The sequence below is a fragment of the Polypterus senegalus genome, chromosome 6 (genome assembly GCF_016835505.1).
Source record: "Polypterus senegalus isolate Bchr_013 chromosome 6, ASM1683550v1, whole genome shotgun sequence".
NCBI lineage: Eukaryota > Metazoa > Chordata > Cladistia > Polypteriformes > Polypteridae > Polypterus > Polypterus senegalus.
The window spans coordinates 116,271,655-116,378,313 of NC_053159.1; the positions used below are offsets into that span (position 1 = coordinate 116,271,655).

Consider the following 106,659-nt stretch of genomic DNA (forward strand, 5'->3'; position numbering starts at 1 on the left):
TTGTGGTGGGTGCGGCAGTGCTTGCTCCTAACCTTTACCAATGGAGATATGTTAGACTAACACCATGGATCATTTTAAGAACTCTTGTCAATCAATCAATCAACATTTATTTATATAGCACATATTCATACAAAAAAAATGTAGCTCAAAGTGCTTTACAAAATGAATAGAAAAATAGAAGACACAATAAAAAATATAAATAAGTCAACATTAATTAACACAGAATAAGAGTAAGGTCCGATGGCCAGGGTGGACAGAAAAAACAAAAAAAAACTCCAAAGGCTGGAGAAAAAATAAAATCTGTAGGGATTCTAGACCAAGAGACCGCCCAGTCCCCTCTGGGCAATCTACCTAACATTAGTCAAACAGTCCTCTTTGTATTTAGGGTTTTCATGGAAGGACCTGATGATGATGGTCACGTAGACTTCTGGCTTTCAGTCCATCAATGTTGGTGCATCATGATGCTTTGAGTAGGTGGTGGTGGCGCAGCCGCCACCACAAAGAAACGGAAAAAGCGGAAGAGAGAGTAGGGGTCAGTATGGATTTTGGAGCCACTGTGAATAGTTATTATGAAGAATTGAACATACAGAGTATCAGTATTAAGTTAAAGTGAAGTTATAAAAAGGCCATGTTAAAGTAATGTGTTTTCAGCAGTGTTTTAAAGTGCTCTACTGTATTTGCCTGGCGAATTCCTATTGGCAGGCTATTCCAGATTTTAGGTGCATAACAGCAGAAGGCCGTCTCACCACTTCTTTTAAGTTTAGCTTTTGGAATTATAAGGAGACACTCATTTGAAGATCTAAGGCTACGATTTGGAATATAACGCGTCAGGCATTCCGATATATAAGATGGAGCGAGATTATTTAAGGCTTTATAAACCATAAGCAGTATTTTAAAGTCAATCCTGAATGACACAGGCAACCAGTGTAGTGACATCAAAACTGGAGAAATGTGTTCGGATTTTCTTTTCCCAGTTAGGATTCTAGCAGCTGCATTCTGCACTCGTTGCAAGTGATTTATGTCTTTTTTGGGTAGTCCTGAGAGGAGTGCGTTACAGTAATCTAGTCTACTGAAAACAAAAGCGTGAACTAATTTCTCAGCATCTTTCAATGATATAAGAGGTCTAACTTTAGCTATGTTTCTTAAGTGAAAAAATGCTGTCCTAGTGGTCTGATGAATATGCGATTTAAAATTCAGATTACAGTCAACAGTTACCCTAAATTTTTACTTCCGTCTTAACTTTTAATCCTAGTGCATCAAGTTTATTTCTGATAACCTCATTGAATCCATTATTGCCAATTACTAAAATTTCAGTTTTCTCTTTATTTAGTTTGAGAAAATTACTATTTATCCATTCAGAAATACCAGTAAGACATTGTGCTAGTGTATCGAAAGAGTAGACCATTGTGGTAGACCATCAGGACCCACTTCATTTTGCCTATTGGAAAAAGTTTAGAGTGTAGGATTCAATTATCTATTTGCTCCATAAAGCTTATTCTCTCCTGGATGAAGCTGGCAGCAATGTTAGGTTTAATGTTTTTTTGATTTCTCTAGTGCCTTCAGTGCTCTCCAGCCACCCTCATTAAGGGGTAACGTCAGAAATATGAAGGTGGATGAGCCTATGGCGTCTTGGATAATGGTTTGCAGTTTGTGAGACTCAAGGATGTGAGCAACACTGGAGCACCACAAGGAACAGTCCAGTCTCTTTTTCTTTTTACTGTATTCACATCAGACTATAAATATAACACCAGCGGCCTCATGTATAAACAGCGTGTACGCACAGAAATGTTGCGTAAGAATGTTTCCACGTTCAAATTGCGATGTATAAAACCTACATTTGGCGTAAAGTCACGCACACGTACCTCATACCCTGTCGTACGCAAGTTCTCCGCTCGGTTTTGCAGACTGCCGGCACCCAGCGTCAAAGCAGTGCTACTGTTCCTGTGTGGTTACCCTTTATTTCTTAGAACCACATTTCTGACACGGCTTTATAAATACACTGAAACTAACCGCATATTGTTTATTAGTGTAATGCATCTGATTGTAGATTACCTGTATTCCAAATACCATAACTGCTTTAGCGTTGTTACTCTCACTGCACCATCATCTTCTTTTTCTTCTTTCAGCTGCTCCCTTTAAGGGTTGCCACAGCGGATCATCTTTTTCCATATCACTCTCACTGCACCACTCGGAGTATTTATTTATTTTTTGAAATTTTATTAATTTTATTGCAATCATTCCATACAAATCAATCAATTTTTAAAAAAAGTAGGATTGAGAGCAAATCGACCCCCACCCCTGAGAGAGAGAGAGCAAGGCCAACGGAGTAAAACTTAAGGCTTGTAAACATACCTAAATTGATGAGTTTGGTAAGCCAATAAAGATGAATGGAGAAGAAAAAGAAATACAGAAATAATTGCTTCTTCTGTGCTTTAAGAGCTTATTCTAAAATATTACTGATTAGATCCTGCCATGTTTTGAAAAAAATCTGTACGGATCCTCTAACTGAGTATTTGATTTTTCCAATTTCAAATAATATAACACATCGGTTTCCCACTGACTTAAAAAAGGAGAGTTAGGATTCTTCCAGTTTAGCAAAATAAGTCTGCGTGCCAAAAGTGTAGTGAATGCAATCACAGTTTGTTTGTCCTTCTCCACTTTAAACCCATCTGGAAGAACCCAAACACAGCTGTTAATGGTTAGGAGGGATTGTGACACCAAGGCTGTCTGAAAGGTAATTAAAAATTTTGGTCCAGAATGATGTTAATTTGGTGCAGGCCCAAAACATGTGACCCAGTGAGGCTGGGACTTGATTGCAGCGTTCGCAGGTTGGATCTTGCCCTGGAAACATTTTGAAGAGTTTTAGGTGAGACAGATGTGCTCGATATATAATTTTGAGTTGAATAATTGTATGCTTTGTGCATATGGAGCTCGAGTGAATTCTCTGCATTGCTACTTTCCACTCCTTTTCTGATATATTAATTGAGAGATCTTTTTCCCAGTGTCCTCTTGGATCTTTGAAAGGGAGGGACTGTAAAATAATTTTATATATTGCAGAGATGGTGTCTGAGTCCTTGAAATTGAGCAATATTTTTCCAGCATGGATGAGGGTGCAAGATGAGGAAAATCGGAGGTTCTGTTTAACAAAGTTCCTAATTTGAAGATAGTGAAAGAAATGTGTAGCTGGAATGTTAAATTTGGAATGTAATTGTTCATAGGATGCAAAGACGTCTATATAAAGATCTCTAAGCAAGTTAATCCCAAATTTTTTCCAGATATTAAAAACTGCATATGTTTGCGAAGGTTGAAAGAGGTGGTTCTCTTGCAGAGGTGCCACAGATAAAAGCTTCTCCATCTTAAAATGCTTTCTACATTGGTTCCATATTCTGAGTGAGTGAAGCACAATTGGGTTATTAGTATATTGCGATAACTTGCATTTATTGGGGCACAGAGCAGGGAATATAAAGAAGTACTGCAGGATTTTACTTCTATTGCGGGACCAGCCTGTGTATGTTCATCTATTTGTGTCCAGGTTTTATAGCTTGTATGTTTGCTGCCCAGTAATAAAACTGGAAGTTAGGTAGAGCCATGCCACCTTCTGCCTTTTGTCTTTGTAGGGTCGCTCTTTGGATACATGGATGTTTTGAGTTCCAAATAAATGAGGTTATTGTTGAATCTAATTGCTTAAAAAATGATTTATTGATGTATATTGGAATGTTTTGAAATAAAAAGGAGCTTAGGAAGAATATTCATCTTAACAGTGTTAATTCTTCCAGCTAGAGTGAGATGAAGGGTTGACCATCTATGCAAGTTTTGCTTAATTTTTTTCATGCAGACGGCAACATTTTGTTGATAAAGAGCTTTATGTTTACTTGTGATGTTTACCCCGAGGTATTTAAACTGATCTGCAATGATAAAAGTTAGGGTGTCTAATCTAATATTATATGCTTGAGAATTCACTGGAAAGAGTACACTTTTATTCAGATTAATTCTGAGACCAGAGATCTTTTGAAATTCTGTGAGTGCTGTTAAGACTGCAGGCACAGAATTTTGTGGGTCTGATATATACAGTACCATATCATCTGCATAGAGAGAAATTTTCTGTTCCAGTCCCTCTCTGATAATCCCCTTTATCTGATCAGCATTTTGACAGTGTATTGCCAGTGGTTCAATGGCGATTGCTAATAGCAGCGGTGACAAGGGGCATCCTTGTCTAGTACCATGTTCTAGTTTAAAGTAGTCTGAACAAATGTTGTTGATACAAACAGAAGCTTCTGAATTGGTATACAGTAGTTTGATCCATGCACAAATGTTCGGGCCAAACCCAAATTTCTCTAATGTAGTAAAAAGGTATTTCCATTCAATCATGTCAAATGCTTTTTCTGCATCCAATGATAATAATATTTCTGGGGTGTTTGACTTAGTTGGTGAGTATATTACATTAAATAGGAGTCAAAGATTTGAAGATAAGTGTCGCCCCTTGATAAATCTAGTTTGATCTTGTGATATTACCAAAGGGAGCACTTTCTCCATCCTTCTAGCTGTGATTTTTGAGAGTATTTAACATCATTATTCAAAATTGAAATTGGTCTGTATGATGCACATTGTAATAAGTCCTTATTTTGTTTAGGAAAAACTGTGATTAATGCTTGGCGAAAAGTTTGAGGAAGAGTTTGATTGTCTCTGCCTTCTGTAAATGTTGCTAATAGGAGGGGAGCTAGCTGAGGGGAGAATTTCTTATAAAATTCTGCGGGGTAGCCATCAGGCCTGCTGCTTTTTTGCCTTGAAGTGACTTTATAGCATCTAGTAATTCTGATAACGCCAGAGGTTTATCAAGTTTCCTCCGCACTAAAAGTGTCTATTTGTGGTATCTGTAATGTATCCAGAAATGCATTAGATTGTGTGTTGTCTTCTTTAAACTCAGTAGAATATAAGGATTTATAGTAGTCTCTAAATGTGTGCATTATATTTCTGTGCTCAATGATTTTGTCTCTGTTCATGTTGGTGATTACAGGGATTGCGTTGCGGACTTCTTGCTTGTGAATTTCTTTAGTTGTCAAGAGGTTTAGTTCTGAATGCAGAGCCTGCCTTTTCCTATGTAGAGCCTCTCTTGGAAGTCTGGCATGTTCTTCATCTATTCTAGTAATTTTGCTTCTTAGCTCTGATACTTTCTTGGTTTCTAATTTATTTCTGTATGAAATAATCTGTCCTCCTAAGAAGGCCTTAAGAGTTTCCCAGAGTATTCCTGCAGAAATCTCTGAGGATGTATTTGTCTCTAGGAAGATACTGATTTGTTTGGATATAAATTCTGCACAATTCTCATCTGCTAATAGAAGCAGGTTGAGACGCCATCTGTGAGGTGAGTGTGTGAGGCATAATGACTTTAGCTCCAAGATCTGAATTGTGACCAAGATTGTGAATTTTCCCTTGGATTAATAAAGTATCTATCTATCTATCTATCTATCTATCTATCTATCTATCAGAGGGGCTTAGTCAGAAATAACAATAGCATCGTATTTGCAAGATTTAATCATAGGCAAGAAATTATTATCTATAAAGAAATAATCAATTCTTGAGTTGCAATGATGTACTGGTGAGTAGAAAGAATATGTTCTTGAGTTTGGGTTTAAAAACCTCCAGGGGTCTGATAAGTTGTGATCAGTTATAAACTTTGTAATTATCTTTGCAGTGTTAGATGTCACCCCGTGATAGAAGTCCTATCTAAGAGTGGATTTAAAACACAGTTAAAGTCCCCAGCCATTATAATTTTATGAGTGTTCACATTGGGTATGGATGCAAATTAATTTTGTATAAATTTCTTATCATCGACATTAGGTGCATAAGCATTTATCAAAATCATTTTACATTTAGATAAGTTACCCATGACCATCACATATCTCCCTTCAGGATCCAATACTACATCTGATGCTACAAATGAGACTGTTCTGTGTATGAGAATTCCCACACCTCTAGTTTTCTTTGTAAAGCTAGAATGGAACATTTGGCCAGTCCAGTCCTTTTGCAGCCGGAACTGATCCTTGCTTAGTAAGTGGGTCTCCTGTAAAAATTTTAGGGTTTAAACCTGTTAGGTGAAAGAGTACTTTCTTTCTCTTTATTTCGTGATTCAGGCCTTTAACATTCCAGCTCACAAAGTTAACTAACCCATCATGGAGACATTGATTCTGAATTTTTGATATCATTTTATAGTCTTAACTGGAAGTGAGACAGCTTTAACCTTAATTTCCTATTTCCCCAAGAGTTATTGCCATGCAGCCTATTGTTGCGTTGGTAGTTATAATTATAAAGATTAAAAGGATAGATTAGATATACTGTAGATATAGCCTGCTCTCTTTCTCTCCCCTCCCGTATATAATATATATCATATATAATCTCTTGCTTGTGTCTGAGGAGTGCCATCACCTCTACCTTAAATAATAATCTCTCGAAGCTAATAATAAAAGATCTAGGTATAACGGTATTTGATCTGCGTACGTGATAAGCTGCTGTTATCTCAGAATCTGCTTTAAAGTCCTCTCCAATTATTTTAGAAAATAGTTCAGCTGTGAATTTTACTGGGTTTGGACTTTCTCGATTCTCAGGTAGACCTTCGATTCTAATATTATTCCTTCTACTTCCATCTTCCAAAGCAGCAAGTCTGTCTCCGAGTTTTTTTGCATTCGGAGCAGGCAGTTGCTTTTTCTTCAGCACTGGTAGCTAGATTTTCGGCTGATTCAATCCGAGTCGTGAATGTCTCCTTGACATCCTCCAGTTGATCAGCAAGTGTGCTCAGTTTAGACGAGGTTTCCTGAATGTGCGCTTCAATTTTACCCACCATATCTTTAAAGACTGCCTCAAAGCGAATACATATGCGTTCCTTCAAGTCTTTATTATCCTGCTGCCGCATCTGTCTCAGCTCCTGTCGCAGCTTCTCATTTGCTTTTTCCCTTGCCTTCTCATTTGCCTTCTCGCGTTTATTTATATTTTTCTTTATCTCTTGCTTGAGCTCTGCTTGAGCTCAGCGATCATCACCTTCAGTTCAAACAGATCATTTCTGCTTTCGTGCACCGTAGGTGAGGCTGTGGGCTCTATTGCAGCCGGTGTTTCCGGCTCGCATGAAGTAGTTGAGAGCGCGGACTGCAAGGCCTTTTCCAGTTTCAGATGATCTTCTCCAATCGGCGAGCTATCGTGACCTGCGTCACTTTCGCTTTCGTACATTTGCTCCCCATTTCGCTCTCAGCCGGAGACGATGTAGCAGACCGTGGTCCCGAGGAGTCTGGGTTTTCGCACATCTGATCCAGGTCAGCCTCTGAAAGGCCGTATCTTGAGCTTGAACTTGGGCTTGCCGATCTGGGCTTGGATGTAGCTTTGGTTTTCGTTTCTTTCTGAACACCTTTCTTGTTGGCCATGTTTATATATGCTTGCATATACTGTAGTAGTGCCCCTCAGATTGGATAAATACAGGATATCTCAGGATAATAAGAAGATAATATAAAAAATAACAGACGTCCATCTCTTGCAACGGACAAGAGCAAAAAAAAACACTCTGAGTATTTATATCACTGTATCTGAGTGGGGAATCACAGCAGCAGCTGATTGGAAAGAGAATCATCATTATACAGCATCAAGCACAAGCTGCCAAAGCCATGGCAAAACATTTCAAAGCCTTTCCTGTACAGACTTCGCGGTTCAGAAACAGTTTCATCTCAAGAACTTTAAATGCACTCAATCAATTGTTCCTTGTAGAACTTTGTACTTATAAGTACAATCACCCCACTTTAAACTTGCACTACAGTTATAATATTGCACAACCAGCGCCACTTTATAAAGCGCGTATTTACATATGATGACAATATAATTTTTAAGATGAAATGCAGCAAAATATGTTGATTATATTATACAGATAAAACTTTAACTTCATTTAAATAATCTGTATTGTTAATAATTAAACGTGAGGACATGGTGCCGCAGCGCTAGCAAGTTCACGTATTGTTCCTGCCTTGCGTGCTGTATATTTGCTGAGGCTGGTGCGACACTGGAAGGATAGATTTATAGAATAATAAAATACGTACTATGAAAATATTTCAATGTTCCTTAAAAGCTTTGAAGAATCGTCGTTGTAAGCTTACAGATGGCTTAACGTCTATTACAGAGCTGATTGTGTGGCGATTAGGTATTTGGGGAAAGAAAAGTAAGGACAGGAATTGCAGGTTAGTATGTTTGAAAGAGACAGTACTGCTACAATAAATTATTTCATCGAAAGTCGCGCATGACGCAGTAGCATCTTGTGTGAGACATGAACAATCACTGCGCCATTGTGTTCCCAAGTTTAATAATATGCTTTCATTCCAGTCATCATGAAAATGATATCACGTATACATCTCAGTATTTTAATTATTCAGAGAGCTGTAATATCACGAATGTAATGGATTCTGTGTCCTGTCGGACAAAGAGAAAGAACGGAAGCACATAGTGATTAACACACACAGACCACATAGAAGAACAAATACAAAACAGCATTTAACTTGCTACTTTAGTTACAATGGTATTTGAGAAACTAGTAAATTAAATGAATTTAAGATGACGTTTATGATGTTCTACTTTAATGACAAAATTAACTACATGATTAAAGTGGAAATTTCGAGATTAAAGTTGACATTTTGTGCTTTTTTCCCACTATGTGCCTATTTTTTTTTTTTGCCTGTACCCTAATAAGCTCAGACAGTGGGCTACAACTCGCCTTTTCACGGCGACTTTGATATGTGACTTCTTTTTTATTTTGGCACTGTGTGACTTTGTGAACTTGAGCTTTCGAGTTTCTCCGACATGCTATGTCACTTGATCAACTTCCTTTTATTGATTACTAGCAGAATACCCGCGCTTCGCAGCGGAGAAGTAGTGTGTTAAAGAAGGTATGAAAAAGAAAAGGAAAAATTTTAAAAATAACGTAACATGATTGTTAATGTAATTGTTTTGTCATTGATATGAGTGTTGTTCTCATATACGTATATATATATATATATATAGCAAAATACCTGCGCTTGGCAGCGGAGAAGTAGTGTGTTAAAGAAGGAAAAAGAAACAAAAGGAAACATTTTGAAAATAACGTAACATGATTGTCAATGTAATAGTTTTGTCACTGTTATGAGTGTCGCTGTGATATATATATATATATATATATATATATATATATATATATATATAAAAATACCAGCGCTTGTGATGTGTGTGTTAAAGAAGTTATTAAAAAGAAAAGGAAACATTTTAAAAATAATGTAACATGATTGTCAAAGTAATTGTTTTGTGTATTTGGCGGAAGCGTCACAAAGTTTTTTTCATCTAGCTGCATCAGAAAATGTACCACGACGTCTGACACGCCTCCTTTTACTGTTTTCTCACAGCTTGGATTGCTGCTGTAATAATGGGTTTGAGTCTATATATATATATATATATATATATATATATATATATATATATATATATATATATATATATATATATATATATATATATATAATAATATATTATATATATATATATATATACACACATACATATCTTCATATCTATATACAGTACATATCTACATATACACATATATATATATATACATACCTATCTACATCATATATACACACACATACATACTTACACACACACAAATTATATATGTGTGTGTGTGTGTGTGTATATATATATATATATATATATATATATAAAAATAAAAAATGTAGATAGGTGTGTGTGTGTATATATACAAACAAACATATATACAAACATACACACAGGTATATATGTGTATATATATGTATGTGTCTATGTGTGTGTGTATAGCTTTGGTCACTGAGTGCAAGGGAAAAATAAAATATAGTCTATAAGTTATTAAACAGTAAAACATTAACGTTTTAAGAAGTACAGGTACATTGAGCACTACTGGAGTGGTTGCGGGTAAACTACATTTTAAAGACTGTGTAACACAACAGGTAAGTAGTACTAACAGCAGCTAAAATGTATACGGATCATCTCTCGGTAGTAGATCCCTTTTGAAAGGCGCTACATGACGGCTGTGGTATAGAAATTACATTTTCTATGTGAACGTTCAAATTTTTGCCTCTGGTAATGTGCCTTACAGGCATTACCAGCAATTAAAGAAAATTAGTTTTGTGTCCTCTGCAGTGTTAAGAGAGAAAGGCTTTGGTTTGGGATAAAAGGAAAAAAGGTGTAAAGAAAGGAAAGTTGCCTTTTTCTTTTATATAGTATAGAGAGATGTGTTCGCTGACGTTATGATTGCCTTTTGGGGACAGTCGCGGTGGGTCTTGTGTAGACTGGTGAGACGTCCCTGCTATTAATAGGCTGTGATGGCACTGTCAGTCCTCCACTCGTGTGTGTGTCTTCATAATCCGAGCTGACGACCTCATAATCGTATACGTGCAAAAGAAAGTGTGAATCGCCAATATATTAGTTTGCCGCGGTGTAGAAAAGGGGTCCCGTGTTTGCACTAGTCTGGGCTATAGCTCAGGGGAAGGATGAAAAAAATAAAAGTGCTCACTTAAGGCAGAAGCGCAGTCAGCGTCTCAAATCCTGGCACAGCTATGCACGCGCTATATATATAGCAAAATACCCACGCCTCGCAGGGGAGAAGTAGTGTGTTAAAGAAGTAATGAAAAAGAAGAGGAAACATTTTAATAATAACGTAACATGATTGACATTGTCATGAGTGTTGCTGTCATATATATGCCTGCCTAAATAAGTGACCCTCGCTTTGCTCTTACTTTTTTACCGTTTATTTAATCATGGCTAGTGGCGGAAAAATTATAAAATGGAAGGAGTAATTCACTGAGTATGGTTTTACCAAAACAATTATTGATGGCAAATCGATTATTCATAAAGCTTGAATTGGTGATCTGTTTTTCTGTGTTAACCTCATATTTTTTCATACTTCTTCTCAAACTAAGGTGGTGCGAGGGTAAAATGAATCGGGATGCGCTGATCAATGTAATCGGTGTACCAGGAAATCATGCATTGACAAAAGTTCCCCTTTGCTTGTAATGCAAAGTGTGAATAAATGCATTATCTTTTAACGCGTTATGGAGCACATGCATCGAAGCTTCTCAGCTGTGCTTGTGCTAAGAAAAGGAAAGATTTTAAAAATAACGTAACACGATTGTCAATGTAACCTTTTGTAAGTACTGCCTGGAGGATTCAGTGTGGAGAAACTCTAGAGACAGCGTGTGTATTAACTTGTGGATTTTTCTGTGAGTATTTGGTGGCAGTGTGACGAAGTTGCTTCGAAAGACGGCGTTAGCCGCGGAGCTCACCTCAGAGCGAAATGAGGTAAATGGGTGGGGAGATGATGATGTCAATCCCCCACAAACACAGTCTCTCGGAATTTGCATAAGCACACCCCTTCACCTGCAATTTTAACTTAGTTACAAAGTGATCAAAACTCGTTTATATCCTGCGTCCTCTCATTAAACTTGTATCCCGCATTACCCGTGGGCATGAGAAACGCCAGCGGCAGCCTGTCTATGAACTTAATTTAAAGTTTAGGTTTACACCTTGCTTTCTTTCCGAAGTAGCAGCACTCATGAATATGGTAGTATATGTCACTTGCTCGCTTCCTATTGTTTCGCTGCCTTCTCAATTATATAATGCATGTTTTCTTCAGCGCTTTTTGGAGGTCTTCCTGGTTTTCTACGCACTGCGTTGACAGTCAGTTCACGTGATTACGTGGGAGGCGTGATGATGTCACACGAAACTCCGCCCCCCCATGTCATTGCAGCTCAACTCCATTACAGTAAATGGAGAAAAATACCTTTCAGTTATGACCATTACGCATAGAATTTCGAAATGAAACCTGCCCAACTTTTGTAAGTAAGCTGTAAGGAATGAGCCTGCCAAATTTCAGCCTTCTACCCACACGGGAACTTGGAGAATTAGTGATGAGTCAGTCAGTCAGTGAGTCAGTCAGTCAGTCAGTGAGGGCTTTGCCTTTTATTAGTATAGATACCACTGTTTAAACCAACAAATAGTATGTTTTTCCTTTGCCTCCACTTGGTATTCGCTGAAATTCTTATATTTTCCCCCGTGCTTTTCCCATTGTCTTTTCACAGAACGCTGAGGTTTAGGGCTATTTATATTGATTTACATATTTAAAGAGGCATAATTCTGGGAAGAGATGGGGCGGGACAGCAGGCACGTGCACAAGCGTTACTTTTCATGCTGACCGGGATTTATGGAGCGGAAGTTGGAGTACGCACATATTTCTGCATCTGGATTTTTCTGTGCGTAAGCACATTTCGCTTTTGTGCTTACGTCATGTTATAGTATGAATTCTACGCACAACGTTATGCATGAGGCCCCAGGTCATTTCACTTGAAGAAATTCTCAGATGATTCTGCATTTATGGGGTGGATTGATAAAACGGATGAGACAGAGTATACAAGCCAGGTGGAGGACTTTGTTTCTTGGGGCAAAAAGAATTGCCTGCAAATTAACATTAACAAAAACAAGGAACTGGTTATTGACTTTTGCCTTACGAAAGAGCCTCTATGTCTGGTCACTATTCAGGGAGAGGATATAGAGGGGGTCCACATTAACGACAGGTTGAACAGGTCTCACTACACAAAGGAACTATTTAAGAAAGGGCAGAGCAGGCTGTTTTTCCTTAGGAGACTGTGTTACTTTAATGTAAGAAGTGACATCCTTCACATCCTCTGTAACTTTGTGGTGGCCAGTGTGATTTTCTTCTATGCTGTGGTGTGCTGGGCTGTGAACATCACTTCAAGAGAGGCCCACTGAATCAACAAGCTGATTAAAAGGGCAAGCTTATTTATGGGACACATTCTGGACCCCCTGGAGGCATCAAAGGAGAGGATTAAAACAAAACTGAGTGCCATTATGAACAAAGCTGCACATCCTCTCTCTGACACACTAACACTGAGAACTTTCAGGCAATGGACTATTCATCATAATTGTGCTAAGAAACACAACTTCTGCTCCTTTATACCAACAGCAATATGTCTACATAAAGCCTCACTATGACTGAGACAGCCAAGTCAGAACTTTTTTCTTTTAAATTTTTTTTTTGCTTTTTATTATTTTTGGTGTATTTTCAGACCATAGTGTATGTGTTTATTTATCTACCTGTTTATGTACGTATGTATTTATTTAAAAGGCTTCTGTAAAAAGCCAAATTTCCCTCTTGGGAAATGTAAAAATCTATCTATCTTCTAAAAGCTCACTTTTTAATCTACCTTTTTGTAGTCACATTTTAGTTCTATTACTAACAAACTATACATGCATTGAACAATATTCTTTGTGTATTTGAAATCATTATACTTTCCTTTGCTTTCTATTCTTTTCTGTGCCATCACTGCTTGATCAAAGTACTGTGCAGCCACCTGTGGTGATTGAATAAAAGTGGATGCCCCAACTGTTCACAATACCCTCTTCATCAAATCCACTACAATGAACCTTAAAAAATGTAGAACATTAATGCTCAGTAGAATGCCCAGTGGTGTGCTGGGACCTTTTTGGCCTTGGAACCCCTGTAGATGTTGATTTTTTTTCTGTCCTCCAGGCAGTCTGACCTTATCATCGGATTCATCTTTAGAGACATAAAAAAAATGTTCTATATACTGTATAAGGACTCTACTTTTCAGTTACTTATGTATCTTTCATTAAAATGCATTTTTTAATTTTTCTGTGGTTTGTGTTCTTTATTATTCTTATTTGCTTTTCTTTTCTTGCAACTATTCATTGACCTCTTATAAAGCACTTCGATCTACACAAATAAATGCTGTTTTTGTTAATACAGGTATACATATCAGCATTTTAGTTAAATTATATATACTGGAAACAGTGGTTTATTTGCACAAAACTCAATGTATAATACAGGTTAGCACAGGTTATTAATCCAAAACCAGATCAAAAGAATCAGGTCTAGAATGGTGCTAGGTTAAGGCCATAGTTTTTTAAAAAAAAGGAACACTAACTGTCACAATAGGCAAATAGTTGTTAAAAGTCAGTGTTGGGAACCCCATGTGGCTAAAAGTGTTTCCTTTCATCCATCTTTTGTTTTTAAATTAGAATCCTGGTGTTAATAAGCAAGCTGCTTTGGGGTAATGTGGAAATGACAAAATTAAGTTTGGTACAGTTAGACTATACCAAGCATTTATGAATATGTATGTATAATTTTGAATTTAACTTGATTTTTATGATTATCATCATCATCACCATTTCCATTCTGCTTTTGCAGGGGATCTGGTTATTTAATCCATTATTTACTAATAGGGACAATTGTGGATCTGACACTAAAGTATTTGCAACTTTTCAGCATTCATTGTTGTTTGTCTGGGTGTCTGCTCTGCTCGTTGTAAATATTAAGGTAAAAATAAGTGAAAATGGATAAATACAAATATTTGTAAATGTCTTATAAATGTAAAAATCACATTTTTATGCAGACTGAAAAAGGGAAAATAAAGCCAGCTAATTAAATGAGGTGAGTTAGAGGCTAAATGAATCACTGTTTATGGAGTAAAAACATGAACACCGGTGGTTTAGACAGATAAACATAATACAATGTAATTCATCCTACTAGGATGGGTTCTGGGCCACCACCACCATCATGAAGTGGATTAAAGTAGGTCTGAAAATGAGTGGATGAATAACATCATTTCTAGTCTAAACCAGGTGTTTAGGTGTATTTTAAAATGCATATATAATATGAAACAAAAGGTTAGAAACAAAACCGGACAGGTTCTAGTGAGAATTGTCATGTTTCTCATGTGAACATATTCAGCATATTTCCTGATCAAGACATGTGTAATTTGATAACATGGTCATATTGTCACACCTCTGTGTTAACCCTACAACCATCATGTGAACAGGACACCGATTCTCTTTTCTGAGCAGGGTCTTTTACACATATTGCTGCTTCAGCTTGGAGAATGGCTAAGTTGTTAAACATTTGCAAGCATTAGTATAAACAGAAAGACATACAGTATTCAACATCTGTAAAGTATTTTTTCTTTTTGGACAAAAACTCCTATCAGCTTTATAATTCACTTGTCCCCCTCATGGTCTCTTTTGGTTAACAGATAAAACACCCAAAAAGGGGTACTATGTAAGTTGCCAAAACCATACAAACAACAATCCAAAGGCTGGTGGCTCAAATTCTCTCTTTCATACGAGAGTAAGGAATGGCAAATAATATGTAATTAAGTACATGTCAAAACATATTTAGAAAATAAGGTGTTGGCTGGAAGTAAGTTGTCTTGGTTACACTTCTTTTTAGACTTGCGTATTTCATTTTCTAGAGAGGATTTGTCCTCTGGCTAATCTGTTTCACCACCGAGATTTGGCCAGTACAATCAGTATAATGGCACATGCGATCTATCATCTTGCACTGCATGAAAGAATGCTCAGTACCTCTCCCAGTAATTATGGGCTGAATTGTTGCATGGGTTAATTAATAATGCATCCATTTACAGCTACTTTCCCCTGCACTTTATCAATACGGAGTTGTGTTCATGATTACAGTCTCCCGGCAGTTCCAGTATGTTTAACAGCAATTCTGCAATGACCATACCACAAAATCTTCACTTCTGTTTATTACATAAACTTGGATTCAGAATAAAGTTTATATATAAAAATACACAGGCAAAATTGAGCATAGATAGATTCCATTTAAAAATATGTATATACTTTGATTGCACATATTTATTTTGTAAAAGCAGTTTTAAAATATACCAAAAAGCATTGATTTTTTAAAAACAAAGATTATTTGCATTGTTATTCAATAGATTTGTCTTTTTATTTTTGTAAATATAAAGAAATGTACATTTTTTACCCCAGACACCTCATTCATGGTGGTAACAAGATGTTTAGGTGAGTTTCCTATACAGTACAGTCTTTTTGCATTTACAGTACATTCTTTTTGGATTTTACTTTAGCTAGGTTTACTTTTAAGTCAGCTATTGCTGTAATTTGTAGAGTTTTTCTGTATATTTTATATATAGAGTTTAGCCTGGAGCCTATCATTTCTGTTCTGTTTTGCCAGGTCACTTTTTCAAAGTAAAAATAAAAGTTCATTACAAGTAACTTGCATCAGAAGTATTTTCCTGTTTCTGCCTTTCACTTAAAATAATCAAGAGTTGTGGTCACTAAATTATGTGACTAATTTGAATTATAGTGGTAAAAAATAAACATTGTTGCACAGTTTAAGATCTGAATTGTACATTCAATTTGAAATGGTGCACTTTGCCCCCAAGAACAAATTTACAAGATAAATAAAGAGTGGACTTTAGCCGGGAATATATAGTAACGATTTTTCAAACTATCAATACAGTACTCGTCTCAGGTCATGGACAACCCTGCTCAGTTTCAGGCTATAAACATGCAGACTCTGCAGTTCATTTTCAGCTTCCTTCTATGATAACCCTATTATTGGTAAGAAAAAATATTTGTATTTTTGGTTTTAGTGAGCAGCATATTAAAAATTCCCATGTATCAGTCAACAAAAAAATGTATTACAATAGAAATTTACATTGCATAGCATCTTTATAAAGCAAATAGAACTCTCTTGTGAATCGTACTGTCTATTTCTAGATTCAGAAATTAAATCTTTCTAGTAGATTGTTAAAATGGTGAAAAAACATTCCCATTATTCATAATTACAGTCCTATATTTCTAGATCATTAACACTCCATTCTTCTTTAACTTTATACCTCAAATGTTCTTTAAAGTTAAAACAAAGAACCATGTAGCTATGCGAGAATAAAATTACAAAATCATTTTTTTTTTTTTATATTTTGAACAGATCCTATTCATTATAGTATTTAAAATGAACAAGTGCCTAACATAGGCTTCAAAAATGTTTCTGGGTAATCCCTTATCTATGAAAGTACTGGAAGTCGTGCACTGATGTTGTAGGTTTAGTTTTCCAATTATGGGTAGCACTGTATTTCCATGTTACAGTTCACAATAAAGGGTCTACTTTTCCAGCACATATAAACAAAGTGTACAATTCTAATAAGTGACAAATTGCATTACCAGTGTGTGATAAAATATAAAACTATCAAATTTTTTAACCTTCTTATAAAAGTAGTTGCAGAAAAGAGGAAAAAATATCAATTTATCAAAATGTAATAATGAATTAAAAAATATGCCCAGCAGATAAAGAAGGCCCCAAGTTTTAGGTCTGCCATTATATTGCACACTTAAAGCAATTAGCATAAAATAACAGAATATCACATCAACTGCAACAGCACACATAAAAGAAGGTTTACAGGTTTATAAAAAAGCAAAAATATTTCAATACATGTATTTTACATACATCTCTTAAAAACATTAGTTAAAACAAAAATAAACTCATGCAGGCGCACACACTTGGTTTAAAAAGTAAAAGGTGCATTAGTGAAAATGCTGTAAATTGCTATAAGATGTCGCAATTCTTTCTTTCAGCTTTCAGTCAACAGTAACTTTAAAATGCCCACCAGGGACAAATAAATAAAAATAAAAGTCCAAAAAGAGTTTAGTTTGTTTCACTGAAACTTGTGTTGAAAGTGTTGCAAGACCGTATCAAAGGTGGGGGACTTCTAGGAAGAGCCATCTGTAAAAAAAATAAAATAAATAAATAAATAAAAAAGGTGCAGAAAATTAGGTGACTGACTTATTTTTTTAAAGCAAGGATCTAGAGATACAACAGTTCATTCCATGAGGTAGAAAAAACTGTACTTACAAAGCAAGTCAAATAAGTTATGGTGCACAGGTCAACAGCATGCAATACTAAAAAACCATATGTTTAAAATAAAAAAGTTCCATGTTAAAAAAAAGTCAGCTTTCGAATTGTATCCTTTAAATTGGATTTTTTAAATTTGAACATGGAAATCTATCTTTATGTTTATTTATAAACCAACTACTTAATATGTTTGTAAAATTTTACTTTTATTTATGGCAGGTTAAAAAAAACACAACAACACACAACATACAGTAAGCAGGAGGTGTGTCTAGATCTACCTGATCAACTATACATGATTTCTCTACATGAAAGTCACTAGGATTGGAGCCACTCCTGGCAACACTAGGCAAAAAGTGGGAACCAATCCTTTGAAAGGGGAATTAACCCATCATAGGAAACATTCACATCCATATTCACCTTCATTTACACAGTCATTGGGGGTGTCTTATTAAACTATTGCACACATCTTTGTGATGTGGAAGGAAAAGTGGAGTGCTCAGAGGGAAAAAAAAACCCTTGTAGATTTTTGGGGATTGTACATTTCTACACAGACAGGAACTCAAATCCAGTCTCATGGAGCTGTGAGGCAGTGCATTAACCACTACATCACTACTGCTCTGTGTCTCAAATGAAAATACTTAATTCACCAATATTTTCATTAAAACTCTTAATGACAGATTCTCTTTTCTGAAAACCTGTTTTTTGAGTGCATATGTTTGAAAAACGAGCCTTTTGACCTAATTCGTTAAAAGGTAGATAATGATGCCCCTTATTCTAGTGGTAATCACTTCTTTAACTGGAAATGTGCAATACCAGCAAAGGAAAGTGATCAAATGCACGAGTGCACTTGAACTAAATTGACTTGCTTCACTTGGCATGATTTGTAGATGTTCAGTAAATTATAATAATAAAAACAATCTCTTTAGTTTTTATACCATAACTAGGTGGATACATCATGAAGCTCCATTTAATGCTGTTTGCTAAGACTTGGGCGAACAAAATAAGGAAATAACCCACAGTAGGGACGGCCAGAAGGGAGGGTATAAGGTGTGGAAGAGAACTCCATAGCACAGGACTGCACCAATAGTGGTATTTAGTAATGTTATAAAGGAAATTTAAAGCCGATTGACTCAAAGCAAAAACACCCAAATCTTGGCATCAAAGCCTAAAAATTCGAAGGTGTACCAATTGAAGTAATTATTTTTACTTTTTTTATCACATTCTAAAATGAAAAAAAAAAAAAAAAAACACAGCAAGCCCATGAGCAATAGAAAAAATTGTGATGAATCCTCTACCATCCTGGTTTTTTTACTTTCAAAAGCAGTTAATGTTGGTTGTTGATTCATATTGCAGGCATTGTGTAATGCATTTCACAGGGATCATTTCTGATTGTGGCTGTTAGGACACACACAAACCCAGGTCACACTGTGGAGGGTGCCATCTCCTTGGTAATAAGTGGAAGGTGATAAGGATTGTGTTAGGTCTGACTCATGTGAGCAATGAAGAGGATCAGCTTATCTATGTAATGGAGGTTTTTAAAACTACCTATCAAAGTGTTTCTTATCCCATCTGGTATGTGGCCTGAACAAAATGTCAAAGCAGGTGGTGCATGCACCGCTCAGGAAAGCAACCACTCCCAGTCACTCTGCAAGGTTATTGTAGGGTCTTCAGTTGGTGAAGTTTTTTTCATGTCAAACCTGCCATATGCTAAATGTCAGGTTTGGTCATTCATTTTTTAAAACAAAGAATAGCACTGGGCTTTCCTGGTAGTGATATGCACAGCTGTGTTCAATTTGTGGACATGCACCTATTCCGTTTGTGCTTGGCCATGCATTTCCTGTCAGCGGGATACATGCTGATGTGTCTTCAGTGGTTGTGAAAAGGAGTCAAAGACAAATTTTCAGGGTCACTGCGAGTTGATCTCTGAAATCATGGGCTGTGTTGCCGGTGTTACAGAATAAGCTGTCAACTGAGACAAAGATCAAGCTTCAAAGGCCACGAGCGTGCAGGTTTTTGCATGGTAGATGGACAGAAAGACAACCCTTACAATTTATATACAGTATATCAAATATATATTTATACACACACACAGACATTTTGTTTACACAAGATAGAAAAAAACCTTCCACCTTGATTTAATTCAAAGTGTTCATTTAATTGATATTTCTGAAAATTATAAGCTAATAAACACTATTACGGTCTCCAGTAACAGAACAAACAATCCCAAAAATAAATGACTTACAACAAAAACACAGTAATGTTAGTGCTAATACTTCTAAACATATCAAACACATATTTTACAGAAAACAGCACCTATTGTTACACAGTTATGTTATAAATCAAATTCAGTTTCCTCACTTCTGTGTATTTTAGAATACAGGAAACTTAAGACAAATGGTCCATGTTCAGGCCCAGTGTAATTACTTAACATATTGCTAATAGTCTACCCAATATGCAAATTTTAGTTCAGTGGATGACTTCAAAGGCCATCATCAGTTCAGTTTTATGGCTAGTTTCCAGGACACCCTGCGACAGCGGCTTTACCCAAAATTTATCTTCTCCACCAACTTTTACCCTGTGCATCAGCATGTTTAAGCTGCATTTTCTTCATATCTCTTCTCATTTCATCAATCCAACATTTCTTCAGTCTGCCTCTAGGTATCTTAACATTAATCAATAGATTAAGACTTTGCTTCACTCAGCCATCTTTATCCTTTTGTGTCACACGCCCATACCATCTAAGGCAGCACTTCTGCAAGACGATGCTTATAGATTCACCTTTTGAATTAGTCACGTAGATGAGTTTATTAAGACTTATTGCCAACTAGCTGTGCAACCCTCGTGCTACTTGGAATAACTGAAGAGAAATTCAGCAACTAAAGGAAAATACATTTCATGCACTGTACCTGAAACTTTCTACGTAAAGCTTGAGTCATGATGGGCGTGAGGCCACTGCCAGATTCTTTGTTTTCCTTTTCGTATAACGGGGTACCTCCTGGGCTCCTTAAAGGAAATAAAAATGTGCAGCACATGTTCACTTTCAGAGTGAATAGAGCACTTTGCAAAAATTTAAGAAACAAGGTTAATTTTCTGTTTGTTCCTTTGTAGGACATGAAATGGATTAACACGTGTCTAAACGTTTTTCAGGCTTCCCACATTTTTTCCTAAATTATTACCAGTGGCAGACATCAAAGTGCATTGAACTACTGAATACTATACACATTTATGTTTCGAAGAAAACTACATTTGTTTTTCTCAGTTTAATATACTTGCCTGATTGCCCTGTCAAGTGCACAACACATTCAAATCTATACTGAAATAATGAACAAATTCTATCTGCCGACAGTGCTCAACCTTTTGAATCAAATAAAACTCAACAATACATATTATATTGCAGTTTCTGTAAGACAGACTAACACCTGTAAGGAAAATAAAGGCCCACAAGAAATTCAAGAGCCTTAGGAACCTTCAAGTTTTCAGTTTTCAGATAGCTGGTAGGATTTTACTTTTCATAGCCTTTTCTTTCAATATTCTTCTCATACAGAATTAGGACTGCGAAATCTCCAGCTAGCTAAAACCTAACTACAGTTAAAGTCATTAACACTAACTGGATTAACCCTCATATACACAGTGGTGAGAGTCTGTGAGCTGCAAGAGGTAAAAACAGAGCAGAATTATCAAACTAAAACATCACTTACCTGAACTAACTCATATTAAAGCAAATCTGTAATAGTCTAAATTGGTACTTTAAACTACAGAGATTTATTAAATGGAATGATAGACAGCTAGTTACAACCAGGACTGAAGTGCCAGTATAACGTGTTTGAGATAGTGACTCAAGAATTCCATATGGAGATCAACATTCTAACTTTCATGATGTTGTCATGCTGTGGGAATGCACGCTGCAAATGAATGCTTGCTTCATCAACTAACTGAAAAATATGTTTTTTGTCTGTGCAAAGCCTGTTTAGTCAAAATTCCTACTCCATTATACTGACCTCTGAACATCAACTCTCTTTAACTGCCGTCGTAAATTTACTGGACTAGGGCAGGTGTTCCTACTAGAAAGAAGAAAGGATACATAATTAAGCACATGTATTGTTCTTTTTACAGTGGTTAAATTACATTTGATTCCTGTCTACAGCATAAACAATCAAGAATTTGTTACCAGTTTAGACTACGTGCCTGGTCGTATTTATTTAATACATTTAAGTGCTAAAACAAACCTATTGGTGGCAAACATTGCTGTTATCCTCTAAAATGTTTTTAAATATATAAGTTGATTAAAAATAATGGTTATTATATTAAAAAATCCTGAAAATGAATTTTCACTTCAGACAACTACATTACTTGAAACAATGGAAGATCATTACTAAAGGAAAAAAAACACATAGAAATGCACAGAATGTAGTACATTTGCCATCTCCACTTACTTTAAATGAGTTTTTCCAAATTTATTAGGTATATCAGACTGAGATGATCGCAATGTGACTTTCTGAAGATCTGACATGGTTATCAAAGGAATACGCCTTTTGGATGGAGAAAATGCCTGTTTTTTGGGGAGAAAAAACACATGAGCCATAAAGGATAAATCTGATACTTTTCAAGCCAAAGTTCTTTTTTCACAATTGTGGAATATGTTAATTTGACAAAGAAACCTCGATTGTTAAGTAACCCATAACTTAAGTATCATTTGTATGTTCCCCTAGCTGCTTACAATGACAGTCAATTGACTACGAACTTACCAAACTAAGTTTTTTAAACGATACATTGTATGACATGGAAAACTCAGTACTTAATTGATTTTTCTCTTACCTTCACTTTGGTAGTAGGGGAATCTGTTTTCCTCAATTTTACATTCAGCAAGTCTTGGAGAGTCACAGAAACGGGAGCATCCTTCTTAACTAAAGGATTCTGCAGAAAATGAAATAGAAAAATACATTCACTGCTTTTTTTTTTTATTAAATAACATGTAGTACCATAGCCGTAAGAGCACATGACAACAATGCAGGTTCTGTAATAAAACCTGGCAGAGGGCAAATGTTCAGTTCTACTATGCCAAAAAAGTCCCATTCTACACTAATTTTTCTGGTCTAACCTATTTTAGCAGTATGATGTTTAATGTCATTGTTGCATTAAAATATAATGAAAAAAATCTAGTATAGAATATTATAGACAATACTGAAAAACTTGTAGTAGTGCAATTATATTAGTTTTACAATAATGTACACATTTGAAGTTTACAAATTCTTTAATCATCAAAACAGAATCTGAGCTCAGGGTATTTACAGGTGAAGTTTGCCCTTTTTAAAACATAGGCTTATCATAATTTCTACCAGAGATTGTGTTAATACCTCAAGACTACTGTATTGTTGGATTTCTAATAATCTGTATCACTGATCATCATTATCATCTTTGAAATGAAAAGAAAAAAAAAAAAGATGCATTCATATTCTCACAGATGAACTAAGATGTGTGTCTGTGGTCTAAATAAAATTTCAAAAAGAATGTTTTCTTTTATATTCACTGGAGACGAGATAAAGCCCTGTCTTTTACTATTACTACTTCCAGAAATCACACTTGGCATTAGAAGAAGCACATTGATGTATAATTTCAAAATGCAAACTGAAAATGAGAGTGAATTTGTAACTACTTAAATAATTTATGATAAAATGCAGGCTGACAAGTACTACTACAGCCTGAGGAAAAAGTGTAATGCATTGACAAGGTATGTAAGATTAACTTTATCATTGAATGGGTGTCTAAGAGAAGTACGACAGAGTTTAAATTTATTAATGTATTATCTTTTTGTTCAAAGAACAGATTTAAAGAAAAGTTGGATTCACTGCAAAGTCTCTAGTAAATGTCCTATAACCACCATCCTTAATTGTGCTCTCTAACATATAAAATACTGCCTAAACTATACATACCTATCTAAACTAGCTCCTTATAATTAAGGCCATTTTACATGATACATTGTGCTATGCTGCAACCCATGAGCAAGCATCTGATATCAGTGTTTAAGCTGGATTTGGTATTAAGTAGCAAAGCTACTCTCCAAAAGAAAGCACAATGTGCTGTCCTGGGGTTTAAAAATTCAGAGAATGTTAGTGTTGCAGAGATTTACTGACTTACGTCTGCCTAATATAGGGAATAGCAGGGCAATAATGAATTAATTAAATAGTTAAATATACTTAGATATCTTTGCATACCTGTTGCAGCTTGCAGTTTTCTGGGTGCCTCTTGACCATGTTTTTCTTCTCTGTAAATACAGACGTTTGTGGAGGAGGTGGCACTGGAGGTGGAGGGGGGGGAGGTGGTGGCACAGGAGGTGGTGGCACAGGAGGTAGTGCTGGAACAACTGGAACATTTGTTGATGCTGAATTCAGCTGTATTACTGGGGAAGGATTTAATGGCGCAGTGGGTGTTTGGCATGAGCTGTTCATAGCTTCAGACAACTGAAAGAAAAGATGTCCATCCATCAATAAACAAGAGAACAATGACACACAATTTTCACATCATTCAGAAACTGAACAATTCTTCTGCTTTTCATTAGTATTGTGCATGCTTGAGACACTATTCAATATGCATCACTTACAACCCACACAAAACACTTAATTGCAGTTTGGTACTGTGAGAAAAGAATGTAAAAATAAAGTGTCACATAGCCTTGATCTAAATGTGTGGGAGACCTAATCAATTTATCTTTTAATCTACTTTAATCAATATTTTCTTTATTGCTTTGAAAAGCAGCTTGTTATAATACCATGAAAGTAACAAAAACTTTATGCTTTTAAACTTGCTTTGTCAAATTCAGACCCTATCCTGAAAATGCTAAACACAGCCCAGTTTGGAACAGCCAATTAGCTTAACGCACACATCTTTAGAGGTGTGGGAATGTACACATGGATATTGAGCATGGATGGGAACTGACCTCAGTATACTGGATATCTGTGAAGCAGCAGTGCTAATGATTGTGCCACTGGGCTGCCCTGCTATGATGATATCCATAGAAACTAAAAATTGGTTTTATTTAATAATAATAAGAAAAAAATTATTCAAGAAAATATTTCAACCACTTATAGGCCTTACAAGACTCACCCTGATGGCACAGCGTAATGCTGCCATTTCCATTTGTAACTGGTCCACCTGCTCGCGAACAGCATGCAGTTGCTTCAGGTATATAGAAGGAAAAAATGCATTCCAAACACAGGAATATACCTACAAGTATACAGAAAATCAATCATCTACTGTAACAGTTTACAATATTAAAGTAACGTACAATGATGTCGCACAAAAATGTGAAAGTGCATAGAAACATATAGGGGTAGCACAAAATGTCACAAAAATATGGACAATCTCCAAAATGGTGCAAAACGATTTGAATTTGCAGAGTTCTACAGAGAAAGAAAAGGAACAATCGTTATAAATTTAAGACAGGCAAATACTCAAAGAAGTTTAATGCACTGAATGGTCTTTTCCACTTTGCAAATTTTCTTCTATCGCTTGTTTTGATAAGGGTCAACCACACAAAACAACAACTCACACAAGCAAGGGTACTAACTCTCTAATAACAGTCTTTAGGTACTTCTGGGAAGTTCTCAGGTGACCCAAGGTCAGGTGGGATATAATTCCCCTATATTAATTCTGTGCCTAGGATTTCTCGCTTTGAACCATGGCTGGTACACATACCATCAGGAATGTGAGCTTGGCATGATGGATGAATACTTGTGTGTCATAGATCCTAAGATAAATGTTGTTATTGTCTATACTGCTGGCAAGATTAAAAATAGCAAACTGGCCTATGAACCGGAGCCAAAAACAACATTCCCATAAGAGTTCTCAGTAAATCTTATTATGACCTGTTATTGGAAATGGTTCTCAGCAAGTTCCTGATGAGGTAAAGAAGCCACAAGGCATCACAATATTAGTTTACCACCTAAGCCTGATGCAATGATGACTCTTCGACAGGTATAGGTGGGAAATGTTTTGTCGAAATAAATACACTATTGATTGCTGCAAATTTCTTAAATAAATAAACTCTTATGAATTAACATTTTTTTTTTATTTTTACGAGTGAACAAAAGTAAATTCAGACAGTGAAGAAAAGAATGAAAATTTCAGTAACAGACTGCGAGAGCTGTCCATGTTATCTGCCTTAATATCTTTAATACCCTTAAAGAGAAAAAACGACAGAGTATATTAAACTCAAAAAAGTGATAAATACTTTTATGCTGACCCGTGAAAGTGTGTTCCTGAGGCTACAGTACACAGAAGCCATAACTAGAAGAAGAGGGCTTAAGAAATTCCTCTCTGCAACTGCAGGGACCTGGACAATCAGAGACCTCTCAGTAGGAGTTTCCACAGGACTGAAAGAAAGATAGAGAGAATAGTTATGTAAAGCCTCTGTAGGAGTTATTAAAAAAAAAAATCATTACCAATGTAGTAACACTTATTTCAAGATCATCAGGTACAGAACATTTTTCTAGCCTTGCAGAACAGAGAATAATAAATTTTTAACTTAACTGAAATGCCATTTGTACTTGCTATTAGAGAATTGCCTCACAAGTGGATGGTTCAAATCCTAGAATCAATGCCTGTTCTCTACTGCAACCTGAAACCAAATTAAAGTTTGTTTATTTCCACTATTGTCCTGGCTTCTTCCTCAAAGTTTTCCTGCCTCATTTTATCCCTGCTGGCAGCCTGTCTCTACATGGAATCACTGGCAATGAGGCTCTGTTGATGTCATTCTCATTGACTGGTTTCAATCTGTGCCATCATGTTGCAACTGTGGTTGAGGTGTTGTTTCTCCTGTTGTCATTTTGAAACACTAATTTTAATTATTTAGATCCATTCAGTTCTCATGGGTTTCTGCAAAATGCAGTCACTTATTCCTGTCTAGAGTGAGGAAAATACTCAGTTTAATGGAAAATGTTTATATTTACAGTATGCATGTATTTTCTGGGGATCAGGGAAATACTGTATAAGAAAATGTATAACAAAAAATGGAACACAGTATAAGAATACATTTTTTTCTCTAGGTTCTCCAATTCTCCTTCCATATCACAAAGGTGTGCATCTCTGAGTGTACGGTCATGACCTTGTGTCCAGAGTTCCCAGAATAAGCACTGACTCCCTGTAACTGTGAACTACACAATGGGTTCAGAAAATGGATGAATGTCTATATCATTAATGCTTATCTTGCCAGGTTGTTTATCGGAAGACTACTACATGAGTGAGTATAAGAATAAAATCAAGCCCAAATGCAGAAAACAGTATATATAATCAATTATCAATACATCACTGTGATTTGTGCTTTAAATGGCTTTGCAAACACATATGCTCTATATTTGAGAGAATTTCCATAGTTATATATTGGCTCCACAGACTAATGAGAACAGTATAGCAGAAACAATGAATACAACTAGACAATATGCATAAAAACATACATCAAATATGCTCATGTGGTGGTCAGAACAAGTGGCCGCGGAATATCCTTATGACCCAAAGGTAAAAACTGTCTTTTTCAAGTGCAAGTATTTAGACAGAGGCACACTCCAGGAAAACAGAGAAAGCAGAAGGTCATGTATAGGACTATCTTATATAACAATTTTTTTTTTTAGCAAAAATCTACCAATTTATAAAAAGAGTCAAAAACTGGAAAGGCACTCACAATAACATTACAATTTTTTTTTTAATTATTTGATTAAAATTCCATATTTTATATAATCCACCTTAATAAACGGATTTGGATGTCTGTGTCCTTCCAGTTGCTATGTCTCTGTTATCCAACACATGGCGCATCACAAACACTAGAACTGTTCCTACAAATCTTGTACCAGCACTTTTCCTACAAATCTTGTACCAAATGGCATGCAACAGAGACATAGCAACTGTGTGGATACGCTACACTGCAAACATTGATTCTGAATACACCCAACAGACAGAAATCAGCTTATCCACCTTAATAAAAGGACAAGTATCTCTGTCTTTCCAACAAAATGGCCCATCACAAACATTTGTACTAAAATGCATTGCATTTGTCATTCTAACAGATGATGCATAAAAAACACCTGCATTTTATTACTACAACAATTTGTGATGTGCCATGTGTTGGAATGATAAATGCAATGCATTTTATTACTACAGCATTGCAAAATACATTCTAATGGATAGGGCACTGCAAATTTTAACGCTGAGATGTACATTGATTACCTAGATTTCAACCTGTCTTAGAGAGACAGCACTGCTAATGTTAAAAGACGTTTACAAAGCGATTAAGATAAGGTGTGCCTTTTTCACGTAATTCCACTGTGCAATTTGGTCTTTAAAAACTATAATATGATTAACCATGATACTTTTGGAAACCTAAAAAAAAACCAGGTGGTAAGGAAGAAGTATTTTTTAATGAACCAAGCATAATACTTTTTAAATAAAATTACAGCTTTGTTGCAATTGTGACATAACTAAAAATTAATCAGATTAAAGCTCATCAGTGATGTCAGATGCATTTTATGGTTAGTGGTAATGTGTATAATTGTGACAAATTCGCAATTCACAATTGTCGTTGTCTAATACTGGTGGGATAGACTTAAGCTTATGTAAATGTCTTACGTTTGTTAGTTAATATACTTATGAGGAATGTAAAGGGAATTCATAAAACCACACTGTACTTATTCAGCAGTCAGGAAATTCAAAACTGTTTTATATTATAATAATACATTGTAGAAGTACGTTATGCAAACAATGCTCCATTTCAAACAAGTCATTTATTTTAAATAACAATTTTCAAAAAACATGTATCAGTAAATATTAGTATACTGTATACAGTATGTTTCAGTAAATGCTTTGCTGTTTAGTATTCTGGCACTTGAGACTGGTAAGAGGAAGAAAGATATTCAATGACAAGAATAGCATACAGCTGAGCTAGATGTAAAACCTACCATTTGTGTTTCCCAATTTGCCTTTGCATGATTTACTTCACTTCACGGACACTGTAATTTCCGGACTGTTATGCAAGTATTTACTATAACTTGCAAGAAGTACTCCTTACTGTTAAGCAATACCACAACTTGGAGACACAAATTTAAACAGTTTATATTATAAAAACTCTGTATCAGCAGACTAATGCAATACAGTACATTACCCTCCAACTTTCATAGCTTCATAACAGGTTAAGTCTGAAGCGGCATTGTGTGGCAGTGGTGTGCCTTTGCTGCCTGATCTGCCAGAGACTCAAGTTTCAGTCTAAGCCCAATAACATTCAACTGCAGAACCCAGAGCACAATATGTCACTGCGGGTCTATGCCAGCAGCTAGAAGATGGAACTTAAGGTTAGGGGTTAGTATGGTTAACAACTAGGATAAATTATTACGGTTAGTGTTTGGTGTGGTTAGCATGACAATCAATTTGATTTGTGACAACCTATAAATTCCAGCTTTTGGAGTTTTTTTTTGTTTTTTCTGTCCACCCTGGCCATCGGACCTTACTCTTATTCTATGTTAATTAATGTTGACTTATGTTTATCTTTTATTGTGTCTTCTATTACTCTATTCATTTTGTAAAGCACTTTGAGCTACATTTTTTTTGTATGAATATGTGCTATATAAATAAATGTTGATTGATTGATTGATATAAATGTATTTTACCAAACTGCTGGTCTAGACGTGGGGATGTCACTTCCGCCCTGAAACTGCTCCTTAACTTAATTAGGTAAAGAATTCCATAGATGAGGTTTCCCTTAGTTTTACACTTAGTACAAGGGACCACAAGAGACAACTGACTAGAAGATCTAAGAGCTGGATGGCTGGTGTATAACACACAATTCAGATAAACGGACAGGAGTATACCCATGTAGTGATTTAAAAACCAGCTGTAAATTTTTTAAATCAATTCTAAAACTAACAGGCAGCCAGTGCAAAGAGGCTAGAATTGGAGATACAGAGGCAAACTCATTTGCCCCAACCAAAAAATAGCAGTAGCATTCTAAATTAACTGCAACCTGCGTATCAGGAATTTACTGATACAATGAGTTACAGTAATCAAGTCGAGAAAAAGATACAAATCACGAGTATGTTTCTCAAGATCCTTAGTAGATAAAAAGTGGCTTAACCTTGGTGAAAAGCCGAAAGTGGAAAAAACAACAATTGACCACAGAATGAATCTGTTTCTCAAAAGATTCTGAACTTGAGGTTTGCAAAAGTCCACGAAAGAGCCAAAAAGTTCAAAACCAATTTATAAGTACTAACGTTTTACTTTGCATTAGATTGAGGTTCTTAATTCTACAAAGCAATTGTGCAGCCGCCTAGACACGCAGTTATACAGTATAGACATTTTAAAAGGAAAACTCCAGATTACAGTACTGCACTCTCTCACCAATAATCAGAGGTAACCGAAACGTTTTCTGCTTTCCTGCGTTGTTCCCTGGCACGCCGCCTGCTGTTGGATTTCCATCGTCTACGGTGTTCTTTCGGTTTTCCCATGGTGAAAAAGCAACTAAAGATAAGAAAACACTGAGCTACTGTGGTCCTTTGCTGCACTCCGTTACACTCCCACAGCTTGCCACGATGGAATGACCACACACGATATTTGCAGTTTCAGCCTTAGGCAGCACACCCACACAAATAAAAACAGTTACAAACAGAAGGTAGAAAATAATAAAGTAACGAACAAACATGCAACCAGCATTACGGAAAGCCACAATTTCCCATAATGGCCACGCCTGTTAAGCATCCTGCTTCGATCTCGGCTTCAACATACACCGATCATATTTAATATAGTTAAAGCGAGCAAAAACCACGACCTGCGCGTTCAAAATTAAAGTGTAAATTTCTTTAGCCAATCCCACAACGTCTGCGATGGCGGCAAAGCAGTTTTAAACTTCAATTGGGCAAGAGCAACGTCTGTCAGAGAATCCTCCAATAACCATTTCAATCCCAAATACATACACACAATGGTATAGTATTCTAGCCAATCAGTAGGAAGCGGGAGGTAAAATCAACGAATGACCTTTCAATAATTGCACGCCCCTGTCTTTAGTCGACGGCGTTTCGAGAATTACTGAGCCAATCAAAATTTGATGCACCTCTAGTAGCGCTGTAACCAATAAGAGCCTGTCTCTCTCGTTTGGAAAAGTAACAACAAACCAATTAACACAGTTTGCTTTGTAAGAATTGACCAATCAAAAAAAAAGTACGTGATTCGCCAATCGTTTTCCCAAGATATTTCTTTTAGGGGTCTGCAGTCTTTAGCAAATACCACCTACATCACCCATTGGCACCCAATCAAATCCTGCCAATTCTGACAGCTACCCAATCACTATCCACGTTACAAGAGGTTTGTTCTTTATATTTACGGGTCTGCCTGAGGAATGTAAACTATTCAACATGGAGCCAGCAGTCAATAAGCTTGAGGCCATGGTAAGCGGCTATTTTATTTTACAAAACGGCCGTGAAGGCGACAGTGCGTCTTGCGTATATTAAAATGTATGTGGTTAACCCCCAAATGTTTCCACCACTCTTTGATTATAAATGGCAGAGCGAGACGGGCAAATCCAACTAGCATAGGCGGGATTACAGTTGGGCCGAGAAGTTTGGATAGCAATTCGACTACTCGCTGCATCTGGGATATCTTTCGTGTTGTCTGTGAGAAAAGAAATAAGCAGCATGCTGCGCATCGAAAAGGCCGTTAAACGTGAATCCCATCACCCGCCTTCCTCCTCAAGTGTGACCGTTAGCGTTTTTAAAGTAAGACGAAAAAAAAAATAGTCGCATCTCGCTTTGCGTTGTGATTGGTGAGCTAATGGACCTGAGTTGTTAGTGGGCGGGAAGACGTGGCTGGAAAGCAGGGTTCAAACCGCGAGCGAATTCGACCCTGGGCACATTGGTTCGTTTGCTGTATCGTGCAACGAAACAAATCTGCGTGCATCCAATCAGTCATGCAGTACACCTTACTCAGTTGTTTTATAGTCGTAGTGCAGCTGTTTCACCGGTTGTGCCCGACACTTTGAGCTTTTTAGCCTCCCAAAGTGTTTAGAGTGCAGTTTAGAGTTTCAGAAAAGAACCCTGCATTTCACTGGCTTACATCTTCAGAGATCTGGGTTCGAATCCAAGAGAAAACATTATTGGATTTTGAACTTTGTTTTTCCATATATGCATTTTTTTCTCGCTCATTGCAAAGACATACCTGTTAGGTTAATAAGCGACTCAGATTTGGTATATTGTGTGTGAAACTGTGCGTTGCGATTCAGTGTCCCACTCACCAGAGTTCGGTTCCTGCTGCCTAGTACAGATGTCTGGATGGACTTAGTCAGTTTGATATTTTCAATGTTGTGGTGATTGTATAATGAAGACCTAGATATGTCGTGAAAATGTATGTGATGCTCCATTATCCAGTTCAAAGCATTACCTAAATCTATTGGGCTATTCAGTGAACTGAACATTTTAACTGTACTGTTTTGTCATTTTGCACTGTAGTGCTCAAGTTTATGGGGTTTTAATGCATGTGTCTGTGCTGAGGATCTGCTGTTCTACTGTTAATCACTCACACTGTCCAGATATTGTTCAAAATCACCGTATGGGGTGGGTTGTTTTTTTTAGCTATCTTCAACTGTGGAAGGTTAAGGTGGGTGTCGGTGACTTTTGGACAAGGCAATGAATGTGGCTTTTTATAAAAGCAATGTATCATGGTGTTGATTCCTTCCTGTGAGTGTGATATGAGAGGATTGTGTTCAGTACAGAGCACTTGCACGACTATATAACATGCAAAACACTACCACTCTGGTGCCATGACAAACAACAATGTATTATAAGAAGTAACTACATTTTATTTCATGGGAATACAAATTGGTTTACTTCAGGAGATACCACAATAGATTTTTTTTTTTTCCTTTCAAAATGTTAAGCCAGGATTTTTTTTTAATACAGATATTGTGTTTAAGAAGTGATAACAGATATGTTGCTCTGTGAAATATTCAAAAATGTTAAACCAAAATGGACTTTGTGTAGGGCATTCCCAGAACATATGACATAGACAGGCACCTGTTGATGTTACTGTTTAGACTAGTGTTGCTTTGATTCTATGCTTATTATCTATATTTGTTATACTGATGCTCAAGGTTCAGTACTGATATGCACCTACGCAGTGCTAGTATTGTAGTTTTCCAGAACTTTTGTTAACTGGTTGCATTAAATATTTGGAGCCCTGAGATATGCATCTGTGCATTTTTCTGTACATTTGATCTGGATTTGGTGTTAGAGGTTTACTTGATTGCCAGGCCTGTTATTTGTATCCTATGGTCTAATAGTCACCTGGGTATTTTCCAGCATTTGTAGTTTCATGAGATTTTTTTTTTTTTTTTTTAAGTGGCTATTCATATTAAACTTAAAGAATTGTGAGTATGTCACCATTTATATCTCTTAAGAATAATCCTGGATAATTGAAATCATTTCCAATTTACTTTATTTTTGTTATGATTCATGTTCTATTAAAAATTAAAAAGGCAGCTGACAAAACACTACAAAGTACTGGCAGAATAAGTAAAATATTTCTTGGAATGGATTGTAAAGATGCTTACATTCATGTAACTGAAAAGCAAAAAGGCGAAAGGTAGAACTTCAGTAATAAGTGAATGCAATTCAACTACCACGTGCTTCTACACAGGCAAAATTTTGCAGTTCAAATAGGCAGTTTAAAGACATCCGCTTTTCTAACAACATTTTATCTGTACTGAGATGAACCCTGAAAATAACTGATCTGCCAAAGTACCAGAACTAAATAAAGGTCTGAAAGAGGCCCACAACATTCTTGTACAGCTTCAGTAACTACATGTTGTGCAGTCACAGTAAGCATGAATAGCAAGTGACAGAAATGCACTTCTATCTTTCTTACCCCACATTCCAAGAATTCAGGAATAAGTATTTTTGGCAACTTTTTACATACCCTATTCAGTAGTTCTTCAACTTAAATTATACCAAGACTAAAAGTAAACAAAGGGCGGCACGGTGGCGCAGTGGTAGCGCTGCTGCCTCGCAGTTAGGAGACCCGGGTTCGCTTCCGGGTCCTCCCTGCGTGGAGTTTGCATGTTCTCCCCGTGTCTGCGTGGGTTTCCTCCGGGTGCTCCGGTTTCCTCCCGCATTCCAAAGACATGCAGGTTAGGTGGATTGGCGATTCTAAATTGGCCCTAGTGTGTGCTTGGTGTTTGTGTGTGTCCTGCGGTGGGTTGGCACCCTGCCCAGGGTTGGTTCCTGCCTTGAGCCCTGTGTTGGCTGGGATTGGCTCCAGCAGACCCCCGTGACCCTGTATTCGGATTCAGCGGGTTAGAAAATGGATGGATAAAAGTAAACAAAACACTGAACCAACTACCCATTATGTGCATGCTTGCCAAATACTGATGAGAAATGGTCATTTATTATAACTTAATTCAGACTCTGTATCAAGAGGACAGTGATTTGATAGCAAAGTGGGGAAAAAACAGGAAAAGGGTTTCACATAAATGACTACTGATTAAACTCAAACATTATCAAACTGTAGTTATGAACTAGAATAAAATGTCCAACTCCAGTCCTGGAGTGATGCATCATCTGCAGGTTTTCCTTCCTGCCACTTTCTTAATCGTTGACCATATTCTGCTGTTAATTGACTTATTTTTCCCTTAGTTTTAATTACCTTGTTGTGTTTTTTTTTTTGCTTTTGTTTTTAAGACTCTCTGTACTAGTCTGAATTGCTTATTTTTCCCTTAAATGACAGCCAAACAAAAATTAGATGTGAAGTGAGCTAGTAGATGACAAGCTAAGTTTGGACGTGAAACTCAAAGCACTTTCACTTCAACTAGTTTCTTAATTAGAAGTGGATTATTATTGTTAATTAAATCCATTAATTGATTCCATGGCTTGGTGGTGCTTTCAGTCTACCACAGCAGACATTTCCAAAACTGTTATTTTGACTGTGTTCTCAGAAAAATGAAAAATTGTTTTGTGGACCACCTGAGCAGACCAACATTCCTTAGACTGTCACCTCTCTATTTTTAGATTATTATATGATGAACACAAGTTAGCTGGTCATGTGTTAACTTTTTTGGCCACTAATTAAGGAAAAAATAAACAATTAAGGGGCCTGAGTCTTAAACAGCAGATCAAGTATAATTAAGGCAAAAGAATTTAATTTCCAGCAAAAACCAGTCACTAATTAAGAAAAGAGTGAGAATGAAAACCTGCAGCCACTGTGGCACTCCTGGCTTGGAGTTGGACACCCCTGAACTAGGGCATATTCAGTCTGACACAGTATCAGTCTTTTCCTATAGTAACCAGGGTTAAAAAAAAAAAAAAATCACACACCTAATGATTATTAGAAATCGATTGTATTGAAACTATGAGAAATTGGGCTATTATAAAATCTAAAAATATTGCCAGATGTGCATTTGAAATAATGGCTAAACTGCTTACTTTATTGTTGGAATAAGAACATGCAGTTTTTCAACAAGGAAAACAACCTTTCAGCTCAACACAGTTCATCATTTCTATGATATAGTTTGTCATACACTAGCTGTACAGGTAAAATGTTTTTTCGTTTTTATCCAGTTGATCACTTGCAATTTTGAGTAACAGAAGTTTAATTCTTTGTACAATAAGAGAGTCCTAGCCAAAAACCAAAGCAACTTTATGATAACCAATAAGTCCTTTAAAAATATTAAATAATTTGTAAGTGCAGAAGCCAGAGACACTTAACCAATAATTTTTATTAGCAAAGCTACAAGAACCTTGCAAGGTGGTTGGTTGAACTACTGCAGGACTTTTGTGGGTCACCTGACTAAACATAAAACTGGTGTGTATTCCATTTTTGCAGGTAGAAGACAATTGCTATTGTGCCTAAAGCAATTTGTGGGCAGACAAGAAAACCAAAAGTAGAAAGATATAAAGTAAACCCATGTTATTGTTTCCTCTTCGGATGGTGTGAACTTTGTAGTTTCCAAACTAATGCAAAGTCCAAACGAATAAATTTTCTGAGAAACATAGTAGGTATGTGTGGTCGTCTTCACTTTTTCCATCCAGAGCCCCCGTTCCATAAAGTTCACTCCATCGTTTTATTTTTCTTAAAACAAGGCAGTTTTTCCTCGCCTTTTTCCTTCTATAGCGATGTCTCCAGCCCCCAGGAATGCTAAGCATAATGTGAAAAGATTCAATTGCTTAAGTATTTCTTCATAGGTAATAGTTTGCAGACCTTGAATTAGTTTAGTAGTTGTTCTGTAGGCTTAGCCTGTAATTAAAAAAAAAAAAAACCTACATAGATTAATATTACACATGATATTCCAGATAACCTGACAAGTGCATTATCAAGCTTTAGTGTAAATCATAACTTGTGGTATATAAGGCTATTAGCCTTTAATTGATGAGTCTTTGTTAAAAAATTAGTCTGTTGGGACCTTCAAGCCTTTCTAATAATGCATTCTCTCCACACCCCACCGACCATACTTCAGGTGTGTAATTGTGTTCAGTATTTTACATTACGTTCAATTCATTTCATGTTTACTTTAAACTTGCTTATCTCTTGCCTATTCAAATTTGTAATTTTTCCAGTATGAGGAAACTGAATGTATTTTGTTATTTAAATATAATGGGGTTGTGGGGTTCCATCCATTAGGCTTAAATCAAAGTTGCATAACAATTCTTTTTCAGGAAATTGTATAATACAATTTTTAATAAGAATAAGAGTTCAAGAAAGATATCTTTGTATTGGCCATATCTCCTTGAAATGGGAACGAGCATAATAAAAATGAATACTTGTTTAAACATGGCACAGAAAGGTGGGGTTGTTGATTAAATGCATGAAGAGCTGGGAATATGGTACAGACCCACCAATACAGATACTATTGTTCATATGTTACAGTTTGTTAATAAGATAGATGTTAAACCACCTAGAACATGCTTTGTTTAGGTTTCAAGTTGGAGCATTTGATTGCCCTAAATTATTTTTGATTTTTGAAAATCGCCATACAGTTAACGATTATGTGAGCGAATGGAGATTCTTCCAAAAGTTTCTATAATTTTTGTGACATTTTAAGTTGAAGAAATTAACTTCTCATAAACATTTTTTTCCAGTTCTTGGCTGCAGGAGGGGTGGTATCCTGACTTGGTAACATTGGAGCCAATGTAGGAAAAGAACCAGGAATTCTGGTCATGCTCTGCCATGCATCCAAATGCTGTTGTTTTTGGGCAATTGAAGAATTGTCAGTTAATCTAACTTGTAATGTGGGAGGAATCCAGAGAACACTGAAAAATCCAAAATCCACAGAGCTGTGACCCATCAGTGTTAATCGCTGTGCTGTCAAGCTACTCTTGAAAATATTAATCATGTCCATTTTACTAAGCAAGTTAATTTAGTGTTTACCATTGAAGATAAATGTGTTCCAAACATTTTTGGAGGAAGATTAAAAAAAAATGACAGACTTCACTGTTTAACTTGGTGTTTCTGATGTAAGTGGATATAGACACAACCTCTATGTCAATTTTACATTTTTACTTTATTAAAAAATGCAATAAAAGGCATTTGAATTTGAGCAGCACTTTTTTTTAAAATACAGGCTACTTTCACTTTAATTGCAACAAATCATAGAATTTAGGTTTGCCACTGCTCATGGCAGGTCCAAAATTATTTAAAACTCGCTAGATTGACATTGAAAGTGCTGGTCTAATCAACTATTTGAATTCGCTCCAAGTTGCCTGATTAGAAAATGAATTAAATATCTCTGCAATATATATCAATCTCATTTATTCAGTATATCGCACATTTGCAATGTTAAATATTTTATCTTAAAAGAGAAAAGGTGTGTGTTTTTGAAATACACAGCTGAAAAATAAAATATATACAGTGGTGTGAAAAACTATTTGCCCCCTTCCTGATTTCTTATTCTTTTGCATGTTTGTCACACAATGTTTCTGATCACCAAACACAGTTAACCATTAGTCAAATATAACACAAGTAAACACAAAATGCAGTTTTTAAATGATGATTTTTATTATTTAGGGAGAAAGAAAAACCAAACCTACATGGCCCTGTGTGGAAAAAGTAATTGCCCCCTGAACCTAATAACTGGTTAGGCCACCCTTAGCAGCAATAACTGCAATCAAGCGTTTGATCAAACATTTTGTGTGACAAACATGCAAAAGAATAAGAAATCAGGAAGGGGGCAAATAGTTTTTCACACCACTGTAAACTATCAAGTGACCACAATCCTTTTGTGTTGTCCACAAAAGACAGATATGTAAATCAGGTTTTACATTTTTAAGCAGACACTTAAGGCTAGATTTAAAGTAATGGATTAGATGAAAATATACAGTAGATTTGTAGCAATTCCTATCACATTAAGAAAGAAGTAAACAACTGAAAATCTGCCTTATTTTGAATATAACAATAAAATGTGAAGCCAAGCTTTGCCTTTTAAAAGGTTTTGCAGAAGATATATTCTCACTGTTGTTACCTGAGTGTAACCAAAAAAGTTGCTTTTCACTATTTCATGTAAATTAAACCGCAAGATTAAATAATATGAAGATCATCATAGTAAACATTTGATATGTAATATACAGTAGAAGGTTTAACATTTAAAGCAGCCATTTTAGGTTTGGAGTAACTTCATTCTAATACATAACATTCAAAATCAGTTCCTTGATAAAATAAAACATAACAGTCATACCATTTTGACTTTTAAGAAGCAAGTGAAGCGTAATGCAGCTGTTTACTTTTGTCATGAAATCAACTATTTTTTTTTTCTTTGTGCAGATAAACTGGAGCTGCTCTTTTCTATATCCTTAACATTTACATTACTCTTAGATATGCAACTAAATCACAATAGTTTTGAAAAATTAATGGCATGATGTAATTTCATATAGATTTAGATCACACTACCTAATAATATTAGGATGCTATTCTTGTCTCTAATGGTGCCCAGAACTTATATTTTGGTTTGTACCAGCTAACCTACCAAACTTCAACCAATTGGAAGATATACAGTAAATATGTGATCAGACCCAGCACTAGCTGGTTTCATCTATAATGCAGGTGAAGCACAGTTGATATTAAACAGACACATTGCAAAATAGATGTTTCCCATACATTGAGCTATGTATGGAAAACTAATTTGTTCTATTTTAGCAATATAATCTTCTATAGCTACAATAGCCTGAAAGATTGAGGAAGCTGATAAATGGTTATGAAATTGTATAACCATAAATCGCCATGGAAGACTATTTAAAGAATGAAGTTTTCTTCATTTCCCCCCTTATTTTCAAACAAGTTAAAACAAGAAGAATTATAAGGTAAATTGTGATGCTATGAGAATGAAATAACATTATTACTAAACAGAGGAGCAGCCAGGCTGAAATGGTTTTGGGAGTCTGAAACTTCATGCACCAAATAAGTAATCTATCAAAAGTAGAAATCCTTTTTGGAATTGTTGAATCAAGTAAGTTTCACTGTATTGCCTGTTCTTTCTTAAATCGCAGTATACTGTAACTGCAAGGCTAAACAAATCTAGGTAACTAATGCTGAATGTATGTAAAATATGGTTCAGTTCAAAAGTGAGAACAGAACTATTTTTTAACTGCATATTTTTTTTTAAGATATGCAGTACTTTAGCCTGGATAAGCTCACTTTTGAGCGTGTTACTCATAGTTTGCTTAGAGTGGAAAAGGTTGAAATTTGTTAGAATGGGGCTGTGTGACAAATACACAGGATATTGTAGTAACTCTTTCAAATGTATCAATATGTTATCGACATCTGCAAATATTGTCAAACTTTTGTTTATTGTTATTTCTCTGAATTTTTTTTCATTTCAGTCCCTAAAACTAATTGGCACAGATACATTAATAAAGTTCATGGCCTGATTTGAGTAGTTTAAGTGGTCAATAAATTAAGTCTGATGTACCTACTGTCTGTCTGTCTGTCCAGTGCCCCTTTTAGGTTGTACTACTGGTAAAACTGTAATAAAAGCAGTGCAATGTTAAAAGGGCATTGGCCAGGGATTTTGCTATTTCTGTAGGTCCTAGAAATGTAGCAGATGCAATGATTGTTTCCTTCTGGAAAGGAGTAAGCATCCTGTGTGCAGTTGCTCTGACTTTATTGCACTACTGTAGTAGACAGCTAGCAGTGCAATAGTATTGTCAAAGCGTCTGCGAGCAGGTAGTGACACAGTGGTGTGTTTTATTTAAAAAAAAAAGTTTGGAAGTGGCCATGAGAGGCAGCTGTTGGGGTTGTGAAGTTAGACAACTAAAATTTTTAAGCTGTTTAATTGGTGAACTATTTTTGTGTGTTAGTACTAGCTATGTGCCTCCTTTATTGCTTTTTAAATGTAAAATTTGTCAAAGTAACATGTTTTATATTCTATACAGAGTGCCTCTGTCTTTTGAACCACAGAAGAAGCAAATTGCTGTTTGTTTATGAAAAAATTGTTACAAGTAATGGAACTCCAAGAGTAAACATCCATAAACACTTGACTCTTTGATTTTTACAAGCATTTGATTTCCCACATACTCAAAATTGTCAAAGACTAATTTCATACTTTTAGACTTCTTTGTATATTTTGATATAAAAGGATCATGTTTTTTCTTTAACCCATGCTACGCGTGTGGTATTTTTTAATTCTCTGTTACAATGATTAACATTATTTTGCAGAAAATGTTTTTTTGATTTGGTTAGGAATACTAATACATACAGAATTTTCAGTTAAATCCCATTATATTGTCTAACAGTTTAAGAATTTTCAGTCAAGAATTTAACTTTTTCAGCTTAAAAAAAAAAAAAAGCCTTCTGAGCCTTTTCTTTCTTTGACTGTCATTAATCACTTGTGGTCCTGGACTCGGAGCCTGGTATCCTGAATGATCCTATGCCCTGGAACCCTATCGATATTGTCTCTGCTGTCTTTATTGCTCTGAGTAGTGCAATATTGCTTATAGGGTTTCAGTGTTTGGGGAGCATACATTTGTTGGAAACATAGATCTGGGTAGTTTTGATCAAAAACATTGAAGTCTTTCAAAGAGTTGACTACCTCCTATGCTCCATTAAAATTGAACATTTTCAAGTGACTATTTTGAGAACTAAATAAGATAGTAAACATAGTTCAATTTTAAACATGGTTGGGGTTCTTTTCTTTTATATACTCCCTCTTGGCCAATTGAATTTTGATCTGCTTACTGGGTGTTATTGGCATTGAAAAGTAAGTGGCAAGAATATGACAGGCATGACAATCTTGGTCGATGCCATTATCCATTCAGTGAGCTTTAAATAGTTTTATTTTTTTAAGTATTCAGATACCATGAGGGGATATCAGAATTGAAAATCAACCATAAATGCTCATCACTAATTGCCACATACTATAATGAAGGCATATCTTTGGAACACCTTGAGTACTTGTATGTGTTGTGGATCGTGTAAATTACATTTATGGGTTCACTTTGAATTGGCTTTGACTTAGTGTCCTATAAATTTAACTAGTATGTGGGAGAATTCCATCAGCACCACAACATTGCTGTACTCTATGGTAAGAAATTCTGTTTCATGGCTTTCTTTTTATTCTTGGAATTTCTATCTACAGGTGGTATAGATGACTGTGGTGTGTTTCTTGCTGTATGTTGCTCAATGCATGCCCTAATTAAAATGAAAATTGGCATTAGTTGCACATTAAGGCAGAACACTGTGTGTAGTGGTTGTAATACTAACCATTTTATGTTGCAGCACGTCCGGTATCTTGGAAAATCTTGTATATGAATAATAGTTATTTTCATCACTTTCTTAGGCAGCATCCTTGTTTTTTACAGCATACACGTGGTATCATTGGGCCCCATTCAGGGTACTCTTCTTGGTTCTTCTGGTATTTCTTTGTTCCCAAATTCTTTTAACAAACGCTGTATAACTTAAATAGAGTAGTGGAATGAGGTGGGTTTCTCAAAAGGCTTTGTTTTTCACTAATTTATTCTCACAGTTCCAGAAGGCTGAGGCAGATCTTCAGTATGTGGAGAAGAAACTAGAATCTGACTTCATGGTCATGTTGCCAGAGAATGCAACAGCTGAGGTAAGAAACCAGAGTTACAGTAGGTGTGAATGCTAATTCACTGAAAAATAGCCAAAATACATTTCATTTTCTTGAATGCAAGTACTTGTGTTAATATTTCTCCCCTCTTTTTATGTACATTTCATGACAGTATGCTTAAATAAGTAATTAAGTTTGTTTATTTATATTCAGGAAAACCCAGTGAAGCTTCTTGAAAAATTGTCTGCGGTGAAGTCGAGACATAAAGCCCTGTGTGCCCAAATGCAGGAGATAGCACTGGAGCAGAAGAACTCTATTAGTGCAATGCAGTCCCACCTGAATACAGCCATCCATATCCTACAGAAACTAGAACAGAGCACCAGTGTGGAGGTAAGATAATTCATAGGATGAACCACTCTCTGATTATGACCTTTATTTCTGTACTTAAAGAAGAAGAATAAGTGTTTTGGTAACTGGCTGCTGTTTTATGAGTCTGCTATGCTTGCTAGATCCCTCCTCTGACTGAGCAGGAGAAGCAGGCAGCTGTCCATCTTAAATGTGATGCATTGCTGAGTGGGAGCACTGATACGGTATGTTAAGACACTTATTCCATCGTGAATCTTTTTTTTTTTTTTTTTTTTTTTTTTCTTTGTAGACTACCTTTTAATTATTCAACTGTATTTCATGTAACACATTTTCTTTTTCTGTTAAGTTATTAGTTTGTGGTAACACAGTGTATTGGATATGGGCCATTGTCGTCAGTGGTATCAAAATTCAGGAAACCCAGAAGTGTTTTGAACTGCTTTGTTATAACTTTTGAGACAATGATCTGTCATTCGCCTGAGGGTACCTAAATACAAATTTGTGGCAAACCCTGTAGAGGTCCTAATGACCACAAGCCAACATCGCTGTGCTAGAAAAATAGAGGTAGAATGCACAAAAAGATTAAATGGCGCAAAAACAATGCGCAAAATGTTCATCCAAACAAGAAACGGATGTAAGCGATTTCTTTGAATAAATTACGTCAAAGTGATGCAATCTTTTTCTATCAAGTCGCACTTAACTGTCTTAAATTATTGGACATTACATGGCCATGTCCGCTGTTTAATATCAATGTCATAGCTATCTACAATCCTGTGAAACCCTTGAGCGATCCCCAGCCAGACAGAAAAATTTAAAGAAACTTGCACATAAACAGCACAGAAATAAGAGTGTACTGGACTTTAATCCACAAGGTTGTTAGTTTACTTCTTGTCACTGGTGAACTGAGCACAGGAAGATAAGACTGGTTTCAAATTCTAAAATGGATTATTTCAAAGTATTTATCGTCTGGATTGGTCTGAAGAAGAAATATAAACCTAATTAAAGCATTATATTTCTAAATGTATGGTTTACTTGTATTTCCTTGGTTTCTTATTGTCTGCAGCATGGGGTCACTTTGAGACACCCGAGAGTGTGTGCTGTGTTTTTATATATTGTAAGGATAAAAATGTAAGCAATTTGCTTTCTATTTTTTAAAGCAAATTTGCTTTCTATTTTTAAAGCAAATTTTTGCACATTTTTAATGTGTGGCTACACTTCATTTTTTAAAATGATTAGTATAATTAACTGGAAACTTTTTTTTTTCAGGTTTGTATTCCCTTTTTTCCATGAAGTGTTTTGTTTCTGTTTAATAGTAATCAGAGGTTCTTTAATTGTCTGTCTAGTTTTCTGACTTAAAAATAGATTATAAATTTAAAAATACAGTGTGAGGATTGTTGTGACTGCCTCAGGATATACAGTAGGTTTGAACTTTAAGTGAGTTTGAATGAAGTTTTATGCATAAGGATAGTTACAAATGATGATGCCCTTTTATGTGACCAGTAAATGCCGAACATACAGCTTAATGTTAGTCTACAAAGAATTATGGCAGATTTTGATAGATATATATATTATGTGTGTATATATTTGATTACTTCAGAATTGCAGTTTAGAACCTCCTTTTTTTTTTTTTTTTTTTTATAATGTGAGAGACAATAAAAATAACAGTCCTACTATTGGATATTAAATTCAAACTGTATAGGAGTGTAATTCAAAATTATAACTTTTAGAGGAAACCCTGCACTTGGTCCAGCAGTAATGTGCCAGTTTGCCAGATTCCGGTCACCAGCACTTTCAAAACTTTTAGCATCTGATTTGGTTGGGTGATCTGATCATTCAACATCTATGTGGCCATTCTGAATCTTTTCACTTCTAGACGATTCACTGAGGAAAAATTATATTCCATTTCTCGGAATTTGCATAAGCACAGTCCTTCACCAGCAATTTTAACTTAGTTACAAAGTGATTAAAACTCTCTTTTTTATACCCTGCGTCCTCTCATTAAACTTGTATCTCGCGAATATTGTATTAGTTGTGGGCATGACAAACGCTAGCGGCAGCCTGTCTATGAACTTAATTTAAACTTTAGGTTTACACCGTGCTTTGTTTCCGAAGTAGCTGCACTCATGAATATGCTTGTATGCGTCACTCCCTTCATATTCTTTTCCTACCTTCTTAATTGTGTAATGCGGTTTTTGAACAGGTTTCATTCATCGAAGTGATCACTCGTACTGCGTTCAGTCATTTCACGTGAGCCGCTCTCTTGTGTGATGTTGCGATGTCCATGGCTTTATTTAATGTTAGCTAAGACCCAGCACTTAAAAGTTTCTCGCTACAGCAATTTTAACTCCGTTACAAAGTGATCCAAAGTCTAGTTTATACCCCGTGTCTTCTCATTAAACTTGTATCTCGCGAATATGGTATTCGTTGTAGGCATGACAAACGGCAGCGGGAGCGTGTGTATAAACTTAATTTAAACTTTCCGCAGTAGCTGCACTTATGAATACTGTATGTTTGTATGCGTTTTTTCTTCAGCGCTCTTTGCAGCTCTTCCTTGTTTTCTACGTACTGCGTTCACAGTCCGTTCACGTGATTACGTGGGAGGCGTGATGATGCGACACGCAACTCTGCCTCCCACGGCCATCAAGCTGCAGTCTATTACAGTATATGGATAAAAATAGGTTCCAGTTATGACCATTACGTATAGAATTTCGAAATGAAACCTGCCCAACTTTTGTAAGTAAGCTGTAAGGAATGAGCCTGCCAAATTTCACCCTTCTACTTACACAGGAAGTTGGAGAAATTAATGAGTCAGTCAGTGAGGGCTTTGCCTTTTATTAGTATAAATTATGGAAAAAAATCAATTGGTAATTGATGCAAATCTTTCTAAATCTGTCAGTGTTCTACTGTTAATTCTGAAGTTAACATTACATTAAGAAAAAATACTTTATTCTACATAGGTGTTTTTTGTAAGTTGTTGTTGGTTTTTGTTATTTTAATTTATATAAATAAGGCATGCACATTTGTTTAGACACACTATAACATTTAACTTTTGTTGTAGACAAACACTTCTGCTGAACCTCAAAACACAATCCAAGAGCTATATGGTGAGTATACTGGATACATTATTATTTTAAGAATATCAGACCTGGCCCTATTTCCCTTCTTGTGTACTTCCCCTCTCATTGCTTTGAATATCTATTTCTGATTGATTTCATTTTAGATTTATATTGACCTTTCTGAGTAAAGCTAGTGTTTCTACAGCCACTGTGGAACCAGAATTTGAACCAATCCGTGAAGAGGCCCTTAGGTCAGTGCCACGCAGCATTCGCTCCAGTATCCAGATCAGTGAACTTAATACCTTTTACAGACAGCTTTATGAGCACTTCAGAGCAACAGAGAATAGGTAAGTATCCCACTTGCATAACACAGATAAAAGTAAAGCTGTTCAAATTATTGGAGGTGTCCTCTGAACAGATAAATAAAACTAATTTTATTTTGAAGAGGGTATCCATTTTAGTATGATTTAGTATTGTGGCTACATGTGTTTCTCATACAAAGTATTTATTAAATTTTCATACATTGTTGTACTGTTGTATTGCTATTGAGAATCAAGTGGTGTTTTACAAGTTCCATACAATTTCAACTTAACATGATATTTCCAAAATGTATGAATCTAGCTCAGAATCACAGGGGCACTGAGGCTATCACTGCAGTATTTTCAAGCAAGATAGGTAGCTAGTACTATGTTTGTCCCAAGGGGAAATGTAGCTTTTACAGGAGCTCAATAAATGTAGTAATATTATAGCAAACATCCACAATAACCCCTCCTAAACACACAGAAAAAATACAAAAAGAGAAGAAACTTATTTCTTGGGTAATAAGAGTAGTCACAGTGATGTATTATAAAGATGTATTGCCATAGGTATGGAGGAACCCCAGTAACAGTTCTTGACACAAGCCCATTGCCTAAAAGTACTTAATGTTAGTCACAGAGAGAGAATGTGCAGCATTGTTCGAAATGGCCATCGAATTTTGTGATCATTCTCTCTCCTTCCTTAGTACCTCCAGCAGGTTTAGTGTATGTGTCATAACTGAGCCTGCCTTTTTAAATAGCCTGTTATATATAGATAGAAGGTGGTTATGGCAATGGTTATCACATAGTTGAAAATATGCAAAGGCTGTCGCTACCCATATTAAAGCAACTCGCTGAAAATGGTCTTGTGTAAGTATTTGCAGCAGTGCACCACCTCCCCATTCACTCCCTGAATAGTGACAGTCCATTATCGAGGACAGCATAGGCTCATGCTCATCTACCTGTAATATCCTTGAGTCTATGACCAACTCTATTCAAGCTGCCATCCCATCTCAGAGCCCATTTACATTCACCCATGGCAAATCTGGAATGTCCATTAAAACTATTGTGCATGTCTTTTATTAAACTAGTAAGCCAACACAGGCTCTTTTGTAAGTGGTGCACAAAAATAATCATAGCTAAAATGGTAAACAAATTGTACAGTGTCTGATAGTGTGATTGTAGCTACAGCATTTAAAAAGTAGATCTTACTTTAATAAAATGCTCAAAACTAATAAGCCTAATTTTATTTTTCTATTGACAATCAGTGGAGGAATACTTAAATCTAATAGCTTACATACAAAAAAAATCTAAAGCCTCGTACAGTATTTAAAGTGCCAGATACTGAATAAAAATAACCAAAATACAGCGATTTACTAATTAAAGAATTACAAATCTAACTTATTGTGTTTTCCTAAATATATATAATGGTTAATAAAATTTATTAGGATTGCTATGACACACACACACATTTGATTCAATTAGTGTCTGCTTGGATGGTTCAGGTCTGTTTGATACTTTTGCATAATTTATGATGCATGGCAATGTATGATATTTGACCTTCGTTGAAATGTGGTTTAAGTCCAATTTCAAACTAATGTTGAGTATGCATTTTCATTTACAGTATTTGATTTACATAGGTAGTTAATGTTGAAGACTAATTTTTATATACATATTCTACATCAGTCATCTACAACATTAAAACCACTGACAAGTGGAGTGCTTTGATTATTTTGCTATGGCACCTCTCAAGAGGTGGGATGTATTAGGCAGGAAATGAGCAGTCAGTTCTTGAAGGTGATAAGTTGGAAGCAGAAAAAAATGGGTGACCATAAGGATCTGAACCACTTTAACAAAGACTAAATTGTGATGGCTAGATGACTGGGTCAGAGCATATCTATGGTAGGTCTAGTGGGTGTTCCTGGTATGCAGTGGTTACTAACTACCATAGGTGGTCCAAGGGAAGGTCAACTACTGATTTGGCGAAAGGGTTGTGGGCATCCAAGTCTCATTCGTGTGCAAGGGGAGCGAAGGTCAGCCCATTTGGTCCGATCTCGCAGAAGAGCTATTGTAGCACAAATTTCTGAAGAACTTGATGCAGGCCATGAGAGAAAGACATAACGCAATGCATTGCACTATGCTGTGTTTTGGGGCTTCATAGCCTAAGACTGGTAAAGTGCCCATGCAGACCCCTGTCTACCACCTGAGGGCCCGGAGGGGAGGGAAGCGTGGTTGAAGGGGTTATTTATACATGAATCCAATCTTGCACAGCCAGGAAGTATAAATTGCTGACTTTTATACCATTGCAAAGCTGTTGTGCGTCACACACTTCAAAGACATATCTACTATCAACAAAACTATTACAGTATACTGTCCCCGTAAGAGAAGCAAAATAATGCCACAACAGAACTTCAAAGCCCAAGGAACTAAACATAATTTTTAAAGGGCACAGGGCAGTTGGGGTTGAATAACTGTTAGTCTAACGTTTTTTTTTTGTTTTTGTTTTTTTTTGGTAGATACAAAAAAAGCAATATTAAATACAGTAGGTTCCGCTTGAAAATGTGCAGTCTGTTACTTGTCCTTGTGATACTGTTTGAAATGGCAATATTATTTACACCCTCAAGGGGGAGTAAGGAGTCACATGAAAAATGCAACTTTTATTTCAAGTTTTTTTTTTTTTTTCTCCAATGCTTTGTGGTAAGAAAATCAAAGCATTCATATTACACAAAACCTATCCCTACCCCTCCAATTTTACTGGCCAAAGATGTACAGTACTTGAAAGTTGAACAGAATAGGATTCAAATGTTCAAATGCTGCAATACCCAAGTTTCTAATACTATTTGTGCAAATATATGATCCCTTTTTATATGCTTATAAAATTGGAGGATTTTTTTTTTTCTTGTGTTTGTTAATTGAATGTTTATTAAATGTGATTGTTTAAACTATATTTTAAGATAATAGCAAATTGGGAAAGATCATACAGATACTTTATTAATCCCAAGGGGACATTCACATACTCCAGCAGCAGCATACTGCTAAAAAACAATATTAAATTAAAGAGTGATAAAAATGCAGGTAAAACAGACAATAACTTTGTATAATGTTAACATTTAACCCCCGGGTGAAATTGAAGAGTCGCATAGAGTGGGGGAGGAACGATCTCCTCAGTATGTCGATGGAGCAGCACAGTAACAGCAGTCTGATGATACTGTTCAGTGGATTCTCCATGATTGACAGGAGCCTGCTCGGCGCCCATTGCTCTGCCACGGATGTCAAACTGTCCAGCTCCGTGCCTACAATCCATCCTGCCTTCCTCACTAGTTTGTCCAGGCATAAGGCGTCCTTTGTGCTGCCTCCCCAGCACACCACCGCTACAATTACAAGTTTGGATAAGAAATTAATACTTCCTTGAAATAGTTCAGTCACTGTTTTCTTATTAGATATGAAATCAATTACACAGATTATCACTTTGCCTTATTTTGGATGTAGTGCATTTTAGTATAGTTTTTACAATTGGAGCAGTGGTAGGTTAAGTGACTTGCAGAAGTCTGCAAAGTGAGTCAACTATGCCTTGGAGTTCAGAATTACCAAAAGTTGTGTGATGATAGAGAGGACAGGTAATATATCTTTTATATATATATATATATATATATATATATATATATATATATATATATATATATATATATATATATATATATATATATATATATATATATATATATATATATATATATATATATATATATATATATATATATATATATATATATAGTTGTCTCTGGCCAAATATTTATGGACCCAACTGTACAATACAATACAATTTATTTTTTGTATAGCTCAAAATCGCACAAGTGCTGCAATGGGCATTAACAAGCCCTGCCTCCTGACAGCCCCCCAGCCTTGACCCTCTAAGAAGACCAGAAAAAACTCCCCCAAAAAAAACCCTTGTAGGGAAAAAATGAAGAAACCTTGGGAAAGTCCGTTCAAAGAGACCCCTTTCCAGGTAGGTTGGGTGTGCAGTGGGTGTCAAAGAAGGGGGTCAATACAATACAGTACAATACATAGAACAGAATAAATCCTCAATACAGTATAAAAATAAAAATTCTAGAAGTACGGAGTGGAATTTCACATGAGATGATATCACATAATATGATTTGGATTTGTTTTAAGTCCTGGAGACCTTATTCATCAAACTGCCTCCCCTATTTTGCCATTCCACATATGAAATAGTGCTAATCCGATGAAAGGACCCCTCTTTCCCATGATTCCTGCGATCCTCCATCAGGTATGACTTTACTTTAGGCAGGCAATATACAATTTAAAGAGATTGTTATTTTCTTGGGCATTGTTACATATGCATTATTTTTAATTTTCCTTTAAAAACTTTTGTAAAAACAATACTTGTCCTTTATTTCCAGTCCCATGCATGGTTACATCTTTCTTGCCAGACATATAATGCTGCTCATGTTGTGAGGGGGGTGTGTGGGGGCTGAATGCACGCTAAGGATATGCCTTTGGATTACTTGCTGTCTTTTTGCTGCTTGCAAGCTGCTCTTGTTTTGCTCTTGGATTTTTTTTTTTTTAATAAAAAAGCCTGTCCAGCTGCTGTCCTTTTTGCTACTTTGTGTCTTTGCTGTTCGAGTTGTGATTGCTTCTCCATGATCATAAATATACACCTGACGGAATTGTTTTCTTTGAAATTACACGTGTCGTTGCTGTAACTGTTGTGGATCCACAGATTGTCATAGCGTGTGTTCCATTATTGTGTAAATCTACGTTTTGTGCATTGAATGATGTGAAAAGACTTTTTTTCTGATCTTTTCCTTTTATTTCTGACCTCGCTTTGTCCTATTTTTTTCAGTTACACCTGGTCCTGATTATTGATTTCCTTTTGTTTGCGCTAATGCAATCTTTTTTTATTCATCGACGTTTCATTTATAACGTATTGTCCTTTTATATGCACTGAGACACCTGTATCTGTGTGTGCTGCTTCCCTTTTTTTTTTTTTTTTTTTGCGCCTATTCTCTTTCATCTCGTGGTTCTTTTATTTGTCTTTTGTGATCTTAACGTGAAGATCACGTATCTTCTAGTCATTCATTCTACAGGATTTTTTTTTTTTTTTATATATAATAGAGAGAACTGTTGGCATCAAATAGATATACATGTTGCGTTTATGTACTTTGCCTTGTGCATCACACTATCCTTATGTGAGACTAGACTATATAGCACCAAAGCCAAAATGTGTTATGGGCTGTCTTCCTCATCTAAGTTAAAGTACTAAAATCCCTATTTTAAAGTAAAGTGATATTTAAACTCTTTAGTCAGAACTTTTATCATTTCCAAAAAGACACAAGCAGCTACAAACAGAGAGCCTCCAGCAAACCGAATCAGTTTTTTATTGGACAAGGTTACAAATGAAAGCACTGATATTTTCTTTTCTGTGGTAGTTAATCTTCTAGGTCAATATAAATCCAACATTTTCAGCAATAATTGGTGTAAAAGTTTGTCTATTAAATTTTGTAATGGTAACATTTTAATTGACTTCTACTGTATAGTCAAGAGTACTAGCCAGACACTTTCCAGTGTCCGAGCAGCTAGAAAAATGTCACTTCATATTGATTAGCTCTGCTGCTGTTGGATAGGGAGAGCAGTTTGGTATGCATTAATTAAAAGCAGACTAGTATATGGCAACAGAGGCCCACAGTACAGTACCGCACACCTGTATTATGACCAGATAAATAACAAACATTAACTGGAAGAGAAAAAAATGTATATTAAACAAATATGGTGTTTTTCTTTTTTTAAAAAAATTGTGCTCAGTTTCAAAAAAGAGAAAGCAATCGCACAGCTTTCAAACATACCAATGGATCAATGAGGAGAATAAGATCCCAAGCATTGAAAAGTGGGACCATGTTTATTTTTTTAAACATGAGAAGCAGCAAGGGGCCAGTTGTGAAACTTTATCTGTAGGTAGGAATGCATAGTCCAGAGCAGAAGAGATTAGAACCATGCTGCCTTTTTACTGTAGGTGGTGTGCTCCAACTCCTCATTACCAAACCCCTTTGTGTTCTTTCCAAAAAAAAGCCATTATAAAACAAACCTCCCTCCTTTTTGAAATTTTTTTTTTTTCTTTAACATAATGAGAAGATATGAACACTGTGATATACATTAACAAATTTTGATATGAGTTTTTTTTTTAGCTGCTTATTTAAAAGTGTGTGTTTTTTGTTTTTTATTTTATTTATTTATTTTTTAATTCCAACAGCATTAAATTATCTGTGCTTTATTTCTGGTCTATCATTGCATATTTAACTAGTAATATTGCATGATACTTGTTCAAGGAATATGCAGCATATGATAAAATGGGCATGTTTTGTGTAGGAAATTACAGCAAAAAGGATCAGAAGGACTTAAATTTTTGCATGCCACATCAGCCAACCACAGGGGTTCATCCTCTAACTTGATACAAGGGGTCAAAGTTACTCCTTTTCAAAAAACTTTTTGTAAAAAATGGAGATGTGTAATATAGGCATAATGTTACTGTTTTTATACTACTTCAAGGTTGCCAATCAGGAATATGGTCATTTTTTTTTTTTGGCGATTCCTTACCAGTGGTCCTAACCCTCTAGGAGATAACCCCAAAAGATTAAAAAAGACAAACATCAAACCTAAGCATGCTGGGTATTGTTTTAGACCATTTTAGGGTGAATTATTATGATTATGATATTTTTAATCCTTAAGATCTTCTTCTCCTTCATGGACCTCTGTTTTCTAGGCATTACCATCAAGAATATTTAGACTTTAAACATTTACATTGAGCCACACATTTTAATATTTCAAATATTTAATGCAACTATTATGTATTTCTACCTCATGAAGTAAATCATTACATTTGTTTTGAACACCCCAATTAAGAGAGGTTATGCTAATGTTGATTTTTTTTTTTTTACGACAAAGGAGTGTTGGCGAACTTGAATCTAATCTCTTTTTCCTACCCGACAGTCCTGTAAACATGATGCAGATGAAGAAACTGAAGATGAGTGTGAATGATGCAAAACTGAAGATTCTCAAATATCTTTCTGTTATTGAGATGGACACAAAGGGGCTTGTCCAGCTTCCTTCACAGGAATAAGGGTGGACTGAGTAGCTGTTCTCTTCCAACACTTAAGATGAATGATGTAACAGCAATCTATTTCTCTTTGGTGCCAGAGATGTCCACAATATGGGAACCAAGTACAAGAGTGCTGCTTTACATTGGCCCAGATATTTTTGGTGTTTTAGCTGTGCAATTTAGTGTTTTGAATGATTTAAATGTTTGCTGTATTGTAAATAAAGCCAATTTTAAGATAATTTGGTGTTTAATTTTAAGTTGTTCCTTTTTAACTATGCCACAGTTAACAGTTTGGAGCCAATTCTGCATTGGGAGCTGGAACACTGTTGCTAAAAGTTGTAATGCAAGAGGTAAAAATTAGGCTTTAGTCCAATTGCTTATTTAAAATGTATCCCCACATTCTTCCAGAAGGACATGACCTCCCTTAATATAGGAACCTTTTCATTTAATGTATTAGTGTTGGAACATGGTAGAATGGTGTTTAAACATGCCAAAATTGAGCTCTGGAGCAGTGTAAACAAATTCTTTGAAGTGATGAATCATGCTTCACTATCTGGCAGTCCGGATCAATCCGGGTTTGGTGGAGAACACTACCTTCTGAACTGCTTGGTGCCTTCTGTAAAATTTAGTGGAGGATGGGTAATACTTTGGGGATGTTTTTCAGGGTTTGGGTTAGCTTAATACTTTGTAAATTAGAGACTTGTTGGGATGTAACTATCCCGGGTTGGAAAACACAAAACAGATACAATACTCTTGACAAGATGTTTTGCATATACTTTAATAATTTTAATAATTAAATCTTTTGAGCAAAGTTACTAATCATTAGAGTGATTAGCCAGTTACCAATGAGAAACATCACAGGCTCATACATCCCACCTGGTGATATTGTCATAAAGGACAGACTGCCCAAGGACCAGAGAGAGATATTATGACAAGCCATCCTCAGATACACATTATCCGTTGCAAAGCTTTTGTTCTGCTTTTGCTATTTTTTAATTTTTACTAATATTTGTTTAAAACATATGCTTTATCTATACATTCTTAAATGATGAAGGTAAATTACCGTTGTCAATAATAATATATTTTTGAGATGGGCAAGGGATGTGGTGACCTCTGTGGATTGGCTGTGATGATGATGATGATGATGATGATACCAGCTGGTGTAATGACTATGTGGAATATGTTTAATGTATGCTAGCACCAGTTTCTCACAGCACTTTCAGGAATGGAGCGAGTGCCACCAGTCTGGAATCATTTAAGCAATTCACTTTTACTTTCTTAGGCATAGGTATAATGTGCGTAAAGGGTGAGTGTGGAAACTAGTTCAGGGTGTTCCCTTTAAAGGCAATGTAGAAACCAACCCTGAACAGGCTGCCAGCTCTTACAAAAACCACTTAGCATCATGATTTTTACATTTATAGGACATTTGGAAGTATTTTTTCTTTTGTTGATTTTATTATATTTTGCCCTTTCTCTGTGCAGTTTTTCCTCTTCGTTGTATCTTATTAATGACAATTTAAAACGAGCAGAGCAGACACGCTGGCAAACACTGAATAATCAAAGGCTGCAACTACTTTAGCATCAGACCCACTAATTAGTAACTAATGGATTAATTAAACAATTAGAGCTCCTTAAAAAGTAGAATGAAAATCAAGATGAAAATACTGTTAAAAAGAAAAAAAAATACATTATTCCCATATAACTGCTTGGTACATTTATTTATTTATTTATATATATATATATATATATATATATATATATATATATATATATATATATATATATATATAAAAATTATAAACTTGGTTTTCTAATTTCTATATTGTTCCCAAAACACAGAACTTGGGAAATATCAGTTCACTTAAGTAGCCCAAGGGTTCAATTAAAAGCAGAAGCTGGCTGGAACAAAAACCTGCAGCCACAGGGGTCCCCCAGGACCGAGGTTGGGAAACACTGCCCCAAGCTATTATATTTGAGATGGTCTCACTACAGTGTCTTACCACTAGGAGTCCAATGCGAGAAAGACTGCAGCGGTTCATTAAATATCGAGTCTACGGAAACGCAAAAGCTGCATTCAGCAGTTGCACTGATTTCCGAATTTATATTTTTTGTATAACAAATATCCGAAGACCTGAAACTAAAGACAAACCCCCTAACAACGGCATTTTCGTTTTTTATTTAATCAACCTAACATTGTAAGAACGTTCGCCACTGGCTCTTTTACCAAGAATCACGCGCGTACCACGTGGTGTTCGTTCGCGCTATTTAAACCTCCTCCAGCTGTTGTGCCGTAGTTTGTGTTTGTAGACTGAGATGAGCGAAGTTGTAATAATGAACGGCGCTACGGCTAGGGTGCAACAGTTTTTGACTCCTCGGGATGACGGGTGGAGATGCTCTATGATGGTGAGAACAGTTCGGTGTGGGGGGTGTCACAGTGTGCTTTTAGTCCGCATCTGACGTTGATAACTTTGTTGTCTTTCGACCACTCGACGCGCTAAAATGCCATCATAATTTTAGTAGTATGACCGAGGCTTGAGCACTGAAACGATTTTTTGATAATGTAATGTAAAACGCAATGCCTCGCCTACGGTAATCCCCAATATTATTTGGAGCTAAAACGCAAAATAGACCTTTGCAAGGCAACGAAAACGTGGCGTAGAGGCGGCCGGCAAATCAAATTTCACACCGTCATAACATGCGCCGGTTGCCTTCACGAAATCCAGTACAGAAGTGGCAGGGAAGCCGTACTTTCGCCGAGTTTACGCATGGTCGCAGGCCATCAGAGAGCAAAGCTGAGGCTTCGGCCATTACACGTCGTGAGGACCCTTAACTGATAGAGAATGGATATTAAATATTTTAATGTACGAGATAGTTTTCTTTTTCTGTACATTGTATGGCAGTAATACTTTTTAACTATATACCTTCAGGTTCTGTCTCTTCTAGTTCGTATATTGTAGTGTATAAATGTACCACACGCTTCAAAAATTGTAATGATGTCATCACAAAACTGTAATGATTGGATAATTTATATGACTGTCTGTAAAATAAGTTACCTCAAAAATATATTTTTTATCCTCCCAGGCGAGGTAGAAAAATCTATGCCTTATTTCTGTACATTTCTGTATTTCTGTACATGTCAATTTATTATTTCAATCCCCACCCAGAGGATATGACCAAAGGTGGCAAACCTCTGCCCCTTCACTGAAATCTGTTGCTTATATAACGTCCCTTGTAAATAATACCCACACATTCTACACACCATACCTGTTGGGGAGGGAAAACCCTTAAACATGACTTCAAACTTCGACGTGCTGATACCTGAAACCTGCTGTGCAACACTCCACTCAGAACCATTCCAGTCTGTGCTGGCAATCACGTTGGTGAGAAAAGCCTTATCTGCAAATGATGTAGATCTAAGCCAAATTGGATTCTCCAGATCCCTTGGTTATACCTTGATACCCTGTCCTTGAAAATCATGTGAAGGAGAGAAGGCTAGATTTCAACTTGGTCTAATCCAACACCCATATTAAATGAAGGGACTGGATGGCACACACTTGTACAATATGATACAATACAATTTATTTTTGTAACAGTAAAATAAAAATATTACAAGAACGGAGCAGAATTTAACAGTAGATGATATCACATAATATGATTTGGATTTGTTTAGAGTTCTGAAGACCTCACCCATCAAGCTGCCCCCAAGTTGGCCATTCAACAGCTGAGATCGCATTGGGCCAGCCAATCCGATGAAAGGACCCCTCTACCTGACGATTCCTGTGATCCCCAATCACAGATGACTTTACCTTAGGCAGGCAAACAATTTATGAAGTGTCTGCCACAAGATATTAAAGTTTGCATATTACTAAACTTTTTCCAAGTATACAAAGCAAATATTCCAATGACTCCTCAAATGTCAGTGCTTGAACAATAAGTTAGTCTGCTGTTCCCCAGTCAGTAAGCAAAGGGCATTGCTCCACCTGAATCAAATATCCACCCAGGAGGAACAATGTTGATTCCAACCTGACTGTGGAAAAGTGGACTATTGCTTTGCTCTAGTACAGGTACTAGAGGGGTTTTTGGAATTTCTATTATGTCTACATTTGCTTTGCATACTTGGACCGACTAAATTTTATATACCTTACCAATTGTTAATTAACAATATCGCTCCTAAACCAAAATTTGATTTTTCCATTTATTATTCTTTCTAATTTATGTATGGATCTTCTGTAGTCACTAATAGACCGCAAAGCTAATTAAATAGTACTTGTTTGGCCAAACCTGCTGTTTAATTCTTTTGTATGTGTGTCTGAATTGGATAATGCCATGCTTTATTGTAATTCACTTTTCTCTGTAAATTGCTCAGAATTCAGCAAACATACCAAAGGTTTCTCAATGCTGATCTGTTCTTGGTGATGCTTACAGGTTTAGATTATTTCACAAGATATCTTGTCACCTGAATTGAAGACATTTTACATAATTTTAATATTCTGTTAAGAATGACTAGATTGTACAACTGGTCATACATTTTAACTCCATTTAAAAGGACAATTCTGTGGAATGATTCTTATTTTATACAGTTGGCCTCTAATGAACTTTGGTGCTGTTATTTGCACGAGTGCAGTATATTGTATCGAAGACATTTGAGAAGCCTTAACAACTGATAACACTTTGGTTAAATGTATTTTACGGTACTTAGTTTCACTTACCAGCAAAAGAAAAGCACCTTTGAGTGTGTGATGGCCAGAAAACTACTTTAGTGCAAAGGGATACTCTGTAAACCTCCCAGTAGTGCAGGGCGGTATGACCAAAATTCTATACAAGTATCACGGTATTTTTGAAAATTATACCGGTTTCATGGTATTGGACAGTTTTTTTTTCCCCATACATGAGTGGATGTTAACCACATTTAAACTGCAATTACTGGCTAAGAAGAACCTATTCCACTGTCATGAGAATTGTACATTGTACAAAAAAACATTTTAATGTGCACACATGCATAAATACAGGTTTACATGGCCCCATAAAGTGATAGTTTTCAAGGGGGTGGCACTAATGAAGAGAAGGAATCACATTGCATGACAGTTGCAGTCAAAATATACAGACTTTTTATTGAACAATATTTGCAAACAACTTGAACTAAAATTTTGACAACATATTTTCAACCATCTAAAGAGGCATTTAGACTTAGTAAAATATCCAGTGGTGCTTGTCAAAAGTTGTATTGGACTAAATAATGTCTTAGAAAAGGAATAAATAGTAAATATTTTTTGTAAACCAACTACACTTTGTTAATGTTAACAATCTCTGTACACTGACATGTTAAAGTGACTTTTTAAACAACTTTACCATCATTAAACTGCGTAATATTTAAACTAATAAATAATAACAAAATAAATAGTGCAACTTTCAGTAATAATACTATTCCAAGACTTCAAGCCCAGGTGCATTACACATTATTCACCAAATAAAACAAGTGCAACTTGGTGATGACATCTTTACCAACTGAACCATCATTAAGGCAAACTACATTAATATGGACCTTGCTTCAAGCTAAGCTATATACATAAATAATAAAACTGCAACTTGCACTTATAATGCTATTTGTGGTATAGCCTACAGAATCGTATTAGGGCCACAGTGAAGAAAAAAAAAAGCTATATGTCGAGATTAAAGTCGACATTTCCACTTTATTCTCGTAGTTTTATTTTGTCATTAAAGTAGAATGTCATAAACTAAATTTCATCCTAAAATCTATGTTTAATTCACTCGATTTTCTCAGACCCCGTTATAAGTAATGTAGCACATTAAATGCTTTAAGTGTTCCCCGAACCAGTTGTTAATCGCTACGCTCTTCTAAAATTGACTTCTTGCACTAAGAGGCAGCGATCGCTGCACAGAATACATTCACTTCATTATATTCCTGCTCTCTGAAAATGTAGAATGCTAAGATAATTTTTCATGATGAAATGCATTTAAACAGGTATTAAACATGCACAGTAGTGAGGCAGTAGTGCTGCTCCCTCGCAGTAAGAGGTCCCCAGGTGTATGTTCAGTGTAGAGAACCTAATTGCAGATGTGATGAGGTTCCAAAAAACTGGATGTATGGATGCACAGGTTTATCTTAAATATTGTGTAACTGTTGGGTTCATGATCTGGTGGTCGAAGACATGAACACATAATTCAATGGATGTTCTTCTGAGTGGGCTTTCTTTATTGCATGCGTGCTGTCCCTTTCTGATGTATTAAACCCCCATTTCCTATCCTTCCTTTTTCTTTCTCCATATAACCGACACACGATAAACGTCCTTTTGAAATTAGAACTAGTTATAAACTTAGACAACGGAGTGTTCAGAACTTTTAAATATAAAAAAAAAAAAAGAAATCTTTGCTATACATGTTTTAATTATGCCGTCCATTTAGGATTATACCCATCCCAGCCAGCATTGGGTGCAAGGTAACAGGAAATCCTGAACGTGGCGCCAGCACATCGCAGGGTTAATACGAGCAATAAATACAACTAGCAGGGTTAATTTAGCATGACGAAACCCGCCATCCTACATGACTTTGAAAGGAAACTGAAGCACGCTGAGTAAACCCACCAGAAAAACATGCAAATTCAAATTGGGAACACCCGGGACGCAGTGCAACCTCCATGCCACCGTGCCCCCAACATGATTAATACATGCTTTAATTCATTTTATCATGAAAATTATATCAAATATTTATCTTGGCATTCTTAATGTTCAGGGAACAGGAATATCATGAAATTAATGTATTTTGTGTGCTGTCTGCACCTCCTCTTAGGGGAAGAGGAAGTCAGTTTAAGAAGCAGTAGCGATTAACACAGCTCCAGGAACACAACACAAAGCATTTAATGTGCTACATAACTTATGACGGGGTTTGAGAAAATCTAGTACATGAAATATTCATTTTAAGATGAAGTATAGTTTACGATGTTCTACTTTTAATAACAAATTATAATAATAAAGTCAACATGTCAACTTTAATCTCGATGCTTATGACGAGGATAAAGTTGACATTTCTACTTTATTCTCTTCATAAACATCGAGATTAAAGTCGAAATGTCGAGAATAAAGTCAACATGTCGTCAAACTATTACACAGTACCCAGGTACATTGCACAGTATTGAAAAAAATACAACTTGGCTTGCAGTATTATCCAGCAGTATAGAAACAGTATTCACGCATTTGAACATAATGGTCCACATCCGACGTTTAAATCCAAAGTATCTCCAGACAACAGACGTGACTCCTTTATCCAGCAAAAGTTCTTCTGTGTCATCATGTTCAACTTTATCGTCTGCTACAGTTTCAGTATGTTCTCTGTCCATTTTCACTGCGCAATACCTCTACTAGCGCATGTATTGTACTCCATTGTGTGCTTGTTTAGCAGTGTAGCAGTGAAAAATGTCCCCCTTAAACAGTTTCCCAGTGCGCCACTTTCCAAATGTTGTTTTGTCAATTTAAACCGTGTTGCTGTGTAAGAAAAATCCATATGATAACAAAAATTTAAAAAACGGTTTTCGGTATGAACCGGTATACTGCCCAGCACACTTTCAAAGATTGTATGTGTTGTTTATACCTTACAAAAAAAGGTAAGCAAATTGATGTTAACAGTTTGCACACTGGGAATGTATTTACTATAGAGGTTTGACTTTACAATGTATTGTTCATCTCATTGCATAAAAATGTGTGTGTTCTTTTTTTTTTTTTTTTTCTTCAAATTTGTAGCCAGGAAATGCTGAAGCATCTATGCTATCCTTTAAAAAATTCTATATGGTCATTGATTGTGTTTTCAAGGAACAGGCATGTCATGGATGATCCTGCACATTTGCTAAAAGCAAACCGATCTTAAATGCATTTAATCTAACTTTAGACCTCTGTATGGAAATCGGCATGAGTACCATATTCGCCAGTTTTCATATTGAATGCTTCTATTTTAACTAGGTGATTCTCGGTTATAAAACACTTTTGCATTTTTAATATATCACTGGAAGAAAAAAGAACAATGTTGGCTATTGTAAGAATAATAAAGAGTTTGAATGCAGTTCATTTCTAATGAATTGTATCTATTTACATTAATCTACTTGGTTAGTCTATGTACAGATATTGTCTATACACATATTAAATAAGGACAATGGACCTTCTCTCTATTCATTATTTGTGCTGGTGGTTTAAAAACTGCACAGTATGTGAACTCCCACTTTAAGATTTTCAACTAAAGAAGCACATCATGGATTGTTCTAACAATTTAGAATTTTTGGCATCTTTTCTTAGATTAATATGAACATCTATGTGCTACTTTGGTTTAAAGGATTACTGATTTAGAATGTGTACTTTCTTTAATAACCTTAATTTCATGGAATACACATTTACAACCTTTATTATTTAGGTTCCTTTTACCTCTCGTTTGTATAAGAGCAATGGAAACAAATATGATTTAAAGGTGATATACTCTTGGTTTTGTAATGAACGTTTATAGATTTTTTAATGTTTTACCACTTTATACAGAATATATCAAGTTAACTTAAATAATGTTTTAGTTAAGAATGCAGTTACATTAAATATAGAAACAATCCTCTTATTGAGAAAAAAGTAAAATTGTGACAAAAGGGCAGTTTAAATATTGTATATTAATTCTTGGGAGTTTAGCTAATAGTTTACTGTAGGTCAGTGGTTTCTTTTGTTCTTTTGTCCTGGATACCAATAGTGGCTGCAGATTTTTGTTGCAACCAATGAAACAATCCAGGACACCACGACTAAGTATGGTTAATCCAACAGAAGGCAGACAGACAGGTACACGGAACACACAGCTTGCAAAAAAAAAAACCTCTTTTTTCTTTTGATGCCCGCCCTCCTTTTCAGAGCCACTCTGACCACCCTTGACCCCAACAGCCCCTGCACCCCACACAGAAGACCAATCGGAGCCTTTGCAGGGACTGCTGGGAGATCCAGTTTTAACTTATAATAGCACTGCTACAACTGTATTGATCAATCTAAATATTTATCTCAATATAGATCTTAATATTAAAAACTAAATAAACAAGATGTTTGTTATAGTTTAAAATTATAATTATATAAAGTTGTGTATATGTGTGTATATGTGTGTATATGTATATGTGTATATATATATATATATATATATATATATATATATATATATATATATATATATATATATATATATATATATATATATATATACTAGCAAAATACCCGCGCTTCTCAGCGGTGAAGTACTGCATTAAAATTTTTATTAAGAAGAAAATTAAACCTTTTTAAACTGAGGGAAAATATGGCAATAATTATTTGTTAAGGATCTCTTTGTATACCATGTTGTCAGTTCAGCCCTCCGGTTGTAACATGACCAAGCTGTGCGCTGAGCTTACTCTTGAGCATGCAACCTACAGTTGGCCATGTGAACAGTAATCTTGTCTCAAATCTCACAGCTTGGATTGCTGCTGTCATAATCGGTTTGAGTTTCATGGTTTGTTTCAATTATGACAGTATTTGCAGGATTTGTTGTATTGAAGTGACATTCGGCATCTGTCAAGCGTTGTAAGCACACAACCGGTTTCAGCGATAAAATCACATCCAGCTTTTGAGAGTTTAAACATTCATAAACATCAAAGTGACCACTACTGAAATCGTCACCTGTGAATCTAAGATGTTTAAGAGGCATTGGTGGTTGTCAAAGTGTAAAATATTTGGCCACTTCGGTACACTTGAAAGCGACAACCGAACAATTCAGCGGCAGCCATCAACTCACATGCAGAACCATAGGTGAAGGGCTTAAGCATTTCACTCTTATAGTGCTCCTGTGTAGTATAATTATCTCCTGTACCGTCATCAGTCCACACCTTGAACCTGTCCCAGTCATTCAATTAATAAGACACAATGTTCCTCCGGATATCAAGAGTGCACCTGATATGGCCGTGCAATATGTAACAAAGAGAATGGAAAAGGTAGGTGGTATCTCCGGGCATGGAAACCACTAGGTAAGTGATAGTTCTTTGATCGATAGTGATCATCTCGATAGACATAGTAATGGGGGTTGGAATGATAAAGGAAATGGGTACCTGAGCAATGTAAAGTAAGTGTAAAATACCTATACAATAACTATAATTGTAATAAACAAACAATAAAACAGCGGAGAAGCCGTGGATTAAACAAAAAGGCTGTAGTTATCAGTAGGGAGACGTGAATCCTGTGGCGAAGCAAGGAAGGGAATGTAGAGACTGGTGCGACGGACGGCCTTATATAGGCAGGCAGCCAACAACGTGGGGGGGCGTTGGGATGGAGGACCCAACGCCGCCTCACACGGTGACCGAGCTGCAAGCTATGGATGTATATATGTATGTAAGTAGGATTCAGTTAGCGTTGGGAACCCGTGTACCAAATTTCTTGAAGATGGGCCCATAAATAACAAAGACTGTTGAAAAGTTCAATATGGCGGCCGACAGTGGCATCATACCACCGAAATAAGTATGTACATTAGTTTCAGTTAGCGCAGGGAAGCCGCCTACCAAATTTCGTGAAGATGGGGCCATGAATAAGAAAGTTCAATATGGCGGACGTTGTTGATCGTTATGAGCGTTACACGTAGAATTTCGAAATGAAACCTGCTTAACTTTTCTAAGTAAGCTGTAAGGAATGGGCCTGCCAAATTTCAACATTCTACCTACACGGGAAGTTGTAGAATTAGTGACGTAAATTTCGTGAAGATGGGGCCATAAATAAGAAAGTTCAACGTGGCTGACATTGTCGACCGTTGCGTGTAGAATTTCGAAATGAAACCTGCTTAACTTTTGTAAGTAAGCTGTAAGGAATAAGCCTGCCAAATTTCAGCTTTCTACCTACATTGGAAGTTGGAGAATTAGTGATGAGTCAGTCAGTCAGTGAAGGCTTTGCCTTTTATTATTATATGTGTGTGTGTGTGTGTGTGTGTATATAATATATATATATATATATATATATATATATATATATATAACTGCTCAAAAAAATTAAAGGAACACTTTGAAAACACATCCGATCTCAATGGGAAAAAGAAATCCTCCTGGATATCTATACTGATATAGACTGGATAATGTGTTAGGAACGAAAGGATGCCACATCGTTTGATGGAAATGAAAATGATCAACCTACAGAGCCCTGAATTCAAAGACACACCAAAAATCAGAGTGAAAAAATTATGTGGCAGGCTAGTCCATTTTGCCAAAATTTAATTGCAGCAACTCAAAATTGTACACAGCACTTTGTATGGCCCCTGTGTTCTTGTATACATGCCTGACAACATCGGTGCATGCTTCTAATGGGATGACAGATGGTGTTGTGGGGGATCTCTTCCCAGATCTGGACCAGGGCATCACTGAGCTCCTGGACAGTCTGAGGTGCAACCTGGTGGCACTGGATGGACCAAAACATAATGTCCCAGAGGTGTTCTATTGGATTTAGGACAGGAAAGTGTGGTGGCCAGTCAATGGTATCAATTCCTTCATCCTCCAGGAACTGCCTGCATACTCTCACCGCATGAGGCCAGGAATTGTCGTACACCAGGAGCCACTGTACCAGCATAGGGTCTGACAATGGGTCCAAGGATTTCATCCTGATACCTAATGGCAGCCAAGGTGCCTTTGTCAAGCCTGTAGCGGTCTGTGTGACCCTCCATGGATATGCCTCCCCAGACAATCATTAACCCACCACCAAACTGCTCATGCTGAATGATGTTACATGCAGCATAATGTTCTCCATTGCTTCTCCAGACCCTTTCACTTCTGTCAGTCGTGCTCAGGGTGAACCTGCTCTCATCTGTAAAAAGCACAGGGCACCAGTGGTGCATCTGCCAATTCTGGTATTCTATAGCAAATGCCAATCGAGCTGCATGCTGCTGGGCAGTGAGCTCAGGGCCCATTAGAGGACATGGGGCCCTTGGGTCACCCTCATGAAGTCTTTCTGGTTGTTTGGTCAGAGACATTCACATCAGTGGCCTGCTGGAGGTCATTTTGTAGGGCTCTGGCAGTGCTCATCCTGTTCCTCCTTGCCCAAAGGAGCAGATACTGGTCCTGCTGATGGGTTATGGACCTTCTATGGCCCTCTCCAGCTCTCCTAGAGTTACTGCTTGTCTCCTAGAATCTCCTCCATGCCCTTGAGACTGTGCAGGGAAACACAGCAAACCTTCTGGCAATGACACGTATTGATGTGCCATCCTGGAGAAGTTGGACTACCTGTGCAACCTCTGTAGGGTCCAGGTATCGCCTCATGCTACCAGTAGTGATACTGACTGTAGCCAAATGCAAAACTAGTGAAGAAACAGTCAGAAAAGATGAGGAGGGAAAATGTCAGTGGCTTCCACCTGCTAAACCATTCCTGTTTTGGGGGTCATCTCATTGTTGCCCCTCTAGTGCATCTGTTGTTAATTTCATTAACACCACAGCAGCTGAAACTGATTACAACCCCCTCTGCTATTTAACTGACCAGATTAATATCCCATAAGGTTCATTGACTTTATGCTATACTCTGATTAAAAAGTGTTCCTTTAATTCTTTTGAGATATATATATATATATATATATATATATATATATATATATATATAATATACATACAGTGGGATGCAAAAGTTTGGGCAACCTTGTTAATAGTCATTATTTTCCTGTATAAATCATTGGTTGTTACGATAAAAATGTCAGTTAAATATATCATATAGGAGACACACACAGTGATATTTGAGAAGTGAAATGAAGTTTATTGGATTTACAGAAAGTGTGCAATAATTGTTCAAACAAAATCAGGCAGGTGCATAAATTTGGGCACCGTTGTCATTTTATTGATTCCAAAACTTTTAGAACTAATTATTGCAACTCAAATTGGCTTGATAAGCTCAGTGACCCCTGACCTACATACACAGGTGAATCCTATAATGAGAGAGAGTATTTAAGGGGGTCAATTGTAAGTTTCCTCCTCCTTTAATTTTCTCTGAAGAGTAGCAACATGGGGGTCACAAAACAACTCTCAAATGACCTGAAGACAAAGATTGTTCACCATCATGGTTTAGGGAAGGATACAGAAAGCTGTCCCAGAGATTTAAGCTGTCTGTTTCCACAGTTAGGAACATATTGAGGAAATGGAAGACCACAGGCTCAGTTCAAGTTAAGGCTCAAGTGGCAGACCAAGAAAGATTTCGGATAGACAGAAGCGAATGGTGAGAACAGTCAGAGTCAACCCACAGACCAGCACCAAAGACCTACAACATCATCTTGCAGCAGATGGAGTCACTGTGCATCGCTCAACCATTCGGCGCACTTTACACAAGGAGATGCTGTATGCGAGAGTGATGCAGAGGAAGTCTTTTCTCCCCCCACAGCACAAACAGAGCTGCTTGAGGTATGCTCAAGCACATTTGGACAAGCCAGCTTCATTTTGGAATAAGGTGCTGTGGACTGATGAAACTAAAATTGAGTTATTTGGGCATAACAAGGGGCGTTATGCATGGAGGAAAAAGAACACAGCATTCCAAGAAAAACACCTGCTACCTACAGTAAAATATGGTGGTGGTTCCATCATGCTGTGTGGCCAGTGCAGGGACTGGGAATCTTGTCAAAGTTGAGGGACGCATGGATTCCACTCAGTATCAGCAGATTCTGGAGACCAATGTCCAGGAATCAGTGACAAAGCTGAAGCTGCGCCGGGGCTGGATCTTTCAACAAGACAACGACCTGAAACACTGCTCAAAATCCACTAAGGCATTCATGCAGAGGAACAAGTACAACATTCTGGAATGGCCATCTCAGTCCCCAGACCTGAATATAATTGAAAATCTGTGGTGTGAGTTAAAGAGAGCTGTCCATGCTCGGAAGCCATCAAACCTGAATGAACTAGAGATGTTTTGTAAAGAGGAATGGTCCAAAATACCTTCAACCACAATCCAGACTCTCATTGGAACCTACAGGAAGCGTTTAGAGGCTGTAATTTCTGCAAAAGGCGGATCTACTAAATATTGATTTCATTTCTTTTTGTGGTGCCCAAATTTATGCACCTGCCTGATTTTGTTTGAACAATTATTGCACACTTTCTGTAAATCCAATAAACTTCATTTCACTTCTAAAATATCAGTGTGTGTGTCTCCTATATGATATATTTAACTGACAGTTTTTCACACCACTGTGTGATATATATGTGTGTGTGTATACAATGGGATGCAAAAGTTTGGGCAACCTTGTTAATAGTCATTATTTCCTGTATAAATCATTGGTTGTTACGATAAAAAATATTTGCCCCCTTCCTGATTTCTTATTCTTTTGCATGTTTGTCGCACAAGATGTTTCTGATCATCAAACACATTTAACCATTATTCAGATATAACACAAGTAAACACAAAATGCAGTTTTTAAATGATGGTTTTATTATTTAGGAGAAAAAATCCAAACCTACATGGCCCTGTGTGAAAAGTAATTGCCCCTTGTTAAAAAATAACCTAACTGTGGTGTATCACACCTGAGTTCAATTTCCGTAGCCACCCCCAGGCCTGATTACTGTCACACCTGTTTCAATCAAGAAATCACTTAAATAGGAGCTGCCTGACACAGAGAAGTAGACCAAAAGCACCTCAAAAGCTAGACATCATGCCAAGATCCAAAGAAATTCAGGAACAAATGAGAACAGAAGTAATTGAGATCTATCAGTCTGGTAAAGGTTATAAAGCCATTTCTAAAGCTTTGGGACTCCAGCGAACCACAGTGAGAGCCATTATCCACAAATGGCAAAAACATGGAACAGTGGTGAACCTTCCCAGGAGTGGCCGGCCGACCAAAATTACCCCAAGAGCGCAGAGACGACTCATCCGAGAGGTCACAAAAGACCCCAGGACAACGTCTAAAGAACTGCAGGCCTCACTTGCCTCAATTAAGGTCAGTGTTCACGACTCCACCATAAGAAAGAGACTGGGCAAAAACGGCCTACATGGCAGATTTCCAAGACGCAAACCACTGTTAAGCAAAAGAACATTAGGGCTCGTCTCAATTTTGCTAAGAAACATCTCAATGATTGCCAAGACTTTTGGGAAAATACCTTGTGGACTGATGAGACAAAAGTTGAACTTCTTGGAAGGCAAATGTCCCGTTACATCTGGCGTAAAAGGAACACAGCATTTCAGAAAAAGAACATCATACCAACAGTAAAATATGGTGGTGGTAGTGTGATGGTCTGGGGTTGCTTTGCTGCTTCAGGACTTGGAAGGCTTGCTGTGATAGATGGAACCATGAATTCTACTGTCTACCAAAAAATCCTGAAGGAGAATGTCCAGCCATCTGTTCTTCAACTCAAGCTGAAGCGATCTTGGGTGCTGCAACAGGACAATGACCCAAAACACACCAGCAAATCCACCTCTGAATGGCTGAAGAAAAACAAAATGAAGACTTTGGAGTAGCCTAGTCAAAGTCCTGACCTGAATCCAATTGAGATGCTATGGCATGACCTTAAAAAGGCGGTTCATGCTAGAAAACCATCAAATAAAGCTGAATTACAACAATTCTGCAAAGATGAGTGGGCCAAAATTCCTCCAGAGCGCTGTAAAAGACTCATTGCAAGTTATCGCAAACGCTTGATTGCAGTTATTGCTGCTAAGGGTGGACCAAATAGTTAGAAGGTTCAGGGTGCAATTACTTTTTCACACAGGGCCATGTAGGTTTGGATTTTTTTTCTCCCTAAATAATAAAAACCATCATATAGAAACTGCTTTTTGTGTTTACTTATGTTATATTTGACTAATGGTTAAATGTGTTTGATGATCAGAAACATTTTGTGTGACAAACATGCAAAAGAATAAGAAATCAGGAAGGGGGCAAATAGTTTTTCACACCACTGTATATGTGTATATATATGTGTGTATATGTGTATATATAGTGGAACGAGCCCCGGACACAGACAAGAAGACGTGGTAAATTCACCACCACACATTTATTTACAACTATATTTACAATGATAAGTGCCACACAACCCACAGAATCTCCCAAAGTCCAGTCCAACACCACACTATGCCTCTTCTTCAGGCCGCCTCCTTCTCTCTCCTCCAGACCTTGTCCTCTTCCACCCGACTCCAGCCTTGAATGAAGGTAGGTGGCCCCTTTTATAGTCCCCCGGATGTACTCCATGTGTGTTTCGGCAATCTTCCACTGACACGCCCCAGTGTGGCAAAAGTGTTGGCTGCATCCCAGGAAGCACTCCGGGTGTCCCTGCTTCTCTTCCCCCCCAAACCAGGCACTTCCTGGTGTGGCAGAAGTGCTGAGGTCCAGGGCTCTCCAGGCATTGGGGCCTTCAAAGCTCTGTACCCGTGGTCCCCACAGCTACCAGGGCGGTCGCCCCCTCGTGGTCTGCTCCGGTGCTTTTGGGTGTCCTGGCCCCCTAGCCGCGTGCCACTGTTTTTATATATATATATATATATATATATATATATATATATATATATATATATATATATATATATATATATAGTGAGTGTGTGTGTGTATATATATGAAAGTATTCACAGCACATCACTTTTTCCAAATTTAGTTATGTTACAGCCTTATTCCAAATTGGATTAAATTCATTTTTTTCCTCAGAATTCTACACACAACACCCCATAATGACAACGTGAAAAAAGTTTACTTGAGGTTTTTTCAAATTTATTAAAAATAAAAAAAACCGAGAAAGCACATGTACATAAGTATTCACAGCCTTTGCCATGAAGCTCAAAATTGAGCTCAGGTGCATCCTGTTTCCCCTGATCATCCTTGTGATGTTTCTGCAGCTTAATTGGAGTCCACCTTTGGTAAATTCAGTTGATTGGACATGATTTGGAAAGGCACACACCTGTCTATATAAGGTCCCACAGTTGACAGTTCATCTCAGAGCACAAACCAAGCATGAAGTCAAAGGAATTGTCTGTAGACCTCCGAGACAGGATTGTCTCGAGGCACAAATCAGGGGAAGGTTACAGAAACACTTCTGCTGCTTTGAAGGTCCCAGTGAGCACAGTGGCCTCCATCATCCATAAGTGGAAGAAACCACCAGGACTCTTCCTGGAGCTGGCCGGCCATCTAAACTGAAAGATTGGGGGAGAAGGGCCTTAGTCAGGGAGGTGACCAAGAACCCGATGGTCACTCTGTCAGAGCTCCAGAGGTCCTCTGTGGAAAGAGGAGAACCTTCCAGAAGGACAACCATCTCTGCAGCAAACCATCAATCAGGCCTGTATGGTAGAGTGGCCAGACGGAAGCCACTCCTTAGTAAAAGGCACATGGCAGCCCGCCTGGAGTTTGCCAAAAGGTGCCTGAAGGACTCTCAGACCATGAGAAATAAAATTCTCTGGTCTGATGAGACCAAAGATTGAACTCTTTTTGTGTGAATGCCAGGTGTCATGTTTGGAGGAAACCAGGCACCGCTCATCACCAGGCCAATACCATCCCTACAGTGAAGCATGGTGGTGGCAGCATCGTGCTGTGGTGATGTTTTTCAGTGGTAGGAACTGGGAGTCTAGTCAGGATAAAGGGAAAGATGACTGAAGCAATGTACAGAGACATCCTGGATGAAAACCTGCTTCAGAGCGCTCTTGACCTCAGACTGGGGCAACAGTTCATCTTTCAGCAGGACAACGACCCTAAGGACAACTCTGTGACTGTCCTTGAGTGAGCCATTCAGAGCCCAGAATTGAATTTGATTAAACATCTCTGGAGAGATCTTAAAATGGCTGCGCACCAACGCTTCCCATCCAACCTGATGGAGCTTGAGTGGTGCTGCAAATAGGAATGGGTGAAACTGGCCAAAGATAGGTGTGCCAAGCTTGTGGCATCATATTCAGAAAGACTTGAGGCTGTAATTGCTGCCAAAGGAGCATTGACAAAGTATTGAGCAAAGGCTCTGAATACTTATGTACATGTGATTTCTCAGTTTTTTCATTTTTAATAAATTTGCAAAAACCTTTTTTCACGTTGTCATTATGGGGTGTTGTGTAGAATTCTGAGGAAAAAAACTGAATTTAATCCATTTTGGAATAAGGCTGTAACATAACAAAATGTGGAAAAAGTGATGCGCTTTGAATACTTTCCGGATGTACTGTATATATACACTAAATTTCATTAACAAAATCTGAAAAGTTTTCAGTGACTGTACTTATAGTAGCTCAAATTAACAAGGTATGTGATAGTGCAAATATATTTAGAATCACATAATAGTAATAAAGTTGTATAATAGTGTAATTATGTATATATGAGTATTAATAATACATATATCTGTTATGGTTGAAACAGCAGATCTGAAAGCCTTGGGTGTGTGTATAACAAAGTGGTCAGCACTTTCTTTCTCTTGGAAGAATCTGAGGTTTCTAGCAGCAGTAGTTCTTAGAATAAATAGTAATGTAGACCACATAGGAGTACACGGCTTATAGGCAAGTTTGCCGTCTGTACTGTGTTGAGGTAAAGTCTTTTAAGATCAGATCCAGAGATAGTGTGTTCATACTTTGCTTAGAAGAGGATACCTCCAGTCAAGGACTTTCAAATTTCCTGAAGCCGCCTTTTAAGACAACATTCACTGGCATTCTGTCTTTTGCCTTAAAGTTAGCTGATTGGATTTTTTTAGACCGAGAACAATACAACATTAAGTAGTACCATATACAATAGTCAAGTGAAGTGACATCCATGCACAATATTGCAGCATACAGTAGCACAAAATGTTTTCCTAGAACTGTGGTGCAATATATACATAAATGCAAGACAATTGAAAAACTATACCATAAGTAAGTGTTTTTTTACTTTTTCAATTCATTATAATAAATATAACTAAAATTAACATCTGTAACAGTTGTACTGCATATAAATAAACTGCTAGGAGCATAAGAGCGTATCTGAGGCGAGAGGGGCAACGCAGAGTTCAGATTCTGGCCAGCTAAGCAATAGAAGCTGATGAAAAACCTGGTGAAACTGATTTGGATCCTAAAAGATAATCTGCTAATTAGAAGTGAGACAAAGAGACTGTGGAAGGGGTGGGAGCAACCCTCCGTAATGCTGTAGGCTTTGAAGGTGCAGTGCTTAATAAAGATGTCTGAAATGGAAGACAGAGAGACCCCAATGATCTTTTTCTGCTGTTTGCACTATGCCCTGTAGGACCTTGTGAGCAGAGACGCATCAGTTCCCAAACCAGACAGTGATGCAGCTGGTCAGAACTCTGTTGATACCCCTGTAGATTGTGGTGAGAATAAGGAAAGGTAGTCTTGCTTTCCTCGGCCGCCAAAGAATGTGGAGATGCAGCAGTGCCTTGGCTATAGAGGTGGTGTTAATTGACCAAGTGAGGTCAACTGCCAGGTGCATGCCAAGGAATTTGGTGCTCTTTACAAATTTACTGCAGAGCTGTTGAGAGATATTGTAGTGTGTTCAGCATGGGCCTTCCTGAAGTCAATAGTCAAGTTGTGTAATGAAATGGAAGGAAAAAGAAGACGAATGACTGCCGGAGGACATAGTCTTCAATGGCCTAACATAACTATTAAAAAGGTTTAGGAAGAGGTGTTAAACAGAGTAAAGTTGTGAAGTTGAGCCACTGAAAGAGAAGGTGTGTTTTTTTGGGAAGGTGGAGAAACTTTTATCACATGTCTCATCCAGTCAGAAAGGGCAGGTGCAACAGGTAACTTGCAGTGTAACAGAAACTGATAAAGTAGTAGTTTGAGGAACACAAAAAGTAGCTACATTTAAATGTTGATCTCTAAAATTGGACTATTTCTGAACAGAATAATGAAATTTAGGGTAGCTAGGCATTGACTAACATTTATTGACCACTATTGCATTCTGCAGAAAGTTTATTTGCCCTTCCAGAATTTATTTTCACTTTGCAATGCAGATTACAGAAAGGAGTAAATTTAATAAGGTAATCTCCCTTTTGCTAAAGGGTGTTCTTTAGACTTCGTTCAGTTGCTTCAATTTGGGAGGCCTTGTGTTATGGGCAACAGGACCGTGTCCACATAGCCATGCAGTGCAGTATGTTTACTTATTTTATAAGGACATCTTAATGGCTCTGCAGTATGTTTGAATTCATTTGAGTGATAAATTCTGCAATAATGGGACAGTAAAAGAACAGTATTTTTGACTTGATACTGTATATATAGTAATATGATACCATGAAACTCAGCAGATATGCAGTATTGCATCAGTATGGAGTTACTGTGTTGTGAAGCTAAATAATCAAATGCTGAAATGTACTGATTAAGAATTCGAGCCAGTATTCTATGGGAGCATCTTTGCCAGCAGGTCTACCTCTTGAGTTATTCTTGCTTTTGCAAGTATTTTTTTCCTTCTCTCCCCACAATGGGCACAGTAAGTTGGTTAAATATTCACTTAATTTTAAACTTTTTTTCTTTTTATATCACATCTACAAGTTGGGAGCTAGGTAAGTGTTAGGCTTCTGCAACTCAGATTAGTCTAATTGAAAGAAATGGATAAAAGTAACAACTTGTGATTTTTATTTAAGTACCCGGATTCAGAGTGTGACTGGTATTTAACTATATTTAGTTACTCTTGATATTTTAATCCTAGAGTCCATACCAGCGCCTTGCTTGCCAGATGCAAGACATTAGTGGTGATGGTGGGGTCTTGAAAAAGCTTCTAAAAGATGGCACAGGGGAGATGGTTCCAAGAAATGCATCTGTGTCGGGTGAGCAGAGTTCTGGGCTTAAATATGATTTTACTGCTATTTGTTGGCTCATGATAATGGTGATTTCCTCAAGAAAGGCCTTTTTTTTTTTTTTCTTTCTGAAATTTTGATTTGAATATTGAATCTTTCCTTTTCTTTTTATATCTAGAAAACTGAGTGATACAGCATCTTACAGTATTTGGTGCTTAATTTTATGATAATTTGTTAGTTTCATAAAAATCAAGATTTTATTAACATCTCAAACTTTGACTGCTACTTTTAGCACTCTAACAATACTTGTGAAATTCTTTCAGACTCCATTTCAACTAACTTGCCAGTTTGCAAATTTTGATTAAGCATTTTTGTTAAATTAATGCAGTTTTCCTTTCTTTCAGCATATGGCATTAGAGGCACATTTCAGTGTAGTATGGTTGCTGGTTTTAGTTAACTGTAAAATCAGAATGTTTTAGCTTGTTTAATTTTAGCACTAGGTATAAGAAAGCTGTAGTGTTGGGTTTTGATTCTGGGTCTTTTCTTCCCTCCCTGCCTTTTATCTAATGGTGAACAGACACCATTCTCAATAAGGAGGCCTGTAGAGAGAAACCTTTTGTAACAAGTTTTTGTGTGTGTATATAATGTTGTTGTATATGGCTCTTCGTTCAAAGAAAAGTGTTTAGCTCTTCCATTTAAACACATTTTTGATTTACTTCTTTAAGGTTTCTGCTGAAATAACAGAGAATAATGTCCTTGTCCTTAAATTGCTTTTTTTTTTTTTTTAGCAATTGACAGTTTACCAGAAAAGAGTTTAGGAACCCCTATCATATAAATGAATAAACTGATGTACGATTGACATTTTAAATGTAGAATGTGACATAAATAGCCTTTTCTTGTTTTCAGGGACTTCTAATGCTAACAATGTTTCTGAAGTTTTATTCTCAGGGTTTTTGGAGTACTCTGATCAGCCTTTCACTACTAACGTTAATATGAAGAAACCCAGAATGATGAAGCTTGGAGAAGGTGAGTTGCAGTGGACAGCACAGACAAATTGCAGATAAAGCCTGCAAACCTCTTTAAAAAATATATAGTTTTTTATGCTGTTTGCATAAGTGAATTAACCAATTTTAAGGTTAAAGGGTAAGTTTGGTATTCCTCAAACATGGTACATTTCCTATTAATCTTGTGTTCTAAAGTTAAGTGCTTTCTTTAAAATTTAAAAGTATCTTGCCTGATCTGGCGCTTTACGATGGAATGTATGGAACACTGATTAAAAGCTTAGAATCTTGCCAAATGCATCAATTTTTCAAGCCAAGACAGCTACTTAGTATTGATACATACCTTGCGTGTTTGTGACACGTTTGTGATAACACAATTAATATTTAAATAGCGCATATTCCTGGTCAATCAATACTGTACAACTGCATTGGCTTCAAAAATTGATGTATTTGGTAAGTTTGTAAGCCTTTCCTCCTTGCCCCGTGGACTACCATGTAAAGGGCCAGTGCTGGCAAGATAGTGTGGTGTTTTTAGCAATTAACTTTAGAACATAATTTCATATGGCAAATGCATATATAGCATATAAGTGAAGAAATAACTTCAATTTAAAAAATACTGAACTTATCCTTTATTTGTATAACTACTGTGAGTGAATTAACATAAATGCATTCATAAATTGTGCATATGGTTGTTTTAAGAAAGGTACTTGTATTGCATAAGAAAATTAATCTATTTTATTGCGAATGTTGTATTTGCAAGTCTATTCTGTTACAACTACAACTAGGTTAACAACCTGGTTCCCGGGATCCTTGTAGAGAGTATTCTTGAATAATGAGCAAAAGCTAAGCAGGCAGCAAATTTTGATGAGCAATTCCAGTAACAGTCACATTTTTTCTTTCATACCCCTGGATTATATAATATTCTGTGAAATGCATTTTATTTTATTTTATTTTATTTTTTTAATAATTCTAGGGAGAAAGAGTGCCTGAGTTCTGCATATCTTGCAGAGTGTTCTTAGTTTATTTATTTTTACTTTTATTACATTTATTAAAAACATGTAATATTCTGTACAATCAAGTGAAACTTGACAAAACTAAATTCAATTCAGCCCCCCACCCATGAGAAAGTGAGGAAGGCTAAGAGCCAGAGTAAAACTTTTGAGAGTAGTATAGAGGGAAAGGAGTCTTTCTCCCCAATGTAAGTGCTTATTCTAAAATATAATTGATTAGATCCTGCCAGGTTTTAAAAGTTTTCAACATATCCTCTAAGAGAGAATTTGATTTTGTCCAATTTCAGTTTATTACTTATATAAATTAGTACATTTTATAAAGGGCATATTCAGGCCTAGTTGCACAAGGGCTTTGAAAATTCCTAGTAAATCATTTGTAAAATGGGAGGCACTTTGATTACTGTAGCTCAGTCTTAATATTATACAAAGGAGGTTAATATTTAATATTTTAAATCTTCCAGATATCACATTATTGGGTTTACAGATTGCCCTGCTATCCATGAAGCAGGGTGAATTTTCCCGTTTCCTGTTCCATCCTAAGTATGCATATGGAGAACTAGGATGTCCACCAGTTATTCCCCCCAGTGCCACTCTGCTTTTTGAGGTCCACCTGCTAGAATTCCTGGACTCTGCAGAGGTTGATGAATTTTTTGACCTGAGCCAGGTGAGACCTCTGAAATCTGGTAGCCACATCTAATTATGTGAAGGAGAGGTCAGGCTTTGAGGGACAGTTAGAAGTAGTTTCATTTTGTATCCCTTCTAATGACCATTAGGCTTCAGAGTACCACAAGATTCTTGTGGCTCTGGGAAGCACTGTGTATTTTTGTGCCTGATTGTTATTTCATAACCTGGATAATTGTTCAGCCTGTATCTCTCAAATCTGTCATGATTCTGAAAAGTTAAGTTTCTTGATTTTTTTTTTTTTCCCCTTTTTTTAGGATGAACAGCAGAATGTACCCTTCAGCAAGATGCTAAAAGTGATAGATGTGCAACGATTATTTGGAAATAATCTCTTCAAGAACAAGAATTATGAAGATGCCAAGTATAGATACAAGCAGGTTCTAATAGCATGCTGCGTCATTTGAATTTTGTGGTATCTTGGGTCCATCTGGATTATACTGTTTGTAATCTTATGAATTAAGAATTCTGGATTTGAATCTTGTGCCCTGTTAATGTCTATGTGAAGTTTACATGTTCTCAGTTTGTATGTGCTGTTACTGCTGTACAATAGGTTAGGTTAATTGGTGACTCTTGACTTTTTTCCTGTGGGAGTGTTGTATGTGTTTCTTACATTGCATACCTGAGATGGTTACTATTATACAGAAGTGTAATTTGAAGAGTGTAATTAGTGTTTTGTGAAGGTTGGTGTGTGTGTGGGTTTTTTCCCCCCAAAACCCTAGTAATCATTTACTATAACATTCACAAAATGCTTTTTTTTCCTCTGAATTGAACTGTTAGTTCAGTAAACCAGGCTCTACTTTATTAACCCTTATGTTTATTTTCTCTTTCACAGGCTGTTACTGTTTTAATGGACCATAAGATTTGCTGTGAATTGGAGAGGCATAAAGCTGACAGGCGGAAGCTTCTCCTGTTTTTGAACTTATCAGTTACTTACCTGCGATTAATTTGCCCTGCCAAAGCATTGCATTATGGAAAAATGGCTTTAACTATTGACGCCCACAATGCCAAGGCACTCTTCCGTTGTGGCCAGGTACAAAATAAATTGCAAAACTGTGGAAAGTCTCAAATTGAAGTTTGTTCCTAATAATAATGCAGCAGGTAGGCACAGTGGCCATCATTCATAAATTCTTCAATACCAAGAGCCGGAATATTATGGAAACCATGGTACACCACAGTGTAAACTAGTATACTAGGATATTTATAGCCTATGGAATTGCTATTTTAGAAAAACCCATTAAAACAATCCTAGCGAAGCAAGAGTAGCATGCACTGCAAATTGTGGTGTTCCATCCTTTAGAGCAGGGGTGGGCAAAGTTGTTCTTGGATGGCCACAGTGGCTGCAGGTTTTTGTTCTAACCCGGTTAGTTAATCAGAAGCACTTATTGCTCAAGTAACATTTCTGTTTCATTTTAGTTGTCTCGCTTATTAAGATTTTGAACCCTTATTGCCTATTTTAGTCTTAAACAGCTGTATTATTGGTTTTTAATTGCTCCTTATTAGCAATAAAATGCAAATGACAAAAAAAACTAGCATTTCTCCATTTAATTTGTTTCCATTTACACCTGTGTGTATTTAATGTGCACTATTTGGTTTAATTAAATACCTAGAAGGAAAGTGAAGAGAAAAAAGTAAAGGGCGAGACTTACTCCTCAATTTTAGACTTCAAATAATTTGAGCGATACCTTTTAGAAAGGAAAAAAAATCTAGGATATGAGAATGACTGGACATGGCAGACTTAAAGTACTAACAAGTCATGAAATTAAATTAATGGCAAGGCTTATTTTCTAATTAAGCAACTGGGTTAGAACAAAAATCTGCAGCCACTGTAGCCCTCCAGGACTGACTTTGCTCACCCCTGCTTTAGAGTATGCACAATGCAAAACTTTACAGTCCCAGACACAACCAAGCTGATAACAATTGAGCAAATAATTCAATTTTTGTTTTCATTTGAAAGCTGCTTGATTTTTGTACTGGGCATATCTACAGAAAGTTTATCTATTTTTGCCCATTTATTCATTGGTTTATTTGCCAACCATTTAAAACCGCATGAATCTATACAAAGGAAATGATACAGTATATAATGTAGTTTATGGTGTGTTTTTTGAGAATTTATTTTGTATTAATACCTACTTTATTTATTAGGAACTGACTAAAGAATTCCCTTTGTGTTTTCCTGTAAAACTTAATTTAACATTTTAGTATTAAGATTTTATTTTATTTGGAGTTGACCAACAATTGTAGTGTGTTCTCCTGTAAAATTTGAAAGCTTTTGACTGGTCACAGTTAAGATTTCAGTTTATTTTATTTATATATACCAATTTTATTTATTAAATAGCTGTATAACGTTATACAGTCCATTTTGTCATGTTCTACTTCTGACAGAAAATAAATGTTGTTTAAACCAAATTTAACCTTATGATATCTTCACATCTCACTTAGGAGTAAAAGGGAACCTTTAAACTGGACAGAAATAGTGATTTGATTTGTATAGATATCCACTGGTATGATAAAAAAAAATTATTGGTGTTAAAATTTTTTTCCATATTGCCCAGCCCTACTTCTGATTAATTTTAGTAGTTGCTTTAAGAATTTGTTTCTTTCAACTTAAAATGGCATGTGTTAATTTCTATTCACAGACAAGGCCATATTCTTGATTTGCTCCTTTCACCTGGGTTGTATATAAAATGCAATATGCATATTAGACTTGCCTGTCTTCAATCATTATGGTGTCTCTTTCAAACTCTTCTCCTTTTCCAAAACTCTCTTATATAAAGATTATAATAAAGCTAAAGGTAAGCACACCCTGAAGTTTTTCTACTATGATTAATAATTAAGACAATGTAGGAGAGCTGAAAGTGGAGGTTATCTAAACGTATAATTCACTATGATGTTTATAAGCGTAACCTTCAAATACAGGAGAGAGAGGTGACACAAAGCTTAGTAGTCCTTTTTGTTTCATTTAACAATTTTAAAGAAAATCCAAATTGGTATACACAAACTCCACCCCCACTACAACTATGATGAAGGATCTTTCAAATGATAATTGTGACCAATTTACATCTTTTGTTGACAATATAATGAATACTCTAGCCTCCATTCCATCTGTTCTATAGGTGTGGATCGTATGAATAGATTTTGCACTTCTGCAGTTATTATTACTCTGGCACACAGTTAAATGATCACAATTTTAAATTTGTCCAATTGTTCTCTTGACCTGTTGCCAACTAGCTTGTTCTTTGTCTTTAGTGCCTTTTCCATAAACATTCTGTATATTGACATCTAGTGGCTGAAACTGGAGAGTTTTCCATTAAATATGTAAAAATCGTCATTATTAATCCTCTACTAAAGAGTAATCTTAACCCCTCAGTTTTATACAGTTACAGGCTTCTTTACAACCTCTTTTTGGCTCTAGCTATTCTATTAACGAATTAAAGTACAGGGAAAAAAACCCTCTCATTAAAAATGTCAGTTTGGGTTTATGCCATACCATAATTTTAGGAAAGCTTTTTTGGAGGTACTAAATTATCTTTATTTCTGTTTTAGTCTTGCTAGATCCTAGTGCAGCTTTTGTTACTGTTGATCACAGTATTTTTCATGAACAGTTTTTAAAAGTAGGTTGGTCTTTTTTGGTAAGTCTTGCATTGTTTCGGGTCCTGTCTATGCATTACTTGTCATGCTGTGGTAGTCAATGGGGTTCCATTCTACAGCCTTTGTTTAATCCTTTATGCTTCTGCCAGCTAGTATTTTGAAAGTTTCAATATTTTCTTCTACTATTAGGTTAATGACAGTCAACTATACCTGTTCCAAACACTAAATATTCACTTAGTTCTTTCTGTGTGTTAAGGCCATAAATGGTTGGATATCTCTGCATTTCTTGGGTAAATACTAATAAGGCCGAAGTTGTTATAGATAGGGAAGGGATCTCAAATGCCAAAAATACACGCTTTTAATGGGAAGAAAAACCTGTTGTAAAATTAAGAGTCATTTTTGACATTTAATTTCATTTTAACCCCTAAAGGGATTTTTGGCACTATTACACCTAAATTATATATGCAAAAATAAACCGCATTATACTTTTTATTATAATAAAGGAGATGTGAATGGCTGAAGAGCAGTAAGCGCAACACTTTTTAGAAAGTGATGGAAAACCTTTGTTTACACCAGCATTAGCTAAGTAAAGCAAATTCTGTGCTTTAGTTATTTAGAGAAAACCTTTAGATTTTACAATATATCATAAGACATTTTATTATGCACAACACTGCAAGCAAGTTTATTTTATACACCAATCTGTTGGCTCTCATTGTACCACGTGTAGATGTCATATCCAGTAGCATTATAAAGCTATACTGTTTGGAACAAGGTGTTCCCCTGTTTGGAAACCTATTCTCCCTTTGTAGAAATATTTAGTCTCTTGCACCTAAAGAATCTCTTGAAAATAAGTATTGTGTTTTTTTGGGTTTTTGTTGTGCTCTAATTCACCTGTCTCTTCCTGCAACCTGTTGCAATCGCCCTACAGAAGTACAGTGTAGTTTATTTTTCTTTGTATTTCACTTTTCAGATAAACAAAGTAAATACATATTATGTCATTCCAGCTTCTTCCAGTGCCCAGTTGTGGGATTGGGGTTAATGGCTTTGCTGTTAGCCCTGGGCACAGGGCAGAAAATGAGCTGCCCCGAGTACATAGCTAGTCCTGCAGACATATACACCTAAATCCATGTTTCTGTTTCACTTTTGAATTGCAAGAGGTTGTTGCCGACTTGCAACCATATTAGTCTTGTTTGCAGTATAACCTGACAATCCTACTGTAATGCCACCAGAGGGAGACAAACACACAGTCTTGTGAGACTTTTTATTCCATTTCTAATCACACGCCCTTCGGCCTTCCTGGCCACTATTAGATTTTATTTTCCTTTTGTAATTGCACGTGTTTCTCCCTTCCTGTTTTGAGGTTGGCTAGGTTCTGTTGGTGGGGGAGCCAAGCACAATTAGAAATGGGCTAAATGCTTTGTGGTGCTATCTATCTCTGCAGTGGGGTAGGGGGTGGGGGCTGGATTATATCATGAACAAGTTAGCTGACACTAGGTTGTGGTTGGGTATGGTGTATGGGTTTGTTTGTGTATTTATTTATTCTCCTCTATCATTCCTAACCAACAAACCCCCCAGTATGCTGGAAAGCAAATAACATGATGCATTGGCATTCGATCATGGGTCCTTGCATGAAACTTCGAGAAGCATAAATATTCATCAATACACTAAACATTTCCTGCACTCCCAAGTAGAGACTGAAAGAGCACTAATCAGAAAACTAACATAGGGAGAATGTGAAGCAGCTGAACCATGATACTTGAACTGTAAAACTGCACACCGTGAAGCCTCATTATCATATTAGGCAGTACTTGCATATTAGGTGGAGCTTTGAGTCCTCAAACATACAATGCAATACAATTTATTTTTGTATTATATTGTATTGTATAGCCCAAAATCACACAAGGAGTGCCGCAATGGGCTTTAACAGGCCTCGCCTCTTGACAGCCCCCCAGCCTTGACTCTCTAAGAAGACAAGGAAAAACTCCCAAAAAAACCCCAGTAGGGGGGAAAAATGGAAGAAACCTCGGGAAAGGCAGTTCAAAGATAGACCCCTTTCCAGGTAGGTTGGATGTGCAGTGGGTGTCAAAAAGAATGGGGTCAATACAATACAATACACAGAACAGAACAAATCCTCAATACAGTATAAAAATAAAAATTTTAGAAGTACGTGGCAGAATTTAACAGTGGATTACATCACATAATATGATTTGGATTTGTTTAGAGTCCTGGAGACCTCATCCATCAAGCTTCCTCCCCCATTTTGGCCATTTCACAGCTTAAACAGTGCTGGGCCAGCCAATCCGATGAAAGGACCTCTCTTTCCCATGATTCCAGCGATCCTCCAGCAGGGATGACTTTACCATAGGTGGGCCATGGCACCAAGTGCCACATTTGAGTGCCGAGAAGAGAAACAGAATAGGTGAGGGTTAGTATCAAATTATAATTATCATGTTACTTATGTTTTAGTGCTAATGACTGACAACAGAGATGCAGTCTATACAGTTAATCAGTATCTCTAGTCAGGATATGCTGAACTGAAGTAGTGAGCCTTTAGCCGGAATTTAAAAGCTGAGACCGAAGGGGCATCTCTTATAGTAGCAGGCAGACCATTCCACAGTTTAGGGGCCCTATAACTAAAAGCACGACCTCCTTGGAATCATAAGCAGACCAGCATCTTGAGATCTTAATCTAACATGTCAATGTCAATGTGAAAACTTTGCTTGGAATCTGAATCTGGCTTTCTGCATAATGGTGCAAAGTGATGAGCTGTTACATAAGCAAATATTTGTTGTTGTTTACCCACATCTGTGACATGTAGTACAAATGGCCAGTCATAGACAACTATATATCATTAGAATGCTGTGAACCTCCACTACCTAATAATAAGTCTTTACATTGTTCAAATTCAATATTTTAATGAAAGTGTAGACAAATTGAAAAATGACTTATTTGTTTGTTTTTTTTTTATAATTGCTTTTGATTGATTTGTGGTTTATGCGTCCCAATCCCTTCACTGGTTACCAGGCACGTTCACAGATGATTTTAAAATTCTGTTTTTTAAATTGCTTATATGGCTTTGGTCCTTTCTGTCTTAGGGCATTAATTGTTGGTCACAACCAGTCTAGGTGTCTTAAATCATCATATAATACTCTAGTAGTTATGGCCCTAAGCTGTACAATACTGTGGCTGAAAATCTGTGATCCACTGATAAGCTTTTAATTTCTAAGATAATCCTTTTAAACTTTTTTGCTTAAAGCTGCTTTTAATTATTGATAGCAGTAATGTCACTTTTACAGAGTACATGTCTGAGAAATATGTTGCCATTCTTTGATACAATGATAAAACTACTGTAATAAAGTACAAAATCGCTAATGACAGTAATCTAAGGTTAGGTTTATTTTTTTATAACATAATGTATTTATATTGTGATGGACCGGCATCCTGGAGCATGGTCCCTGAACTGGACAGCAGGCCAACCCTATGATGCCACAAAAAACAGTATGAAAATCGTCCTGTCTCGTCTCTAATACAGGCAGAAGATGCCAATGCGATACTGGGTACATGGACATGGACATCCCTGCTGGGTTGGACCCAGGAATAATAACCGGCTGGGAAGCCAGTATATCGGAAGGAGAGGGGAAGACAAGCCGGCATGACTGTGGGCTCCCCCGAGACAATAGAAAACAGTTTCCTTGGGCAATGTTACCTCTGTGGATACCCGCAAGGTACTCCAGAACAGCTTTGTCAGGTTCCGTGGGGGCTGCCAGGGGCTGCTGCAGGGATTCCTCATCCATGCTTTATGAGACTTCCATCCAGTTATGCCCTAGCACTAGAAGTACTCCCGGTGCTAGTTAAAATAAGCCACTCAAACTCATCCAGGCGAGTCAGAGTCAGGTGGAAGTAGACCAAGCTCACCTGGGAGATGTAGAGGAGGAAAAAAGAAAGGAAGAGCGTGGAAAGATGTGATTATTACACTTTTGAAACCTGTGTGGAAGGTAGTGTGAAAATAAACCATCTTTATTTTAATGGGACTTGTGTCTGGGGTTGGGCGATCGGACGCCTACTATTGTCAAATAAATAAATAAATAAATACAGGTATATAATATACACACAAGTAAAGTGATGTACTTTATCAGGTGGTTTTAATTTAATTTTGAAGCTCTAGCAATTATATGAAATGTGTTTTGTAAAGCGCCATTTCTTTTAAACAAAATAAGTGCTATAGAAATTTTGGATGATTATTCAAAGGAGTGCAGTGCTTGCACCAAAAAAAATCCACGGCCCTGTAGCAATGTTCATTTGTTAATAATTTCTTGGCCTCTTGTCTGTGTTTAGTAGCTGTAGCTTTAAGAATTTTGTTTAATATTTTAGGCTTCCTTGGATTTGGGAGACATTGAGAGTGCCAAAAACTTCCTCTTAATGGCACAGACGGAAAAACCCTTTGATCCAGATATTAATGCACTTCTGAAAAATGTGGTCAGGTGAGGTGTTCTTTTTCTGTGCTGTTCCTTGTTTAGGTAATGGGTCATTTTCATTTTGGAGTCCTTTATACCATTCTGGTCATTGCAACCCAGATGATATTTATTCCATTTGACACTTGACATTGATACAGCTGATAAATTAACTAAGAAAACGGTCAATGGAAAATACAGGAATCTATGTGGGAGTAGATTATAAATATTAGTTATAACTATTCTAATACCAGCAAAAGACCACCACTAATATATTGTGCACAGTATGTCATACTGTATATGGTAAGAAATTGAGTTATGTAGCTTCTGGTAAAGTGACTTGCATGAAGTGTAATGATGAGAGAACAGATTGTTGAAAAAAGGTAAAAACAAGCCTTCAAAAGTCTTAAAACAATGTTTGTTCCATACCATACAGATACCAGAGATATGTTTGAGTCTTTTAACAGTTCCTATTTGTTTCATTTAACTGGGCAAATCTAAACTTGCAACACAGGATGTCAATACAGAATTTGCGTATACCAATTCCAGTGGAATTTCAGGATACTTAATACCTATTCAGTACTACAACAAAAACAGATATCCTATTCAACAGCTTTTAATAAAAAGCACCTCTGTTATTCATATGAACACTGCTGTGACTTTTCTGTAATAGAATATAAATAAATATTAATAGTAATGGCAGCTTTAAAATAAGGGTATAATATATCCATCAAGTAGTTACCCAATGAGTAACAAGTATTGAAATTCATAAGTATTCAAACAAAATACAGAGCTTGAATTTTTAATGTGTGATGGACGTGGAGATTTATCTAGTGTCACTACAATTTGGGGAATTTTAGAATCTTTAGAGGGTTCAGATGTTATAATAATGGGCTACCTGATTTATCTTACCATGTGCGCATTCCATATTTATTCTTTGATATTTTCTGTCCAGGACCTGAAAAATGCTACTTAAAATAAATGGAAAGAATAGAAATTCAAACTTTGAATTTTATTTGTACAGTTAGTGAATTCCAAGATGATTCGGCATATTTTATTTTAATCAATTTCTTTAAAGCTGTTTTTGTAACAACATACTTTTGAAATCTTGTTTGCTAGTGAATCCTTCAGTTTTGTTACATCTGCTATTTTAAGATTTATAATTACATCACTAGCTAGTTTAAAAAAAAAAAAAAACTTGGGGTAATATTTCCGTTGGTGGACACCGGCGTTGAGGGATGTTGTCAAGCTGAAGGATGAGTCCTACCGGACCCTTTTGTCCTGTGGGACTCTGGAAGCAGCTGATTGTTACCGGCAGGCCAAGTGAAATGCGGCTTCGGTGGTTGCTGAGGCAAAAACTCGGGCGTGGGAGGAGTTTGGGGAGGCCATGGAGAATGGCTTTGAGGAGATTCTGGTCCATCATCCGGCATCTCAGGAGGGGGAAGCAGTGCAGTGTCAACACTGTATATGGTGGAGATGGTGCGCTGCTGACCTCGACTCGGGACTTTGTGGGTCGGTGGGGGGAGTACTTTGAAGACCTCCTCAATCCCATTAACATGCCTTCCAATGAGGAAGCAGAGCCTGGGAACTCGGAGGTGGGCTCTGGGGGTTGATGAGATACGCCTGGAGTTCCTCAAGGCTCTGGATGTTGTAGAACTGTCTTGGCTGACACGTCTCTGCAACATCACATGGACATCAGGGACAGTGCCTCTGGATTTTCAGGCCGGGGTGGTGGTCCCCTTCTTTAAGAAGGGGGACCGGAGGGTGTGTTCCAACTACAGAGCGATCACACTCCACAGCCTCCCTGGAAAAGTCTATTCAGGGGTTTTGGAGAGGAGAGTCCATCAGATAGTCGAACCTTGGATTCAGGAGGAACAGTGTGGTTTTCGTCCTGGTCGCGGAACAGTGGACCAGCTCTACACCCTTAGCAGGGTCCTGGAGGGTGCATGGGAGTTTGCACAACCAGCCTACATGTGTTTTGTGGACTTGGAAAAGGTGTTCAACCGTGTCCCACGGGGACTCCTGTGGGTGGTGCTCCGGGAGTATGGGGTACTGGACCCCCTGATAAGGGCTGTTCGGTTCCTGTACAACCGGTGTCAGAGCTTGGTCCACAATGCTGGCAGTAGGTCGAACCTGTTTCCGGTGAGAGCTGGACTCCGCCAGGGCTGCCCTTTTGTCACCGATTCTGTTCATAACTTTTATGGACAGAATTTTGTGGCGCAGCCAGGATGTTAAGGGGGTCCGGTTTGGTTGACTCAGGATTGGGTCACTGCTTTTTGCAGATGATGTCCTGTTTGGTGGACTCGGGCTGTGATCTTCAGCTCTCTCTGAATCGGTTCGCAGGTGAGTGTGAAGCAGCTGGGATGGGAATCGGCACCTCCAAATCCAAGACTATGGTCCTCAGCCGGAAAAGGGTGGAGTGCCCTCTCAAGGTTGGGAGCGAGATCTTGCTACAAGTGGAGGAATTCAAGAATCTCGGGGTCTTGTTCATGAGTGAGGGAAGAATGGAGCGTGAAATTGACAGGCGGATCGGTGCGGCATCCGCAGTGATGCGGGCTCTGCATCGGTCTGTCGTGGTGAAAAAGGAGCTGAGCCATAAGGCAAAGCTCTCAGTTTACCAGTCGCTCTACGTTCCTACGCCTATGGTCATGAGCTATGGGTAGTGACTGAAAGAGCGAGATCGTGAATACAAGTGGCTGAAATTAGTTTCTTTCGCAGGGTGTCTGGGCTTTCCCTTAAAGATAGGGTGAGAAGCTCAGTCATCCGGGAGGGGCTCAGAGTAGAGCCGCTGCTTCTCCGCATTGAGAGGAGTCAGCTGAGGTGGCTCGGGCATCTGATCTGGACACCTCCCTAGCGAGGTGTTCCGGACATGTCCAACCGGGAGGAGACCTCGGGGAAGACCCAGGACACACTGGAGGGACTATGTCTCACGGCTGGCCTGGGAACGCCTCAGGATTCCCCCGGAAGAGCTAGAAGTGGCCGGGGAGAGGGAAGTCTGGGCATTTCTGCTCAAGCTGCTGCCCCTGCGACCCGACCTCGGATAAGCGAAAGAGGATGGATGGATGGATGAGTAATATTTAATTGAGGAGTTAAATTGATTCAGTTTTCAAATGACCTGCCCTAACCAAATGGTGGGTGCTTTAATTTTCTATATGTATTTTTAAACCTTTAATTTCCTGTGAGAAGTACAAATTTTACATTAATCCATTCTTTCAGATCTCCTTTTAAAATGCCTATTGTGCTGTTTTCAAACTATCCTGTATAATTGGTAAGACTTTGTAATTGCATAACCTGTTTAGAAATCCAGAATTGGAATATTAACTGCTAGACTGCATTACATGCACTTTCACTACATTTGACACATTGTAGAACATTAGTTCAGCTTCAAATAAACAAAGTAATCACACATTTTAGTGGTTGTGAATTCACATTTAGTAATAAAGTTTGCCATTTTGCCCATCCTTCTAACTAGCATCATCAGTGCTTTAAAGTAGGGCTGACATGATGGCTGCTGATATCATCTATTGCCACTTGGCTGGAGACATTGTTGATAGGCTCCAAATATTTGCAGAATTTTTCTCTAAGTGCAAAATTGCAGCCTTTTTTTAATTCTCAGGCACTTTGCAAGAAATCTGTCAGGCTCTTGGTCTCGTATTGCAAATATAAGATTCCTGACCTAGCTAGTTTACTAGTAGTGCGTGGTATCTGAAGATAGAAGCCTAATTAATCTGTTACACGCAAAATTTGAATGAGAAGAGCACAGGTATGTTCTGCTTTAGTCGCAGACTCCTTTTACCAATGATTTCTTGTTCTTTACAGTATGTATAATCATCCACAAACCAGAACCTTTTTTTAATGGATGCTTAAATGGAATCTGTAGACATGCTTGGTACAATTGGAGAATGAAGGTAAAGGTTGTATTCCTTCTTTTAGAGACATTGTGGGATGCTGTATTATGAAGTGATTCATTTTTTCAATGTTTTGTCTCCTTTTGAGACTTCATGAAACTACATGTTGAGCAATTAAAACTGACATCTAATTCCTCACATCTTTCCATTCTGAAAGCCCACACAAATCAAAAACTCTCTAATGGTGTATAAAAGTGTCAATGAAAGGCTGTGATTTTAAGTAATAGGCACAGTTCCTGCAATTGTGTGCTGAAATTCTTTTGTGTTGAGCAAAAATCATTTCTAGGCATGACTTCAGTTGTTACTGCAGTGCTGTATCACCACTTTTTTTTTTTTTTTATTTAACTCCTGTTTTTCTCACTTATTAATTGTGCCTTCCATAGTAATTTTTCTACTTGCACAAGTGCAGAGTCAGCTTTCACTTGGTACCACTGATACTGTTTAAAAAAAAAAAAAGTTAGTACTGGTGAGTTTTTGAAACTTTGGTATCGACTTCGTACCATAGTTTTGGTTCCTGTGATATCCCTACTTTCAACCTTTCCAGAGGAGGTTTCTATAGGGTGGTCCAGATCTAATTATGCAACTTTTAATGCAATGCAGGAAAACAATGCAAGACAAAAGAATTGCTTGAAATATCTTGTAATAAACGAAAATGGACTTGCATTGAATTAATTCACTGATTTTTCCGTGTAATGTCCCACTTGGCCTCCATTCAGTTGTGAATTCTCTATGTAATAAATTTTATTTATAGCGTAATGAAAATTGCATAATTAGATCTGGACCACCCTGTACTTTGCTCCTGATACTATCATCAAAAGCTTTGGCCTCCTAGAAACCTTGTTTGGATTAAGAAGGTGTTGAGAATGTTGTGTGTTTATGTAAAGTTGCCAGTTTTGAGTAGTAATCCCTAAAATATATATATATATATATATTATATATGGCATTGCTGAATGCATGGAATTACCTTACCAGCAGTAGCTCTAAACCATCTAAAGGTGTATGTATCCAAATCCATCTAATGAAATTAATTTTTGAATTATGTGCTAATATATACATTGATGACTTTTGAGTGTCCAAATGTTCTCTTATCGAAAATTTCACATTTTTTTTTTAACTTGTGACATCAGTGATACAGCTTTTAAAAAAATGTAACATTTATGTAAATACGCATACTTCAGTCTGTCACAACACATTTTTATATTTAGCAGTGTGCAAATTGGTTTACTTCCAGTCAATTTAAAGTTTACATTTTTCATGATTTAATGAAAGTCTTACTGCATCTCCCACCATTGGTAACCATGGTATAATGCCAAAAGACAACAAATTCGTTAATGTGCAGACATGTGGCACTGAAAGTATATACCTGTAACATTCAGTCAGTTAGTAGGATTCCTTTTTTTTACAGTAATAGGGTTTCAACAAATGATGATTGGGGATAAATAGTTGCTAATGATGAGTGAACACTGCCGAGTTCGCTTTGCCAGAAGTTCCCTGAAGTCATGGAAATGCTGGCGATGTTCGCCGAACTTGGCACTAATGTCAACAGGGAAAGTCTAATTGAACTAGTTTTGACTGGATTATAATGGTACAAACATCTTTAAAGTGTCCCTGTGGGCTAAGGAACGGTCTGCCAACTATACCTGACCGATTTTATTGTTGCCAAAAAGGTGACCTGAGCTGTGTGGCAGCAGCGCCACTGTGCTTCCCTGATGTTGAAAGAACACAGTCAGACATGCAATCATAGATTTCGTCAAAACAAAGCAGAAATAGCGAATCAAATCAGAAAAAAAAGTGTCTTAAAGGCAGAACATTCAAAGTGGAATGTCATGAGTGAAACCACTGGCTTATTTCTAAACTATCTGTGCTGATGCTTTGCACTTTTTATCCTATCAAAAAGATAGAAACATCTTGTAAATAGTAATACATCTTTTCATTGTTATTACTTCATAGGTTCTTCTCTGTTTAAGTGGGGAGTCGAGCTCCTTCAAGTTTTGTTTTTTCCTCAACATGTTGTTCAATTATGCATGCATAGGGACCGGCTCTTCTTCTCTTATGTTGACATGGAACATTTAAGATTGACCTGCATATTTGGCTATAAGCACAGATAACTCTTCCCATAGAGTCTGTTAAGCAAATGATCAGCATTATATACCCGGTGTGCTGTGCCATCAATGTTGGCTGTTACAGCTCCCAAGGATGTTGCACTGGCGGCCTCACAAAGCATTATGTGGCACTGGTATATTAAAAAAAAAATTCTCCTAAACTGACTGAATTAGCAGTAAATAACTTGAATAAGGGCGAACGCAGCAAATTCACTGCGATTAACACTTTTATGAAATTCACTGATCAACACTACTGATGAACTTTGATATTCATTAGTTTTCCTGTTACATATTGCATACATTACCTAATTGACCAAGAGTAACTCTAATCGCATTTTGAGATGTGACTTTAGACTAAGAACATAAATTTGAAGAGTTTAAGACCAAAGAACTGAAAAGTGTGGATTCATTACAGCTTTACATATTATGAGAAATCTGTTGCTTGCAAGATCTGTAAAATGACTCATGGGAGTGTCACTGCTATATGGGAAAAAACTGAAAAGAAAACTCCATAAGTGGCAGATCTATCCATGATAGGCAGAGAGAGCAAACAAAAAGAAATGTCAAAACCTAAAGTGCAATTACAAAACTAATCAAACAGTGTCGGAGATCATCGGTGTAAGGTGTTTATTTGGTGGGGAGCTGGTTGGCTGGTGGTCCACATTGTGTTTCTAATCTTGTTCCCCAATTATTCACTTTTATGATTCTTCTCTCTGTTTTTGGACTTACTATTTCATGCATAGACAGCTTCTTTGGTGCACAGAGCTTTTGAAAATTTGACCTTATAAAGCAATACTAGAACAAGGAAACATGAAAATGAAGTTTACAGTAGTTATAGGTGACATGTTGCAGTGATTGTGGTCTCTGCCTGTGTAAAGATTGCATGTTCTTAACACTCCTGGTACTCTGGATTTTTCTCCTATAAAAATATACGTGTGGAGTTACTTTTCAGATCTAAACTGGTTAGTTTGAGACAGTCATGCACACACCCACATGATTAGTTCAGTGATAAAAAGGATACTGCTTGCAGTTGGTGCCTGTTTTGCACCCATTGCTGTTGGAACAGGTTCTAGCTGCTTGTCATCTTAGATTAAAACTTCTGAAAAATGAAGTCTAAGCATTTAAATATGTTTACCCTTTTTCCCAGCTATTTTTTTTAGTTACCAGAATTGTATATATCTATTATTTAACACCTTGCAAACCATATAGGAATAAATTCACACAAAAATGAAGGGTTTTTCAGTTCAAACCTTGAGTGCGCGTTTCTGTCCCGCATGAGAGGATTTTCTGGAAGTGGTTTAGTTCTCAATATATTAGCCAAAATAACATATGTTTGGTATTTTGTCCACATGTGACTTGGATGTCAGACATTTGGATTTTGTGACACAAGTAAGGAGCCAGTTTCTCACAGGTGGGTGGGCGGTTTTAGGAACCTTGCATTGAAGCCAATTACCTCGGTGTCTTTTGTGTTCTCTACTGTTTATAAAAGTATGAGATTAAAAGTTCCTCAGTCCTCATTACAAACCACACATGCTACGTAACAGATTTTTTAAAAGAATGTTTTTTGATGGAGTATTTCTTTGATTTATAATTTGTATGGGGCTCTGAGCATTCAACTTTTTTTTTTTGTCTCTTCCCGTATCCCCCAATGCTTTGTTGTTGTTGGTTCACTTTCTGTCTTTGCCTTGTCATATATTTTGTTGCTCAAATTTTGGTTATTTTCTTTACTAAGCTAGATAGATATGATCTAAATTTTTGTCCAATTCCTAATTTTTCAAAATGAATAAATGAGTAAGGAGGGACCTGGATTATTTATTTTTGTTAATTTAGTAGGACACTTAAGTAAAATTTCATGTTTTTTTTTTCCTCAAGCACACAACAAGGTGGAATAAATAGAATAGTGCTTTTTCTTTTACTCCACAATTGTTAAATAAAACACAAAGTCCTGTTTAATATTCTGTTTTGCAGCATGTATTGTAGTGAGCCTGGTGGCGCATAATTGGAGCCATGTTCAGTAGTTTGTAAAGGCAGCATCAGCATTTCAAAGTAGGTAACATCAGCTTGTGCATACAATTGTTGTGAGATCTTCTTCTGTGTATCTCTCTTCACTGCTTGTAAAATGTTGCTTTGAAAAGCTGTAGAACAGGTGTTTGTTAGGGCACTCGCTGTCCTTGCCTGATAAAGTATTTGAACATTTTCCAAGGACTAATGGCTTCGTTCATTGTCTGCCAGATAGTAATGTCCTGCCAAAAGGATACAAAGTATCTCCTTATTTTGTGACTAGAACATGAACGTTTTTCTCTTTCTCCAAGAACATTTGAACCCACTCCTAAGAAAAGCTGGTAGTTCTGTGCATGAGTATGCAGCCCAAGTTTACTGTGCCACAGTCCAATCTCGTCTCATTGACTAAGTAATAAGCTACTGAACTTTCACTACATAATGTAGATTTGTAATAGGCCATTGTACCATTATTTATATTCATATTTAGTGAAGCTATGCATGAATTGTGTATGCTTAGTTTAAGAGAAAACTCCAGTGAATATACAATGCAATCATAGCCACAGATTTGAGCTCCGTTATTCAAGAAATGCACATACTTGAACCATTTTGATCAGTACTCCATTTTACATATTTAAATGTCCAAGTTTAATATTTGGCTGATTTATTAGCGTGCTGTTAAATATTAAATGGCATAGCAGCTATAGATAAGGGTTGCAGGTGCAACACGTTTTAAAGGAAATGGATACTTTGTTTGCCTGAAGTCTTTCTTCAAGATGACTTGCAAGATACATTACATTGGTTTACATATGAATTGCATATATCTAATATATAAAGTTGATTGTGGTTTATCTGATATGCAAATAAGAATTGTTGAATCAAACTGTCATTTCCCTAATTGTACGTGGGGGAGACCAAATTTATTGGTGACGGGCCTAACTGTCAATGACTACTGCAAAGGGGTGTATAAAATCTAGGTGTTTTGAATTTTGGCAATCTTGACTTTGAATAAAAAGGTTTGTAATTTAAATCATTTCTTGGAACAACCATAATTTTAAAGCTATTTAAAAGCAATGCTTAAGCACCAAAAAGGGTAGTTTAAAAAAAAATTTCACTATGACATTTTTCTAGTCATGAACAGGAAATTGTTTGTGCATACACTTACTGTCAACCATGTTTATGGACTGTGCAACAGTTAATCTATTATATGGATTTGTATCTGTTAGTATGCTTCTATACTTTAGTGATTTTAATTTGTAAAAACACCTGCTCACAACAGTATGCGCTACCAAATAATGATGTCCTGCTAGTAGCATGCTTATAAAACCTTGGAAACATGTCCTGATTAGTTTACAGCTCATAGAAATTGAGCAAAGAAACTTAGGTAAACTGTTTACTGTATGTTCACTAGTGCACTGGAGTTCAATTACTTCCATCTGAAAGAGTTTTAGAACATTGTCCATATTAATTGTGAAAGAAGATAGTAACATTGCAGAATTTGTTCCATGGTGTCTAAAGTCCTAAAAGCGAGATTCAAATTCATGACAAAGGACAATGATCTGAGATACTTCTGGCTGATCACTGTTCCTCCGATCTTGAAAAATGAACTGTTTTTTTCCTGTTATCGTGGATTCCAAGGATTATAAAGTTTGATGAAAAAGATTGACAGCTCTGTACCAAAACTGAAATGAGCTCATCCAGAGAAATGTAACTATCCTCCTCTTCTGACTTTGCAATTAAAGATACCGAGATTGTCCAAAGCCACAGGTGGGATGCTGATGGTGGTAAGTGCATTTTACTCTTTGTCTCAACAAATACATAAGTTGATGTACAGGAATAATCAGTTTTGGTTGATCCTTAACTGGAAAACCCTTCTTCATTTGGCCTCCCTTCATTCACCTTTGGGGTGTGTGCATAAGTCAATATAAAGAGCACTATTTATAGTTCCCTACCTAAAATTCCGCCTCCAGAGGTGCCTCTGTCAACCATATCCTTTGCTGATAAATTCCACCATTCACAAACTCATTCTTTAAAAACACGCGTAAGGAAACCATCAATAATTACTCCTCTATGTGGCAGCACTACAGACGGGACAGACTGTTAAGCAGCCACATTACATTGAACTGCTGAGACATCTATGGGAAAGCTTCTGGAAAATACACCTGAAGAAGTACTGCACCCAGGAAATGTATTTTTGCACCATGAAATTTCACCAGCATCCTCCACTTTGTCAGTCAAGAGGTTTTGATCAAAAACAATGTGGTTACTGGTTCACAACTGCCATATTCAACAAATCTCCCTCCCTGTGACTTCTTTTGATCCCAAAATTAAAATGTTGACTGAAGGGAGCAAGGTTTGCTACCTTGAAGAAGCCCAAAATAAAAGTGCAGGAAGCTCTAAACATGATAACAAAAGATGACTAGTATGAAATATTCATGGGAAAGGGAGAAGCACTGGAACAAGTGCATTGTATCTCAAGGAGAGTATTTTGATGGTAACTAAAAGGGAATTCCTGTGAGCATTATAATTAAGATTTTTGTAACAATTTTAGGAATGTTTGGGTGTCTTCCAAACAAACAATCATACAGTGATCCAGTTAACCTACATATACCTTAACTGATAATTTATGTTTTTGAACAGTGAGACCGAGCACAGTATCCTGCATTTAAGTTTAAAGATTTAACTAAATGGTTTTCTAAAACAGCTTAACCATTTTATCTGAATTTGTGAGTTTAAACTTTCCCTTTAAACAATAAAAGTGCAAAATGGGAAACCTGTTAAGGTTTGAAATTGTAACGGAGTATATTTTAGCAAGAAATTAGGTAATTTTAATAACCAAACCATATTTACGTCAGCAAGGTTTTCAAGCTAATATCTAATAAGCAATAAATATAACAGTTTCTATTCATTACTTGTATATTTTGCATGTTGTGATTGACTTAAAAGAAGAATTATAAAGATATTCTTGGTACATGATTAATTTTTCCTTCTGTTTTTTTGCAGCTGTTACAGAGAATATGCTGAGAAGGAGAAGGAGATGTGTGTGAGGATGTTTCCCAAGTAGAGGTAGCTATCATCAATTCTGTATACTCTCTCACAAAACAGTTGTTTAGGCTGCAGTCCTGTCTGTCTTGCAGGTACTTTGCAACTGGGTGTTCAAGTGAATTCTACTCATGATTTATTTTCTTGTTAAAGTGGAGTCTTGCTTTTACTGGTATTTGTGGTGTCCTCTAACAATTGGGATTCTTCCATTTCTCTCCTGTAGTCATTTTTAGTAGTTTTCTACTGCCACCAGAGGGTGCTCTTATGCCGAGGAAAAAAAACACTAATCTGCTGATAAAGTGTTTCCATTATCAGACAACTGTAGCACTTCGTAATTTCCATATGATTGTGGGGAGCCCTCTTTTCTTACATTAGTAACATTATTTTAAATCCGTTGGTTCTGGCAATGGTTTTTAAGCTGGAATGTGATAATGTTACTCAATTGCAATGGCCATGTAGTGTCCTAGGGAAGTTCTTTATTTTGGGGGTGGAAAAGCAGCTGTCCTAGATATTCCTGCTCTCCTGCTTTGAAAAGATAAAAATAGTCTGCTGTTTCTGATTTTAAAGGTCATTATCACTACTATAGCAAAGTTTCTCACTCTTGTTTCTTCCACATGTTGCTCAGCAGATCTTGCATATTTTAAAATCTAGCCATCTCAAGATGATCATATTTCAAAATGTGAAAGCAACTGTCACTTCTATTTTGCCTTCCAAAAGCATTCATTTGCCATTCTAGAGCAGGAAACTGGTAGTATTGTACTTAAAACCATGCTTCCTTATTTTCACTCGGCAGGATTCTTAATTTCTATATGAATAGCAAACTTGTTGTATTTTCTCAAAGTTTGTGAGACTTATCAGGAATGTTTACTGGGCTCATCTGTCCCCACCCTTGAAGAATAACAAATACAAATACACACTCGTACACAGTTCCTATCCAGATAGTCTCTAGTGGTGTCAACTGCCAATTATTATTCAATATTCCATATAGGGACTTGCTATCACCAGTACCAATATATATATATATATATATATATATAATATAATATATATATATATATATATAATATAATATATATATATATATATATATAATATAATATATATATATATATATAATATTATATATATATATAATATAATATATATAATATATTATATTATATATATAATATAATATATACAGTATATATATATATATATATAATATATATATATAATATATATATATATATATATATAATAACTTTATTATTTGTTCCAAGGGAAAAATTTGTCTTTTTACTGTGGGTGTCATCAAGGCGCACAAGTGCAAGTCTTTTGGTTATATCGCACTTGCCAACCAAACTGTCTTGCTTTTACCACAGTCCTAATTACTGAGGAGCAACCTCAGTAGCCATGACAAACCCTGTGGGCAAGAAAGTAGCAATTTTTCCCACACTTGGCACACTTTTATTTCAGTCACTCTACTGTAGATAAAAGACAAAGCTTAGAGACTATAAAAGTAAAGTGGGATTTATTATAATATTACAATACCAAATAGAATAAAATACAGTATAACAAAAGTGAGTAGTAAGGTCTGGATATAAAGAGTCTTAGGAAAGCTTACTGAAAATGTCAAGGGGTAGATGTTGTCTAGAAAGCTTTTGATATAATAATCAGTGTTTTTCATAGATTACATTTTCTGATATCCAAGATGAAATGGTCTCAAGTCTGTTAATCTCTGATGTTGCTTCTGTCTGTTGGTTGAGCCATATTTAAATTCTGGGGTTTTCAAGACAAGTGGCCATTGCAAACATTTGGTGATGAATGACTCTGATCAAAGTGTTAAGTCTTTTAAGCACCTTTGTTCTTCCTTTCTCAAGATGTCAACTAATTCTGTAATATCTAGTCATACAGCATTTATCTGTTCCAACGTTATATGTTAAAACAAGTTTTGTGGCATCTGTACTTATTTCCAATTCCCAGGTCGTAAACTAAAAAAAATAAAAAGAAACAGACTGGAACAGGTGCATAAATTACTGGTACAATAGGAGAAGAATGAACAAGAAAGGATGCTTGCAATGCCTTTAATTAAAGTTATGTAAATTCAGTTCATCCTGCTTTGTTTGAGCAAAATAATTAAAATTTAATATAAACATTCTACAGTTCAAATATTGAGGATTTTCCACTCTAGGGGCCTCATGTATAATGCAATGCGAGGAATTCACACTAAAACATGGCATATGGACAAAAGTGGAAATGTGCTTAAGTACAAAACAATCCAGATGCATAAATCTGTATAAACATCAAGTTCCACACACTTCCCCTTTACGAATCCCAATAAACGTAAAATTTAACGCTCGTGCATGTGCCTACAGCACCACGCCGACGCCTCATATAATTTTGCATATTTTAATATGCAAATCAATGTAAATATCACCTTCCACTCAGAGGTTTTTGTTAAACAATGGAAAAGGCATGTGGAAAAAGAATTTCAGCAAACGTGAAATGGAGGCAAGGAAAAATGTACTATTTGTTGGCTTACGCAGTAGTATAAGAAACAAATGCGTGTTCGAGACACTTGAAAGTTCATGTTTAGAAATTCGCATGGTGCCTGAAAGAGGAAAAAAAAAAGTGGTCTTATCACAGTCTTTGTGAAAAGGTTAGTCACAGCCCCCGTCTGTTTTATTCTGTTTCAGACAATATTACAAAAACTGAGCCCTGTGCAATGCTCAGGCAATGATGGTGCTGCTGTGCGGAGTATAACTTTGGGCGCTGGCTGCACATGCACCTCTGCCTCCGAAACCGCTGGGAGGCCATCTGGCTCTGTGCTGATAGGTGCTGTTCCAACATCACAAAATATAATAGTGGATGCAGTAAGAGATGTGGCCAGTGAACTAAGGAATATAAGCACTGTGCTATTTGACATTGACCACAAATTAAATGAATTGGTTAAAAAATAAATGCTGTATCTGATTGCTTGTTTTTTTACATTACGCTAATTGCATTCAAACAAAGTTGTAACGCTGTCCAATCTGGCTGATCATTTGGTGTGTCGGATTCATCATAGCGCATCTGTTCAGGTACATGCTTGCATACCGTGACACACTTTCTGTGCTCTATAGAGCAGCACATTAATAGAGTGAAAATCCATTCTATTTACATAAGCAAATCCATTGTCTGAAGGTGCCTGTATAGTATAGGAGCAGCACCGAGCGCTGCAAAGGACTGATTCTCTGCGCTTTACTTTCCTCACAACTCCTTAAAATGACTGCTTGCCTTTTGCTGCACTAGTTGGAAAAAGCACCTGTGACTGTGCAGAGCTGCCTTTTTTTATTGGTTTTCCAGCTATAATATATGTGTGTGTGTGTGTGTGTGAACTCATTCTTTTGGTGCTTCATCCCTTGTTGCAATAGCAATGTAGGTGCAGTTGGCCGCTCTGATTACATTTGTAAAACCGGTTGTTGCTGTGAGTTGTGCTTTTAGGTTTGCCATTTCAACCACAGTGTAAGGATATCTAATTTATCAGATTGACAACCGAATAAAACCATCTTATACAGCTGGTGACTCAGTATTGTTTGTGAAAAACCTGATCGGTCAGAAAGTTCTTGTTTGAAAAGCTCCTGCCCCTAAAAACTGAAGAGCTGACAGAACCTGCAAATGAGCAGTGTATGCAACATTTTTGAGCATACTTACCATTTATACTGTACATGAGGCCCCAGGACACCTGTTCTTTGCACTGGAAATCTAGACACGTATATATTTTGCTCACACCACTAGATTCCAAATGGAATCTGTATTTTTGTAGTACATAATATATGTTAACACACAATGTCTTGAGAACAACAAGATATCCTTTCCTCCGAGTTCCTTATTGCTTTTTGCATGCATATATGTCTACTATTTACTAGTTTTGATGAAGCAGAGAAGTTCTTGCTAAATTTAATTGTGCATTTCTCACTGACTGCTATTATTAAATGGTTTTCCTCCAAATAGCCTAGACAAGTGTTGTATCTTTTGAGAACAGAAAAGCTTGGATATGAGAGTGTAGTTTGTAGTGCATAAGACCTATTACATCTGTTATTTGACATAGTTGTGTTAAAGCTATGTTCTAAGCATGGTTTTAAATTCTGTCCTTATTTTCCATTGCAGCATATTTTTGATATGGGGCGAGAAGATCTCATCCTTCATCCCAAGTTTCTTGTTTGGCTTATTAGCTTATTGTTGAATATTGCTTATTACGTATGTGAAGTAAGCTGTATACTTTAGTTTTCTTATTTGTATTTTTGAACATTAATCAATATTTAAAGCAAATTCTTGTTAATTGTCTAAATCTTGGTTTGGAATTCTTCAGAAGCAGTCAGTGCTGATTATAACACAATAATTAATTAATGCATCAGTAATCTGCATTTTCTTCATCTGAAGAGTAAGTTTTTTGCAAAGAAAGCAAACAGAGGTGTGAGTGGGGAACAAGGAGTGAAAAAAACATTCAACCTTTGCATAACCTTTCCTTGTCATCTTCAGAAGGACAAGATACTCTCCTTTATCATCTTGCAGGCAAATGTGTGCTTAGATTAGACCTTTTTTCCCCTCTAATCATAATATATTAAATGTAAGTTTCATTTACTTGACTGTTGTTGTCTGTTCAGAATTTGTTACTCTGTATTGTAAAAAAAAAATAAATAAATTTGAGTTCACCATCCTGTGGCATTGATGCAACTTGCAAGTCTGTCTTAAATCTTTACTGCAGTGCCACATACTAATAGGCAAGTCCAGTATTCCACATACAGCGGCTAATCTTTTTTCCAACCACAAGTTTTCAGTGAGGCCTTCCGTGTACTGTGGAGAAGCCCTACTTGAAAGTTAAGCAATGGTCTGATCAGCTTAAATTGTATGTTATATGGGAGGGACTAACTGGCATCAGCCTCTTTCCCCACGTTGTAATGGAAGAGGTTTCCGTTTGACTCCCCTGCTGTTTTTACAGGTGCACTGATCTGCTAGTGCAGCGGTTTCCTGTGCAAAGGCAGCAAGATTGTGGTGTCCTCTGGGAAACCCATCCCATTTCATCACACCATAAAGTTGAGTGGGTGAAAGTGACTGCTCGGCCGGTGAGAAGTTGAGGTTGTGCGTGTGTGTGTATATTGTTCATTTTTCTTCTCTTTCAAGGTGTAAGCACTGGTGGGGCTTGACCTTGTTGGATGCTTTTATTATGTAGAAAAAATGGCATCATTTGTACTGCTGTGTGTGTTTCAGAAACTTTGGGCCTCTCTCCATGGTCTTGCATAATAACCATGCCAATGCAAATTGGTAATGGTATTCACCCAGAACTGCAAGTGAAAGGAGTACTAATGAGTACCAATGCACCAAGTTTCTTTGTATTTTAATTAGATGTTTCTACAGAATACAGCGCTTCGAGGAAGGCTCATGAAAATGCAATATACTTCCTTACTTATATTCTCAAGCCCATTTAATCCAGTTTTGGGTCACAAGGAAATTTGGCGTGTCTTGCAGGAAAAAAAAAATCAAACTCCTTATGTTAGACATTCCATAAAAGAGGATAGCATACAGCCAGAGCTGCTGCTACCCATAGAGGTTATCTCTTCTCTCTCTGCTCAGTCTTCTCTGCATCTTATGAATGTAATGTTACTGCATCCAAACTCTGCTTTGCATTGATCTTTCTCCTATAGTGTACATCTTTCCAAAGTTAATTTGTCTTATTAAAATGTTGCTCATAGCTCTCTGATGGCACTTGTATAGCATGCTGTTCCTGCTATACTGGTTCTGTCACAGGTTGAAAGGTCTTGCCATTATCTAACCTATTTCTCCCAAACAGAGTAATGCAATGTTGAAGCCACATGCATGATTTCTTTGGTGACTTGACTTGATTTCCTCATGTACAGATGACCACATATCTGTAGATGAAAGCAATATTGATATTGTATGATGAATGTCTGGCCTTTCTAAAAAGTAAATTAAGAAAAAAATGTATATTTTGATATTTCAGGAGCATATCTCAGTTCAATACCCGTACTTGTCCTCACTTTGAAATAACATTTGAGTGCCTAACCAAACTGATTTAATTGAATCAGTGTTTCTTAACCTCGTGTTCTTCCAAGCTGTACTCGGTCTGTTCTTATCTGCCCCACTCTTCCTTCCCATGGAAATAGTTGTGTGCTTCAGTTTAATTTTGTAACACAAAACCTTTATTGTGTTTTTGGGAAGTGAAAAGCAGGTTCAGAAAGTGAATTTAAAAATCCCATCATGCTTTATTTTCAGAAGTAAGCAGGTCTCTGAGCCTGGTCACTGGCAAGGACACTATATAAGAATAAAATTAATAGAAGTAGAGGAGAAATTTTTTTTTATTTTTATTTCCACCTACAACGTGACATACAGTACAGTTTTTCCCCATTTGGATTATTTCCTATGACGTAAATTATTTGTCTTTAGACTATTTTATTGTCCAACATCTTACAGTTCTCTGGTCGTCTTGCCATGTGTTTGGACTGATTTGGACTTTTACCAGTGAAAGAATCGCAAATTACACAGAAAATATTGTCATTTTTAGTTTTTCACAACAGTGGCACCTTTGTAAATAGACTCGCTAATAACAGACAAAACTTATCTGTAACTTTTTTTATTTTAAACAAAAAAGCACCTTTACTTACCTGTGTTTGGAAATCCAAGTGGGTTATTGTTTCTGAACCTACTTGGAGATTCTTTCTTGGAATTTGTGTGTTTTTAAAGATGTTTAGCTTTATCCCATTTCTTACTTGGAGTGTAAACCCATTTGTATATTTGATCTGCTCTAGGCAGTTTGCACTAATTCTACTCAGTTCCCCGTCTGGACAAGCTGATCCTTTTCAAATATTTTGGAATGACATATGTTTCAAAAAGTAAAACTTGCATATGGGTGGAATTTAAGTTTGCCTCATGACTAGAAATTTTAGAATATTATATGCTGATTTTGACTTTCATGGAAATTTCCAAGACATTCTTTGAGGGAGCAAGCCAAACCAATTTTCTCTCCTGACCTGAAGCATGTCCAATTGGCATTTTATTCCTTGGGAGCAGAAGTTCTTATTCTCTGAGTTGGATAAAGCACAATCTGATTGTTGGCATGGGGAAATCAGTATTAATGGGTATGTTCAAAATACGTAAGAGAGGAGGACTGTCAGTATGAATTTAGGAAATAGTAATGCCCTGTCATCCTGCTGACGTGACTGTGAATGAGCTACTTGGTATACGGCTTTGGCGCTATGGGAAATTGGGTAGCCTACTGGGGGTTGGGGGGGTGGTGAGGCATCAATCTTTGGTATTGCACAGGTTTTGATTTTTGTTTTTAAATGTTATTTCGTATTCTGTAAAATATGTCCGTATTTTTCCCACATTTTTTCTTCATTATTCCACCTAACAGGCTTCATAATTTAACTAGATAATGTATATTTTTAGTGATAAGGGAGTGCCTTCAACAGATTTGTCTGTTTTTAAAGTCTGAATCTGTATGAGTGATGCACTGTATTTTATGATATAGATGAAAAAATCATATAATGTACATGTAAAATACTTTGAGAACAAAAACGAAAAAAAAAATCTAGTACCACATTCAGAGTATGAATTATTACAAGTTGAAATTCAGGAGAGTTCATCCCAAAACATTTTGATGGTAGAGTGCGATTAGGTGTTAGGTGTGATATTTATTTATTTTTTTAATCTAAGGCTATCTGAGGAAAGATACAAATCATTTTGGTTTAAATGGGTTTAACTATAGAAGCTTGATGACATTGCTTGCGAGATGGATCTTGTCCTGGGTGCATTTTAAGTGAGATATATTCATAGAGGATGAACAATTTATAATTAAATTATTGCATGCTTGACGCATATTGCAGTAAGTGTATTTTATGAATGGTTGAATTCCATTCCTTGTCTGAAATTTGAATTGAGAGATCCATTCCTAATCATTTCATAAGATTGTTAAGGGGTCCTTTCCTTTTCTGCATGGCTATTTACTTCTACGTCAATCAGTCCCACAAGTGATTGGAATGCTGAAAGGCGTATTGTGTCCATCTTTGAGTTGCATATGTTCCATTCTTTCCCCAGTGCTAGTCATGGCAGTAGGTCGGTACTGACTGGGCTCGGATCATCCGCATCCTCTTGTTCTAACTTGGTTAGTAGAGATATTGTGCTGTTCAGGCTCAGTTTCCAGGGTAAGAGCTACTAAAATACTGTTGAGTTTGTGCCAGCAGCATTTAGTAATGTACCATTAACAGAGCCAGAGAGACTACTCACTTAAGTTTTGCAAGATCAAAATTTTGCATGCAATGGTTGGTGCTTTTTACATTGTTGTTTAATTGGAAAACATAAAAGACAATGGTGCATAACTGAACAAGACTGACTTGTAAGTTTTTTTAAACCTGAAAATCTTAAAGTGCCAGTTCATGTCACCATTGTAACCGCTTGTTAGCCAACATACATGTACTGTAATTGAAATACAGATGCTATCTACAACTGAAATATATAACATTGTCAATTTGCATTAATTTTACAATTTTACTGAAATGAAATATCTATTGAACATTTACCATTTAAAATAGAGACCCCTTCAATCCTGTAAACCTGCAAAAATGACCCTTCCAGTTGAGCTCCTGCCTCATTGTGTGGGGCTCAGCCCCTCTTGCACCCTCTGCAATTTTCACCTTGAGCACACAATCAGAATGAGTGGGCATTACATTTTATAGTGCTGAGAAATGTTTTTAAAGTTGAACAACATTGTTTGTAATAATCAAAAAAATAATTTTATCATTTAGGGTTAAATCATCCAGATCCCCATTCCTTTTGGGGCCATTTCCAATCCCCAAAAGGTTCTTTGACGAAATAATTTCTTTCCTACTCATTCATATCTGATTTAAGACTAGAAGTGACATTTTTCAGTTGATGGTAATAAAACTAAGTAGAACACTAACCTTGTGCACTTTTTTAAAAAGAGAGCTGAAAGTTGAAATGTCAGGCTGGCAAAAGGTTTTTGTATTTTCAAAGCTCAAACAATATCCTTAACATTTACATGGCAGGAAGTTACTGCTGAGTAAAGTAACAGTCTTTTTTACTTTTCATATTTGTTGTAGTTCTTGTCAAGGCTTGGAGATTTTGAACATCTTATCTGGTCTTTAATTCATCTGGTGCCCTCTTTTTAAATTAGGGAGGTGATTTGAAGCTTGGGTAGTGTGTGTGTGTGTGGGGGTTGTGTTGTTGTTGTTAGGGGTGTTTGTGTGTTTGTTTTAATATATAAAAATACAACTTATAAAAAAGTAAACTTTTAACCCCAAGATTAATCCGCCATTGTACTATGTCTGCTTCGTGACATTTTAGCTGTGCATTTTTTTTTTTTTTTATTGATTTGAATCAATATGCTGAAGTGGTTATGTTGTTGTTTTCATTATTTTATTTACATGAAAAAGCAGGTTCTCAACAAATTTTACTGACATAACTTATTTAAAGAAAATAACACTTATTAATAATTGGAAGAGTAAAACGGGAATAAGAATCAACAGGTATTTCTGTTGTCCACCTAGAGTGCCCTACAAATTGTGCACATCCTTGTTCATTCATTACTAGAATCCTGTAAGAGTTGACGCCAAGCCCCAGTGATGGCCTTGTTGCCCAATAGGATCTTCTATGTATCGCCTTTCTTCTCAGCTGCATGTTCAGGTTATTACACAAGCATAAAATGGTACCCTCGCTGCTCAAATTCAAGAATGCCAGAGCAATCTGGAAAAGCAGGAGGAAGAGGAGGATTACTATGGCAGAAAAGATCTTTGATTCTTGTTTAGCCTGTCCAGAGTTTGCAGTAAGCTCCAACATTGTGGCTCTCTCTCTGGGCTGACCTCTGTACTGTCTTTCTAGTTAGTTATGTTCTAATGATGGTGCTATCACAGCTACTTTCTCTGCTGTGACTACAGTGTTGAACAAGAAGCCCGTCCCACTCTGTATTATGAAATGGTCAAACCTATCCCAACACTGATTGCAACTTCCGAATGCCATTTTGAGAGACTTGTTCCAGCACTTGAACCCTGCTTTGGGGAGATAGAGATTATGCCTACCTAGACCAGGATTGTAGTAGCACCTGTGCTGTAGACTACCACTGTTTATATCATCTTTAACAAACCTGAAAATCTTTAGTTTGACTATAATTAAAAACATGGAATTGGTAGTGGAAAGTGAGAAAAATACCTTTGCCACTTTAAAGTGCATTGACCAAAAACTTGGTGACGAGCAGTCGAATCAATTCAGTCTTGGAATTCCAACTGCTTTAGTTTGCAACGGAATTTTCACAGCTGCAAGCCCCTTTAAAGCCTAGTTGATTTTTTTTTTTTTTTTACCCACTCATTCCAGTTCATGGTCGTAAAGACTGCTCTGGCTTTAGAAGGTGCAAACCTTGAATTTACAGTTGCAGTGGGCAAAACTAGCGTTCATGTTGACCAAACCTGCACCCTTCTGTGGTGAACCCACGATAAACCCAAAGTCCAGACCCTTCTGTCCATGCTGCCCCTATTTGATTTGGCCGATGCCGAGCCACGACCACTAGAATAGGTCCTCTGATGAAAGATTTCTGTTAGCCTGGCCTTCAAGGCTGAAAATATAGCTGCACTTTTCCCTATTCCTGCTTCAGTTTCTGATTGTGTGTGCGCGTGTGTACACACATTCAAGTGCACATATGCACACTCAAAGAACCTCCTAAGTGAAAGATACTGTAAGTGACGGCTTGTTTGCCATACCAGAGCACATTGCAGTGGGTTTGTAAAGGTTGACTTGCACAGATGCATTAAGCCAGGTGTGTGCCAGTCTGTCTGCCGGTGCTGCTTATTTTACTTCTTTTGAACCAATGGGTTTAGTGTACATTAAACGTGATCTACTTTATTTATTTCTTTCAATTTCCTGTTCATTTAAGTTTATTTGTGTACACAAGTTACTGTACTTGATTGTATATTATTAAGAAGCAGTACATGCCCTTGAAGCAGTTATTTCTATCTGCCAGTATTCTAGCATTGGTTTGTTTCGAAGTTGTCCACGTTTTCCTTGTTCTCGTGTGTGCTGGAAATTCATAGATGGGGTTTAACCAGGAGGCTTAAACAGTTGCAGTCGAGCAGTATACTGTACACAGGGGGTCAAGTCTTGGTAAGCACTTTAACTCTCCGTGTCGGATACTAAAGGGCAGAAAGGGCCAGGATTTAGGTGTATTCATTTCTTCCAGATTTGGCAGGACATCTCTGCTAAATTTAGCTTTGTGATGGGGGAATCGCTGCTTATCTTATCATGGTTTACTTGGGGGAATATGTTTTTATTTCTGGCTACTGATGTATAAAACTGCATGAAATACGTTCCATCAGTTACTCAGTAATTGCAGCCAGACTTCGTCCCTTCACAGCTGAGCTATGTGAAACAGTACTGCACTGTATGTCTTCTGAAAGGATTATGGAGCCGTGGGACTACATGCCCATTGAGGCTTTGTGTTTTGATGTGTTAATGCAGTTTCTGCTGACAGGCCTGCTGTACTTTCCTGGTGTGTCACTACTCCATTTGGAGTGAGCGGCTGTGCATTACTGATTTAATTTCAAAAAATGAGTGGCACCCATCACTTAGGTGATTTCTGTAAGG

At 36.7% G+C, this 106,659-nt stretch overlaps 3 protein-coding genes across 5 annotated transcripts; 2 read left to right on the plus strand and 1 right to left on the minus strand.

The window, feature by feature from the left end:
• Window positions 1–15,826: 15,826 nt before the first annotated feature.
• prr11 (proline rich 11) lies at window positions 15,827–30,572 on the minus strand. Of its 2 annotated transcripts, none has more exons than XM_039756869.1 (9): window positions 30,116–30,572; window positions 25,980–26,109; window positions 24,842–24,961; window positions 23,953–24,198; window positions 22,556–22,654; window positions 22,174–22,289; window positions 21,739–21,798; window positions 20,647–20,743; window positions 15,827–17,611 (listed from the first exon to the last, which is right to left on the minus strand). In XM_039756869.1, exons 1-9 carry the CDS (start codon window positions 30,220–30,222, stop codon window positions 17,534–17,536), a joined length of 1,053 nt encoding a protein of 350 aa, XP_039612803.1. In that variant the 5' UTR covers window positions 30,223–30,572; the 3' UTR covers window positions 15,827–17,533. The 2 variants fall into 2 exon arrangements, with proteins under 2 accessions (XP_039612803.1, XP_039612802.1); XM_039756868.1 differs by having other exon boundaries at window positions 21,739–21,801; window positions 30,116–30,571.
• A 466-nt stretch (window positions 30,573–31,038) lies between these two features.
• On the plus strand, window positions 31,039–52,824 carry ska2 (spindle and kinetochore associated complex subunit 2). Of its 2 annotated transcripts, none has more exons than XM_039756870.1 (7): window positions 31,039–31,158; window positions 41,709–41,798; window positions 41,970–42,146; window positions 42,266–42,346; window positions 45,178–45,223; window positions 45,366–45,522; window positions 52,477–52,824. In XM_039756870.1, the coding sequence occupies exons 1-7, from the start codon at window positions 31,126–31,128 to the stop codon at window positions 52,604–52,606; spliced, it is 714 nt and encodes a 237-aa protein (XP_039612804.1). In that variant the 5' UTR covers window positions 31,039–31,125; the 3' UTR covers window positions 52,607–52,824. The 2 variants fall into 2 exon arrangements, with proteins under 2 accessions (XP_039612804.1, XP_039612805.1); XM_039756871.1 differs by having other exon boundaries at window positions 31,051–31,158; window positions 45,381–45,522.
• Window positions 52,825–54,496: 1,672 nt separating this feature from the next.
• fkbp6 (FKBP prolyl isomerase 6) lies at window positions 54,497–99,705 on the plus strand. The gene is made up of 9 exons (XM_039755005.1): window positions 54,497–54,988; window positions 73,163–73,280; window positions 74,187–74,276; window positions 75,723–75,925; window positions 76,200–76,319; window positions 76,775–76,972; window positions 83,902–84,011; window positions 94,993–95,055; window positions 99,163–99,705. The coding sequence occupies exons 1-8, from the start codon at window positions 54,899–54,901 to the stop codon at window positions 95,051–95,053; spliced, it is 990 nt and encodes a 329-aa protein (XP_039610939.1). The 5' UTR covers window positions 54,497–54,898; the 3' UTR covers window positions 95,054–95,055; window positions 99,163–99,705.
• The last annotated feature ends 6,954 nt before the right edge of the window (window positions 99,706–106,659 follow it).

Coding starts and splice junctions, on each gene's coding strand:
- prr11 (XM_039756868.1), bottom strand. CDS start 30,222: ATGGGAAAACCGAAAGAACACCGTAGACGATGGAAATCCAACAGCAGG. Junction 24,199..24,841: donor CATTACGCTGTGCCATCAGG/GTGAGTCTTGTA, acceptor CTTTTCTTTCAG/TTGTCTGAAGCTATGAACAG. Junction 22,290..22,555: donor CCCCTACTACCAAAGTGAAG/GTAAGAGAAAAA, acceptor CCCAAAAAACAG/GCATTTTCTCCATCCAAAAG.
- ska2 (XM_039756870.1), top strand. CDS start 31,126: ATGGAGCCAGCAGTCAATAAGCTTGAGGCCATG. Junction 41,799..41,969: donor CAGAGAATGCAACAGCTGAG/GTAAGAAACCAG, acceptor ATTTATATTCAG/GAAAACCCAGTGAAGCTTCT. Junction 42,147..42,265: donor AACAGAGCACCAGTGTGGAG/GTAAGATAATTC, acceptor TATGCTTGCTAG/ATCCCTCCTCTGACTGAGCA.
- fkbp6 (XM_039755005.1), top strand. CDS start 54,899: ATGAGCGAAGTTGTAATAATGAACGGCGCTACGGCTAGGGTGCAACAG. Junction 54,989..73,162: donor GGTGGAGATGCTCTATGATG/GTGAGAACAGTT, acceptor TTTTAATCCTAG/AGTCCATACCAGCGCCTTGC. Junction 76,973..83,901: donor CACTCTTCCGTTGTGGCCAG/GTACAAAATAAA, acceptor TTAATATTTTAG/GCTTCCTTGGATTTGGGAGA.